Source organism: Centroberyx affinis, unplaced genomic scaffold (assembly GCF_046629955.1).
Source record: "Centroberyx affinis isolate AG114_WGS23_722 - 3 ecotype Tasmania unplaced genomic scaffold, CSIRO-AGI_Caff_v1 ptg001484l_1, whole genome shotgun sequence".
Taxonomy (NCBI): domain Eukaryota; kingdom Metazoa; phylum Chordata; class Actinopteri; order Beryciformes; family Berycidae; genus Centroberyx; species Centroberyx affinis.
The window spans coordinates 81036-225214 of record NW_027279951.1 but is presented as its reverse complement, the minus strand read 5'-3'; the positions used below and the strand labels follow the sequence as shown (position 1 = coordinate 225214).

Sequence of the window (144179 nt, the reverse complement as noted above, 5' to 3'; positions counted from 1 at the left end):
CGTCTAGTAGTGTAAACCTGACACAGCAGGAAGGCATGCTCTTGGTTGACTGTTCTCAAATATAACAGTAAAAATATTGACCTGATGTTTGACAAATATTTTGCTACTTCATTATAGGTACCAAATATATGTGAAAATATAGCCTACTTGTTATTGCTATTGCTAATACGAATCCATGGGAGAGCTATTAAAAATACACAATTGCCAACCACCTTTCATCACTACCAAGTTGATTAATGGGCGTTGTGTATCTTAGTGTATGTGTGGGGATGAGAATAGGCTTTGTTGTGCTAATGACTTTGGTAGTGACACTGATGTATTGGTGTGTCATGGAAAACAAAAACTAAATTCTTTTCGACTTGAAATAATGCAAGTTATCAGTATGTTACTGCCTGTCAGCTTTGTGGTGGTGGGAACCATCATGCTGTCTAAGCAGTTCTGTCTATTTTCTTTCAATGGAGCCTCTTTGAGATTTAAACAACTTCCGAGGATCAGGGACACAGACTTTGTGTCTCTTCTGCCTTCCCTCTTATGTGTTTTACTCTGGTGGAAATACCTGCATGACAAAAAAAACAACAGCCAGACACATGAGACCTTCTGAAGGGCCAAATGCGTTTCACCTTTTTTCACCCATTTCTCTTTTCAGGTTGGCCATGCTTAACTAAAACATTTATGTTATTGTGATCCATCTAAAAAAAAAAAAGAAAGTGCTTTTGAGTGTCACATCTGCAATGTCTACATCTACATTTACATTCCCCTGGCTATGAGTAATGTATGAGTCATACTGGTATGATTTATGGCAAAAGTTGCACGCAATTTCTTCACACAATGCAAATGTGTATAAAATTAAATACGAAATAAATGCACATACATTTACATATTTTACTGAATACACTATGTTTCCAGGAAAAATCCATTCAAATGAATCAAGACAGTGTGAGAGGACAGTGAAACAAGAGGAGTTATAGATTATGATCTTCCCAGTAAATACATAAACTGTAATTTCCCCTTTGCAGACCCATGCATGTTGCTATCTTATCTTACTCCATAAACAAAATAACACTCTGTGACTAACGCTCATTTCCTCCAGCCTTGTGTGATCTACTGATGAAGCTAAAAACAGAAAATAAAAACAAGAGTTGATGAAAAACAACTTTAACTTATTAAATGAAATTACTACGGTAGGTTTTTGGTTTTTGTATTGTTCTCACTGACTGACAGAAGGGATAAATGTTCCACGTGTGAGTATGTTTATCTTTGCTTTCAAGCTGGCAGAGAACAACGATACAAAAACATGCCCTTTATTGTCTTGTCTGAAGTGAATTATCTTTCTGTCTTGAACTATCTTGTTTGTTTATTGTATTACTATCATAATGTCCTTCTCTTAAGTAGATGAGCCGGTATGAGCTCAACTGTAACACTGTATGACTTGTGGTCTGTTAAAGTGCACTATATTAGGGCAGAGATGGATAAAGCAAGGAACAACCTGACGTGAGGCTGTTAGCAGGCTGCATAACGCTCTTTATTTGAATCACAAATGGAATTTTGATTACATGTCTGCAAACCCTGGTTCCTTAACACTTCAAATATTTCTATTTGAGCTTTTGACAACTTTCCATCATAGACATAACATTTCACATTACTTCAATGGAAAGCTTGACATTTTGAACTTTAGGAGGCTATTTTTCTTCACCATACATTTGTCATATTGTAGTTTTCATATGTCCTTCATTTTCCCTACAATGTAATGCTGAAACCTTGGGACACAGTTAGCCTCAAGGGGGGAAGAGGAAAAGGGGAGAACTCCCACTCTGCCCCTTTCTATTGCAAACAGACACAACAAAATATGACCTTCTGTTTCAGGTATCTTCTGGTGAAAACATCTAAGGTTTATGTGGACCAAATTATGCACAAGCCAACGAGTATTGTTTACATCTAGAGGAAAAAATAACATTCTTGTGATGAGTATTTTTAAAAAAAACAAGTCTGTACCAGATGGATGGGGCAAAAGTGTAAGCAAAGATTGTGGCTATGCTCATGCCATCTCTGCAGGAGACTACATATGTGATGTTCGTCGACTTCTGCAAACTGAAGCGCAGCCCAGTTCTTACAACTGAGTGATTCATCTTCTAAAACATATACAATCTCTGCCTTAAGCTGCAGGACAATTATAGAAACTTCCCCCCCCACAATGTGAAATGTCTGGTGAAGAAAAATAGCCAACTAAAAATATAGCTGGATATTGTTGATGATGTCAAGATATATTTCTCCTCAAATGAATTCCACATGTTCAAACGCTCAAAGAATACAATGATGCACTGATAGAATTTCTTAAGGCTAGACTACATTTGAATGGCTCTAAGGTTCAACTAGGGGTGCGAATTTGGTTTTAAAGGAACAGTAATGACCCACTAATATATACTGAACCCTTTGAAACAGTGAAAATAAGTAATGGAATTTGACTCAGATGTATTAACCAAGGCTGGTCATATGCAAATGAACTTTTATGTTTGTGTGTTGTTGTTTATGTTGGTGTGTTTGGACATTGATCTCAGTGACTTATAAGGTTGACATTTCAAGAGTAGGGCAGCATTTGGGAAGCTGGATAATATAGAAGGGTGTATATGTATTTCAAGTTAAGTGTGACAAAGTAATGGATTTGAATTAATGTAGAGCTAACTGCAGGGCATAGGAATTATACCTTTAAGAACAGTACAGATCCACAGGATAGCCGAGGCTGGTGGATGACTGATGACAAACTCATACCAAGCTGTCCGTCCTTGAACGTGAAATCGTTCAGCCGTTTTGAAATATGACTTTAATTGGATAATTATCTTTTAGAGAGCCACTCAGTATGTTTCATAAGTTTTATGACAAACCTCATACTGAAGACACAATTCAGATTATCTTCTTAATTTTGGCTATATAATGTTCTTGAGTTGTAGGTGGGAAAGAAACTTTTTGAACTGTTGTAAGCCATTGTAACCCAAAATACAGTTGTTTTAGTTCAGTGTTCACACGCACTATAAATGTAAACAAGCCGTTTACTGTTTCAAAGTACAATACTCTCTTTAACGGTCAGTTTTTCTGGGCCTGGTCTGCTGAAATTTTATGAAATGAGCACAGTGTCTTAAATGCAAATGTGTGCTCTGTGGTAGAAATGCATTATCCCACAATGAAAGGATTATGTGGAGGACACACAACTAAGAACAGGCAGTAGTTTAACATTTAAATAACGTGGTGGAAAGTACGGCCGCTGTGGTTGGGGTGGTGGATGGGAGTATATTTCTGCTTTTACTGTAACTCGACTGGCCACCCGGGTTCATTTCCCAACTCAAGTGTTTCTTCTCAATCACGACCAAAACTTCACCATAACCTTAACCAAATTGTTTTAGTTGCCTAAATCTAACCCTGACCTTTACAAAAGTTGTTTAACTTGCCTAAATTTAACTGTTAGCTAATCTTTTCACATGATGAACAGTGAAAAGCATGAATGAATGAATGAATGAATGGGTTAGGGTTAGAAACCCTAACCCCCCCCTACCAAAACAATACATTTACTTTCCTTAAACCTTAAGAGAGTTTTGCCATGGAGGGAAGCAGGAGAAATGTTCCTCAGGCAAAGTCATTATGTCTGTTTCTCATCATAGCAGCTTTAAAACATTTCAACAAAAAATGTGAGTGAATATGAATTCTCTTCCAGGTGGATCAGTACAGCTTAATCAAGGCTACTGATTGATTAATAACTTGAGTACATACAGTCTAAGAAAAGCAATGTACACTATATAAAACATCATATTTCATAAAAGATTTTGCCCTACAACTTTGCTCGCTCTGACAGCTGATAGGATGATGAGGATTGAGTGAAACAGCCCCGCTGAAAGAGAGGAAAGCATGTAACTGGGCAGCGTAATGCACACCATATGTAACGGGCCTTGAGATTGCCGAGAAGATTAACCACTCACTCCCCCAATGCAAGCTGTAAATTGAATTTTCCAGTTAAAATTTAATCAATCAGGAATGTTAAAGAGGCTACGATAGATCCCTTTGGTTTTTATTTTTAGATTTTATTTTGATAAACATCTTCTTCCAGATGTGCCCAATGAGGAACTGATGCTGCTGTTAGCTCAGGAAGTGCATTGGTACCCAGCTGCTACTGTAAGGAAATAAAGCTCAAAATAATTTGCTTATTCATAAGAAAAGTTAATGCATTGCATTTATCTACAAGAAATAATGTTTATATATATATATATATATATATATATATACATATAATCTATCTGAAAATACATTATTTCTTATAGATTACCTTTTTTATGTGTTTGTTTCAGAAAAATAATTTCTTTGCTTTTTTTGTTTGCCTCATGCAATGCATATGATTCATCATTATAAAAATCACGTCCCTTAAGTCAGGCCATTTGCTTTTTAAGCAAACACATGTCCAGTTTTCAGAAAGGTACTTTTCTTGCTTGTCTGGCTATCAACCCACTTCACTGTGTGAACATGCACTGCCATAAATTTATACAAATGACAACAAAGAATTGTTTTACTCTTGCAAAGTCAGTCAACCCACCCCCGCTCTTTCCATTTTGGTTGTGGCCTGAGGCCAAGTGAAACATCTGAAAATATCTGAGGATCAGACTGGCTTTGACTGACCATGGTGCAACACCCATTAAGCATTGACAAACACTGATGAAAAGAAGAAGATAACATCCTCACTGAAAAAAGAGACATTTTCTATTGCTCTACAAGAGACTCATCTCACCAATGTGGAACACAAAAAACTTAAGAGAGACTAGGTTAGCCAAGTCTTCTCAGCTTCATGACACATGTACTTGTTTTGTGTGTCCTTTGTACGAATGCACCTTTACGGGATGTCCTAGTGACTCAGTGGTCTAAGGCGCATACCATGTAATGTAACCGCACCGTCCTGGGTTTGAATTCAACCCAGGACTTTGTTGCATGTCATCCCTCTCGCCAATCTTCCCCCTCTCTCTGTAGAGAAGGACAGGAAAGTATATCTAGCTGTAGATGTGTCACTCAAAAGTTTACTTAAGGCAAAAATGCCAAAAAAGAATGCACTTCTATGTTTTAAGTAAATGAAAATAAAAGTTTTTCCCATGCCATTAAGTATTAACAAGTTAAATAAACAACAACAGCAACAAAACGCATTAACAAATTAAGCAGTAACAATACCAACAATACCAGGAAAAACTATATCATGTGACCTTTCACATAAGCTCCCATAGGCATTAAGCATGATGCCAGTCCAACAATTACACAATCTGAAATTCACAGTATAGGCTATACAAATGTGGATATATATGACGTGAAGATATACTACATAAAATACAGTATATGTGAATTATTATGGGAAAACAAGACTGTTCCTCATGTGAAGGAACCATTATAATGTCAAGTGACCCAACTAATAAGAAGCTTAGCCCTAAAGCTATTAGAGGCGCCTCTCTCTAACCAAATGAAAGGTGTTAATCTTAAAAACATGAGCAAAGGTTCCACAGCAGACAAACCAAATCACATACAGACCACCAACCAGAGAATTAGGCATACATATGTGCTGGAGTTCACAAAAAGGGGCAAATGTTAAGTGCAAAATGCCTCCACGAGAGTGTCACTCTCTATGGGAACACTTAGCAAGTTCAATGGCACATTATTCCAGTGATGATGCATTGTGTTGTGTTCAGGTGAAGTGGGCCCCCACGGGGTTTTAGAGTTATGATCTGTTATGGAACTTTTGTGCTTAGAGATGCAAGTTTTGAATGATCTGGTGGTCTACCCAATGTAAGCTTAGCCACATGGGCATTTCAGCATGCAGATGACACTGCTGATGTTGCATGTTGCTACCGGGAAAAACTATCCTGTTCCTCTTTTGGTTGTGCAATGGATGACGCACTTCCTTTGTGCCGTAAATAGAGCCTTCATTCTCCCGGGAGATCGTACCCGGTGGCAGACAGAATTGCATAGTGAAAGCGAGGCTTATAGGGAACCAATATAAATGCCGATGGTGTCATTATTCTATAGCCATTACACTGTGCAATCAACATTTACTTCATAATGATAAGTTAAAGCAACAAAGTTGTCTATAGGATCTTTAAAGTTTTAGTCCTAAAGGTGAAATTGCACAATTTCATAAGAAATAATAAATCACACAAAATCAGTTGATTCCAACAAGTTTGAGAGTCGACACTAACTAGACAGTCGACTCTTGACATTTGTCAATTCCTTGAGGCAAATTCATGTCAGGCAGTCAGTCAGACACCTGTCGCTTCGTGAGATGATGCGTTTCGTCTGATGGCCTCTAGAGGGCGTCTTTGACTGTGAGATGCAGTGTTTCCCATACAACATGATCTCACACAAATATGTGAAATGAATACGATCTCTAATATGGCGATTTACGCGTTGTGGACACGTATTATGGGAAAATAATGTTTCTCCACCAAAAACGGAATTATGTTCCCCCGCAACAAATTGAAATACGTTCCTCCACCACAATTTTAAAAACGTTTCTCCGCCACTAATTTAATTACGTCCCAAAGGTTGGTTAACGGTTAAATTTAGGCAAGTAAAACAACTCTGGTTAAGATTAGGGTTAAGTTTATGGTAAAGTTTAGGCAAGTAAAATAGCTTGGTTAAGGTTTGGGTTAAGGTTATGGTTAGGCAAGTAAAACAACTTGGTTAAGGTTAGAGAAATGGTTTGGTCATGGTTAAATAAGAAAAACATTCGTTAAAATTTAAAATGTGACTTACAGTTGAAATGCACTTTGAAAACGCTGGGAATCGAATCCTGGTCGCCGACGTCAAAGGGAAGCGTATGCGCCCATACACCACCCCGACCACAACGCCCTTACTGGCCACTGTGCTACTTCAATGTCACACTAGTTCCGGTTTATAGTCGTGTCTCCTTCACCTAACCGTTTCATGCTGGGAAAACATAAATTTAACACTTTATGTTCCACCAACACGTAATTTGCTGTTAACATGTCATGTTCATTTCACGTTTTTCTGTGAGATCAGTCTGTTCCCATACAGAGGCACAAAATCAAATATTGGTCAGTGTATACAAATTGATCTAAATTGATGTCTAATGCGCCTGATGTGCGCATCACATCATGTTTGCCATGTGGAAATGCACAGACAGCAGACCAGCAGCATTGAACTCAATCCACAGAGTCTCCCGGTGTGAAAACAATTAATCTTCGCTGCCCTACAAATTTTAAGGGTAGGTAACATTATTATCTTGTGGTATTTAAGTAACTTTGGTGGAATTTGGTAATTTAACCGTGTCGCACTGCTTCAGTGCATAGAACTGAACACGCGCTGTGGGTCTGTACAGGATCTGTGCTTGTTCAACCAATGAGCTATTCATCTGTGTAAATAAAATTGCTAATTGGTCAAAAGGCATACCAACTGACCGATTGTTCAGGTGCTTTAACATGAAAACGGGCTTCTTCTCCCTTGACTTCAAAAGGGATGGGGTATTGCATGTGTAGTCTAGTGTAGTCTAGTGTAGTCTTACGTTTACACTGCATGCAAATTGGCTGATGGATCGCTCTCTTCTGACCGATTGTGTACAGTGTGAGAGGGTCCGATTGCATCTATGTCTATGTTTTTTCAACAGGCAAATCATGCAAATCATGCATTTTTTGCTTGGTATTGCCTTTGATAACATTAGGCTATGTTGTTTTGATGATGTCTAGTGAGTGCTAATTAGGTAGCATAAAATCAAAAATCAAAAATAAATAGAAAAATGTACTTACCATCAGCCCTAACAATGGATACAACAGTTCTCCAAGCATCGATTTGGGTGTTTATTCCTGTGGTCTTTTAAATAAATGTTGTAGAGAACTGGGAAGCTTTGTAATGATCTATTGGAACTATAGATCATGAAACAAAATCACATTGGTAGGGAAAAAAGGGAGCTTGAAAATCTGATTGGCTGTTGATGGCCGATGACTGTGAAAAGTTCAGCGATAGCCAATGATTCTCAGCTGACAAGCTTGTCCACACATCAGCTAAGTTTCCCTTAGCTCTGTCACTTAGGTCTATAGGAAATGAACAAACTTCTGGTGACTTGACAATTGTGTTGCTCACAGTGTGAATGTGGAGTTAGCCCTTTGGGTGCTGCATAGGGTGCTGGAGTCAAGGAGTTGATTCCATTGACTCTCACAGTTAGAACCTGAAATTTTGAGTCAGAATCTGAAAATCATATAGGCTACCACTACTGTTGAGCCTTCTGGAGGTGTTGGCCTAGTGCAACAAAGCATCAGTGACTCAGCTCACTTGACAACAGCACTCAAACACTCAACCCTGTAACATGTAAATTAGGTGGTTAGTGAATGTCTGATGGTTCTGCAGATCCATGATGGTATAGCCTGATGTCCTCTGGATTATATTTAGTGAAATGAAGACTTGCAACATCATGGGGATAATTATCAATATGCAGAATCTCACCTTTAACAATACACATCCGCGCCACCTTTCAACTCATAATTACAAGCTGGAAAATTCAACAGGCATCTGTGAAGGAGAAAGCTTGTTCGTTATGAGCTCACAGCGGGAACACTCCCACGTAGTTGGTCTGAAATGCCAGCCAAGTCCAGCCCAAGTTGTCCTTAGCATTACCCCTGCATGGTGTGAATGGTGCATGAGTGAAGGCAGCCAAAATATGCATCATGTCAACACTCACTGGATAGTAGAATGACAAGGTGGTTGCTTACAGAAGGACAAAGAAAAGTAAACACATTTTCAACAGCAAATTATATTAATGTTGTATTTTCCTTTGCCAAAATACACAATGACGTTGGTCTATAATGAAATGACAGCATCTTATGAACCCCAGACGGTAACAACAAAATGATCTAACAGTCATTAGTAACAAAATACTTCAGTGAATCCAATTGAAGTGACTTGATCATGAGGGTAAATGATTGACAGCTTCTCCTCGCACACAAGATTTGAGGAATGGTTACTAACCACAAGTTAACTAGGGATTTTCTGGTGATGAAATGATTGATGAAACTGTCTTTCACTATGGTGAAATGATGATGAAATGATTCCTTGATCAGTATGAATCAGAAGAAATGTGAAAATGTTTCATACTATAAAGTTGAGAGGGGAGATGAGAGGGATGTCATTTTCCTTCTAAACAAAAAAAAAAAAAGTGGATTGTTTGAAAATCTTGCCTCTAATGAGCTGGATCGTCTGCAAATACAGCTTATAACCGTTTCCCATTAGTCCTTCTAACCATTATCCAAAATCCAAAACATGTTTCCATATAAAGATAATTACATAATAAAGGAAACAAGCCCTAGAAGTCCATTTTAGGTTTTCAGATGAGTGATGTTTTCAAACCTATTTACCTAAGGACTAAGTTGGAGTGTTGTGTACATTCTTCTTTAAAAAACAGAAGAAGTTGTGTACTTTCATGTGACACATCACATTCACACTCCACGGTTTACATTGGATAAACATTTCCAAGTACAGTGGTCTGTCAAAAACAGTTGACGAACATGATTTTGTCTGGAGCTGCAGGACACAAGTGTATTAAAAGCTGGTCTTGTGCATTCTCCTGGCAATGTTTAGGTCCCCTTAATCCCTTCAAGGGCATGGTAAAAGCTGTGCACTTTCACCATCTCAGTCATCACATTTTAAGCCACTTAGGAGGCTGTGAAGCAGTGCCTCAGTTTTTCACCCCTATGAAAACAAAACACCAAATGATGGATTTTCACATAGAACAATGGCACTGTTCGCATAGAATAATGTGGCTCTCGTGGCACTTGGCAAATCCGTACCATGGAGCTTTGAAACATGTTTTGACACTTTGTAGTGGTGTTTCCCTCATTATGTCAGTTACATTTGCATAGTGTCGGCCAGTATGCCGCCACTTAACCTGTGATAATTATAGCCAATTACCTGATATTTCATAATATTTTAAAATTGGTTTGTTTATCTAGATGGAATTAATGTGTATTTACTTTAATTTACACATTTTACAGGCACGTAATATATTCATAATAAAAAAGAGAACAGTAAATATGTAGTGACTGTGTGTGGGCGCATCCATCTTATTTTGAATGCATTGTAAACTCCAATGGCATGCGGGACAGCGGTCAGTAGCGGGTAACATCTACTGCCTTAGGTCCTAGTGCCGTCCTTGGTGGGCACCTAACTCTGCTTAATGGACAGGCTGGCTGTGGGCTTTAGTTCCCTGAATAAGTGACAGCTAGTTGCTCTGAAATCACAGATTGCTCTAGAAAAACAAGACATTTCAGGGTTCAGAAACTTCTCTCAAACGTAGCTCTTCCTTAACAATGATTGAGGAGGAGCAAGCTCCAATACCAAGTCTTTTCCGGTAGAAATGACCTGTGAGAAGGTAAGGGCACAAGGCCTTGACTTTTAACACGTGACAGATGTCCCTCTGGTGGGAACAACCCCCACTGGACCCTTGGTCCTAAAAGGAATGTCTGGACATACGGTTTTCTTTCATCTTGTTCCAACATCTGCCAGTCCCTTCCTAGCTAATGCCTCATCCTATCCTTCCTTCCATCAGCTCATGTGTGAAAAGAAAAATCAAAACTCAAAAACCTCTAATGTCGCTTTTTCCATTAATTGTTTATTAGTAGAATTTGCCCCAGCTCCTTCTCTTATGGGAGCTGCAGTTTTTGTTTATTGAATTACATTTATTTCTGTAATGGGTCATGAAGTTGACAGGACTTAAGATATTTCTTTGTCCCTTGTGCAATAGACATTATTCTGCTTCCATGCTCGACCAATCCTCAGTTCTTTGCTCCAGTCATGGGAACACACAAGCTTTGAGAGGAACACAAGTGGGCTCTTGACACAGGAAATGATAAAAAGCTACCAAATCCTCTTAAGTCCAAAACTTTTGCGGTTTTCCTCTGTTCTATGTTTGTATGTTATTCTAAATTCATTCTGGGCTTTAAAATTAGATTAAATTACACATGAATTTTCTGTCTGCATGTCATTTGTTGAAGCTGTCTCGTTGCATGAAGTCAAGGGTCTTTTTAGTGTGGAACAACTTTGACATGATTGACAGTGAAAAAGAGCGCAGCAAATTCAACAGCAACAACTGACAGATTAATTTTCGCAGTTTGCTGTAAACAGTAAAGCTTTCTGGAGGAACTTTGGATTGGAAACCGCAATGTCATAAAAGTCCCAAATATGTAATTTAAATAAATCACTATGTCTTTAAGCGAGTTAATAACAATGGTATTTGTAGTATTATCACACAAAATGGATATAAAATGCACACACAAATGCTCAACATACACAAGACACTTATTTTATTTTAAATAATGTTAATTTAGGGACACATAAATTGAGCTTCACAAGCAACAGTGATTTCATCTGTAAGAAAGCAAGCCAACAACTATTTTTAATTGGGAAACTGAAAGGGTTTGGTGTCGGTAGCCAGGTTCTAGAGAGAGGTTATGTCGGCCCGGTGGAGAGCATCTTTGTGTTTAATGTCTCTGTCTGGTTCGGAAACCTAAATGTGAAGAGCAGGAATAAATTAGCCAGGATTGTTAACATTGCTGGGAAAATAATAGGCGAGCAGCAAAGGCAGTTGTTTGACCTATACAAGTCCACCGTACATAGAAAGGCTCCGACAGTAGCTAATAACCACACTCACCCCCTCAGTAATGAGTTTGAGATGCTCCCCTCTGGCCGACGTTTTAGAATGCTTGTGGCCAAAAAAAGCCTCTATAAGAGATCCTTTGTTCCTCCTGCGGTCGGCCCGCTCCGCAAGATGAGACCAACCGCTGCGCTAATTGGTTTGTGACTGTCTTGTGCTGGCAACGTACTTTTGTACCATCCATGTATTTTTTGTGTTTGTTTGTGTCCCAGTTGGAGAATAAAGTTATATTCTATTCTATTCTATTCTATTTTTTTTGTGCATTTTAACTGGCAGAATAGTGACTAGTCACTAAAAAATAAGTACAAGTGCCTAATTTTTAGTGACTATTGCCTTTTAACTGGCAGAATAGTGACTAGTAGGCCTAACTAAAAAAATAAGTATTAGTGCCTAAATTTTAGTGACTAGGGTCTTTTAGGGTATAGTAAAAATAAAAGTTGTAACTAGTAACTATAAAATAAGCACTAGTACTCATGGAATTGTTACTAGTAAAAATAGAGAAGTGACTATTAAAAACCAAATCACTAGTACTGGTAGTATTAAATTAGAACTAGTATCTATTATATATAGAAACATAGGTATCCAACTTCAAATCCTGCTAAAATAAATGATCTCTAACTTTATAACGTTAGTTATGTTACCATAACTCCAGATTCTATGAGTATAGGCGTAGCCCTCTAAGAGCTGTTGCTATTGGGTTTATCCCTCTCGCGCATGCGCAGTCTGAAGATTTTCTTTCCCGCCACTTATGCTACAGTGGCTACACTCAGGTCCTCAATTATAGAATATACAGCGTCAGGACCTGAGTTCTGCTCCCAAAAGCCAGTCATTTCTTCGGCCAATGTCGGTTGAGCAGGGGGCCTTAGTCTTAGAGGGCTACGCCTATACTCATAGAATCTGGAGTTATGGTAACATAACTAACGTTATAAAGTTATAAACGTTATAAACTAATGTTCTATTTCGTATAGGCTTCGCCCTCTAAGAGCTGTCGCTATTGGGTTAAGGGCGAAGCTGATGTAATCAATGCCCACTGAGACACCAAGGACCTCAAGCAGATTACACACACCAGTTCACAACCCTATAATGCGAAGCGTAATAAGGCAGGAAAACACTGGCTGTGCCATGGTTGACCTCATGTCAACCTTGCGTGGAAAAAAAGCGAGTGATAGAACACTCGCTCCACACAACACTGCCCATACAGAATGTGAGACGTTGATTACGTATCGTAGTGATCCCTCATGCAGCCCACTAATCCGTGATGATTGGATATGGGGCGCACCGTTTGGCGTAAAAACGCCAGATCTGACAACGCGTCATCTGCGGTCTAGCACGTTTAAGACTGAATGAGTCATGGAGGACTCAGAAACATCGCACAGATAGAAACAGATGAAAGGGCCACCGTCCCTCTGAGGAGGGCCGTAGATGATGACAAGGCTCTCATGGAGTGCGCCCGGACGCCCTGTGGTGGCTCGGCTCCCGCTGCACTGTAGGCTTATGTGATGGTATCACACAGCCAGTGCAACAGACGCTGTTTTGACAGAGCCGAGCCTTGTGAATGCCCTCTGTAATGAACAAACAGCTGCTGTGTCTGTCGGATGTTTGCTGTGCGCAAAACATACTGAGACAAGGCGTGCACTGGGCAGAGTCGGTGAGACGCTTCCTCTGCCTCATTTCTGTGAGGAGGGGGGAAGAACCCCTTGAGGGAAATAATTCTTGACCGAAAGGAGTTTGTTAGGACTTTAGGTGTGAATGAGAGATTTGGCTGTAAAGTCGCTGCGCTCCCGTCCTCTCTGATAGAAATGCAGGACGGCGAGACCGACAGCGTGCATAAGTCACTCACTCTCTTAGCCGACGTCAGGGCTAGGAGGAGCGCTGTTTTCAGGGATAGCATCTTGAGAGAGATTTGGGCTATCGGCTCGAAAGGGTGACCCCCCAGAGTGCGCAACACCAGAGGTAAATCCCACTGCAGAGCTAGAGAGCGCACAACAGGTTTCTGTCGTCTAACTCCCTTTAAAAGGCGTTTCACCAAGGGATGCGCGAAAACTGATCTCTCTCCATAGCCCTCATGGCAGGATGAAATGGCTGCAGCACACGCTTTGATTGTAGATGGAGCCAAATCGTTATCTACCAGCGTCTGAAGGTAGGTTAGCACGAGAGGCAGAGGACACGACATGGGATTTGAGCCTCTCTCCACACACCAGCTCTGAAAAGCAGACCATCTACCCACGTAACACGCTGTAGTAGAAGGGGCTCTCGCACCTTGGATAGTGCGCACCACCGCAGGGGGCAGAGCTAACCTTTCCAAGTGCTCCCATTCAGCAGCCCGGCCCACAGTTGTTGGCCTATTACCGGGAGGTGGAGGATCGCACCGTCCAGCTGTGACAGTGCGTCTCTGCGCCATGGGAGCTGCCATGGTTTCCCCACCAGCAGCTGCACCATGATCGGGAACCAAGACGCGCTTGTGCGTTTTGGTGCCACCAGGTTCTCCTCCTGAACATGCGCTAAGAGGCGAGAAATGAGGGGAACTGGGGGAAATTCATAAAGGAGAGCCCTGGGCCACGGCCGGTGAGAGAAGGCATCCACTCCCAGTGGAAGATTGTCTCACAGTGCGCATTGCGCATTCTCTCATGAGGCGAACAGATACACCTTCGCCTTCCCGAACCTGTCCCACAACATCTGAACTAGTGTGGGACTCCACTCTAGTTTCCACTCGTTGTGGGAGGGGCCGCCGCGAGACATCAAGTCCGCAGCGCGGTTCTGTACCCCCGGAATGTACACCGCTCTGATGAAGAGCAGGTGTCTGTGAGACCACAGCAAGAGGCTCCTGGCTATCTCCAGCAGCCGGGCTGTGCGCACACCGCCCTGACGGTTGATGTATGCTGCTGTCATGTTGTCTGTCCTCACTACGACATGCCTGTTCGTCAGCATCAGAACAAAGTGCTTCAGCACTTTGGGCACCGTGGACAGCTCCAGACAGTTTATGTGGAGGGAAGGAGGATTCTCCCATTTCCCCCCCACAACGTGAGACTTGCACATCCCTCCCCAGCTGGAAAGAGACGCGTCTGTGTACACCAATATGTGTGACGTCGCTCTCCTGAGGGGAACCCCTGTCGACAGGATACGGGGGGGTTTTCCAGTATGCCAGGTCTGACTGCAGTGAGGGAGGGATGGACAGCATGCGTCTTGTGTGCCGTACTGGGTTGAGACGCAGGCGGCTGAACCATCTCTGAATTTTCCTCATGTGGAGGAGTCCCAAGGGGACCACCACATGACTTGCAGACATCATGCCTAGCAGACGCATCACAGACAGCATCGTCACCACTCTGTTAGGTGCGATCTGAGACAGCAGAGAGCTTAGTCCACACCCAGGTAAATTAACGACTGGGTGGGGAGCGGAGAGCTCTTTTGCCAGTTCATGGCGAAACCCAGATCCTGAGATGCTGTACAACTTCCACTGTGTGGAGTGCAGCTTTCTCCTGGGAGTGAGCCATAAGGATTAGGTCGTCTAGGTAGAACAAAACCCTGATCCCTTTCCTGCGTAATGGCTCCAGCGCCGTTTCCATACACTTGGAGAAGGTGCGCAGAGCCAGAGAGTAACCGAATGGTAACCGGTTGTACTGGTATTGGATTCCCTGGAAGGAGAAGCGCAGAAACTTCCTGTGCTTGGGAATGACAGGGAGGTGGAAATATGCATCTCTCAGGTCGATGGATGTGAACCAATCGCCGGGACGCACGCATTCCAACATATGTCTGATTGTCAACATGTGGAAAGGCCGCTTCATAATGTATTTGTTGAACAGGGACAGGTCCAAAATCGGCCTCATCCCACCTGTTTTCTTTGGTGTGAGAAAGTAGCGGGAATAAAACCCCTCGTTCTCTTTTCCTGGAGGGACGGGAGCGATAGCTTCCTTCCCCAGAAGCTCTGCTAGTTCTGCCTTCAGGGCTGTTATCTCTGATTGAGATGACATGGTCATTTCCACCACACCGAGAAATGGGGGGGGGGAACTGGCGAACTGGAGCGTGTAGCCTTTTGAAATCAACCTTGACATCCATGTATTCATGGGTAACAAGTTTTGCCACGCTGAGCAGTGCTCTGTAAGCGGGCGCGCGCACGTCTGTGGAGCATCCGATGCCATGGTATACAGCCAGCTCGTTGCCCTCTCCGCCACTGTGAACATCACAGCCCATGGGAGGACGGAATGAAAAGGACTGGTGTTGGCCGGGGAGCTGGGAACGTATGACAGCATCCGCGTTCTGCTCCGTGTGCTTGAAGACTGAGTCTGAAAAAGGCCGTGCTGAGATACCACCACTAACTCGCCTCAATGGGAGGGAGGTGGTTGGTAATGCTTTACGGTCAGTGAAGCACATTTTAGTAGAGGATTTATTACTCGTTAAAATGTGAGGAAGTGACCGGGCAGCACTGCTGCACTGTGTTGTGTGTGCGGCGGCAAGCCTATGTGCATTGACCAATGAATGGCCCACCGGCATCTGAAGCCCCGCCCCCACACTCGCATAGCTGCCCGATGCCACCGTGTGAGAAAACCTGTCCTCCCACACGTCCGCTTGTCCCTGAGGAGGGGCAACGATGAAATCAGTAGAACGGTCCAATGAGCGAGGGAGCAGAGTATTTTGAAAATCGCCCGCTCTCGCTCGGGTTGAGCTCGCTGCACTCCATTTTGTGTGTGCGGCAGCGAGCCTGTTTTGTGTGGGGAGCGTGTGTCTGTGTGAAAGAAGCTGCAAACTGCTCAGAGGGAGCACCGGCGGACTGGCTGAAAGGAAGAAGTTCTTTAGGTGGCCCTGAAAAGGGCCGTCGTGTTTTGGTTCAGCCATAGTGAGACTCACGATCCCCGCATCCCGTCATAGCCACTGACGCATATGTTTGCGAGGAGGCTCGGCGGCGGGGTTGGACCACGTGCACGCTGGCCGCCGGGTCTTGCCTGGGCGGCGAGGAGCCTGCCGAGTCGAGGTCGTGGAGGATACCGCGACGGGGGAGGAGGTGGTGCCGCAGCAGGTGCTCGCGGGGGTGCAGATGCAGCAGCGGGTGCAGGGCGCCTCCTCTTGGGGCGAGCATCCCTGTGCATCGGATGAGGCGGAGGTGCAGCTCTGCCCCAAAAGGTGTGTTTCGTCACCATCTCCGCTTCCTCGGCCGCTTCCTGTAGGTGGGGGCAATGGGACCATCCAGCAGCTCCCGTCGGATGAAAGGGGGAAGCTGAGACATGTGCAGCCAGATGTTCCGCTGCACCATAGTCTGCCACGCCATGATCCTGGACGACGCCACCGTTGTCGCCGTGACGAGAGTCAGGACAGCCGTCATCGCTTTGCCGATGTCCGTGGCCAACTCTGGGGAAAGAGCCCCGGACTGGGTGGCCATGGCGGAGACAGCCGAGGACAACAGGGCAATGTTGTTCTGCGCCGCCGTGATCTGCGCTGCACACTGGTGCGAGTAGTCAGATAGGCGGGCATAGGTTTGGTCCCGCGGCGTCGGCAGCAAAGGTTTCCATTTACCAAAAAAGGTAGCCTTGGGGGGGAGGATCGACGGCAACCTCTGTTCAAGCGGTGGAACGGAGGGAAAACCTTTTTCCGTGTCCCCGTGGACCCTGGTGAAAGGTTACCATCTGGCCACCGGAGCTCGCAGTTTTCCAGGGACGGAAAATGCCGTCTCCCTGAAGGGCTGAAGCTCTGAAAACCTGGGCCAAAGTGGGGGGCGTTTGGCCAGCGGCTCCTGGACATACACATCCCCGCCTAAGAGGCCGTGAGCAGGTGCAGGTTGCTCTGCCGGCATTGCTATGCCCCTCAAATCCGCTGCCTGCTTAATGATGTCCGGCAAGTCCAGGAGAAGTCCTTTGGTAGCCGGCATGTGGCTGGCAGATTGGAGTGGAGAAGGAGAGGACCGCAGCAGCGGAGGACCGCAGCAGCGGAGCTCCTTGCCGCGGTGGGGATGGGAAAGCCGCAATCGCGGGGCCCCATCCTCAAGATCAGGCTCCAGGTCTCCCGATGGGGAGATGGGAGAACCGGGAGGAGAGCCCGAGATGGAGAGAGCCGAGCCGGCTGACTCGTGCCGCCATCGAGGATTTCCTCCGGAATATCCGGGAAGTCGTTGCCGCCGAGGATCCTGTCCAGCTCGTCGTCCGTAGACACGGTGCCGCGGTCAGCCCAGCTACCGTCGCCGCTACCCTCCACCTGGAGCGCCGTGAAGGCGTCCGCCCGCCGCTGCAGTTCCTCCACAGGCAGTCGAGCACAGTATTGGCAGGAGGCCTGCGGAGTCAACGCTAACCCGCCGTGAGCGGTGCCCAGGCAAGCCTTGCAGCGGGGGTGGAGGTCCGACGGCAGGATGTAGCCGGTCTGGCAGGCGGCACACATGCGGACAGCTCCTCCAGCGCAGTGAGACGACTTCTTCTTTTTCTTCTTGACTGCTTGATCGCTGAAGAAATTTGGGAGCAGAGCTCAGGTCCCGATGCTGTATATTCTATAATTGAGGACGTGAGTGTAGCCACTGTAGCGTAAGTGGCGGGAAAGAAAGCCTATACGAAATAGAACAACGGATTTGTGTAGTAACCTAAATGTGGAGGCAAGTGTATTTATCTGGTAGAAGGTTTTGCTATTGTTCTCTCACTTTTCTTGCAGGTACCATTCTCCCCTCTTCACACACACACACACACACACACACAAATCCACAGACACACACAAAAAGATCCATTTTGTTTTTTTAAACAGCCAATATATACTGGATACATACTGGAATATAATGGTGATCCTGAGGAGCCATCAATTTGTTCCACTCTCTGCAATACCAAATCACAGTTTAAGCCTCAAAAATGTACAGGAATGGCTGGGAAGGGAAGGCTGCACTGTACGAAGTCACCACCACAGGCTTCCACTCTTGGGCATTGGAGCAGTTGTGGGTTGCCTCAAGCAAGTACCTTGCTTGAGGCAACTTTGGCAGATGGTGAAGAGAGAATGAGAATTTTTAGAGTTTTAGAGAAAGTTGTTTCAACCCACTTAATATCTTTAATGAATCAAACAACATTTTGGTGTAGAACACTACATACTGTGGTCAGAGACTCCTGTGATCTTATTTTAGAAGCAGATTCACTTGAAAGTTTGATTTGAATCCTTTTTAGATCTTTTTAGATCAGCCTTTGACACTGTAGACCAAGAAATTCAACTGACTGCCTCAAATTCTGCATTTAATTGGTTCAAATCATACCTCTCACAGAGAATGTTCACAGTAGGAAAAACCTCTTCTTCAACACACATTACCTGTGCATTTACGCAATGTTCAGTGTTAGGTCCCATCCTCTTTGCCAGAACATGCTGCAAAGAGCAGCAAGTTTCAGAATTATTTTATATCTCCATTTCATTGTTTTATTGTCATATTGGGCATGTCAAGCTCAATGGATCAACTCTGTTACAAGATGGTAAACAATTGTTTCATGTTTTCATATTTTATCATAAAATGTGATCATATCAGCAATAAGGAAAAGTTGGGGTGTCTTGGTGGCTCAGTGGTCTATTTTTTTTCCAACTCAGATTACAGATATTGTTTGCATATAACACTAGACAGTAGTGTGTCACATCATTGTCTTTAAGCGCATTTAAGGCATGTATATACCATGTAACCATGACATCCTGGGTCAAATTAGGACGTTTGTCGCATGTCATCCCCCTCTCCCTCCCAGTCTTTCCTGTCTCTTTCTACTGTGTACTGTCCAATAAAGGCAAAATGAAAAAAAAGTAGCGGAGGCTGAGGAGTCAACTGCAACAGCTGTTCTATTGCAAGATAAAAGCTTGTCAAAATTATGTCACTTAACGGCGAGTGCCAGAGATGGAAACAGGACATTGAGACAGGGTAAAAGAAAATAATTAAATTTTTGACTGACGGAGACAGATGGATTCAGGATATGAAGGACACTAAGTTGCTAGTACCAACGTAATTGGGTGGTACTATCGTCCACAGTATGCCATCAGGGCATCAGGTCCAAAATAAAGGAAACACTTGAGTATGTGGGATACAAAGTATGTGCTTCTGCACAGGTATGGTCCCTAAGATCACATCATGCTTAGGGTCATATATAAAGATGGCAATTTTTTTTTTTGGTGCCATGGCTAGGAAAAGAGATCTCAGTGGCTTTGAGAGAGGGCTGACTGTTCCAGGACATTTGGCTGGAGCTTCAGTGATGAAGACTACTCAACTTGTTTATGTTGTATGTTATGTTATGGTGATGTTGGCATGATAGCCTGAGGGAAAGAGGTCATCAGCGAGTGGCAACTGTGGACTGAAGCACAGCCTCTTCCTGTGCATTGGTTTGAGATGGAGGGAAAAAAAGACGAGTAACTCTGAATCAGTTGACTGCAAAAGTCAATTTAAGGCCTGAGCAGATAGTTTCACAAGAACTGTTGTAACAGAGATCTTCGCAGAGAGGGATACCATGGCATAAATCCATGATAACACCTAAAAATTCAGTTTTGAGAGTGTAGTAGTACAAAGAACACAGAAAGTGGTCTACTAAAGCGATGGAAAAGAGTCATATGGTCAGACAGGTCATCCTTCACTCTGTTAGAGTCTGTATTGTATGGTGCACAAGTCCACAGGCCTTGTTAGTTTGTTAAAACTTAAGTTTTAGTAAAACTAAAGTTAGTTTTGCCTAAGGATGATACATTAAGGGGCATAACCAAGTGTTGAAGTACCTGGCAGCTGCAACTGAGATTCAGCGAGTGTCTTTCTAACTGTTCGGAGAGAGAGAAAATTATGCATAAAATTGCTTTTGTACAGGAAGATTAATAAGTCGGGAAAGATTTATCATCAAAGTAGGGCAGTTAGACAAAGCTATTTGGGAAATGTGAGCAAATATAGGCCAGCAACTTACAGTCCTGCCAGAGGAAGTCAACACTTCGACCTGACCAGACCTGCTGCTTTGGTCCAACATTCAACAGTCTGGTTACTTTGAAGAGAGCTCACTGTGGATATTCTTAAGGTCATGAAATTCACACATTAGTGGCGATAAACAGTTTCTTAGATGGTGACGTAAAAAAGTTTGTATTATCTTTCCTACTGTGTCTCATCAATCGGGTGTCATTTTTGTTTATTCTCTTTTTGTGACATAGATACATTCACATTTCATTCAGTTAAAATTGAGATTTTTTTCAAGTGACGTTATTTTGTATTGTCTATATAAACAATATATTAGGCAATGGTTACAATCATAGTGAACACTGAAATATTGATTGTCCCTTCAACCTCCATTAACATTTCAACCCCATCACACTGTTCAACAGTTATATTATATGGTTCATTCTGACTGATTATATGTTTGCTATTCTTCTTTTTCAGTTTTATGTGAAGCACTTTGTAAAGCTATTTTTGAAGTTCTATACAGAGCGCTATGTGCTATGATGAGTTCATATCAGAGTTCATATAAATAAACCCATGTATTGATTGAAGTATGCTGACATAGAAATATTTGCAAATCAAGTGCTTCTTGTTTTGTTGTTGTTGTTGTTTTCTTAAATGGTAAGGCCCAAATGGCACTGAGAAGCAGTCTAAAGTATTCTAATCAAGACTATGTATGTCAGCATATGTAAAGTGGTAGCTTTAATGTTATTGATTTTTTGGGGTCCAGTGTTATTCTTGCTTTGGTATGAATAAATGACCAAGTTAATCTCAGTTAATATCTCATTCTCTAGCACCTGTTTCCATTATTGAGGTATTCACTAATGATTTGTGATGATTCATCACCAGTATACTTCCAGTGCATCAAAAATGTACCTTAAACATTTCCAAAACCCACTGAAATGACCACAATTCATCAAAATTACACCTCATGGGATTCACATGTAAAGTCATATGTAAAGTGATTTAATTTAACATGTATTTGCAGTGCAGTCTCTCTTTGTCACAGGCATGAATTAGTGCAAAAACAAAAAGATAAACAGTTTCAAGCAAAGTTTCTTGAAAAAGCAATACTCAAAGACACTGATTCAGGACAAGACCAATTACATCTTGATTCTGATCTGTTTCAGTATATCCACATTTTCTCTTTCTTGATCCTGTCAGTCTGTGACTTATTCTACAGCACATTATATTCCTAACTACAGCATGCTTTTCCAACTCAACACAGATGCCGTGCATCAACAGACTTCTAGTGGATCACTTTGAGCGTAAAAGAGATCATTGGCTATCTCAAACCTGTCTTCCAAAAAGAGCTTACCCAAATTCTGCTAAGTATTTTGTTGGACAGCCAAGCACACATTATTTTGGTCATGCTAAATACCTTGGAGAGGGAAACAAATAGTGAGAAGCAAATTTGAAACTGCAAATTTGCTGTGATGTTTGACTCTCCATGCCAATCCACTCATGTCAGTGTCTTTGTAACAGAGGACCAGAGTGATTCAGAGGATCATTGATTGTAAACCATGCATGGAAAACTGTTTAAATTAGAACATTTTGTAAACCAACCAAGGTAAACAAAATATTTTAATAGGAAACCCTACTATTTTGATGCTCTCCAAGCTCCTTTTCATTTCAGTATTGTTCCTGGTAAAGGAAGCATTATCCCTCTAATTTGGGTCCCAGGAATTATGAGCCCATAAATAAGGTCCACTTTTACAAAGGCTTTTACATCCTAGCTGGCAACAGTTTGCATGCAAACCTTCTACTTAGATGCATGTTATTGTTTTTCCATTAATCGAGCTCAGCTGCTGATGGTACTGATGCTGCAGATAGTACACTATCTTCTCAGAGGAGAACAGCCAGAGGCTACTGGTATGTATTTTTATGCATTCTCTAATGTGGGGCTAGTCTTTTATCCCCACAGTTATAAATTGTGTGCACATGCTGGAATAATAGCTGAAACTACTGGCTTTGAAAGCCTGGATGTTATTTTCTCACTCAGCCTGACCAAGTAGCTGTGACAGTGCAAAAATCAGATAGGAAATACCTGACTTAACTTTTAATAGATCTTATGTTATACAAGTTTAGAAAGAGTTCCATTTTGTGATACTCAAGAAAAGATAAGCCTCAGTAACTCTGCCAGACAAAAATATTATCAATTTAAAGATATTTGGACAAAAATCAGCTTGGTCCCACTGGGATAAAATATTTGCACACCAGTTCCCAGCAGCGCTCATGTCCTGTTCTTGGTTCTCACAAGCCACACAGTCTCATTTATTGCATAGATCCCATGCTAACAAATGGTGCAAGGAGAACAATCCTTTAAGCTGTAACAGAGAACCGCAACATTCCCTTCTACCAAGACTCTGCACTTCAAAGTGATGCTGTACAGGAGGAGGAGTGGATTTTCTGAGCGAAAGTCTCTCGGTTATCTAATTATGTTTACAAAAAAAACACTGAACAACACTGAAAACAAGTGATAATAGGTTTTATGCAAATGGTCTAGTAGTTAATACTTGATGAGTTAAAGGAATAGTTCACCCAAAAATGAAAATTCTGTCATCATCTACTCACCCTCATGCCAGTTGAAACACAGGTGAAGTTTGTCCAATTTTCATTTTTGGGTGAACTATTCCTTTAAGATAGTGTGATTATTCATTACAATAGTTTTTTTTTGTTTTTTTATGATCCAGAGTAACAATATACTGCCGTTGGACACAGTTTCAAGAATTTGTAATGTAAACTACCAAAGTGAGAAGAATGATTATAAGCACATGTCAGGTAATGTTCTATTTTAACATCCATTTCTGATACTTTGGTAGATTGTGTTTACAACTTTTTAACATTCCAGCCTTTGTGAAACAGACTTGAGTAACATACACACAGTGACCTTATCCTTGCCTATGACGACAAACATTGTCTTTTTTATTGACTGCAGACATCTTATGAAATGTAATAAACATACACCGGAGAGAAAAGGTGTACAAAAGTGAAACAATGCTTAAACATATTACATGCCCAACAGGAACTTTAAGTGAAAAAAGACAGCGTTTGTTTTGGTTGGCGGTGTTCACACAAACCTGGTGTTAGTCACGCTAACGTGATTCAGTGCTGCATGTGATTCTGACCCTTCCACCACACACATGCTTCAGGTTAAGAACAAGAGAGTGACTGCTGGTTTATACCTATGTGAGTGCTTGCAAACCACAGGGCAGCTGTACCAACAGACAGACTTGTTATCCTTGTATTGCAGTGACCCTTGTGTGCATATTCCCATAGCAGGATGCCTCCACACTTACATCACTGAGACAAAAGGCTGTCACAACATGCCAGCTTGATATTATAACATATTATCAGGCTGTGTTAGCTGGGACCGATGACATATATAGTAGATGCCAAGTGTGCTTGAGTGAATGTAAAACAGACTTGAATGATTGAATGTCTGTGTGGTCAAAATTCTGCCACTGGGCCCGCTCTATGTGTATTTTCACGTCAGTTTCTAGTCAGTTTCAAGAGTTACAAAGGCAGTTCTTTGTAACTCTTGGCTGTTTCATGTGATAGCATTTATGTGTAACTAAATATTTTCACTATATATTTTTCAGTTCTGTCACATACTGTATCTACCCGATGCGTTGATGTCTGCTATTGATCGGGGTACAATCAGATAACCGAGGGTGTACGACAAAAAGATAGAAAAATTCTATCCATGCCACATAGTTTTGGTTTGGGTGCTGTCAGTGAAACTGCCACGCTGCGGTGCATTATAATCGCAATGGATTCTAGATTGATATTCCAGGCTGGGGCAAAATATTATTAGATATTAAACAAAATATTTCAAGTCTTAAGTCTTACATTATAAAGTGAATATATCTTTAAATAATATTGAAACAAGGTAATAGCGTGTTTTGTCCATGGACATACATGTAACCCGCAGTTTTCTTACAAACAAAATCAGTATGTTTTAGGTGTCTCGCCATTGATCAGCACTACACAACATCTTGTCATCATGCATTGCAGATATCCTGGGATACAAATTCAATAGACTTTGGGACTACTCTGTCTGAAAGATAAATGTGATCAGTATCTTATGCAGCTTGTGGGCTTTCTGGTCTGTGCATAGCAATCATCTCAACTGTAGTTATAAGCTTGTTCATAATTTAATGACAATATCATCCATCTGTGCCTAGACCTGGTATATGAACACACAGCAAAGAATATTTATTTCTAAAGACTGTAAGTCAAAAGTCATTCAGATATCTCTCTTCACAAGCTTTAAAGCAAGGGCAAAACACACACAACATCTCAAGGATAGTCAAGGAATATCTGGGACTCAGGTATTACTTAAACTTGCTCTCTGCCCATTATGTAATATATCTTATCTGAGGGTGGAAAACTTTGCGAAGAATGTCATTCAATTAAACAGAGTGTGAACTGGCAATGTGCATAGGTGAACTAAAACAGAATCTTGGTATTTATTTAATTTTATTTATGTTTTGTTTTGAAAAGTCTACATGATTAGGGAAATAATTGCTTTATTACCACAACGCCATTCAGTTGCTCTGCCAATCTGAGGCTTTTATATCATCGCCCGAGTGACATTTTAAATATAATTGGCTGGATGGTGTCTATTATTAACAAACACCTCCAGCAAAACTGTCTGATTACTATTCTAAATCAATGCATTACTACAGTTTGAGATTTTCATATTTGCCACTGGCATGCAATGGTTTGACTAAATGTTTTTTTCAGTTGCCTTCCAGGTAGTTATTCAGCCTGATGGAAACCTCAATCCTCCTCAATCCTCAAATATAAGACATAAGAGTAACCTGTGATAGATTTTCTAAATTTATCATTGTAGACTTTGTTCCAACATAACGTTACTACCATAAGAATGTGCCATTAACTCATTTTACAATTAAATATTAAGAAAATCCTACAAATAGACTATTTGAGCAATTGTAGTTTGATAGATAAAATAATTAACAAACCTTACGGTATATTCTGGTGTTTATTCCACCCATAAAAATAATGACTATCAGATAGTCATTATTAGCATTCACATGCCCATGCCAACTTTTTAAGATGCAATACCTTCAAGCTAAGAATGAGTCATTCTTGGAAACAAATAATTATTGACCGCAGCGTTTTGAGACTGGCTTCTTGTCCACACATTCCACGGCATGAATACTGAACATAATGTGCGAGCAGCCAGGATCCAAGCCAGAAATAATGTTATTTGGAGAGGATTTTCAAAATTTCCCCAAACTGACAGTTCCTCTTGAGTAAATATCCCTTTGAATTCAACCTTAAGGTCAGTATCCAGCATTTTAAAGACAAAAGTGTTCCCCAAGTGTTCTCCTGTTCAAGTGTCATAGTAGTAACACCTTCTTTGCAAGAAGTTTACATAACATGTCATAACCTGTTTATGACTGCACTATGCAACGCTCCTACAAATAAAGTGTTGCCCTTTAAATGTCTACACAGCAGCTCTGACTGCCAGTGCTTGGGGGTATGCCCAGCTGCTCCTGCTTAATACAATATGGGGGTTCGATGCATGTTGTGTATAGTATGTCTGAAAATATATTTTTGAAATGCATTCCATAATGTTTGCCACCCTGTTTTTACATCGAAATGCATTTCTGTGTAATTTAAGCAGATAGTCATTATAGCTATCTTGGAGAGGTCCTTAGATTTTAGATCCTTTTGAATTTAGGGTAAAAACTCTTGAACAGTCGGTTGAGCAAGCAAAACAATGGAGGTTTTGGACATGTCTGGCGGTGAAGTCTGGAAGTTTGTTGAATGCAAACAGAGGTGCACTTAGGATATTATCTTATACTATCTTATACCAATTTGTTGTTTATCAACAAAGAATAGGATCCAAGGCGCTCTCCCAAAGTATGTTTAAAATGCCTTTATTTAAATAGCATGTTCAGACTAAGATGCTGAGATGCAACTGCATTTGTTGGTAAATACAGTATATCCCTACCGAAGAGAACCTTGTTTTATTTCTTTCTCTGTGTACCCAAGAGGCGCTCCTTCCTTCATCATTTCTAAGACTTTTAGTCTAGATTATTGCATGATTTTCAACTGGGTGACCTTAACAGCTTGTGAATACAAATGCATGTTTTTGATTTCCAGGGGGATGTGTATGCTTTCATTGGCAGCTTTTTCCCTGTTGTATGTTGAGGCTTCATATGTTGTGTAAAGGTTCATTAAATTAAGCAATGTAAAGGTTAGTACTCATCCTTAAGGCAACAGTAAAAAAAAAATATTTTTTTTGTTTTTCACAATGAAAAATGATTTTCCGCCTTTTTAGCTCATTCTATCATACCGCACACATATCTGACAATTTATGCCAAAACAATGACAAAAAATTATTTTCTTGTATCTTTATATCAAATTCTCATTACTTTTCTAAAACTGAAAATATTTAGTGGTGACATCATCATGTACCAGGAGGCATAAATAAAAATTCCAGCCAATAAAACCATCCCACATTTTTGAACACCCCTGCCCCTCCTCCCTTCCCATCAAATAAAACTGCCTTTCTCTCCCTAACTGATATCCCATCCCACTGGCTTACACTTTTGAATGATCTCTCCCGGTTATGTCCCGCCCCAACATCCTGTTTCAACAGGAAATACATCACATTAAGGTGCAGTTTCATTGTGACTGACTGTGTTAAAGTCAACACTGCCAGTGTTTACCGGCAGTGTTGAGAACAATCAACACTTATTAAGGTTTAAAACTTAGCTGTGTATGGAATCTCATGCAGTTCACACCCCTTATCTGCATTTGGGGCAATGATTCATGAGCATGTGCCATGTGCCCTGTTCCATCTGTCCACCCACCTCAGAAACCCAGCTATTTGCATAAAAGGAGCTGTGTGTAGTTGCAAAGTTAATTAATATCCTTATGAGGTGCCATAAATGCTGTTGCATGCTCCCCTTCCTGTTCTTCTTCACCCATTTCACTCTCCAGTGCCCCTAATCAGTTGGCTACCTATTTGTACTTGTGGCAGCCTTTTTAAAAGGACCTCTAGAGCAGCAAAGGGCAAACCTTCACCACACTTGCAACAGTCCCTTTTGCTTTTTGGACTCTTGCTGAATATTTTATCTTTTCTTTTTCTTTCTCTTTTTGGGCTGGGCACAGAACCATGCATTGCCCTGGGGTTTAAAATATTTACAATTTGAAGAGTACATTTCTGGAGGCGTAGTCAGAATGGTCCAGTAATCAGGACACCCAGTCTTGTTCTGTTGGGTGTAGTAGGTGTTGAGTATTGATGGTGTCTGATATCAAACAATTTAGAATTAGCTTCAATAGAATTTAAAGAATGGGGCACCAGATAGCAGACAAATCAACTGGTCTCATCTGAAGGAATGAATTCCGAGCTTGCTTGAATTTAAACCCAGACAATAAACACAAGAGAGGACTTTATGTGAAAGAATATATTTGTTTCTACTAAAGCACACTCAATAATCAGTGAAATCAATAAAGGCATATGAGGTAGATACGACTGAAATGTGGTGAATGAGTAACATGGATAAATGAGCTTATAATAGTAATGAGGTAATCAACACACAATGGTATAAATTGAACGCTGGAGGATATGAACCAGCTAAGAAGTGGGACTAAAGGCAATAATATCTGAACACTGAACAAGCTGAATAATCAATAAGACTATGCACAGACTTGCAGAGCGCTGAGTTGCTAATCATAGGGAGACATTAAGTGAATGATGTGGAGTGTCATGTAATGGAATAACTATGTGTAGTGCATGAGTGATGCCCAGCGGACAATGATCATACATACGCCACAGACGGGGACTGGAGGAAGAGGAGGCACGCAGAGTCTGGGAGGCTGTGAAGAATCTCAGCTCAACGGGCCTGGTAGGTGATGAAGATCCAATGACGATTCTGAGTTGAACTCGGCAGGGTCGCAGCGGGGCAGAGCATGCTGCACACTCGGCGAGTTGGTGGTGTGTGGGTCTCTCAAGGCTGACCCACTCGAAGTTCTGGATAAATGACGTGCTGGTCTCTCAAGGCTTACACAGGACACACACACTGAATAGACGTTTGTGTGTGTGTTTGTCAGGCAGATGCGGCAGGCCCACTTCACCAGTTGGAGGGTGAAGCAGATTCTCTTCTTGGCTCGTGGAGCTGATGTTGAATCAAATCTCGGAGACAAAGTCTCAGAGACAAAGTTTAAAGGCAAAGTTGTGTAGATTCACTATAACGTGTTCATGACCACGTAGGCGTGAAATCCGTGTTGGGCATGTGTGCATGTGGTTTTGTTATCATGTGTGAGGGGGCGTGTGTGTGGGCTAGTGTGTGTAGTGTTACAGCGGGAAAAATCTCATTTCATATGCATAAAACTTAAGTTTTGTCTCCCAGTTCTATGCAATATACTTTACCGTCATAACATTAATATAATTGCATTCAGCACACGTTACTGAGTATTTTAATATTGAACATGGCTATCTAAGCCCCATGTAAAGATGCAAAACATGAATACTATGAATAACTATCATGTAAAACGTCACAGTCACACACAAAATAACAGACATACATTAAAGTCCATCACAATGTGATATCCAAATTTTCATGAGTCTGTATCACAGAGTTCTTCTGATTTTGGCAACATTCCAATGGATGTCATTTCAGACTCTCTGGAGCCTAGGGGCTTATCAGAGACAGGCTGTGTGTTGGTGTTTTATGGTTGTTTACTGAGTCTGTTTCTTGGTACCATCCATGAAGAAAATGGAGTGATTTACCAAGAGGTCAGTGGCCTCCTTTACGATCCAACCACTTTCCTGATCTGTTATCAGGAAAGAGATTCACACAGGATGCAAGGCCCTTCCAGATGTGTGATGATGATGGTGATGGTGATGATGAAGGTGCATCCACTACATGGGGAAGCGGTGCCAGTTGTCCTGTTTTTACAGCTGCTGTTTGGTTAAGTTTGGTTCCTCCCTTATCTTTTGGCAGTTTAGGGTGAAGCCCCGGTTCTGGTAATGACCCTTCGGGTATTCTTGTCGTGTACTTTGGAATTATCCCACTGAGCAAAAGACGTGATTTCAATGTCGCGTCTATGCTTTAGCTCTCATATAGCCCAGGATCATTACGGCTATGTATAGACCTATTTTAGACCAAGCAGTAAATACATTATTACAATGAATAAACATCTGTAAATACCAAAAATATGCACCAGAGAAGTCCTGTAGACTAGCCTACAAGATATTTATCTGAGCACAAGAAGTAATTTCAACATTGCGTCTATGCGTAGCTCTCATATAGTCCAGGATAATATTGTCTATGTATAGACATCTAATAAGCTTTCACTTTTCAACCCCATTTAAACTTAATTTAGCCTAGACGGCTATGGCCATTTAGACGTGTTTTAAACGTCTAATCAACGTAAAATTGCTCAGTGGGATCCATCCATCCATTTTCTTGCCACTTATCTGAGCCAGGGTTGCAGTGGCAATAGGGCAAACAGAACAGCTCAGATGTCCTTTTCCCCAACAGCTTCCTCCAGCTCCCCCTGGAGGACCCCAAGGTGCAGTCAGGTCAGCTGGGAGATGGTGTCCTTCCAGTGTGTCCTGGGTTTGCCATGGGGTTTCGGTTGTGCCTTGTACACCTCCACAGGGAGGCACCTGGGGCATCCTTACCAGGTACCCAAACTACCTCAACTGGCTCTTCTCAGAGGAGCAGCAGCTCAACTCTCACCCTATACTACTACTACTCACCCTGTCAAGGAGGGTGAGACCAACCACCTTGTGGAGAAATCTTATTTCAGATGCTTGTATCTCATTCACAGGCCTAGTGATAGAGAAGCATGGCCTCAGAGGTGTTGACTTTCCTCCCATCCCGACAGGTATTTAGACCTCCCAACCCGACAGGTATACATGCCCGACAGGTATTTAGACCCCCTACACTTCAGCTCGCAGGTGTTGGGCCCACATGGCAGCGGCCCCATGTTGCTTTTTCAGGCTGTGTCTGGCCGAGCTATGGGGGTTTCCAACAGGCACTCGTGTGTCAGCACCACTCACAGGCCTGGCTCCAGGAGCGGGCCCCAGTATTTCTGTTCCAGGAGTTGTTCTCTCAGATTTTCTTTTTGAGACACGCAAAGGTGTCTTCATGAATCACTGTTTGTCCGGCCGCTCACCTAAGACCAGTTTCCTGTGGGCATCCACGAGAACAAGACTCTCGACAACATTGCTCCCAGGGTCTCTGAGGCACTTAAACCTCCACCACACATTGGCCCTCATTTACCAAACGAACGTACGACAGAAAACTGGGCGTACGGTCATTTCCACGCAAAGCTTGGCAATTATCAATTTGGACGTGAGTGGAGGCTACGATCAAATCTCACGTCAAGTCTCAACTCGTGTACGCAAATTTTGGAGTCAGCGTGGACTTGCGGTGCAGCAGAGTAAATCTGGCTGAGTCAGAGAACTGTTAGGATTAGACCATATAGTATTCTGACTGGCATCTAAGCATATGCAGCCACATATTCATCACTTAAAAATATGTAGCCTATGGCAAAATATTATATTTTGTAAAGGCCTACATCGACTATGTGTCATATAGCCCATCCCTAACAATAATAGGTATTTTCAAATTGTTTGCAATTAACGGGGTTAACAGTTTTCTGGTGTAAGATTAATTTCTCTTTCATTTTGAGATAGCCTACTTGTTTGAGGTCTGACCATTTTTTCTTCACCTAAATGTAAAGAATTGCGATACAAGCTATTATATTAGGCTACTATTATATATATATAGGCTATACATATCACGGATGTATAAATTAAATATTCAAACCTCAGCTGGAATGTTGACGGCAACGCTGTTGACCGCAGCAGTGATTTCTTTCCATGCTGCATTTTTCCGACTTCTTTTGATGCCACTTTTCAGGCTGCCAAATAGAACCAATTGGTTCAATTGGACTTTAGACGTTAGAGTTTCTATTTCGAGGTCGGAGAAGTTTCTCTTCTTGGACGTATTACGCCTCTCCATGTCGTAAACTCTGGGGGCGAGGCCTCTAAACTGAGAATATTTAGGGGCGTGATATTTAAATGACGATTGTTTTCAGCCTCCACATTTATCAACGCCCGATCATTCTTACGCTGTGATTGGCGAGATACGAACGTTTCATGAATCACACGTGAACCCTGTCGTAAGATGATTTCTGCGCTTGGATCTGCGCTGGTTTCTACGTTAGATTGATAAATGAGGGCCATTGAGCTTTCATAGCTCAGCTTGGGCGTGTGATGGGCCTCACTCATCAGTGTTACCCACAAGCGTTCTGCCAGCTACAAGGAAACGTTAATATAACACCCCCAAGCTCCTTCAGCTTCTTATGCTTAATAATGAGTTTAAATCCCTCCACTTACTATAAAATATGGCATCTTCATATCGTATAATCAATTTGTATAATTTTCTTAATTTCTTTCTTAATTTTCTGCGATTTCAGTTATTTTACATTAACATCTGACTATCTTGATGGAGCTTTAAAAAAGGCATATATGTAGTTATAATTAGTGAGACCCATTGCTGGAGCTTTCCAAAATTGAAACCCTGAGAGCATTTTAGGCCCTATATCTACCAGCCTTAAGGTACTGTAGCTATCAAACATTCACCATCTACACCACATACAGCTAGATGCGGCTCTATTGTCAAGGGCAGTTGGTTCCCAGAAAGAGCTGCATTTCTAGCTTGTGAGTGAATGAATCATGTCCAGAAAACAGTGTCTATTTTTAGATGTTTTTTGAGGTAACTGTGCTACTTTGTAAATTGCATGGCAACCTAAGCGCTGTTGCTGGAAATGTTTATTATTTTTACTGGCCAGACTGCAATACCATTCTCCCATACAAAGTATGGGAGAATGGCAAAATCATATGGGCAACATCCCAAGATAGTATTTCCTCAGTTCCATCAGAACTGCTCTGCTTGGATATGTTGGCTACAGCTTTGAATTCATCATGATACTGTGCAGCCTCTTCTCTTCAATATTGAATGTGCATCAGTCAGGTTCTTTTGATTACTTCTTTCCAAATTTCAGATATACTGCAGGCTTCGGTTGCTGTAAGACATGAGCTTTCTTTCTTGTCATCATTAGGAGAATATTCAGTCTGTGATGGTATGTATGGTCAGTTCTCATGTGGCACTGGATAGAAAATGATTGCCCTTAACAACACATGCATACAAAATAACCCTAATAAATAATCTGGAACATTCACATTCACACTTTGGCACAGTCGAGGTTTATTCTTTAAAAGTGAGTTGAACCAAATGCTCTCATAATAACCTGTTCAGCTGTGACCAAGCAATATCATCATGGACATAGGCAAAAAGAGAAGGAAACTGGATTTCAAAGGTTGTAATCTTGGTTTTCTGAATACCACATCTATTTTCCAAGATGAAATCTTTAAGAATTAGCATTGTGTTTTGCTGAATGTAAAACATTTTTTTCAAACAGTATTACTGAATTGTTTGATTTGGAGCAATTGTGTGCATTCCTACCCTGAAACAATTATCAGTGTTTTAGCATAATGAATTCATTTTGTTCAATATTTGTGATAAAGGTTTTTTATCACACAGAGTGCTTCATACAAGGGGTAATTTTGCAGTGCATCTACTTGCTTTGATGAATCAAATTAGAAATGCTTTCATTTGATCTCACAGCTTCTATCTGCAGCCATTGTTGGCAGTCATTTTACATCCCTCCAAAGTGAGTGTCCAAATTCATCCACCTGGGAATGTAACATTGAATAAGTGAAGTTAAACGGATGCCTATTGTTGATCACAGGTAGTTCCATTTGAGGAACAGGAACAAAAATGTGACATACATATTTGTTTCATTTGACCTCTTCTTGGGATTCTCTGGTATGAACTACAAGCTGTAACTCTGAATGTTTATATAAGAGAGATATGGATCCAACTTGCAGATGGCCTTGTGATGTCAACAACCTCTTTAAACCACCAGGAGAGCAGCAGGTCTATCTACATAATACGGTCAATTATTCACTGCGGACATCAAGTCCCTCACACTTTTAGCAGTCTTGTTTGCACACTTTATGGCCTCCTCTACACTAAGTCACCCCACACACACACACACACACACACACACACACACACACACACACACACACACTCATTACTCTAAGTAATTCCTCTCTGTGCACCAGTGAAGGAATAAAAATAATTCTTCAAGGAGAACAAAGCCTACATGACTTAAATGCCCAAAACATTTATAATCACAGACTTTTGTATAGTTGGAATTGTCTCTTTATACTTTGGTATGAGTTTGGAGCAATTAATTTTCTATTAGGGCTGTCTTGGAGTGCTTCACATCACTGCAGTAATGCCATTGGTGTAATCAGAGCCTTATACAATTATGCAGCAACACTCACATATCTGCAGTGGAATCCACTAAAATAATACAATATTTTCAATGTTATACAGAGGGTTGTTGACAAAAACATATATGTGGCTGTCATGTGGACTGAGGCTGCTGAACCAAAACAGACCCACGTAACTGCCAACAAATAATGATTGGTAAGATTGTGTGTAGCACAAATTCAACAAGACATCTCTTAGGAGGGCTGTTCAGATGAACAAATGGCTCACAATAAAGCACCTGCAAGTGTTTAAATAAGTGTGTCAAATCAGTGAAGAACATGATAGTGTTCACACTGTACATGTAGTGTTCACATGTGCATGTTATGGTTGAGAACAATAAAGCATTCAGTCCAAGAAACTATAAATGTTATTCCCTCTTTGGGACTGAACAAAATAACTGACTGGGAATATTCAGGTTCACAACAATGACTGACCTTATTACAGATGATCCAGCTGTAACTACTAATGCTTTGTTCATATAACCTGTTTCAAAAAGGTATGCAGGAAAGATAATCTTGTTTATTTGTTTACTTTCAGAAGATGTGCAGAAAAAGTTAGTTAGTTACTTTACTTACTTATACATTTTGGTATGGTATGAAACACATACACGCTTTGTTTACACACGCTTTGGAGACCAAGAAATATCACAATCACTCACTTTTATAATCAAACCACTTTCTGTTTGTCTGATGTGTGACTCTTGTGGCAACACAGTCAACACAGCTCTTACTATACTGGCATGCTTAAGTTGCGCTTTTTGGCTCTTCATACATCAAACCCTAATTGATCTTGTTCATGTGAATGTAGTACTACCAGATCTCGGGGCAATTTACATCAGAAGTTCAAAGTTTTATATGTAGTTTATTCAACAAAAGAATACTAATCAATGATATCAGCTACACAGATATCATCAGTTTCCATCTAACCTTCTGGTTTCTTTGGCAGTGCCCTCTTGGGCTCTGTTTCAGGTTATGATCAGAGTGGAATTTTCCTTCTTTTGGATCAGAAAAGACATCACTCACATAGACAACATAGCATCGCCCAAATGTCATTAAAGAACACTCAGTTTCATTCTTTTGACAGAGTATTCATGCATCTTTGGCTTTTCTGTGTACAAAATGCCTTGACAAACAGGCCTAGTCAAATTGGTAACCTAAAACTGAAGTAGGTGACATGGGCCCTTTCTGATAGGTTTAATAATATAAAGCACATGTCAGTCTAATGCAGCAAAACGTCTCTGGGAAAATGGTAACTAACTACACACACTGTATATTGTGCATGTTATATACTGTTTCAGATGTTCAATCCATAGCCGTACAAAGACATGTCCGGAAAATAAGGATCTTTTTTCAGTGAGGTGAGGGGAGGGGGCTGCTCAGACTGGTGGGCTACAGTGCTTGAGCAAACCAGACCATCAGACTGCATGGACGCTGCAAGTGATAAGGACTGCGGTACCCTGATGCCCCAAACAGTGTGCCTTAGTTAAATTGTTGGCTTTAAAGGTAATCTTAATTTGAACAAAATCACTTGATATGGTTATAACCGTTAAGTTGCTGATAATTCTAGTGATAGCTAGTTGCCATTAAAAGTGATTACATTTTGTTTGGGTTTTTTTTTCAGATTGCTTCGTCCACAAACGACAGGCTGACTTTTGCATCGTCCAGTCATGTAGCCTTGGGGCAAATCACCTCACCAAATAAGTGAACGACAAAGTGTCTATAGCCTGCCCAGCATATTGCGTAGGGCAGCTACTACTGGTCCGGAATCTGCCTTTGTGATGTGACCATTAGCTGCGCCAAAGTGGCGCTTTTACGCACGATGGAGAGCCTTCTACGGGAGCAAAATATTTGGGCGCTGAATGTCTCATGGAGCAACTCAAGTCGTGTAAACGACACCCATTTAGGGAACAACACAGTGAATCCTTTGAAACGAAATGAAGAAGTGGCCAAAGTGGAAGTTACCGTTTTGGTCCTGGTGCTGCTCCTCGCTCTGGTCGGCAACCTCTGCGTGCTGTTGGCTATCCACACTACCAAGCACAGCCAGTCTCGGATGTATTACTTCATGAAGCACCTGAGCATCGCAGACCTCGTTGTTGCAATCTTTCAGGTCCTACCGCAACTCATTTGGGATATCACATTTCGCTTCTATGGGCCAGATTTGCTGTGCAGGTTGGTCAAATACCTACAGGTCGTCGGTATGTTTGCATCTACGTACATGCTTGTCCTGATGTCCATCGACAGGTGTTTAGCAATATGCCAACCACTTCGCTCTTTGCACAAGAGAAAGGATCGCTTCTATGTAATTGCCTCTTGGGTGCTTAGTCTGGTATTCAGTACTCCTCAAGTGTACATATTTTCACTGAGGGAGGTTGGGAACGGAGTTTATGACTGTTGGGGGGACTTTGTACAACCATGGGGCGCCAAGGCATACGTCACATGGATAAGTCTTACCATTTATATCATTCCAGTGGCAATTTTGAGCATCTGCTATGGCTTGATTAGTTTTAAAATATGGCAGAATTTTAAATTAAAAACTAAAAGGGAACACTGCCTGTCTCTCACTCCAAGGGCATCCAAAGGCGCTACGCTCTGTCGTGTGAGCAGCGTGAGGCTCATTTCAAAAGCCAAGATCCGCACAGTGAAAATGACTTTTGTAATAGTCCTTGCCTACATTGTGTGCTGGACTCCGTTTTTCTTCGTCCAGATGTGGTCTGCATGGGATCCTGCTGCACCAAGAGAAGGTAAATGCACACCCCATGTTTTTACGCATGCACAAGCTGAGATGCAGTCTGAATAAGAACATACAAACCCTAAATCAAAAATGCAGTCTTCATTAATGACATATACATATAATTGGAGTTACATGGTCTTTTTGGGCATTTTGGGACCCTTAAAAGACATTATTCCGTCATTGCAAAGCAAAAACTAACGTAATAATGACATGCTGTTGCAGAATAATAGCAATATTTTATTATAGGTTTTATGGGCAATAAATGTACCAAAATAAGAGCTGTAAGAAGATGAGTCTCTGCTCCTGGTGCGCTCCATCAAAGTTTATACAGCATGTAGTTGGCACAATGTAGAAAAGGATGATGCTAATTATCTTGATAAGCCATGAGGTTAGTAGTTTTACTCAAAAATGCATGGTGGCCAAACTAAAAATACCCGAATAGTTGACACTTTGGACATGCAAGGTTTTCACCCGACAACAGCGGAAAGTAACACTGCACTGGTGGTTATAAGGTCTTTGCTCTTGGAAATAAATATCTGTTAGTTGGTTTGAACATGTGTTTTGTAATTTTACATTTTCTTAGTCTGTGTATTCTGCATGTTGTCGACTACAGCAGGCTATTGCAATATGTATTACAATGTGTCTCAGAGACATTCACATGTATTTCACGAGCCTCAACACATATTGTATCTCTGGGAAGGGATAAGCAATCCATTTCACCTCTAAGATAACATAATTATGTTTAACTGTAGACTTCCCTCGGAGTGAAAACAGATGAGTGGGAGTGTCAGTTATGGTGGTTATCAGGTCGGAGAAAGAATTAAGCTGCTGCGCCCTTTAGAAAGTCCTTAGAGCCACTGGGAGAACATACGTATGTAGCAGGACATCAAAGAGTTTATCTTTTAAGAGCTCCCAGTGGTTGGTTTCTATAATTACTGCTTGACAGCATAGTTTGTTTGGAGATTCGCCCCTCTTATCTGTCCAGATTGCCTTTAAAGGGGGGCGCAGGATAGTGGATATGCTCACTCAAGTTTTGTTGTTATTCAGCAAACTTGTATGGGCATTCACTGCGGGATGCATTCAGAGATTTAGCTGATATGTTTAGAGAAGTCCTATTTCTGTTCAAGGTTTTTATTTTGCACAAAAACAGATCAAATAAACACACACAAAGGAATAACATACAGATTGTGCATGTCAGACTACAGACTTCAATAGGTGTATGTTACAATATAGTCAGACAATACTCAGTCATGTTTTACAAACCACTTATTAACCATTTACTAGGCATTATAAACATTAGTTGCAACTTTTTAATTGGGGCACAGATAATGCTTATTTATGTTTTACAAATCATTTTGTTCATTATTTTTGAATACATACCTGGATGACAACTAATGACTAACAAATTGTTAACTAAAGCAATCAAAATCAAGCATTTTATGTAACAGTTATATACAATATGCATATACATAAAAAAACAAAAAACAAAAAACCTTTAACTTCATTAGTTAACATGACATTAATTAATGATTAAATAACCTAGAGTATATCATTTACTATTAATTAGTAAACAATGTAGGAAATTAAATGAAATAGTTGTTAGTTAACATGAAAGGATAATCAATAGGCTAAATAATGTTTAATTCACATTTATTGGTGATAGTATACTAAACAGTTACTGAATTGAACATCAGTACAATTTTACATCAAACCTCAAAAAAGTAAAAGAAAAGAGCAAAAGGGCTGAACAGAGCAACGAAATAAGGCAGACCAAATACATTTTATATAAAACTACACCAAAATGTGCAAAATATATGTGTGTACGTGTGCATGAGAGAAAGAAGGACACAGAGAGAGAGTGATTGAGAGTGAGAGTGAGAGAAAGAAAGATATGCAATGAATATGCAATATCTCAGAGGGTTTTAAGAGTGTAGAGATTCCTGAAAGGTAGACTGACAGATTGAATATGTAGTTCACTCACACTACGGATGGTATTCATGTCCAGTTCCTGAGGTTTCAAAGAAAAGTCCCCCTCCTGACTCCATATGTAAAGATAGAGATGGTGCTCTTTGAATGACAGGAGACACTCAAGTGAAAATACACCATAATATTTTTTGTAGAGAGGTGGGAAGGTAATGATTTATTCCTTCTAAAGTGGATATTTTCTCACAAGGGAATGCTACTCAAAATAATAATTTGCATATATGAGTTCTGTAGCCCAGGGCAGTTCAGTCATTGTCTATAAACATTGAAAAACTCTCTTCCAGTACTAGAAAATAGATAACCAACTCTAATCTATCATGTCATCAAGATGCACAGCCTGGAGCTGTATGTTTCTTTAACTTTTTACCCTCAAGATTATCTTTATTGTAGAGTGAACTGTTCTTAACCAAAAAAGGTTATCGTATCCATCACAGTCATTCTTTTGATTTCACAAACATTTTTTCCAAAGATAACTCCAGTTATCTTTTCTGCGTCATTCTCAAAAGCGCTGTATATCAGTATGATATCGCAGAATATGGGCCAAGATTGACTTTTTTCTTTAGTAGTGAATCTTCCCTAATACAAGGTGAACTCTACCAAGGCACAGAAAAAAAAACAGATTTGAAATTTTGTGGCATTTCCCTTTAAAATGACTCCATTCTCCTTGGCCAAGACAGAACATTTTCCATACTTTGGACAGAGTGTTTGCTTGACATATGTACCACACACTCCTACTTTTGACAGGGCTTTTGGTTGACATGTACTGCACACCCTCACAGTAAAGGAGAGGGCAGTGGGGAGCCAGAGCACCATCAGCAGGTCATCAGTATCACTTAGGGAGGGAAGAAGTACTCAGTCTCTCTCACCCCATCAGAGATAATGAACTTGGAATTCTTCCACTTTCCACTGTGCAAGCGGCACGTCTATTCAATGCGCTCCACTCTTCAAACTGTAGGTTTAATCATTTGAATTAATAAGAAAATATAGTGTTATTTTTCTTCCCAGGACAGCCTCTTCTCATTGGAGCCGTTTGTGCCATTACTATTTGTGCAAAGTCCATCAACCATTCCTATACATCTAAACTGTAATCCCAAATGTTTCCAGTGTTTGTAAAATGACACAGTTTGCCAGTTCATATGTTCCTCTGTGATAAGTGTATGTTAGTACATCAGTTGCCTTGGAGAGAGACAGATTCAGAAGGAGTACAAATGAAATGGAAAGCGGTGAGTCAAAGATCTGAGCGTTTTTCACGTCAATGCAGAGTAATGTCAGGAATTAATGTAATGTGCTGTGAAACGTTCCACACACTCCTTCCAAAGCTGTCCAGTGATGTTTTCAGTGTGATTAGACACAACCTTCTCTCTCACTCTGTGAGTTTGTGTGTGTGTGTGTGTGTGTGTCTGTGTGTGTGTGTGTGTTGTGTGTGTAAAGTTGATATTTGAATAATGGATGAAAAGACATTTTGGTTTAGATCTTCTTGACATGTTGCCTTGAATCTAAGTCCAAAAAATATGAATTAATCAAAGCAACTGAATTTATGATCTTGCTTATTCAAACAAAACACACATACACACACACATACACACACGCACACACACACACACACACACACACACACACACACACACTGAATAACAGGGTGATTATATCTTACTGGAATGAAGAAAAAAATGAATCAATATTTGACAGTTAAGATTAAAATGCTACTTAAGAGACTTTATTAAGATGTTTTTTTTTCAACCTTGTAAAATGTTCAGTCAAATGTTTCTCATACCAACCTTTGACAACTCAAATGCATGATTTCCTTTTGGACAGTTTAAGAATGTGGATTTTGTACCCAACTGACCAAAATATCAAGCATGCTGTATGTCACCAGTTTGGTATCTGCTCTTCTCCGTCTGTCTTCTAGACATGGCATTCATCATCGCCATGCTGTTGGCCAGTCTCAACAGTTGCTGTAACCCCTGGATCTACATGTTCTTCGCTGGTCACCTGTTTCACGACCTGATGAAGTACTTCATCTGCTGCTCTGGACAGTACATGAGAGCCTCCTCCTGCAGCTGTGAGCGGCAGTGCAGCCACAAGAGCAACTCCTCAACCTGCGTCATCAAGAACACCAGCAGCCAGCGGAGCCTCACGCAGATCTCCAGCACTGGAGCACCAGCACACATCAACTGAAGGCCGGCCAGACGTCCTGTAGTCCAGTGAACCCTAACCCATCGTACAAGTCTCTTATCATGCGTCTAATCTTCCCTAGTACTGCAATGTCAAACCCCTGCCCAGACCATTCCTTGCACCTTCTGATGACTGAAAAGAGCGTGTGATCTAAAAAGTGGAGCTTCTATTCATCTGTGGTTCACTTCTCACAACTGTATGAACACTCTCTGACTTTGGCTTCACTTGGACATGCCTATATTTGCACAGGGGTCCTACAGACCATATATGTCTCCCTATAGGCTTCATCATATTTGTTGCCCTTTGTAAGACATAGCCATTCATTTCTGAGACCAGCTCATTTTCTAGATTTTTCATTTTCATTTTTTCTTATTGCTGATATGCGCTTCAGTGTTTCAGTTTTCAATCTTCAATCCTGAAAGATTGTTCCCAAGATTGTTGTCCTGATTTGAACATTACAAACAGTTAAGTGATTAGCACAATAGGCTACATGTAGATTAGTAATGTAGATATAGGTTCCGTCGGGGAAAGCTGGGACACAATTCAAGTTCAGCTGCTTTTAAGTCAGCATTATTTTGCGTACTAGCATAGGTTAGTATACTGTATGTGGTATTATATGGGTGGATAACTCAAAATATTAATGTACATGAATGTGACTCCACTATTAAGCTTAGGCTTATTACAAATATTTCCACTCTAACAGCAGAGTTCAACTGGTAATCCACTGGACTGCATGTTACCTCAAGGAGACAGGATTCAGTGTTTTGAGTGGACTTCGACTTTGACATTATGTGTACTGTGCAATAGATAAATATAGTGTTCGTCCTTCATGATGTAATACTGCATTATATACTGCATCACTTTTGTAAATAATTCTCACTGCACTTCACTTGTATCTGCACTTCACCAGTGGCCATATTTATCAACTATGATATCATTTTTTGGAAAATAATAAGTACTAATAAAGACATAGAGTATGTTTGCTATTTCTACAATAACATCCCTTTTGGGAGATGGATGTTGGAGCTTTTCAATGCCAATGTTGCATGGATAATCAGTTTTCTGAAAATTTACATGGTAGGCTGTTTTCTACTACTTGACTGGAGTAACTTCACTCTGTTGTAGTCTAGTTTGAATCAAGCCAGAATCATGGTTCCCCCTTGTGGCCAAATTGATTATTCAAACATAATCTGTTTTTTTCTGCTCTGCCTTTTTTGCGGTAGGATATGAGGCAATATGGTAACTGTTCATAGTTAACGTGGAGAATTTCAGTGTAAGGCTCTGATTACATGGCATTCTTTTTTTATTCTTTGTTGGCTCACTTCAATACCTGGATTGTGTCTCTCAATTTCTTAACCCCGATGTAACTGGACAAGTTGTTGTAGTTTACAGCAACACAGAGTAGTTACAGGGGGAGTAGTTCACAAGTAAAACACCTTGTGAATATCATTGATGTAATTAGCTACCTTAAAACTTTTGCTTACAAAATAATGATGTTTATAAGGATGAAATTATATGTATTTACTAAATATGAAGTAGCTTTTTGGTGGAATGAAACCATTTACATGATAAATAAGTAAATTATTTATTTGAGGTTTGACCAACATAGTATCAAAAGAGAGGATTTCTTAGCAAAACCAATTTTCAATACTGATTTATAAATCCCATTAAAATAATATCCAGAGTAAATGTTGCTGGGGAAGTCCTTCTCCTTCATATTGTCTTCAGGTTGAGTATTTTTCTGTCACAAATACAAAGACAACATAACATTTGTTGCTGTAATTCAACTCAGTAGTGTGGATCAGCTCAATATGAGGCCTAACAAACAAAAAAGACGACATAATCTTGTACTTGTTTGTTAGGCCTTGCTGATGTTCCATGGATCGGGTTCCTTAAGGACAGAGAGCGGTCCAAACTGGTCTATGAGCCTTGTTACTATGAAACAGCCACACAGTAGTTACACCTCCTTGCGTAGAACCACTCTCACACTGCTGAATATCTTCCCCACTGCTTCAAAAAGCGGGTCGCAGAAGGTGTGCACAGTCAGTGAGTAGATGCGACTCAGGCACTGGGACTCAATCAGACAGCTCTTGATGCAGGGAATTACGGCCCAGATGTGGCAAAATGACAGACAAGCAAACAAGAAGCCCCAGAGCAGCGACACAGGAATGCCCAAGATGGCAGACAGGATGCGGTAACACCAGTACTTGGACACAGTGAAGGTGGTATAGCTGGCTTTCCACACCCCATCCAGACTGTGCGTGCCGTCAGGCTCTGCAATCACATCTTCAAAGTCGACCTAGAGCAGACCGACAGGATTCATGTATTTGTTTAGGCTTAGGATTCTGTGTTAACAGTCACAACACCAATGGTTTTCACATCACTGTTAGGTTTATCCCAGAAATGTACAATAAAGTCATAAAACACTTGATAGTGATATACAAGGATAGGATATGATAATGATTTCCTCTCCATTATTGTAAAATTCAAAGTGTTGCATGGTGCTGAGAGGTGCTCTATTACAACTGTTTAACACACACCTCAGAAGGTATTGTTCCGCTTAAACCAAAGCCACTTGTCAAGAAATCAAGACTCTTCATTCATCTTTTCTTAATGTAAAAATGTTTTTTGTGCATGTCCTAAATTTGAGCATGAGCCTATTAATTTCCCCTCTGATGTGCATGGCAACTTGTTAATTCAACGTGTCAACCAACTAATGAGCTAATGTTAGGAAGGCAAAATTATTTTGTGCTTTGTGAATTGAATAAATATTGTACCCATTAACAAAAACTGACTGAACTAAAATCTTCACTGTAAAGATATATTATCTAAATTTTTGAGATACACTGTATAGTGAGATACATAACATTTAAACATTTTTTGCATCAGAATGATCCAAACTAACACTGTCTGCCCTTCATATCCTATTCAGCTTTTTTTCTTTCAACTTAATGTTACGCCCTGTCCCATCAGAAATATCTCTCACAGAAATAGTGATACCATGGTAATGGCTATTTTAGGGTACACTTTTGATAGGACAGACACACCACCAAGGCCTGATTAATCTATCTCCAACATATCTGCAATAACATGTTTCAGTTCATGCATTTCTGTGAAAACAAAATAAAAATACATTATTCGCACCTTGACCACATCCTCATTGATTTGTTTGGGGTCCCTGTTGATGAGGTCGATCTCCTTGGTGTGGCGGTCTTTCTTGAGCGTCTGCTCCTGGCTGTGGTTGATGTCAGCCATGGTTCCTGGTTTCTGACTGAAGAAGGAGAAGGTTGAGGTAAGGTTGAGATGATGAAGCAAGAGAAACCCCAGCGGGAGGCCTGGTCTGCGGCTGCAGCGGTCGGAGCCACAACAGGGAATATGAGGACAGGGAGCGGCTGTGCATAGGCTGAACCTCCACTCAGTGTTATGCCACTCCAGGAATACCAGCAGGCAGCTGCCAGTGATGACTACCTCAACCTGTCAAAAATACAGCAGGCACTGCAGACATACCACATTAAGTACATGGATACATACACACACACACACAAACACGCACACACTCCTTCACACACAGTAACATTGTCCATTCTTTTGTACAAATGTGATAACTCACACTGGGACCCTAAGCATTTCTTAAAGGGGGAAGCAGGCTCATGTTGCATGTTACACTTCCCCAAGAAGTCACCATACAATACATACTTGAGCAAACCATTTGACAAGACACAAACATCCTCTTGCTGTACATGTATGGTCTTGTATCTTTCATATACTCATCTATACTTCATTTACTATGTGTAGACTGTGTGACATGATATGTGACATGTTTCAAGAATTGCCATTGATAAGGCATGCATGCATTATGCAAATATATCTGAGAATCTAGAGATCTAGGATCATGTAGGACTTTTCATTCATGTCCATCCACAGAAATAACACTGAAATGTTTCTCAATCTAACCTATAACACTTGAGTTACCAAATATGCAACTTAGCCAGAAACTTTGCCTTCCAGAGCAAGCTCAAAGGATAATTTTGGTGATTTTGGAATATATATACTTTGTCTTGTACATACCTGTAGTACTTGCTCCTGAGTCAGCTGTTAGTTGAAAGGGCGAGCTCCTGTTGTTAGGCCATTTGCTGCTAACAGTCAGTCCAAGCGGGGTTTGTCAAGTACTACAGGCATGTAAGAGACAAATTATATATAGGTCCAAAATCGCCAAACTTATCCTTTCAAAACAAATGTATGAATGAGTATTGTAAAAATTCAGATCCTATTTTCAAACCCAAGTAAGTAACGCAATGGAAAGCTCTGCATGGACAAGAGGGTGAGGTCTCAGACTTTTTATAAAAAATAATATTATATTTTGTAGCATGTACCCTATTCCCTGAAAACATATAAAAACGTATTATATTTTAACGTGCATGTAAGGATTGTGCCGGGGTGATTGTAGAGTGGCCTCTACAGCCATAAGGCTTAAGGCTTAATTAAGAGCATAACTAACAGGAGTGATAGGGCAGTCAATATGCTCTCACCACTTGCTAAAGATTTAAACACCAAATTATTGGTTAACACCTCAGCTGTATGATTGTTATGCAAAACATTAATCTACTTGATTAAGTTTTGACAAATTTGAAATCTCTAAACTTTCAAAAAGATACAGCCATTACACACCAGAATCCAAGGGCAGAAAGATACCTGATAAAACCCTTTTCTCTTTGAGCCCTCTAAAGATATTATTATACCAATATCACTACTAATTACTAGTACTATCATTACAATTACAAGGCAATTTTATTACATCCTCTGCCTTCCACAGACCCTTGACTTAAATAAATAGAATAGTAAAATCTTGTGTCTAAAGCAAATCATATTACAAACAGAAAGAAAAAAAAACTTGAATGCATTGTCTTTTCCTGCCATTTGTTTCCAAACAGAATACCTCTACCATGATTGGTTCATCTATTCAACAAGTAGTTCACCTTAACATTCTTAGCTTTTGAAATCAATCTTTTCTGTTGTTAAAACTCCAATGTTTACATACAGTATTTCTAACTCCATGTGATTAAAAATCTGAATTGCATTGTTTCAAAAAGTAAGAAAATACGAAACAGAAGCCCAAAATTTTGATATAAATAAAGATTACAAGACATTCAACGGTAATTTGCATACCAAAACCAGATAATATGGCAAAGTTACTTACATACCTTACTTACTACTTACTATAAAAATCACCCTCAGTGATGACACTACAATTATATCAGTGTGAGAAATTGTACTGGATGCTTCACAAAAAGGGCCACTTTCATCACCACTAAGCTTATATAATTAATGAAATCAGTCACCCTAAAGGAAGTTATTAACAATGTCTTCAGTTATTAGACTTAATCATACTGATCTCAATTGTAAAGTCCTCTGATCCACTCTGATCCTCTTTTGGGTCTTGCCAAGGCCGTTTCACACAGATTTCAGAGAGTGGCTGATGAGGTTATGAAGTACATCACCTTCTTTTGTCACTGTGTCAAGTCCAAGGCACATCAAATTATTGTTTGAAAATGTCACAAGCCTCGTATGATGATTTAAAAGGGCAATCGGCTACAATGAGCTGTTGGACTTTGACCTTAACTGTGGAAAACATTTGATAATAATGTAAGCATTTCATTCTAAGTGAAAATGAATAAAGAATCAAATATCAATGCCCAGCTGGGCTCAGTCTATACACAGCTCAGTCTATACACCAGTGCACATGATGTAGGGAATAATCCCAATCTTGATGTCTCCCGTGAAACTGTCTCATTCCCTTGCCAGGTGAATGCTGAAGCCTCCACAGCACCTCCCAGCACTCGTGAGGAAGGGACGCACAATGATGTCCAGCACAATGCTCCATAGGCTCTGCAGCCAGCGTGTGCCGACGAGGACGCACTGGATACATGGACCAACCATCCTGTTATAGTAAGAGACAGACAAAAACTCACAGATACAGAATATAGGACTGAAAAGATAGTCCACAGATATAATTCCAATGATATTAAAACATGGGGGACTGCATTAACCCACCAGATGTGGAGGCAGCTGAGAATGGCAAAGACGAGACCAGAGATAATTGACATGGGAATGGCCAGAAGCACTGTGACTATCCTGTAGATCCACACCCTGGACACCTCAAACAGAGCGTTGCTCCAGATCCACACTCTGTCCCCGCTGCGCACCGACACTGGCTCAGCTATCACATCCTCAAAGGTCACCTGGAGGAGACGAAGAGAAAGTGGTGGTGATGCTACTATAATGTCTATAACTATAATGTCATGTTACTAATCTCTAATGTCATGTTACTATTGTCATTCTCCATCTTTCCTACATCTTCATTCAGTTTCAACACATCTAAATTGTCAACCTTGTATCCACTGGAGGGCAGTGCAACCAATCAAGCAGCTTCTTCTTTCTGCATGCCATTGGTTTTGTGTGATTGCATTTTTATTGACAAGTTCAATGCATTTGACTTATTGTTTATGTGAAGATACACTGATGGTCCTTAAAGAAAAAAAATAACCCCTAGGAAGTGTTTACAAACTCTAACAGAGCTACTGCATAAACATGAAATACCTTGAGGCAGTCATTGATGCCTCGGGGGTCTCTGATATTGAGCAGAGGCTTGGTATCACTGATTTCCACTAACGTAGATGTATGAATGTTCTCCTCTTCTTCCAATGCAGGAGGAGCCCTCCACAGTGGCTGCGGTTCCTCCCGGTCATCAAAGTCATCGGAGTCATCAGATTCCCCCAAGTCAATCTCTATTTCCTCAGAATCTTCCCCTTTCATCATGGTGTCAGTCCAAACAAGAGAAGAAAACCCAATCCAGAGAGCCGAGTGGGTGTCTCTCTCGCTCCCCCAGCAGCTCTGTCAGGCTCATTCTCAGACCAAGGCCAGCCAATCAGACCCCTCAGCTGGCACTGCAGTGAGGTTATATTGGGAACGTTACGGTGCCCTGGATGGCATTTCCAGATGGTCTTTCATGTGTAGATCACTTTCCTATGCTTAGGGAGTGCCGCCTACCTCCCAGGATATAAATACTGTACCAGGGAGACGACTTTCTCTGTGTGCACTGATACACCCTTTTACAAACACATACACGCCTCTGCTCTGCAGGTCTACTAGAGACAACATAGCATGGCGGCAAAGATTGAGTAAAAGAACTGAATGGAGTGCACACATCATGTAAATCCATATAACCTACAGTAGATTAGAGGATTGTAAAGTCAAACAGGTGCGAAGGCCATATTGATATTACAGTTTCTAGGGTTTCAATGGGCAAAGTTAAAATACTAAGGGGTGGATAAGGTAAGGCTGCAGGACCATTTTATTACCAGGTCTTATTTAACAGCAGGGGAACGTTTTGAGTCCCGAACAGAAAAGGGGTCAAGAGTTGCAAGACTACAACACAATACTGCCTCCCTCTGGCCTGTAACAACAGTTACGTCTCCTTTTACAGCATTATCACCTCACTTCACCTCTCTTCAGTGCAGATAAAATGTAATCTGATGTGGCTGTATCACCATTTTTGTGCTAAACATTGACCTAGTAACCATTAGTTACAGTATAGCTTTTCTCTCATTATAGCCTTAAATATACAACTGGGAGATGTTAAGAATATTATATGTGTGAGATATCTATGTTGTGGTGTATAGCAGAAAAACTACCTACTATGGTGTGTATCGTTAACTAAAAATATATGTATCGTTAACTAGAAATATGTTCCTGCTTGTCTGGCAAGTGATGTTAATCATTTGACTGCCTCAAGGTTCTTCAAGAATCAGGTGTAATGATTCCCACACACTGTCCTGATCTGTTATTAATGCTCATCTTGGAAAATGTCTCTTAATTTAAACAGGAAACACTGACTATGAATTCTTGGTAAAGAAAGGATGATGGTTTACAGGAAGCAGCTAATCATTCAGCTGTGAGGGTGCAGAGTTTGATTTACTACTTTAGGCATGTTTCACAATATGCTTTTAAGGAAAACCCTTTCTCCTCTGTCAACCTTTGGACCCATTAACAAGTCATCCTCACTGCTATTAATAGGTCAGCTATGAGTCCACAGTGGTAGGCTTTAACAAAAGAGTTTCCCCTGTGACCTGCCAGACCCTTGAGTGCAAGGCCGTCTCACCTTGCTCTCATCATCATCCTCATATAATGATGAGCCAATGCTACAGCCGGGATGGCATAATCTGATAAAAAGGATTTGAAAATAACAAAGCCCCCTTTCAGTGATGTCCTCACCCCATTCAAACTTCCCAGCTTCTCTGAAAAGGCTCCATCTCCACAAGCAATGTATAATTAGCAATAAAATTCCAAACAAAATGAAATTTAGGTGTGTTCTGGTGAATCAGGACAGGGAATATATAGATATGATGGGGTTTTTTTTCAATTGGCAGGAAAGAGATAGAGTTACTCCTACATTTTCTTGTAAACCAATGATTACTGTACTGTACTTTACTTTTTTATTTTTCAAATTGTTTGTGAAGTCAATGGAGGTGTGCTTTTAAAAAAAACACTAAACCACAACCAATTACATGAATACATCTTTGGTAGCTGTGCATCCATAGTGTTTTACCTATGCACTATTGAGAAATTAAGTGAAGCAAGCAAAATATAAATGTTTTCCATTCCAAAAAGGTGAATATTTATCCTGATCGTAATCTACTGCTAAATACATAACAAACTACCATCAAGAATATAACTAACTGTACAACTGTACAGTGTTGAGCACAAGCGAGCTACTCTACGATGACCACTGATTGGTATCCATGGTAATGAATTTCTGCTTGCTGGATGAAGACAGAGTGGGAACACAGTGTATTGATGACTGAGAGTTTCCTGTGTTGGTGCAGGCTAGCAGGAGACAACGGTATGCTAATGGACTGCACACCTCGCCAGATGGGGTTTGTTTGTGTCCATGACTAGACAGGTGAGGAGACAGACCAGTGGAGAGGGTGTGTGTGTGTGTGTGTGAGAGGGAGAGAGAGAGAGAGAGAGAGAGAGAGGGAGGGAGAGGGGGGGGGGGGGAGTAGGTGTGAGAGAGAAAGAGAGTATATCTCATCTCTCCCTGTAGGATGGTGAATAATCATAAACTGGATAGATGTTAATCAAATTCATATCACTGAGGAGGGAGCACATGAGTCTGACTTATTGGCACATTTGTTTTAACCAGTGCTTTAATTAAACTCTGATAACCCCAAAGCTCACACCCGCTAGTCCCAACAGCAGCAGCTTATGTGGGACATGAGTGATGTCATCCTGTTCAGCACCTGCTAGTCCAGCTGTTTTCATGCTTTCAGCACAACAGGTCAGACTAACAATTCATTATCTCTAGTTTCATGGTGTTTTGCAGTGCAATCGTCGGTCTCACTGGTTGTCCCATCGAACATCTCACATGGGAGAATAATATTCATATTCATATATTCATATTCAGGTACAAGAGTTGCTATTGGCCCTCCCTACCCCAGCTCATCCACCGTCCCCCAACCTGCCACCCTCATGAAATCGACTCAGTGCAATTCAATTTTGTGAATAATGAGTACCAATTTTTTATGCTTTTACGCAATCCAGTGCAAATCAGTATAGTATACGCCTCTTTCCGTGCACAAACACAGAGATCCACTTGCTACACATACTTTTCCTGTCATAAAATGGCTACCAACCATCCATTAATTCAGCAGCACTTTTCAGATCCCCTCTGATAAAGAGTCAGGACTGATATGGAGTGAATGATATGTAGCATGATTTGTTGTAAGAAAGCAGCATATATCTTATGTCCAGATACACTTGTATTGCATGGATGGACGAAGGAGGAAAGTAACATCAGCTACCTGTATAGCTAGATAGTGAACTGGCTGGCAGTAGCACTGATTGTGTTACATCACCACACGGCCATCTTGGTAGGAAAATAACAGGTGATTATAAATGACAACCACAGCCATTGAGCTGTGTATGTGGTAAACCACCATATTGGAAGGAAATGCATGTGACATCATTAGATTACTATGAACAGACGGCCAACCGGTAACGTCACAATTGCAATCAATTAACAGGGTCACAGGTAATCACATACCTATAGTACTCAAACCATGTTACAGGCAGTAAAGATTATGATCCAAAGGCTGTAGTAACCTACACAATAAATACACAGAATATGAAGGGTGGTGTGTTTGCCTGACGAAGACCTGAGGGTTGAAACATTGTACTGTAATTAATAAAGCATTTAGAAAGGAGATTTAGTCCAGTGTGTGGATAATCCTCTGTTTTTTAATCACTTCTCATGACTTTTTACCCAGCAAATAAATACAAATATAGGTTGGATATGCACACTTCTGCTACCCTTCTTGTACCTCTGCCCATCATTATCAGTGCTACATCATGGTGAAAAAAATCAAATCATGATTATCTACTGAGATTGTACATTTATTAATAAATTGCATTTATTCAATGTTTTTGCAATTAAGTTAGATGATAATAATTGTATGTTGATTCAATGACAAAAAACATGCCGTTATACATAGTTGGAGTTTGGCCCATAAAGACACTTTCTTTCCACAAAACTTGAACAAACTCATCTGAATTGAGTTGATATCTGAATGCTAGGGGGCACGTTTTGGTTTTGGAGGGCCTGTGATTCGCTCAGTGTGCACTTACTCATCCTGGTATTAATTAGTTTGAGGTTCCTGACTGTACTGGACATCAGGTTGCTTTTTGAGAGCTCTGTGGAGACGGTTGAAAAGCATCCGTGTCATATGTGTGCGTGCAGTTCTGGGCCAACTCATCTTGCCACTGTTTCAAGGACAGTTTAATGAAATAATGTGTTCCTCTCCGTTGGACAGGACCATCAATCACACCTTCTCTCTTTGATTCCTCAGGACTGGTTCACTCATTATCACTGTCTCTGCAACAACAGAGAAATATCATCAAGCTTAAAGTAAACAGACAGCAGAAGGTACAGCACAGAGGAAAATATTGGTCCTTTTCACCAGGTTTACCATTAAGTACAGCTGAATAACAAACCACTCTCAACTGAGCTCAAGCCATGAATTCTCATTTTCTAGAGAGTGGGCTTGTGTTTGATCTACAATGAATCTCCTTTGCAACAGGAATGGACAATTGATGTGATTGTCTTGATTAAAGCTGCCATTGACATGGGAGGTCCTTCACTTTAATTAGCAACTTATGAAGACTGCTCAGGCTCAAATATTCATTAAACTGAATCACACACTATGGAAGCAGGGTGATGAAACGGGCAGTCACCTCTTTGAACTGTAGTTTCATCATCTTTGTTGCCCCTCTTTAATATCATTTTGTTTCATAAATTGTACCTACAGTATATAGATAGATACCTAAAATGTCTTAATTTTCAGGTACAACGTTTCTATTCCCAGAGTGGAGAGGAAAAAATGGGGCAAGAATTTGGCATGTGTACTGTATGTGGTTTCGTCATTTGAGCCCATTTCACATTTTATAAAATATGCTTTGTATTTTTCCATAATAAGATATTATTTGGGGTAATACTAAATCAGGTTAAAATTAAAACCAGATTAAACATGAAATAAACAAGAAATAAATTAACAAACACAAAAAAATAAGCCATAAAGACATACATTTATGATATAAATGACGATATTTTCATCTCATGTAAATTCTGGACAGCATTTGATATGTCCTGTTTCGATAGAGAGACACTGTATATGTATTTCTGTGTGTGGATGTGTGTGAGTGTGTGTGTGTGTGTGTGTGTGTGTGTGTGTGTGTGTGTGTGTGTGTGTGTGTGTGTGTGTGTGTGTGTGGATATGTATGTGTTTGACTGTGTACAAACAGACGACTTGTCATGGCTTACAGGAGTTGTGTCTCATTAGATATTAGCATACTGTAATCCTAAAATGTAGCATTAATATTCTACTCATTGTTTTCAAAGTTGAGCTGGTAGAGTTTGCTCCACCATATGTTCTGCCTCTGTAAATACTCTGCAGCAGATAATAGTTATGTGGATGTGTTTACAGCCACAGACCATAAACTGTCACAGTGTTATCTTGCTTTTAAAATTTTACAATACATCCGGACCTCTATAAATTACTTTACCTTGTGCTTTTGGATTTCAGTGTGTGTATGTGTGTCTGTAAGCGTGTGTGTGTGCAAGTGCATGTGCGAATGTGTGTGTGTCTGCGTTTGTGTGTGTGGACCCTTGTAGGGTGCCTCTTCTCTGCCTGTCAGTAGGCAGCCTTGTTCTGAAATTCTCCCTCCTCCCTTTGTTTTTTCTCTCTTCCTATCTTCCTCGCCAAAGCAGATGGTATGAGTGGGCAAAACAGGAGCTATTTCTAATATATCTCTCCATTTAATTTATTTGTTTGTTTACTGATTCACCTTTGTCTTTGGATCTTTACATAGTGTTTACAGGGCTTTGAAAATTTAGCTCAGCATGTTCTTTTCATTTGTCACCAGTGATCAGCATGCCTGATCCCTTAAGTCTAATCTGTCTGTGTGGGAGGGCTGCACATTCCCTCAAAATGTTCAGCAAGGAAACATCTTATCGACATTTTAGCATCAAACTGTCTTCACACACATTGATCTATGCGGAAAGTGTTCCTACAAAGACAAATATTTATGATTAACATAGTTTAATGAAAAAGAGCTGCATGTCCCATGATTTTATGTCATGATTTAAGTATGTCATGTCCATAAATAAATGTATGAAAATATAAATTCTTTGTTTTTAATCTGCCACTATACAGTTAAGAGGGTATTAGAGATAACCACTTTGAGCTGTTATGAAATGGCATTTTCTCCTTATATAATCACATGTTAACTGTACTCAGTCTCTGCCATAGGCTTTTCATAAATGGGCACATGGACGACACGGAGGTCAGGACTCAGAGAATCACAGCTCATCTGCAGAGAGCAAAAAACCTACAGGAAAAGCATCAGTACATAGGCTACCAGTAGGTAATGTCATGCTCGCACAGATGGCTCCTTTTAGTTTAACACAAAATGTTTCTTCACTAGGTAGTGGTTGGGGAGTGATAGGCGCTTCAAATTCACTTTTTACAGCATTTAGCTGACATTCTTATCCACATCGACTTTCAATGAGAGAGTTCATACGGTTTCAGTGTCTTGCTCAAGGACACTTCAACAGGACATGTGATGGATTTTTGATGGATCCATTGGCTGTTACTTGGACTGAAGCTTACACCTCATGGTTATGGAACAGTCTCTCTAAGCACTAGGCCACCCGGCCGCCTCTCAATTTCAGAGGTTGTCCCTGTAAAATTCCTGATCACAACTGAATAGAGAGTAGTACGTTATTCTCTGCTCCCAAAACAACAAAATTGACTGGTGAGGAAAGAGAACTATTTGTCTGGCCATTCATATACAATTTCTTGAACTTTCTTGCCCAAAGGATACAACAAATCTGTTCAGTAGATCATATCAAGCACAGTGTGCTATTAACCAAATATTTAGTACACACTGCTTGCTAATGATGTAGCCTAGACCTGAATAATTTTCCTCTGATTTACATGATAAAAAAAGAAAAAAAAATATTAAGCCTAGAGTTTATTTGCACATTTAAAGCAAAAAGATACAACCAATTCTTGAACAAAAAGTGATGTCTCAATACAATAAATAAAGTTTACATAATTTGCTTCAACATAAATACAACATTACAACATTGAATTGTGTGATAATTATTTGTACAAAGAATATTGCTGCTAATGATATGATGTTTATATTTCATAAAAACCAAACAGTCTCCAGCACTTAGGGATATTGTATAATATAAATTACTACTCACTCTCATCCTCAGTAAATTGAAAACCCCCTCTCTCTCAGATAACAGTCAAGTGGTTTACTGGATGTACTGTGATATAATGTAATTTTCTATTCAAGTATATTGTGATATTTATGTCCATTACCTTTTTGAAGAAAGAGTAGTACTGATTGCAGCAAAACAGTAACATTGCTTTAGTAGCTAGGTAGTAAAGGTAAAAGTGTTCCTAAGATTAGTAACTGTATCACTGATAGTTTTTCGAATAATAAAAATATAATGAAATGTAACACACTTGCAATATCTTTTTTTGTGGAAAAGTGAACGTACACCTCTCACCCTCATTCTTCACTTATCCTTAGATAAAAGAAAAAAAATGAAAGTATGTCAAGTTGCAAAGAAACAACACATGGATATTTATCTCTTGACACTGTATCTCATATCTTACTGTATGCATATTGCAGTTAGACAGTTGTGTAAGTACTGTTAAGGACTGTTGCTAGTTATCCTGCTGCTGTAGTAGTCCTGCTAATCATCCTGTGGCACAACAGTGAGGTATGTCTAACTGAACTCCTCTGGGATCTGCCCTGGTATCCTAAAGCTGCTCTGCCCGGTTTGATCTAGAGTGTTCCTGGGGCTGGATGTGGCAAAGCTTGCACGGGTCTCCACTGTGCAGCTCGTCCTGTGGAGGAACTGCAGGAAGTTCTCATGTCCAGAGCCCTCGTGGCTGGAGACAGCCAGCTCCACTGGCCGGGCTGAGTAGCAGCGCCTCAACTTACAAAGCTCCTCCCTGATCTGCCGGTTGAGAAGCCCATAGAAGAATGGATTCATAGCAAAGGAGGAATATGCCAGCCAGGTGACCGCTTCCTCCAGGTCAGCGGGAATCTTGGGTGAAGCGTCTAGTGTCAGATGGAGGTGGAAGGCAAAGTAAGGCAGCCAGCAGATCAGAAACTGGCCAACAATAACCACCAGAGTGAGTGCCGCTTTACCGCCTCCAAAAGGCCGATCGCGAGCAATCCTGCGGGGGGCGTTGCGGGTGGTGATGATGGTAGTCTGGCTGTTGATTGAGTCTGAGCGATGCTTCATTTGGCTGGCTGTCCACGAGGGCAGGGGCCCATGCTGGCGGGCAGCCACACGCGCCACCTTGTACACGTTACAGTACACAGCAAAAATAACAACCGCAGGTAGGCAGAAGCAGGCGACACAGAAGAACACAGAGAAGGCCCGTCTGTGGCCGCTGTGGCTCCAGTGCAGCGAGCAGTGTGCAGCACTAATGGAGCTCAGGCTGCCATACGACGGCCACCCAAACACAGTGGACAATCCCAGCACGGCAGAGGCCACCCACACCATCACCATGACAGCCGCGGTCAGCTTCAGTGTCATCTTGACTTCATAACGCATGGGGTGGACAATGTAGTAGTAGCGCTCCACGCTGATAGCCGTGATGGTGAAGATAGAGGCAGCTATGAGGAATACATTGAGGAAGACATAGACTTGGCATTCCAGCACAGTGAACACCACACCAGCAAAGTAAGGGGAGCAGGACACAATTCCCAGAGGCATAAGCAATATGGCACACAACAGGTCCACTGCACACAGGTGGCACACAAAGGCAAATTTCCTGAGGTGAGGGGCTTTTATGACAACCACCAGAACAGCAGTGTTGGCCAGAAGTGCCAGAACATTCAGGGTCACCATGAAAAAAATCCCTGACAGGTCCTTAAAGCGTGTCTGGGCATTGGGGAGGGTGCCCAGCTGTCTGCTGGGGGCCGAGGGCATAGGTGGCCAAAAGGTGGTGCTGTCATTGAACTCAGGGGTCGGAAATGAGCGAGTCTCCTCCATGATTCAAAGTAAAGGTTTCAAAGTACACGACTGTATTCTAGACTCCCCCATCTTTCAGTAATGAGACAGAAGAATCCTCCAAAGGTCAAATGAAATTCTCTTCATTCCTATTGGGGAGAAAATAAAGGTCATTATAACAGGTCATTTATGGCATTTATGGCAAATCATGTAAATTAAAGCTTGGATTGTATCTTGCTGAAAACAACATAGTTTAGGTACATCATGTTCCAATTCTAAAATAGTCAGCAGGACAGATGCTGAAAGTTAGATTTCATCTGCATAAGAGCTGTTAAGCCCTGTCCTGTTTAATGATGGGAATATCCATCTGGGACAGGCAAACATAATACTGTCCGGAGCAACTACCAATATATCAAAACATGAAGCGGTTTGTATCCATTAAATTTAGTACTTATTATCATTTTATCTGACGGGCCTTCTGATTCTGATTCTGATTCTGATTTATTGACTACATACTGTAGCATTCAACATAGTGACTGGTAATCAAATGTGTAAAATATAAACATTCAGAGTTACAATCCTTACTGCAGCATCATGGCCTTCAAGAGCACATATCTGGTACCTGCCGTTTCCCCTTAAAGGTATGGCAAAGTGAATCAATAACTGTTCCCATAACTCATTTGTGGGAATATTTAAGAAGGGGTGCTCTCTCGCTTGGTGAGGGAGGGACATGATCAATAGGAATAATTCATGGAGGACACCCTGTCTCTCCTCCATCCGTCCCCATCCTTTTGAAATGAAAGATAATGAGTGTGCTTGTTTTAGCCCAGCTGCAGGGAGCAGGCTGCATTGATTAGTATGTGCTCAGTGTCACCCTGCATAACGCCATCAAAGACACAACCTCTTACCAGGAGAGGTCTGATCCAGAATCCAGAAATTCTTACCAGAAATTAAAAATAACCAACAACTACTGGGTGAATATTCCTCTTTTGCTGTGTGCTTGAATTCACTGCAAATGAGGATGTAGTTACTGGACATTAAAACAAGTACGCTGCATCAAATGGCAGTGCTGCAATGCTATGAACCATTAAACTTCAACTGCATGGCAACTGCATCCCTATAACAATGTGTGCCTCCCATGCATGAATCTGTTGAACTTTTGCTGATACCATAATCAGGTTTCTAGCATATGACTGTGGAAGCTGCTGTGTCCTAAATACATGTGCCTGCTCACTGCCAGTGATCTACTGATGCTTTCCCCCGCTGTAATCTTCTCTGGTGGACAGCTATTGGCATGCCACGTTTGTAATGAGATTTATCCCCAGGAAGGACTAGTACATGTACATTCTCATGCACATTATGTAAGGGTGTCCTCGTTTTCATCATGTTCCAGTTGCAGCACATGCAGCATATGCTACAATCCTTAAGGTCCACGCTTCACTTCTAAATAGGGTGATCATTTTCAGCCACTAGTCTTTTCCACTTAATTTAATTCACTAATACTTTTTAATTGTTGATTCGGCACAAAGACCAGCAATATGTTTTTAAAGGGAGAAAACACCTTTGTTGTAGTTCTGCCTAGCCTGAGCAGTTTTAAGTAGACACAAATCATCACATCATTTTTCTAAATTATCACAAGGATGAGGGAATTACGCAGGTCTTTTAATCCCCTTTAAAGCTGTTCATCATAGCATGCAGTGAAACAACTTGTAATCCTACCGTGTGATCAGCTTCTTAATAACCAATTTTAATTCTAGAATGAACTGAAGTTAATATTCCAAGCATTCCACTGATACCACTCATTTCATACCACATGGAAAGAATATTAGTATTATTTGGAGATATAGATGTCACAATATAATTATATAATTATATATAGTGTATAATTTATATATATAATTTGTTTCAATAGGCAATCTCTATCTTAAATGTGAGGATTGGCAAAATTACATTAATTTAGAATACATTTAGTTATATTACCTTTGAAAGAAAAAGGCCAGAAAAAAAATTGGTTGAATTGGTGAAAATAGGCTCTTATAAAATGTGCATCATGGCATACATTTCTGCAGATACACTTGTGAAACTTGAGAAGACCAAATGCTGTGGGCCCTGTACTGTCCTGGTACATCATCAGCATGACATGTCTTGAACCATATGACTTTCTGCTGCAAGACAGTCTATGTGCGATGATATAGCAACATTTTTGCTGTTTAGCCTCACTGTTGAAAAAACAAACTATGAGTTTAAGGACTGTCTAAACTTTATGAAATATCATCCCCAGAAACTAGAGATCTGGACCATTCAGAAGATGTAATGTTTGTCTGTGGATGCTCAAGTGTTTGCTGCCCAACACCAATCTTGATGACCTTTCAGATACCAAAGGTTACTGATACCAACTCATTGTTTGAGCTTTTCCAGGTCAAGTGTTCTTAAATATCTTGAGAGTCTTGTGTTAGCCTTATAGAGCAACTTTTCACCATTATTAAAAAGTATTGCACGGTCAAAAGTTGACCAGATTGCCTTTGTACAGAAGGGACAATTACACATTGTTAAACTGCATGTTGAATGAATAATAAGTTCCTATTAAAACATCATCCATCACTCTCCCACACACACCCAAAACCAAATATGGTGCTCAATTTCCTTAGTAATGTTAGGCATCCTTTTTAATTTTCCTGGTCTACATTTATCTCTTCTCAGTGTCAGACATCCTCTTTGTAACACAGAAATGAAAGTGCTAGTGAAGTAAAGCTCTTATGAATCTGCAGTGGATAACTCTATATACAGAATTACACAAAAAAATATACCATCGTTTTTTTCTTTTCAATATCAAACATACTGAATATATTAGATAGCATATAGACTTGCATTATTGGTGCATTATCTTTATCTTCCTTTTTGATATTATCTTCTCCAATGACAAAGACAAATAATTAACCAAAGAAAGTTAGGTTTGTCTTGTGTCTCCATAAGCACTTGCTTAAACCTGCTGAGCAATACAAAAACTTACCAAACAACTTTTGTCATGTTTTTAAATTTTTCCTCCAAAAAGTCTTTTTCCAAATTGTATCCAAATTTCCAAAGCCCGCTGACAACTTGTCTCTCCACAAGAATCCTTCAAAGTGCCAAAGTCAAGTCAGGTGTTATTGTTTCCTGGTGTGGAGACTGCAAGTGGACCGCACAGCGCCCTTATCAGGATCAGTACTATGGAGCTTGCAACCTCTAATGAAGACTATAGTTCTTCTGATGAACAGACGGATGAACCTTGGAAGGACCTCGGGGCAGTATGGTATCAGCAGAGAGAGAGGTGATGTGTTGTGAGTCCACTGAGACAGCACAGCTGGCTCAGAGGGGGGGGGGGGAGGAGCCAGCAACTGGTCATTGTTCAAATCACATCTTTCAAGAGAGGATGACTCTATGAAACCGCACCCACCAACCATGCCCCCCCCCCCCACACACACACACACACACACATACACACACACACTGCCTTTCATCTGTCAGTATGTGGCAGTGACTGTCACACATTGTACACTACTCTGCCTTCACACATGCTCCTCTATTCTCCTCTGCAGGCTTCTCCTGGGCCCCAGGAAAATAAACAGACACTGAAATATAGGTTGGATTCACTCAGTTCATTCGCCATCTTACACACAGCTGGAAATCTGGAATACACTTTTTATACTGTATGTGATCACAGAAATTAGTGATGCAAGTCTTCTTAATCAGAAAAACCTTTGCATGTTTTACATGGGGTTGCACTTGTGTCTTGACTCTATCAAATAATACAAGCCCATGTATCATAACAGTTGCACCCTTTGTGAACTGGGTCAATGCTTGCAGAAGAGCATGAAATGGAGCTCAGCACTGACATCTGTTGGTTGTTGGGAAAACAAGAAAAGTACATTCCCATGAGAACATACAGTACAGTTCTGTGCTGATGTACAGAAGTGAAGGTAACAGAATGATATCAACCGTGAATGTTTATTGGCCCTCAGTAAAGCACAACAAACAATGATGTGATGTGACAGATATTGTGGAAGCAGGAAGGTCGATAACCACGTACAGCATACTTTGCAACTGCATAAAAACTATTCTAGAAATACAGTACCACTTGGTGTAGATGCAGCGCAGAAATTGTCGTGAAGTACAGGGAAGACGCCGCATCTCTATTAATTAAAATGACATTTCATATGTCCTACCTCCACTTACATAAACCGGCTTTATCCAGTAGGTATACAGTATAACGACTTCACAAAGACCAACTTAACAAACCTGTTATTTGTCAATCACCAAAGATCATCAGCCACAAATACTACCTCAAATAAGTAAAATTTTAAGAAATAAAATAAGAAAACCTGGTTGATTTTACCATTGACATTCATGCATTTTTGACATTTTACATTGCTGTTCAACGGCTTGGTTCAGTCCCCAGGTCAGACCTTACACTGTTTTACACGTATAGGGACAATGGCAGTTGTCAATTACAGTAAAACAAAACCTAGGATTGTAAACAGCATTAAAAGATATAAAGAACAGTAATTTTAATACCAGCTAAAGGACTAGATTTCAATACCAAATGTACTAGACATATTGATTGAAAAAGGCAACATGTCAAGCATAGCTACCTGCCATGAAATACTGGTGAACAAAAGGAGACAAAAAAATAAAAATATCCTCCTGACCCCCATCAACTATAAGTGACACCCATCATTTTTCATCAGAGAATTTTCAGACAGGATTGAAGCGTCTCGGGAAGAGATTTGATCAACAAGAAGTTTGTGTTCAGCTTTACCCAATCCCAGTCTTTTCTTCAATAATTTGTCCTCATTATTCAGTTTCGTCCGGATTGCAGTTTTTATTTGGCTGCTATCAACACCGAACTTGTTTCCCACGTGATCTGGAAAAAGGTAAGAAACACATTATCACCATTTTGCATTATCAAATATGGGAAAAAATGTCCAGTGACTGAGGCTTCCCACTGAGCAATTTTACGTTGATTAGATGTTTAAAACACGTCTAAATGGCCATAGCCGTCTAGGCTAAATTAAGTTTAAATGGGGTTGAAAAGTGAAAGTTTATTAGATGTCTATACATAGACAATATTATCCTGGACTATATGAGAGCTACGCATAGACGCAATGTTGAAATTACTTCTTGTGCTCAGATAATTATCTTGTAGGCTAGTCTACAGGACTTCTCTGGTGCATATTTTTGGTATTTACAGATGTTTATTCATTGTAATAATGTATTTACTGCTTGGTCTAAAATAGGTCTATACATAGCCGTAATGATCCTGGGCTATATGAGAGCTACGCATAGACGCAATGTTGAAATTACTTCTTGTGCTCAGATAATTATCTTGTAGGCTAGTCTACAGGACTTCTCTGGTGCATATTTTTGGTATTTACAGATGTTTATTCATTGTAATAATGTATTTACTGCTTGGTCTAAAATAGGTCTATACATAGCCGTAATGATCCTGGGCTATATGAGAGCTAAAGCATAGACGCGACGTTGAAATCACGTCTTTTGCTCAGTGGGTTGTGTGCTTAAAATTCAAAGATATTAAGATCTTCTATACAATACCAATAATATTCCTCAAGATTTCAGGTGGGAGTTGAGGCTTTTGGCAATCTTCTCCAGTAACGTTGGTCCTTCGGCCTTGCAGAGAGTGCGTGGCCAAGGTTTCTCTGTCGAAAAGCATCATCAGCAGGGCCGAGGTATACTTTTTGAAGTCTGTGATCTCTGAGATGCGTTCATAAAGATTCTTAGGGACTCTCAGACCCTCGGAGAGATACAGATAGTTTTCATCGTCCTGAGGGCAAAAACAAACATGTTACTTCCAAATCTGTGAAGATGCATTAACAAAAAACAGCCATGGAAAATATTCTTCATGTAAACAATCTGCCCTTATTAAAGTGGTTTTCTATGGGGTGAGACCTGGGCTCAAATGCAGTGAGGATCTTAGAATAGGAGTGCTGATGTGAGACCAGTTCGCCTCCAACCACATTCAAGTGAACTGACCAATGTTCCTAAAAACAGTACTGCTGTGAGAAACATCGAGCATATGGGCGCTGACCTCTGGGATGTGATGCAGCATCCTCATGTCCGCCTCAGGCTCAGTGAGAAAAGAGATGGCTTCGTCTTCTGTGTTCTGCGGCGCAACTGCGGCCTCGCTTCCTTGCTGGACATGGTCCAGAGTCGCTCGCAGTTCCTGTGCCGTGTGTCTCATCTGCATCATGAGGCTGTTCATCTCTGCCAAAGGGTATCAAATAGATGAAAATCACTTAAGAAATGACATGGCCGAGCAACTTTCTTCAGCATCCATCATAGCTTCCTATAATTATTTTGGATTGGGATGTGTTCAAAACTCACAGGACCACAATCAGAATAAGTCATGCAACTGTATTGTTTCATCTTGACAGATATAGTATATTGTGATTTCATTTATCAAATTAATCAAATCCATCAGTCCTTCAACCCACCTTTCAGCTCCCTCAATTCTCTCTCGGCCAAAATCCTACATCTGCGTTCATATTTGAGTTGTGCTTGCAGTTGCTCTATTTTCATAAGAAGACTTATTGTGTCTGTTCTGATCCCTGGATCACTGGCATCATTTTCTTCTTCAAAGTCAATAGGTTCACCCTGCAAAGTACAAAGTCATAAGGTAAACACGTTGGCATGTTTAGTAAGCTAAAACAATTAGCCAAACATAAAAAAAAAAAAAGAAGGAAAAAAAAAAAAAGCAATAAGTAGGCTAGTTAAATCTTTCACCTCTTGATTGGGAAAAGGAGAGTAGCTGGGAGCTTCAGAGAATCTGTACTTATCCTCCACGGGATCACAGCCAAAGTCCTGTGTGTCTGTGCCAATCTTTATCATTTTGACTGGTGGTTGTGTTGGTGCCGCCACAGCCCGTCTCTTGGGTGGCATGGGTATAAAATATCTGGAAACAGTAGGGGTTGGTAAATGTATAAAACACACCGAGCCTTACTTTTTTGGCATAGCATGGAGTAAAACTTTGAGTCAAACTTTTTCAGTCGTTCCGAATGATGAATTTGTCCATTTTAAACGCGTTCATGTGCAAAAAAGTTAGTTAATATTGCATCCTCCACCCCCTGCCCATCACCCCTCCTCCTAGCACCCCAGCTTGCGTACAGCTGGAACCACTGAACGATAGAAACTGTCTTTAACAACAATCACATAAAAAAAAACAGATTTTCACATTTTGCTAGTTCATAAGAGCCTCACCTGGCTGTTCAGTTCGCTTTCGGAAATGCTATGTAACGATACGCATTGAAGACAAAAGACAGCGCAGTAAATGGAAATACTGCGTAGTAGAGGAAGTAGTAGTACTACTGCAGTAGTGCAGTACATAGATCCTGATACAATTACAGGTGAATATTGGAAGCTGCGCAAAATGTTCCCGGCAAAATGTTTGTGAAATACGGTTCCTCTGTTTATCTTTCACTATATATGTGAGAAATGTATATAAGGTTATTGTGTAGTGTAATTTTAATTTTTCCAATTATGTGCGGAACAAATCTGAGAGAACTTCTTCCTCGAGGGAAGTATTTCGCCTAAGTACAAGTTTCCTGCTCATCTAAACGTCTTTATCTAGCCAATGAAAATTCATATTTTTATTGCCATCAGCCTGCTTGACCATTCAGATGTCTGCGTTTTAACAGAAGGCGGGACATGTTAGACATTTTAGTGGGCGGGGCGAAAGCAGCTGTGCAGATCGGCCAATCAGCGTCTCCATTTCAACAGCCTCTCAATCTCATAGTTTGGTTGAAGTGTGTACCCATGTGGGATCAATGTTGACTTGACTAGACTAGTTGGATAGCAGCGCTATCCATAATTATCATTTACTTTGAAACACCGTCTGCCGTGTTTCACCATGTCTTCTAACTTCTTCATAAAGAAAAAAGAAAACTCAAAGTTTTCCAAAAAAGGAAATAATTCAACAGTGTCAAAACGAAAGGTAACGGAGCAAAACTTGTTAGCAGGATAGCTAATGCACAGTAACTTACCTTAGCTGTAAACTTCACGCTAGCTACATCTTAGCTTTCCTAGTATGTTGACTAAACTGAATTACGGTATTTAAGACACTAAGTTAACCTTAATGTGTGTTAGCAGCTGTCTATAAGTTGTAGTCAAACTTTCCCTTTGCTAACCTCTTCTTGTTTTCTACTGCCGCAGAGCGATGGAGACTCTGGAGGAAACAGTAAAGGACGAGCAAAGAAACCCAACTCCAAATACAACGAAGAGATCTCCAGTGACTCAGAGGCAGAAAGGTGAACTTCTGATGTGCTGAGTGATGGTTGCGCGTTGATAACTACCTACTTTCTGCGTCCTGGATAAAGAGCACAGAACTAATTTATCTAGCTGCTACTGTTTCTGTTACACAGCCCTGCAGTGCACAAGAAAAGGCAGGCCAATGAAGAGCATGAATATGAAGAAACGCCACAGGAGAAGAAGCTCAGATTAGCTAAACATTACCTTGAGCAGTTAAGGGATGAAGGTAAGTCTTTTGGCCTATGATCTGTTGAGCCTCCATGATTAGCCACAGCAAGACTACAACATCAAGATTTAAGATTGTAGTCTGAGCATACATGTATGACTTGTTGGGTCTGTTTTCATCAGAGGAAAAGAAAGCAGAAGAGGAAGCCTTTGAGACGGACCTGGTTGCTGGAAGGCTTCAAGACGAAGTGGTAAGACATTTATTTTTTTTCTGTACGTTGATATTAAAGATAGATGATATTGGTTCATGTTGTTCATCTTGCTGTGTACTTGATTTCCACAGCTTGAACAGAAAGGAAAGCTTCAACGACTTATTGCCAAAGATGTAAGTGTGAATTTTCTGTCAACTCCTATGCTCATCTCATTGCATGCTCGGTATCTTGGACAAAGCCATATATTAACAAAGTAATATGATATGCCTTTAATGTGTATGTTTTTTCTTCTGGCTTCTAGCTCATGCCACCAGATGCCTCTGAGATCCGGTTGTTAAGAGGGCACAAACTGCCAGTTACCTGTCTGGTCATCACCCCTGATGACAAGTGCATCTTTTCTGCCGCTAAGGACTGCTCCATCATTAAATGTGAGTATACGTTGAAATGTTGTAAATCCATTATCTTGGGAAAGTCAGAAAAGCTGAGGAGGATAGAAGGTTATTGCTTCAATGGCCTGAGTTGGTAATCCCAGTCCAATTAGTTTTTTCCTTATATTTTCAGGGGATGTTGAGAGTGGTAAGAAACTGCACACAATAGCCGGTGGAAGGAAAGGTACAGAGGATCGCCATGTTGGACATACCGCCCATGTCCTGTGTATGGCCATATCATCAGATGGAAAGTACTTGGTGAGTAGCCTGCTCCTAGCAAATCTGCTTGTACCAGTCTTGGTAAACCACCAGAGATTTGAAATATAGGCCTATCTACTGAATTATGTTAATTATGTATGTGCTATCTTATCTTAAGTATTAAAATCTATCATTTCTCAATGTTCAGTTCAGTTAGACTTGCCACAGTGTGACATATCAAAATTGTAACAGAATCAACTTTCTCAATACCTTTTCAGGCCACTGGAGACATGAACAAACTGATCATGATTTGGGAGGCAGAAACATGTACGCACCTATATAAATTCACAGGACATAGAGGCCCTGTGTCGGTAAGCTCTCACTCTCTCTCACAATATATCCCTAACCCTGTGTGTAAAATAACCTCCACTGCGTTCCGAGGTTTTCGAGGTTTTCTCGTGAATCATATCAAACATCTTTCCTTCTCAGGGTCTTTCCTTCAGGAAGGGAACTCATGATCTGTACAGCGCCTCTCACGATCGCTCAGTCAAGGTGTGGAATGTGGATGAGAACGCCTACGTGGAAACTCTGTGAGTAACAGATTAGACTGAAAGCTCATTTATCTTTATTGCCCAACATTTGCATCTCTGAATGTTGCTGTCATTGTGAATCTCTTTAGCTTCGGGCATCAGGATGTCATCACAGGACTGGACAGTCTGAGCCGCGAGCGCTGTGTGTCTGCAGGTGGGAGGGACCGCACCGTGAGGGTGTGGAAGATAGCCGAGGAATCTCAGCTGGTGTTCCATGGCCACGAGTGAGTCTCTCTTTGTGTCCGTTTCCCATGTCATCACTTCCCACTGTTGTGTCTCACATATTGTCACAAGTGAGTTATACTTTTTTGGTCCGGTCTCACTCGTGGGCTTCCTTCCAGTTCATAAGGGGCTCATCCTGGCATTGAGCCACTCCATAAGGCCAGTATAAAAACTCAGTGGTGCCGACTGATAACAGGCACAGTATTCTGAATTTTAAAATTGTGGGAAAATATTTCTTTCAACGTAAAATTTTTACGTAACGTAATTTTACTTATTTTTGCATTTGAGTGAGTAGGTAAAATGGAAAATGCTATCCAAGAGGTAGTGGGGTAAAAAATAATGGCAATTTTTTTTTCTGTTTCGGATATGTATTAGTTGATACAGCTGAATTTAGCATGCTAATTTGGGGTTCAGTTTTAGGACAAGGCTGTGGTTTACCAGAAATTATTCTTAATAGCAACCCAGCAGATTGTTATTTTCCATTTGGAATGGTATTTTTGTGTTCTTTTTGTGACAGAGTAATTTAGTTATAATAAACCATAGCAAATTAAAATCCGTTAACTGTTTCACAAGATCATCCTTACTTTGTAGATATAATCACCCATCCTTTAGTGCCCAGTTTGCAGGTTCCTTTTGCAGGGATCAATATTGTCCTCTGATAATCAGAACCTTGGTGAATTCAGTGGAATTTTTTTTCCCATTATCTGCTAAAGGGTTAGTACAGGTCCACTGATGGACAGAATGTCGCACTGCTCTGAAGAAAGTACAGTTTGACTAACACATCTGTGTCTTGGCCTGTCTCTATTGTAACTGCTTCTCCTTGGCTCACCTCCAGGGGTTCAATCGACTGCATCCAGCTTATAAATGAGGAGCACATGATAACAGGAGCTGACGATGGGTGAGACATCAGCTGGTAGATTTTCAGTCACATTGTGTGAATTAGTTTTTTACAGGATGTAACTTGCTTATCCTTTTCATTCACATTTCTCTTTTTGTGCCCTCTCTCGATTTTTGGAACGCCTCAGCTCCGTGTCTCTTTGGAGTGTCAACAAGAAGAAGCCCCTGAGCACGGTGAAGCAGGCTCATGGTTGCCATGGCGATGCGGGGTTGGAGCAACCTCATTGGGTAGCATCAGTAGCAGCGCTTCAGAACTCTGATACCGTCGCCTCAGGTGCCTCTGGCTGTGAGAATCCTCTTCACAAGCTTTTCAAAAACACACTTACACGTACACACACTGTGTGAAAAAGACATTCATTAAAACTTTGCACAGTGGAATGTGTCCTATTGTGTAAAATGCTAATTTCATCAATGAAATTAATAAGATTTGGACCTGATAAAGCATCATACACATTAAAAATACCCATAAGAACAACAGCTGTCACATTTATGTTTGGCTTAACTGCACTGAAGATGTTTGGCAATCTGTAACAGTATGAAACAACAATGGTTTCTTCTTTACAGGTTCCCACAACTCGAAGGTGCAGCTGTGGAAGTGTGGCCAGGGATTTCGTGGGCTGCAGCCTCTTTTCAGCGTGCCAGTGGTAAGCTCAGACCTGCTTGTCTCTTTTTGTTTGAAATCGTATTTCTTCAACTAATTAGACAGACTTCCTGAATAAATGACACAATGCTTCCCCAGCTACCTTTTCTCAATATCTGGGTATTATGGAAGGAGGGTTTTGACCCTGAAGACCTTTATATTGTCTCTGTCCCTACTTTCTCTCTCAGACGGGGTTTGTCAACAGTCTGAAGTTTTCAAGCTCTGGCCAGTTCTTGGTGGCAGGAGTTGGACAAGAGCACAGGTAACTGGACTAATGGTCATGTTCCCATAGAAACTGTCTGTGTGGTTCATATTGACTAGTGACTGGTAGCGCAGATTCAAATTCCAATGATTGGGTGGGAACAAAGGCCACTAGATGGCACTGTTAATCCATTCTCATTCAGTTAATATTCCCAAAGCAGTGAAAACACATTTCACTGTTTCACATCGTTTCCAGTTCAGCCTCACCTGTTTTCAACCTTCTTGAAACAAGTGACAGTATCTTGAAATAAAGTGGATCACACTGCTAGTGTCAAGATAATGTCACTTGATTGAAGAAAACTCATGAAACACAGCGATTTACATTGGAAAGAAGTTAAATGACCTCACCCCATTGACAGATTTATTTAATTGTTTTAAGAAAAATAAGGTTTTAAGACTCAATACTAGCAAAAAATGACAGATGAAAAAGATGGATATTTTTTGCAGTGGATAATGATTGAATCTGGCCTATACTATTTGAAATGCAGAGCCTGCTGTCGGCATGACAGAGCACCTCAAAGGAATTTGCCATGAGACTCATGATCTAGATGGGTCATATTTGAGGCAGTCATACTGAATAAAAGGAAAATTACCAAACTATAAACCTAGGAGGAATTTAATTAGTGTAGCAACCAAGTGTACCAGTAATTGTAACATCAGTTTTTGCTGGGGTACAGATCATTGCTCACTGGAGATGAGAAAAATTCTCAACAATTGACTATGCTTAACGAACATCATTTTCTAAATTATCTTTGCAGTGAATATAGCCAATTACTTTAGTGGTGTGGCATGATGCTCTGATTTCACATTGAGCTTTGAAGGAAAAGTGGGAGTAACGGTGCATGTTTGATAGCGTAAAATATGGGCTTGTAGGGAACCATCACAAATAGATGTTCCTCAACACACCTTCACACTAGTCTGTAGCAGGCAAAAGCCTATTGTGATACATTTTGGGAACTTGGTGTGAGCAATGCATGATAATACCAGGTTGAAATAAATCTGCAATGATGAATTTCACCCAGAAGTTTGAGGGACTTAAAATATCTAAATGTTTTTGTCGCTATTTAGAGATTTCGGGGGGTTCTGAAATCTTGGTGTCGTTGTCGCCCTGGTATTCTTTCAGTTTCCTTAGTTTAAATTGTATTTAGTTAAGTGAATTGGCATATTTTGTACTTAAATCTTGAGAATCAAAAATGGCTAAGCTCTATCCTTAGAACGTCAATATTTAAAATTGTACCAATTATACAGAGCCTGTGTCCGCCTATTCATTTTTCATGATTCTTGATTTCTCTTTGTATTTCTGCAAGATTGGGCCGATGGTGGAGACTAAAAGAGGCAAAGAATGGGCTCTATGTTATTCCTCTCAAAAGAAAAAGTCCTCAGCAAGAAGAAGACAAGACTGCTGAATAGTGGATTGTTAAATGTTTCCATATTGGTTTTTTTTTTTTGTAAATTAAAGTTCTTTAACAATTGCCTGTTTATCACGTTTGTTTATCCTACTTAACAGCTTCATTGGGAGGAAAAATGCAGCTTGTGTCCCATTTTAAAACCATCTTTGTGCGGTGATTTGATCCTACAGGCGTTTGCTATGGGGTTCCCATGTGATTTAGTGATCGAAAAGTGCTTTTAACAGCTTGTGCGTCAATGAAGGCACCAGACCAGTGTGGTAGGGTGGGCTGTGACTGGATTGGCCCATAATATTTGGTGAGAAGAGCCCAGTCTCTTAGGAGTTGATGCAGTCAACTCCTATCCACGCTCTCCATATCCAAGCTTTCCTACGCTCTTTATCAGATTATTTTTAACCAAACTGGAGGTTTTGTGTTTTGTTCAGTTATTTTTAGGGAATTTTGCTGAACCTGTGCAACCTGCACTGATTGTGCTGGGAAAAGTGAACATTTTCCTAAAATTATCAGGGGTCTGTCTCCTGAGGCAAGATTAGTGGCCTGCTAATCTTAAATTTGGATTTAACCCTGTTTTTTTTAAATATTTTAAACTGTGATTTCATGACGGGGCAGTGATGAGCCTATTTACTTTTACTCTCTAGCCTTGGCAGAAGCAATTGTGTTACTTTTCTGATATATTTTTTGTAGCCTATTGCTCATATTCATTCACTATAATAGTTTATTCTTCTTGATAGAACATAAGTGATAGTAATCCATTTCTTTCCAATACTTTGCACTTTTACAGTTTACATAACATGTTGACATTGTCGGCAGCATTTTGTTTCCTAGGGTGGAAATCTCATTTTGAAATAAAGTTAATTTATGGATGGACTGCTATGGTGTCAGGGCACACACATCACACATTGGGAAAAGGGAAATGGTGACTTAATTTTACTTGACCCAAGAAGAAGATAAGCTGTTTGTATTTAAAGGGGAAGTCCACTCATTTCAATTAAGGACAAGGCCAAAGACGATGCCAAGTCAAGAAACAAAAGTCTGTGATGGAATACTGATGTAGATTGGACTTGCTCTAATAGACCGTGGATTGGAGGGTGATTCACAATACTGAGTGTAATGTTCTAGTAGAGATTAGATAATATGGCCTCGTCCCCAGAAAATAATGGTTACTCACATAACTCACCTTGTCCATTTATTCCAGTTTTCTATGGAGCTGTACATCTGTGTGCCAGTACACTTGGATATAGTAGTGACAAGGCTATGGAGCTGAAATCCTTTTAAAAAGCTGTACATGAAAGATCAAAGAAGTAGAAAATGTGTATAATGAGTCGTAAATGCCTGCTGTGATTTGAAAAAAAGTTTTTTGGTGTTCACATGCATAATTGCAAATACTTAACTACTACTTTTAAACGCCAATATGCAAGGATGCATGACAGCTGGAAATACTGTCTACTGTGTACTTGCATATCAACATTTAAAAGCACATACAACTCTGCAAATGGTACAGATATTTAAGCCCTACAGTAAGCATCCATGGGCTAATTTGTGACTATTATATTTACTTATTTTATTTCTAAAAAATCAAATGTGGGAGCTTGAATTGTTTCTCATGGTGAATTTACATGTGTGTCATTTCATGATGGGAGTTCAAACCAGCTAGATCATTTGTGCATTTGTGTTTACTTCTCTTTTCAGCCTTTCTGCATTTTAGTGGATATTATCAGGATTCAGCTTCAATATTTTACTTGCATTATATGATTGGCTATTGCTGTTGTCCCTATTTTTTCTATTGAATTCTATGGTGAAGTTAGGAAAAGCAACCAGTTAAGTTGGGCATTAAATGAAAATAAACAGGCATATAAAAGCCAATAAAATGGGATTTGAAATGGGGGGAAGTATGGAGCCAAAACATCAAACCCTGTGTTGCCGTCCAAATACTTACAAGCCTCTCTGTAGTTGTCTCTTGTGAACAGCTGCTGTTTGACTGTTTGAATAATGCCAAGACATTGCAAGTGTGAACCAAAACACAATGGTATTTAATATTTTAATATTAAAAAAACATATTTACATAAATTACAGGAAAGCACAAACTGGTTCACCATAGTCTACATTAAAACACTGTCCTTTATATTGTGTAGTTGCCTAGTTTTCATCACTTTTACTATGGTTAATCGCATATTTTGTTTAAAGGAAGGGGTAAATTTATTCAGTAGGATTTTTTTTTTTTAGTTAGTCTAAAGAAACATTTGGATATTATTCACAGCACTGTAAGGACAAGATAAGAACAACCTTTTATTTTGTATAACACAATGATTGTTTCACAACCACCCAGTTGACACGACTTCTTATGACAAGGCGCAGTGCATTCAACCACGTCTATCTGTAAACCAAGCAGATCACAGCATGTTAAATCTATACAAAAAAGGCTTTACAATTCATACTGTTTGCCTTAGGAGCATCATTTAACTTTCACAGTTAGAAGTACCCTTGCCACTGTCAGTCTACCCAGAGAGTTATCTCTCTGCAGCATGTTTGATGGCATGGGGGTTCTGTCATGGGCCGCCTTTTTTTGACGAAGGGATGATTGATGATGGGATGGTATCTTGTGCTTGGAGAGGGGTGTTTTTCACAATGAAGATGTTGTAGAGTCCACCACCTCACGACCATTACAAACCGTTGGCACATAGTTGGAGGCTGATCCTGAGAAAATAACAATAGTTACATTGACCAGTTAAAAGTTTTCCACCGATATTACACACAATTCTAAACCAGGGATACCGACTATGTACAGAATTATGGTAATATTATTTAACATATTGTCACCCTCGGTGATGGGGTCTGGCAGTCTGTGCTGGTGAGGGTGCATTTCTTGGTATTGTTTTTTTCCCAAAAACCTCAATATATGTGTTTATAAGTAGCTCTCAGTCCTTATACCAGAAGCTTATACAATAAACTTCAGCGTGACAAAAATCTCAGTCCCTAAATATAGGTAAACAAAGCCAGTGTTAAGACAACAGTCTTTAAACACACAATTACTGACTGGACTTTTAATTCTGAAAGATTTATAGAGACCCTAGCTTTCATAAAATAATGCAAAACTTTTCTGAAACTACACTGGAGCTTAGATTAATAAACCAACAGTTTATAATTTTTCATTAAAACCAAAGCTGGTCTTTTCTTGATTATAACTTGTAGTATTTTCTTTGATGATTCCTATTATATTGGTAAAACTGTCTTACGACTGGTGAACTGAGGATTGCAGGATGAGTTTACAGCTGCAGTATGAATCAAATCTCACCCTATAGGCAAGTGATCACCAGCGGACTGATTAGCATAATAAAGATGTTGGTGATATGCGACCATATGCGACATGTGAAGGTGTTCTCAATAACAACATGTAAACAACTGTTCAGATATAGGAGATTCTTCAATAGTACACGTGATAGTGGCTTTTCACTACCATCCAGAGATAGCAGTAGATGATCCATCAAAATTATTGTCAGAATGATAACAATTGAATTAACCCGATTGAAAAGAAAAAGCAACCCACACCAATACAGATCCATTACTAGAGATGTAACGATACCTTTAGCTCAAGGTTCGGTTCAATACACGAAACTGAGTTTGCTGTTTCTAAATGAAGATTTTGACTGTGAGCGAAAAAATCCCTTTTTATCTCTAAGGGAAAACAAACCTCAAACAAAAGTACAAACCATAAACAGGGTGTTTACAAGTTAATGTATGTTAAATTTAAAACGTTTTAAGACATTTTTAATGCCAATTTAAGACCAATTTTATCCCCAAATAAGCCTGAAGAGTAAAAACAGTAAACAACAAAATGAAGCCCTTGAAGCCCTTATGCTGGTGCTTTAATAGTAATTTAGAGATATGCTACATATTTGATAGGACATCTTACAACGAGCAAAAGGGAATGGGTGGTTGTACCTTTTGAGTAGCTGGAGCTCGGAGCAGAGGTGGAAGCGGACACTGTGGCACTGAAGCGGTTGGCTGTGACCCGGAGTGTGGTCACGTTCTTCTGGGGCTGGAACAGGATAATGTGGATCTTGGGGGCGAAGAGGCAGCCCAGCACCACAGACCCACTCAGACTGACAGAGATACACATGGTGGTGGTCTGCACCTGAGAGGGGAGAATGAGAGATGGTTTGATGATTGACATATCGCTGCTGTTGTGGAGACGCTTTGTGACAGCAATTTTGATTTGTTTTTCCTTGAATGAGCACTTGGGTCCGTGAAACCCATTCAAAACACATAACATTTTAAAATTGCATGGTCCTCAATCTGAAAATAAGGATGTTTTTCTAAACTCTGCATGTTTTAAAATTAGCACTGATGATATGTTAATAGTATTTGCATGTATAAATATTAGAATAATCTACAGAGATTATGCTCAGAAAGACCATGCTTCAGTTAGTCTATTGCAGCAAAGACCACCACCAAAAACAAGAACCAAAATTGCTTGTGTCCTTTTCACCACTTTGCGTTTCATATTAAGTTATTTTAGTAGCATTAGTAGTCACATATCCTCGTCCAATTATTTATTTGTGCAGTTATAGTTATGTATTTGCATATCCATGAATATGAGGGCATGAAGAATGTTGGATTTAGGCTAAGCACTGCTGGCTGTTCTGGCAAGTCAGGGCCTTGTTAGTCATATTTCAGCTGCTAATGTGAGCTGACTGCTGGGGTCATCTTCCTGAGCACCATCTCTTCCCACCCCACTGGTTACCCCTGCAGTCCAGGAACTTCTATTTGCAGAACCACAGCACGATGTGAAATCCCTCCTAAGCATATTGCACAACAACAATGCAGAAATATGAGAGAAGCCTTCACACATAAACTTTAGCTTACAAAACAACTGCTGAAAACAACACCAAAACTGGATAATATTATTTCATTTGTCCTCTGTCTTACAGCCCCTTCTCTCTTTCATTCACGTCTTTCTAGCAACTATATCCATTTAATAGCTTTTCACGCTAATGATAACAAAGCACCAATAGACATGCTGTGGAACGGTGAACTCTACTGTCCTACTCCAACACTCGACTAAGAGACAAATGATCCACTAATCTTTGTTTTTATTAATCCTTATTGCTCTTTGTAATCTTTTATTGTCTTTATTATCTAATTAATTGTATTGTTTGTATACACATCTTATTGTTTTTATACAGATTTTATAATATCTATTTATTAAGATATAGTATCCATTCTAATATTTAGAATATCTATTTCTATTCTATCCATGAGACCCAAGGTTCATCATGATTCAGTGGACAACAAGGCTGGTCTCTCATCAGAATATTCCTCCCATGTGTTACCCAAACCTTATTTGCAATGTGGAAACTGAGCCCACAACAATTACTATTGGTGTCACATAGAGCCAAAGCAGCAATGTTTTTGTTGCAGAGCCAAACCTTGTATTCTTTCAATTACTGTGTCTGCTGTCACTCCAGTATGAAACCTAATAATCAACTCTGTTCAACCAGTCTCATATCTCCTTAAATCCCACTTGGGATCAGTAAAGGTAAAGGTGTTCTGTTTGTGGGTCTGGTGCCAGGGAGACTGATCACTACAGACATGAAAAGCCTGAGGTACCTCATGATGATACAAAGCTTGTGTGATACTAGACCTCCCCCCATGTGTTTGCACAACAAAGGCCTTGTTGCACACCCTGACCAAATGGTGTGGCAGTAGCCTTGAGTTTGCTTAAGGCACCAGTACTCACAAATTACATGGTCTGTCAGTTTTATACCCATTGTTTTGCCTTATTTGTATTACTTTACAGTGCATTGGCAAATATACAGGAATTTGGCCTCTAAGCTATATATTTTCCACCTGGGCAAAACAAAATGTATATTCTAATTTCTGCCCTACTGTGGCATCACAAACATGTGAGATAAAAGTTATGCATATTCAGCCCATTTATTCATAGTCTTTATGTGCAGTATATGCCTGTGTGATATGCTCTGCGGCAACAATGGTACATTTCTTCAGACTTTTATGGAGGCAATGCCACTAAGATTGCGACAAGCCAACTCAGTGTCCCTGTTTTTATTTCAGCAATTTATTTATTTTTAATATAGGTCATAATATAGCTTGGTGAGATAACAATAGCTAGGATAGTCGTGATCCTTTCTTGGTAGGAACTAATATCAGATACTCTGTATGTGATATCTCCAGAATTTGTCTTTTGCACATAAAATGTCTCATTGAGCACTTACTTACAGTAATGCCATGGTTCCATGAATCCATTTGACTGTCAGTAATTATTTCTATCTGTATATTCGGGTCTGTCTTAGTCTTTGTTCTTTCCTTGAAAGATTCTTCAACCCACATGAAAAGAAAGCTAGCTCTTTCATGAGACTGGGTGAAGGTGATCAAATGGAATGACAAAGTGACACCTACTTCTTCGGGAATGGTAAACACACAAGGAATAGTCATTTATAGACTATGTTTACATTATTTGACAACAGTGATCATGTGAATTTTTTGAGTTTTCTAGAAATACAAATTCCAACTACTCCAAACAGAACCATTTTCATACTTACCCTATAGTCACTGGCGGTGACGTAGAAGATGGGCTGGAAGGCCAGCCAGATGATGCAGGTGGTGTACATGGTGAACCCAATGAACTTGGCCTCATTGAAGTTCTCGGGGCACTTTCGGGTCTTGAAGGCATAGACAGTGCAGAGGATGATGAGGATGCAGTTGTAAGTGAGTGACATGAGCATGCTGGAGTCCTTGCTGTTACACTTGAGGGTGACCACGTCTCTCCTCTCGGGGCTCACCTCCTTCCTAACCCCTGGCAACTCCACCAGTAGCCAGATCACAGCCACTAGCAGCTGGCAGGAGATCAGAGCACCGCAGATGGCAACCTGGGAGGCTGGGCTGATGAAGCGAGGCCGCTGCGCTCCATCCTTCACCCCGCTGAAGATACGAGCAATGCGGTTGGTCTTGGTTAGCAGGGCTGAGTAGCACACAGCGAAAGAGGTGCCCAGGCCAAGTCGGCGTAGTGTACATACAGCAGTGGAAGGCTTGGCGATGTAGATGAAGGTCATGCTGTAGCACATCAGCACCCCCAGCAGGAGGATGTAGGAGAGTTCACGTCCACTGGCCTTAACTACGGGCGTCTCATTGTTCTTGAAAAACAGGCCCACTACTGACAGAGTACACAATATACCAAGGCAGGAGATGGTAACAGGCCCGATGGCCCAGGCATCCTCCCACCGGATGTACTCTTCAGGCAGATCATAGCAGCCTGTCAAGTTATCCAGGGGCCACTGGCCAAAGCTGCAGTCAGCACAGGTGAACTCATCCTGCAGGTACTGGTAGGACTGACAGGGAATACAGATCCAGCAACACACGTCTCCAGGCTGCATACTCTTTACCTCATTCTTCCTGCAGGGGTCACTACACTGGGAGGTGGGTGGTACAAGACCACGCCAGGGGAACATGGTGGTGTTCAGGGTCAGGTTTTGGGCCCAGTAGCCAACCTTCTTGTAGACAAACTTCCCCTCCTCTTTGTGGTAATGAAAGATGTTGTAGCGGCCAATGCCGTCGCCAAGCGAGTCGAAGCGCACCATGTTCTCAGCTTCTGCAGGTCTGAATGGAGCTGGTAGGAAGCAGAAATACAGCAATGTTGACTTAAAGTTACTGTCAATAATATAAATCCATAAACACATCCATCAGGATAAGTTTGTTCGAAAATGAACAATACTGTAAGGGCACATTTTGTTGGTAACATAACTTTACTGCTGTGGAACAAATAGCCAATAACAATAATCTCTAGAAACAGCACATTATCTAAATGAGTTATGAGAAGTACCAAATGCATTTAACAACAAAACATTTTTGTAAGTTTGTTAAAATTAGTAAATAACAGACAGACAGACAGTACCAACACGTAATGTTCTAAAAAGCTGTAAATACTCAATAAAGACTGGTTTCATGCCATTTCATTTTCTCTAAATGAGAATATTCATTCATCCAACAGGCTCCCAGAATAAATATTCTAGATAGGTTTCAGTGGTGTAATTCTTCCCACTGATTTTGCTATGCCAATTTATGTATTATTGCTGCTAATTGAATAATTACAAAGCCTTTTTCAACTCTACAGGGAAAATAATTTGAAGCCTAAATCCAATCCCATGCTTATTAGAAACCCATGTTTGCTTTATATTAGCCCAGTTTACCAATGTTCACGATGAAATTGGTAATCCCATTCTCAGCTTTTTAAGACTAGCTCTCAGGAGTAGCTACATATAGCATAAGCATATAAATTTATCTCATCTGATTGAAAAAGGGTCCGAGACCATAACACTTAAATGAAAAACTGCATTTCGTTCTGTGACACGCCACAGTGACAAACACTCTGTGTCTGTGTTTGTTGTCATTGCTTTGCTGACCTTCAAACCTGGTCTTCAGGATGAACTCCTTGTAGAACCTCTTGCCGTTACCTGGCTTCATGGCATCACAGACTTTGGATGCATTGGAGCATACAGCTTGCCGCATGTTGTGCAGGGCATAAGCCATGGCATAGACTGCATTCACCACAAACATGATCTTGGACTCCTGCTCAAATGTTCCATCCCGTAGGCTGCGGTCACTACAACCAGGCTCCTGGAGGCTGCAGCTAAATTTGTGCTCCCAAAACTCCTTGAACCACGGGTTCCTTGTGTTAGTGTACGGGTTCAGCTTGGTGAAGTAGTCTTCAAACTCTCTGATAGTATAGGAGGCCAGCTCGATGGTGAAAGCCCCGTCTGCTGCCAGCTCGCTGCCCCTCACCACACTCTCCTGCGCCCCCCAGCCGTCGCTGGCCACCCAGATGAAAGTGACGTTCATTCGAGCAGCAGCCACCAGCAGCTCCCGGGCGTCCTCGCTGCGGGTGAACAGGATGACCACCTTGGCATTTGACTTCTGCTGCAGGGAGCGGATCACGTTCTCATAGCCCTGGCGGTTCATGGAGCGGCTCACCTTGGCGGATGTTGCGATACATATTTGACGAGTGCGGGCCTCCTGCTGGAAGGCATCAATACCAGTCTCACCATAGTCACCCTCTGATGCTACTGTCGATACGTAGGTCCAGTTGAAGTAACGCAGGATCTCAGCCATGGCCTTGGCCTGGTAGAAGTCAGGGGGCACGGTGCGGGCGAAGTAGTCATAGCGGGTCTTATCGCTGAGCTTGGCACTGGTGGAGGCGTAGCTGATCTGAGGGATCTGGAATAGGCGGAGTAGGTTGGCCACCTATAGAAAGAGATAGAAGACATCAGGTCACAACCATTCCTAAAATCCTAAAGCTTCATCTCAGCTTCTGTATCAAAAGGGGAAACTATCCTGCGTTCCAGCTGTGATCATCCTGAAATGTAATGTAATATTTGTAAGCATTTTTCTATGACAGTCATACATACAGACAAGCCCCACTTATTGAGACGACAAAGGGTTTGTAGTAGAAAGGTGTTACAGGTCATTTGTTTGCAGTCTTGGGTAACATCATGACTACAAAGTGACATGATTCATAGACTGGGCATAGAGAAAAACAAAATGTACTGATAATAATAATCATTTATTATATTGCAATTGGAATGTAATGATTATTGCAAATAAGTTTAATAAAAAAGTGAGTGAATGTGTAATAATAAAGTATGCTTGAATAGTTGCATGAGCCATATTCATTATAAATAAGTATAGTATTTTTTTTTTTTGAGATTGTGCTTGAATAACAAAGTGCATTTAAAGTTGTTAATCACTTTTCAACTTCTACTTGTAGATATCCATCTGGCCTGTACTTGAGGTGGAGCTGCTCAAGCACAGAGCTGCTGTCCATCATGTGCTTCAGGTCTGTGGCATTGGAGAAAGGGGCCACTTCCATGTCCCCATATCTCAAACTGTTTACCCTGTCAGGCATCCACATCACCAGCAGCTAGTTCCACAAATCCCCTCACAGATAGTGCCAGATAACAACAGCAGCAACAATAGCATACAGATAAGAATTTTATCAATGTGTTTGGCTGTTATCTCAGGTTAAAGCTATTCTGTCCAGCTATTCAAGCCCCAGGACAGATTGGAGTGTGCCTGAGAAGCCCTAATTGATATTTTCTACCAGAAAGCTATTATGACCACCTAACCCAGACAAATATATTGATTTCCTTGTGGGAATGATAGCTGGTGCTGCGGAGTGCAGCGGGGGTGGATGATAATCAGTGACTTAAACTCAGTAAGATGTTCATGTTGGGCATTTGACACAAGCTTGTTGATCTGATTGGCTTGAAGTATAAACTCATGGCAATTATTTTCACACTCAGCATTACAAAATTAACGACAACAGAAAGCTGGTGAAAACTAGTCATTTTCTCAGTATTTCTCAGGAGACGTTCTGGGGATCAGTGAATACCCATGAGTGCACATTGCTTCAATATGACTACCTCCTCCCTCAGGCATCGTTGTATGCCTGGAGGCTTCCCAAACAATGGCATCCCTATGGATCTAATTGGAACCTTCCAGTTTCACACTAAATCCTATTAAAAGTCCCATTTGTTTTTCCATCCCACTCATTCCAACCCATGAGAATTTAAAGAGAGCCATCAATCCATTTGGTGATATCATTTTCAAGTATTTTACATGTGCACCAGGATGTGTGGTCGACTAAACATGTTAAAAGATTCCATGTTCTGCATGTGTTAGATGTACTGCAAAATGTCAAGCCCTACATATAGTGATATTAAGTTTATAGCAGAGGATGGCTAAGAGTCTATCAACAACGTGAGTAACATTTACGTTTTTGAAGAGTTTATCATTTATCATTCAAACTGATCACACAGTTCTCTCTTCCAGACATCTTGACCTTTTCATGTATTAGCCAGCACTTCACATTCATTTCACAAGTGAAGCATTTGTAGATAGAGAGTAAGGCGAAGAAGGACTAGTTAGCATGCTGACTGCAATGCAAACGGACTCAGTTTTGCCTTAGAGATTACTGACATTAACCCTGATCTCAGAACGGTCATGTGCTTAACCCCCTCTGACAGGTCCATTTAAAACGGCCCAAAGACAAGAGCCAGCAGAAAACTCAGGCACACTACAAGGTCTGGAGGGGAAAAATGGAGTAAATATGATGTATTTAGACAAGCGCAATGCACCCGGCAGTATTCATTTCCGATATTTCTGGCTGAATATAGGGCAGAAGTCTCATCAAATGTATATCCACTGAGAGACATGTTTTCTTACTTCTTGGCAGTGAATGGGGTGGCCTGCTTAAATATCTGCATTGATTCATTTGTGTTGCCTGGGATATACAGTATTTTGTATGCAGCAGGGTAATGTTATGACCAACTACACTGAGTCAGTCACACATGCATGGTAATAGTTCCTTTTTTCAGACAGGCAGTGGACTGACTGTCAGTTGGCCGTCATCTTGGAGAAGCATGACATTTTACCTTTCAGGATAGCACTGGAGTGTGTGACAGTAGCGGTCTGTTGTTCCTCACGCAATATTTGTGTGTGTGTGTGTGTGTGTGTGTGTGTGTGTGTGTGTGCATGTGTGTCTGTGTGTGTGTGTCAATGAGTCAAATAAAAACACAGCAGTACTGGCTCAGCAGTATCATACTGTAAATCTGCTCTCGGTGCATGAGACTCAATAACTTTAGCCACACATTTTGTTGATCAACTTGTGTTCATTTGCTTGATTATGCCCTGCCACCATGTTACATATCGTCATGGTGGTGTCTCTGTGTGTGTGTGTGTGTGTGTGTGTGTGTGTGTGTGTGACACATTCTTGTGAACACAATAACTCAAGAACAATACATGATAGAAACGTCATACTTACACCACAAATTCCCCCTATAGAGTAGATGTAGCACTGCATAGTAGAAGCAACTCCTAAACTCCTTAATGCCTTAACATGCTGAGTTCATATTAATACCACCCATGTGTTATGTGAAGACAAGTATGTTGACATAGAAATTGCTAATCACTGCAATAATGAGCTTAATGAATGACCTAATTAGCATAACCTGTTATATTTCATATATCATGGTGATTTTGGCAGGACATTAGGCAGCTTAAGTGTCTCTTGGTTAAATTATTCAGGAGGTTCATTGTCATGTTATGGTGAAAGAGTAATGTGTGCTTTTCAGTACTCTTTCTAAATTAAGTAGCAGTTACATATGCCTCTTTCCGTCAATGACCCCAAACCAGTCCAATGGGACTGTCTTTACAGTGCAGACAGCAGCACTAGGGAATATGCTGTATGCTATACATTGCAGGGTATTGTAGAGAATAATACAGCAGCACCACAGACATTCACCATCCCTTCAGCAAAACCATTTTGCTGATTTCCCCTTTATTTTTTTCCCCTAAGACACAAAATAACCAATCTAGTAGATTTTTGCCCAAATTGTAAATGGGTGGAATATTAATTTAGATTGTACTAATCTATTATAGATTGCATCTGTCTTCTGTCAAAACACATAGAGCTATCCTTCACGAGTATTTGTGAGGCATTTTGCAGAGACATTTCGTTCAGACTTAACGAGGCCAATGGTAGGAAATTAAAATGTTGTTTTCCCTCACGTTTTTCCATAAAATCTATAGTTAAGAAAGGAGATGCATTTCATAGTTTGTGCTAACAAGGAGTGAGGTATCCTCCAACAAAGGAGGATGTCATTTATAGCAAATTCTGGGTTCCCTAAGAATTCTCCTGCAGGATATTTTTCTCGAATTTTAGTTCCGGTTTTCACTCATCCCTGTGTTCCCGTAGCTCTGTGACCCTTCAACAGCTATATGACATGACAAATGGCCCATGAACAATATATCAGCTTTATGTTCAATGTTTACAATGTGCAGTGTTTACAACCAAGTCCATGTCCAGCTCATACTATGCTGTCACACGTTTCTCTTTCTCTTTCCTGTAAATATTCTTTGTAGACGAGCTATTTAGAAGTTTAACAGTTCAAATAGTAAAAGGTGGATTGCAGTGGCTGTTGCTGATCCAAGGTTAGAGGGAACACACATAAGGCTCAGGGAACATAGGTGTGATCCTGTTATGAGGTTGTCTAACTTGAATTCTCTGTACAGTACAAGTTCACAATTAACTATTTCACACATAGCTGGTTGAAATTTTCTGTCCATTTTCTGTAGCTGATTTGGGTTTGGGTTAAACCAAAACAATTTATTTGTTTAGTTATATCTCATGATTTAATGTAAGCCAAAATGGAAAATAAGATGCTATGCAGATACCTTTAAGCTGATCTGATTAAAGTCTCTGGAGTAATGAATCCATAAGCTGTAGAGGAGTCTGCCGTTGATGATGTGAGTAAGATGCATCATCAGGAGCAGTATTGTGGGAGATCAGGCTAGTTTTCCCTCAAAAGAGCAGGAGCTGTGAGAGCAGATGAGACAGCTGCAACACGGGCAGTCTCTCATTGATGAGTCTGTGATGATTCTTTCAACATGGAAAGTCCATCTGTATGTCCCTGAGGTCCCTGTCAAGCTGAACCATACTGTAGATACAGTAAATGACATGCAGGGAGAAACTTCAGATTGTGTACTTGCCTCTCTCAGTCCACCCACTCACTTACCAAAGGACCAGGAATGCATTTTATGCATAATAGATGAAATGTTCGTTGCATTTGAATGTGGATTTAACATATTGGAATTCTAAGGCTAAAATATGGCTGTTGCAATTGATGGCAAGAACTTGTTGTATGCACGGCATACCAAAAATAAATGTTCAGTGGGAACCACAGAGGTGTCTTCATTCAAAAATATATATCATTATATTCCATTCTTTTTTATGTGTCCCAAATCATTACATCAAATACACAAAAATGTTTAATGATATGCACACTGGTTACATTGACCAACGCATGGTGGTATCTGTCTGTTGAGCTTTATTAATGTCGTTGTCAATGATAAAGGAATATACTGACAGCATTGGTTAAATTATACATCAAGACTTTTCCCACAAAGCATAAAGGTTAACAAATTGAATCCTCTGTTAGCTAGAGTTAACTTAACAGTGTATTTTTGCTTTTAAAACACCATTCTTCCTAAAAAAAAAGAAAAAAAAAGAAAAGAAAGAAACACAGATGTTGTTATAAAACAGTTGTCCAAATGTTTTCATCCAATTTGGGAAGTCTGCAGATATGAGAAATCAGTCAGGCAGACTGATAAATTACATCAAAAGCAAGGAGGGGAAATAATGAAATATGCTGATAAACCGAACCCTGGACTCTTCTCTATTTTAGGCTATGACAAAACACACCCAAATTTACAAAAGTAACTGGAAACCTAGCTTTCTAGTCGAAGTGGCATCAAGACTGTCGTCTGGCCAAGCCATATGGAGAACCTCTATCTGCTCTAGGTTATTTGAATACATTCAGTGGCTTGTGCAGCATGTGAGAGAGATGGATGCTAAATACAGTGGCAGACTGTATTACTGTGATGCATTTGGCTCTGTGATCTCTGATCCAAAGATTCATTGCGAGAACAAAGCATCACATCTAAACAGCGCTGTAGTCAATTGTACAGAGATGGTTGAAACAGCTGGGTGCAACATCAAACTCAGCCTGTCTCAAACTGTAAAGATGAGTTCTCTGTGCTCCTGGCCTTGAGAAGTTTGTTCTCTCCAAGACAATTTGGGGCAAAAGTATCGACTTATGTTTTCAAATTCGATAATCCCCTTATGAGTATCACCTCTGTGGCCCTGATGGAATTCTCATACTGCATACAGATCAGCAGGCTTTTTTTCTCAGTCAGAAAGTAGTTGTGTTTGCAAAGTTTCTCCAAAAAATTTGTGTAATTTCATTGAATAAATGAGGGCTCCAATGTATGCAAAATAGTGATATTATGTGATTTAACAAACCAAATAACCAGAAATATGTGCCAGTTGTCATAGGTAGATGTTATCCTGCTGACTGCCCACTGGTCAACTGCAATCAGCCAGGAACTACTAATCCTGGATGTTTTGCTCCTTTACACCACACATCTCCTGGTGGCGGAGCAGTGTCAGGGACGTCCCCCTACCAACCCCAGTAGCTGAAATTGGGATACAGGTGTGAAGTGTTGCTGCTTCAACTCTTGTCCTTCTTCCCCAACCACAACCAAAACCTCCTCTTCTCTGCTTCCTCAACCAGCTCTCCAGTTGCCTTCCTTAGCTTCGCTCCCACCACTTCCATGTCTCTGAGAAGGTTGACTGTCGACAAAACTTCGGCCTCCCACTTCCACTGGGTAGGCTGTAGATTAGTATTAGATTCTAAATTAGTGGTAGATCCTGCCTTGTGGTATCTTCCACGTCTGATCAACTGATGGATCTGTTGCCAATGCTTTCCCACATTTTCCAGCCTGCCTGTCATCCTCGATCAACTACCTTTACCCTATATCATTCCTGTTCCATCTTCTACTACCAGCTCCTTTTTTTATTTATTTATTATTATTATTATTTTTGCTGGCCTTTGACCACAGTCATGCTGCTTCTCTCCGAGTCTTATTCTTCCATTTCTTCCTCTCCTGCTTTCCACTTGTGGCCTTTGTGTACCTGGGCATTTGCTGTTCTCACCGGGTGATCCGAGGATTCTCTCAACTCCAAGATCAGCATGGCTTTGTCCTGCTTATACCCACAGCCAGTGAACTTCAGTGGTAGCTGAAGCAGAGTATTCCTCCTTACGGGGCCTGCTTCTGAGAGACATCTCAGAAGCCTGAGCCATTTCAGCATGTATCTGTTGGATCAGGCATCTCTCTTTCCTACAGCTGATGAAGTGACTTCACATATTTTCAGAGGCCACATAATCTACTAGTACAGGGTAAAGTGGTAGTGCCACACCTTGTGCTTCCCAGATAACTGACTTTGATCTGCTCTTGTCAGACTGTGTGCTGGTGAAAGATTTCTGTTGAATAATGCCTCCCTAGGCTTTGGATGGGTTGCTCTGCTTACATTGGTGTTCTCTCACCACCAACGATGAAGTGTGTGTGGTCACTTCTGATTCCTTTATGGAGGGACAAGATGTGTGACTTAGTTTGTTTTTCATTTTTGTCGAAGCCACCAGCTCATCCAACCACCTCAGGTGTCACGCCATGCAAGCTGCTATCTCAAAAATGCTTATCAGGTTGTCCATGTAACTGTCCTCAGCAGGGGTAGCATTTGGCCTGATTCTAGGCGCACTATCATTTAGGTTTTATTTTTCCTGTAAGGAAAAAAGATGTGGGGCATTGCTTCCTGTTCAATCCAGTGGTCCACTACATTTTCACTTGTATCATTGACATGATTCTTTTGATTATAATAGGTTTCATTTGGTGTAATTCAAAGTATTGTTTAGTGAAGACCAAAACAAATTATAACATGCTCTGCAAAAGCACATACAACACAGGTATGTTGCATACAAGAGGCCAAATACGATTTGGGCCAGAGATGTGTATGAGGTAGAGTTAATGTTAGTGTTCGTAGAGATGGATATGCAGCAGCACAAAGCCATGTTTGTTGATCTGCTTGCATGCTCTATTTCAGGAAGAGACAATTCTCCACATTAAACATACATCTATCAACATTTCCTCCTACCACCAAAACAACGCTCACCACACAAGCGACCTTTAGAGCCTCTTTGAAGTGCGAGGATACATCTGTGAAAAATGTTGCTCTTCATTGCCTGCTTCTTAAAGCTTTGAAATACAACTCCCGAGTCTCCAGCATTTGTGAAATAACCCTGATAAGTCGAGTAATTTTCACTGTTATTGAGACTGAAGGACGTACCCCTGTCACACATTCTTAAGCATACAGATTCACCCATCTAAATAACAGCCACAGGTTCTGAACAAAAAATGCTAATTTATTCTTGTGCTACGCTGTGAAAAAAGGGAGAAAACAACAGCTCTAAGACGAAAGAGCTGCTCAAAGATGAAAAGGGGTACGGCTGGAAATCGATTGGCTAGCATTATTATTGACTGTACGTGGGTTCTGACTCTCCTCGACCTTCCAGTCGTCACAACGCTTCCCCTCACTACGACATTCTGCTGTGCTAATTAGGGAGCTGAGTGTGTTCAGTGTTCTCTGAATGTGCTAAAATTTCCAGTTCAAAATAACAGGTTCAAGGAGGGGAGGGTGGGAGGGGGTGGGGGTTTAGCTATTATATCACATGATAAACAAGACCCTTTTGAAGTTCAAACTAAAGGAGGATTATTTTCTTTTACCCAGCACACTGTGAGAAGGACACACAATAAGACAGAGCCTTCTCCAGTTCCTCTGTGCAACACATCAACAGACTTAATAAACCACTGCAAACCAATGAAGCATCAATGTATGGCTGGACAGAAATTTACTCTAGCAGTCCACACACCTAAAATTATTGGGGACCTTCCCCAAAGCCAACAGCTTCAGTGCTGTTGAGATTGTCTAATGGTCATACAGGATGCAATGGGTAGCTGAGTGTTTCTGGAGTATCAAGTTTAGGATAGGAAGATGTATATATATACAGTATATATGTACTGTATCTATATATATATATATATAAATATATGTATGTATAGAGAGAGAGAGAGAGAGAGAGAGAGAGAGAGATTTCTTTGAGTACAAATTACTGATCACGGTTGTCACCAGTCTCTCTTAACAGTCAACATAACTATTGTGTGATCGGAGTGCAGTTCATATTAGTATATTAAATGCTTTTCATTTATTGAAGATAGGCTACTGAACTGGCCTGCCAGGATTTCACGGTTTTTCCAGTGATTATTGCCACAGAAATGCTTGATTTTGCAATGGCAATTTCATGGCTGTGTGCAACATTTTCAGTGTTGATTTGCAGTAAAAGTTATTTGCAAGAATTCCATGTTGATGAAAAAAGTTGTGATGATTTCACTGTTGGAAGCAGCTTTCAGATTGTTATTGTGAGGCTGTGAAATTGCAATGAATTATGCAAATTGCAGTCACAGTCTTTTTAAAAGCATGTTTCTGCAGTAAAAGTGTGGGAATAGTTAAAGAAAACTTTTCATTATACAATTTCTTCATTTCTGCTTGTGCTTAATCCAAAGTTAAATCAAAACTGTGAAATGTGTAGGCTGCATTGCCATTTGGAACCATTATGATTTAGTCATCATTAATAGTTGATCCCATATAACTAACATCCCAGATGGCAATAAAGACTATTTTCAAAAATTAAACAGTGGGAAGACATAACAAGGATGACAAAACATAACAGGACAAGAAGCATAACATGATGAGCCCCCTGAATAGTTCTGGACTAGTTGTGAAAGAATCCATTTGAGGCTTAGGAGAAGCTATTGCATCTCCCACCACCTTTCCCACATCCCATTCTTGGCCCCTGCTTCCTCTCCCCAGCCAGGTGGACAGCGACAGGCCGCTGCCAACCAATGGAGTTGCACCCCATAGATGGGAAAAGAAGCTCCTCTGAAGTTCCCCAGGACCTTCCCTGGCACTTGTGCTCTTCAGTTTGATAGCACCCTTCATCTCCATAAAGTGGTTCTCTGGGATAAACAGACACTGCCTAAGCCAGCGACCCCTCTAAAAAAATCCCACCATGGGCTTCTCACTGCTCTCAAGGCTTGAGTCATTGTAGTGTCCAGAAACTGAGGGCCACTAACAAAGAGACCACTGAGCCTGGTGACAGTAAAAGTATGTATTCAAATCCATACAAAAACACTCAAAAGCATTGAGTCCCTTTTTAAATCTTTGTGACTGTGTGGTCTCTGAAGACTCGCTCACAGGGAGGCACACAATCCTTTTCATACATCTTGAAAACATGCAGCTCTTTTGTCAAAGCTATCATTGACATTAAAGGGGAAGTGGATCTATATTATCCTGCTCATTCTCAGTGAAAATGGCATTCGTTTACTGGACACCCATGGTCCTGTCTGTCTGTCTGTCTGTCTGTCTGTCTGTTGTTCTGTCTCTCAATGTGGGCAGACACCCTCCATTCAGCTTTACAATCATAACACACTGAAACAAAGCATTCAGCTCTGTAGCACTGGCAAGAACTTGTCTGAGGTTGGATCATATTCTGATAATGTTTTAGAAGACGTGAACAAAGGAATCCCAGTCAAGTGGCTGCAACACTCAACACATTCAAAGAATCAATTCAACAGCATCATTACATCTTCAAAATCAACTCTGCTGACATAATCCTCACCTCACAGTAACCAGTTAAATACTTTGACATTGACACTAACACTAACTCAATTGAACATCTTCAACAGCTACGTACATGGCACATTCATGAATACAGTGATCAGTTTTTCACTTGTTATATCAGTTTTAGGTGTTCATGTAATGCTTACTGTATGTAATTTGTGAAAGCAGTGAAAATTGTAAATTTAGTGAAATTTATTTTCAAAATAAAATCCTCCTGGCATTATAAAATCTTCATCTCATAAAATCTATAGTGTAATGACACTTTTGTTTTAATACGCACAACCTGTTTTTATTAGTGCTACCCTTTTCAATGGATTCTGGACTATGGGCTATTTAGGCTGTAGGGTTGTCCCATCCCAATTCTTTGATATTGTATGGGGAATTCTTAGCCAAACTGAACAACTTTGTATCCTTTCATTTCTAATGCTCTGCTTTAGCTATCTAGTAATATCTTTTCACTAACTATAGTTAAGATGTTTTGCGAGCTAGTGAACTAACATTAGCTAGTATAGTTAACAACTAGCCAACCAGCAGCAAGCAGGTGCAAGGAGGAACTATTTGGTGTACACTGGACTGGAAACTGAAAGCAAATTATGTCTTTGTGATTAGGCACCGTTGTGCTCTGTTTGTATAATTTATGAGTTCTCTGAACAATATTTAGCTTGGCTAAAGAAGAGTATAATAGATAACCAGCACAAGCCTGGAGGAGAGTTAAAAATATGGGAAGATGGGAAATACAAGCAATGGTTAATATAACAAGCAGCATGCCATTCCTGAAAAACTACTTCTCCAGAGGCATGGTTTTAGGAGGACTTTAATTTGACAATTTTGCTCAACAAATTAACACACTGTTCTACTGCTATATCACAAATGAAATAAGTATGAGATGAATAAAAACTAAATCAGTATTCAAGAACATGCCATATAGCTTATGTGGAGCTCTTTTTGTGTGTGCGTGTGTTATAAATGTGTTATAAGCCAGAGTTAATGGAAAATGTTACCAAATTATTCACACACGCCTTGTCTCCCTAACACCCAGTGCATCATGGTAATTATGGCGTGTGAGGGGAATCAGCATTAATTAAGTATGCTCAGATGCATTGCCTTTGGCAACTCTTCATACGTGTGTGAAAGGTCAGTTTTCTTTGCGTGGCGGAAATGAAGTCGCTGACAAAGTGACGGATGTCCCTGTGAATGCCGATGCTTCAAACAGCACCATCCCAGGTGGATAATTATTCCAGCCAAAGCAGAAACTCATGCTAGAACTGAAGGCACAGTCCTTGATAAAGGTGGGGTATGCAAGGTATATCTGTATTGTGTGTCTGTGTGGTCTGTGTGCAAATATACATAAACCCATCCCCAAAGCTCACAATGTTTATTCAAAGAATGAATGAATGAATGAATGTTCTTGTAAAATGTGTGGGGTTTTCTATGCAGTATAAAAGTGCTAGAAAAGGTTAAAAATATTTGCAAGAATTGTTTGATATACAAACTAGAACAGAACAGAAAGTTGTGAATGGGCAGAACAAGAAAAGCGACACCAAGAAATTAAAGTTAAAGCAATATTCCACTTAAGGCGACCTTACACCAAACGACTTTTCAAGAGATTTCTGTCACTGTCACTATATGGTGAAAAAACCTCAATAATCTTAAATTTAAATACAGCTAGAAATAACCACCTTGCGGTTGTATGCGTCCACCAATAGACTTTGTTTTATCATTGCAAGGACAGTCTTTATTTATTGAACATATATAATTAATGTGATTATTAGGTCAACTTAAAGGATTTTGGTGTCTGCAAAAGTAAGTGACAGCACTTCCACCGTTTTTGTAGAATGACCCAAGATCGTTTTCTCAGCTACAGTGATAAGCAAAACATTATGATGTCACAGTGAAGTTGACCTTTGAACTTTTGGATATAAAATGTCATCACTTCTTCATTTTATCCTATTAGACATTTGTGTGAAATTTTGTCATAATTAGTGTATGAATTCTTGAGTTATGGCCAAAAACGTATTTTGTGAGGTCACAGTCACCTTGACCTTTGACCTTTGACCACCAAATTCTACTCAGTTCATCCTTGAGTCCAAGTGGACGTTTGTGCCAAATTTGAAGAAATTCCCTCAAGGCGTTCCTGAGATATCGTGTTCACGAGAATGGGACAGACGTACGTACGTACGTATGTACAGACGGACGGACAACCTGAAAACATAAAGCCTCCGGCCACGGCTGTCGCCGGCGCAGAGGCATAAAAAATGTAGCAATCACAAAATTGCAGTTTACTGTAGGGACTGAATATAACATGACACTGAGTTTGAACCCTATCGAAACAGGAATCTCTGAGTCATCAGCAACATTATCACTTGATCAGTCTGTGCTGCTTGCAAAACTTGAATGCTGATGTCAGTATTTTCTATATTCTTATCTTAGTACCATATACATGTACATTGAGATAACTGGATAAAAACGATTTCATATTTCCTGATTAATTAATAAATTAAATTGTTTTCTTAGTATTAGTAGTGTATTATCTGTGAACATGTGAGAGGTATAAAGATGCAGACATACCTGAATGGAAACATCACTGTAGGATCCTCCGATGACCCCGGAGATAGCCAGTGGGACATCGTTTTGGATGGGGTTTGAGCCATCGGGGCAGATGAAGCCCGGCTCATGCACCTTGGTGATGGAGGCCCTGACGAACTCGAGGGACTGCTCCAGAGCATAGGTGTCTTTAGAGCAGGTGTCCAGGATGTGGGCCCCCAGCTGGAGTCCAGGAAGGATGCGGTCACTGGAGTTAATTTCATCAAGTGCCAGCAGCATGGCTTCCAGTCTTTGGATCCCTCTTTCCTCATTGATCTTTCCACAGTCCTCCGTCCCATCACCTTTTTCATGCACCGGGAACAGGCCTCCGATCACCAAGTCTCCATCAATGGTGATCTCGCGTTTGGCCGCAGGGGGGATTCGGGAGATGCTGGGCAGGACGCCTGGGACCAGGAGCTCCAGCAGGAGCATGTGGAGAGGCCACCAATGGGCAGTAGTGGCCGACAACCTGGGGCAGAGGCCTATGATCAGCATGGCCAGATCAGGTGACAGGGTTCAGTTGATTGAAGTAGTGAGGGTCAAATATTTACAGGCTCTGGGAGCAGATGGCTTTTAAGTCTTCTCTCAACAGGTGGAGCATCTTTGATATTTCCTGATTGGTTGAGAGAAGGAGAAATGAATTACCCAATCAGTAATGTTGAAGCATATTCTATTCTCGTCTATGTATCTTTCTCATTTTTTAGAGTCCAATGATTGCCACACTTTCACATATACATCCTGTTCTGTATAAGCGTGCTTCACTTACCAAAAAGCAATATAATGTACGTAAATAATGATAATCATTATTAACTCGCACTCAAGTCACACAACCATTTTACTTCATGTAGAATGCATTTTTTGTCTCCATTTTCAGCTGACAGTTGACTAAGCAATAATTGCATGAAGATTGGCAAACAATGATAGTTGGAAATTATATATTTTGCCCCCGCTCATGAAGTCTAATTAGCATCTTTACTTGGTTTCAATTACTTGCCATGGGGTTTATTTAAAGTTCTGAAATAGTCAAGGCCAAGGCATAAATCTGGTTTAAATATGAAGGCAATCACCTTGTATCTAATTTACAATTACATCCATTCTTCCAGATAATGACAAATGTCCCTGAAGCTCTTGCAAGTGGTTCTCCACAGTTTCCTTACCTATTTTTGCAGTGTTCTTGTCTAAACTGCATGTTTTTCTGAGGTTAATGTGACCTCTAGAAACAAATAATGCCATGGTTGGATATTCTCATGAACCCAAGGTTTTGGTTCATGTCAGGAAGCTGATTTGGGGCCATGAAACCTACAAAGGTGAGCTACAGTTATTTATTGAACTGAAAGAGCAATAAAAAATGATTTCAGCATGGCTCTTATGTCTTATGGTTCCTATGTAAAATATATGCATGGGAGTTGTATCTGGAATATGTACTCTCAATTACTGCTGCTGAGTGACCATATCAAATATTTATAGATATTTAGGGTGTGAACCCCTCAAATGAAATATAATTTTCAAGCTTACAATGAGACATCACATAGATGGTGGTTCTCCTCAATGACTGGGGTTGCCATGGAAACATGGTGGGTAAAAAGAACTAGGGTTGGGCTGCGGGGTAGTGGGCAGTGAGAGAAGTATGCTGATATAGATTCATATCATGTTGAGGTCACAGGTTTAGATCTCATTACATCTTATTATGATGTCTGATTAGACAGGTGGGCTGGTCAAACAGTCTTCTATGGGAAAGGGAAGGAACCAATCTTGATGTGATAATGATTGATGTGATGGAAATTCAACAAACATGGTGATGATGGACTGTTGGTGACTCATAGCAGCCAGTCTCATTATGGCTAGTATCAACTTACCTTCATAATCATCAGTATTAATCAGTTTTGTAATGATGTATCAGTCGCTTCATCTAACAGAGGGACGCAAATATGCCATACCATAACTTGAGAACATCACCAATAGAAATTGTCTGTGAGGTTATAAGTTCAGGTCTAGAGGGTTTTAATACTGATAAACCCACATAGCTTGGCCTACATGGTTATTGCAGTTCAATGTATTACCTCTCCCTTCTCCATTAAGGAGTGCGGAGAAGCTTAACACTGACTTTTGCTGTGCCAGCTATAAAACTCTTGTTTTCCTACTTTGGCATGCAATGATCTTACTGCCATTGTAATATTACATGAAAATCTTGTGTTTGTAGACTGAATGCATTATCAATATATTTTATTGTTATCACGTCTTATCTGTCATCTTATTCTCACTTAGTATATCACATTTCCTCTCCTCACAGGCAGAAAATCCCCACATGCAGGGGTAGACCGCAAACACCACTATCATGTGTGTGTGTCTGTTTATGTGTGTGTGTGTGTGTGTGTGTGTGTGTGTGTGTGTGTGTGTGTGTGTGTGGTGTGCACGCATACTTTTGCAGGGAGACTGAAGAATATTCTGTGACGTCCCAGGAGCAGACCCAGCAAGAAACAACAGAGAAAACGAGGAGGAACAAGTGTAATGATTGCTGAATCTCCCTCTGGTAAGTGTTGTGGGTGGAAAACCATATGGTGAATCCACTGCTGTCTATCCAGTGGAGACGATAACACATTATATAGAGGTAAATTAAGGTTAGAGAAAAGAAGATAAATGAATCTCCTGAGATCAATGTAAAATCTGTCTTGAATACGCTATGTGCCGAGTCGTTTGCCCTATTATTAGACGGGTCATATCCTCAAACATCCTTCAGCCTAAAATACTGTGATGACAGGAAACCAAGGTGAGAATCTGAAGAGTTCAACATTAAGAATCTAACTGTCTGTGCTGTCTCTTGGAGCAGATGGGGGCTATCTGGATGCAAAGACTGGGTCACGGTGTGAATTAATGGTGCAATAAGGGACAGCCAATTAAGCAGGCCCATGCAAACTAGGCCAAAGTAAGGTTGAAGGTCCAGAAGAGCCCCTAAAAATGCTAAGAAGTGAAAACAAATGCTGGAGAGTTTGAACTGGACATCATATAGCCTACAACTGGCAAAAGTAGGACCACATTTCCTACCAATTCTTTGAAACAATAGTTAAAAGGGAGAAGTATTATTAATGTGCATGAGCATTATCGCTTATAATACTCAGCCACACACTTAGCTGTAAAATAGCTTCTATCAGACCTTGATCACATCATTCAACCTGTCTTGTGGTAGAAACGGCTGTCACTCTGACACTCTGCAGCCAAGAGAGTCACTCGCTCCCCAGCTGTTTCTGTACAATATTCCCTCTGAAAGGCAAGTTCAAAAAGAGAAGGCAGTGTGCATTACTCAGCTTTGAACCATCAGCTATTGCATTGCCACTCCAGCCCAGTAGAGAGAGAATTTCTCCAACATCGGCAACATAAAGATGCTTTGAAAACACCGTTCCTTATTGTCTTATCCAAATATAGCTAATGTGTAATGTATGACTCACCGCAGAGTCGCTTTCAGCAGTGATAATAATTGGTAAGTAGAATCCTACTGTGCACTAGTGTCTATGGAGAAACGCAATCTTATTCAAGTCGAAAACTATGAGCTGAAGAGATGGTTTGGTACTGAGTGTATGTCCAAGTCCTATAAACCAACTTAGCCCTGTTGACGAGGTCCACTATGATCAGGTAGTAATGTTTTCATTCAACTCCGTACATCATGAATTATGTTGAAAAAACAATCATTGGATAATTTATTTTTAAAGAAAAAAATGTAACAACCATTTCCAGTATTATTCCAGTATTATATTATTTCCAGTAACCACATTATCATGTAGACGATCCTATCAGTTTTGCCTATATGAACTGTTGTTAAATACTAATTACAGCCTAAACACAACATTGGTCCCACATATTTCCCTATAGAGATTTATTTAAAATAATGCTTTCAAATATTTATGTGACTAACACTTGGCATAAAATTATAGCAGAATATTAGTTTTCATTATTATGACGAAATCTGCAGGATCAACGTTGGATTTTAGACATAGTTATTGTGACTACCATACCTTGTTATTCCCAAGTAATATACAAGTCCCAATTTTTCATGCAATATGACACTACACAACAACAGGTTTTCTCATTATTCTGGGAGATTTTGAGCAATGGTCAGACCACACAAGTCAAATCACTAAATACCACTTGTCATTGCCAAGCATTAGCCTCTGTTGGTATGCAAATAAGTCCATATCCATTACAACGCATTTCTAGATGATTCTCTGGATGAGTAACCAAATTTCTATTTTTCAAGTTGTTCTAGGCAAGACCCATTATTTTACAACAAATGAAATACAAAATGAAGCAAAAACCACTGCAACCAAAACTCAAACCAAAACTGCTTATGATTTCCATCATCATATCATCTCCAGTGGGGACACAGTTAATCCCCCCACCTGGACTTGTCAGATGAAGGAATTAGGACTGCTCTAGTGACTAGCAGCCAGCTGATGGTGAATTGGATGAGTAATGTGCTGCAAGATGGTGAATTTGAACACACACATGAATCAGCGCATCATTGCAATGTGCATCAAAAAAAAGCAGAGGGAAAGTCTGAGTGTCAGCCTGTTAATGACTCAAACACATTTTCTAATGATTTGAATGTGTTAGTGTCCCGGCACAATGTTTACTCACATAAGCAAAAGTATAGGTTGCACAGTATAGGTTACATCACATGTGCATTCAACTTTATTTGGCGTATTGCAAACTTGCAGACAGAGATGGTTTGGCTGCATCAGGTATGACTGTTTTGTCATTCTTGACCATTTGATAAGGTGTCATGATGACAACATCCAACAAGAAAAAAATACCTCAAGACATGGAGGTGGCAATTCAGCACTAACCACCATTATCATTCCCCTCACATCTGAAAGAACATCTTGTTGCTGCAACATCCTGTCTGGTTAGTCACCAAATATGTAATCAGAAAGGTCTAGAGTCAAACTAGAGTGGAACAAAGATAGAATTCTAAATCATGCAATTATCATAGTTGCAAGTGCAAAAAAACAAATGCAAAAAAGAATGTGATCCGAAGCACAGAGTCAGCATTGTATCATTTTATTTATTTTTTTTCATTTATATTTTCTTTAGCACAAATGGTTCTGAGTAGAACAATACAAACAGGAAGTTCTGAACAAAGGTATTGTACATCAAAAAGGGTTCTGTATTGTTCATTGGGGTTCTCCTACAAAGACAAGAGAAAGAACCCCTAAAGGTGTTTGGCTACACTTTTTCTATTCAGAGTGAAGGTGCAGAGTGGGAGAGTCAAGAGCAGACTGGAGGATCTACTGTAGACTGATGATGTAGTGCTGCTCTCCAACGGGCTGTTGTGCATCAGTGTGTGCACAATAGGAACTATCACTCTATATCGGATCTGTCAGTAGATATAACTATACGTGATAATGTGTTTATTGCAGAAAAATCAAATAGTTTGTGTTTCTACAAGTCCAGTCTCTTCGTTTACAGACAGCCTACAATTGCGCACCTAAATGTTTTATGATGAATCATTTAATTGCCAAACACTTCCCAGCTTAAGCAGCTAAATATCTAATTGTTTTTAATCGTTTATTCTTCATAATAACAAGAGGCAATTTAAACTCAATGCTATTATATGGCGCATTTAGGGTATTCTTTTACACGCGGATGATAATTTTCATATCATGCCTAACCAAATCAGTTGTTTATAGGCTTCACTAGCAAATGATTTCATGACGCTTGTAGACTGAAAGCAAACCCGAAGGAGTTTCACAATTTCGTTTATGACACAACAAACAAACATTGCACTTATTGGTTCCACTTGCTGTTATGATGCACGAGCCAATGCGCTTTTGTATTAGCTATGTAATTTTCATAAAAAAATAAATGATAGACTAACAGTCCGATGGCAAATGGTTTGATGATAAAGTAAACTACAGGTCAAGTTCAACTGCTGTTGCAATTTAGGCTACATGCTTTGTAACATATCAGTCCGTCAAACATTGGTGACTATTGTGAGTTTGTGAGTTGCCTTGTGAGATTTAAGTGGAATAAAGTGAAGTGGTTTTTTTTCCAGAGGTTGTAACCACAACACTTATCTGCCGCACGACTGATCGTAATAAATAGGCGAATGATTTAAGGGGTGATGATGAGGTTGTGGGAAACATGATCAAATTTCAATGTAGCACGATTACAACAATTACAAATATGTCAAGTTATACATTTATATTGTAGCCTCGTCTACTGCCAGGAGAATGCAGATAGACTGTTATTTCTATGAAATTACTCCAATATAGGCTACATATGAAGATATAACAAGAACATAATGCTGGGTTAAAATCCAACTCAAAAGGGATTCATTTCTTACCTGGTTGTAACTGTATAGATGTATCTTGCTTGATATGTGTGCAGGTCTCCGCGTAAAAATGTGAGGTCTTCTATTCCACACGCTGTGGGAAAATATATTGGCATATACAAACAATTTGAAATTTGCTTAGGCAGTGTAGAAAGAGCGCTTCACGTGATGAGCCGAGTCCAGATGAGGTTAACTTTGAACATGTTTGCCACGCAGAGGTCGGGATCTGTCCGTGGTTCTGAACTGTTGTTCACATTGGCATGAAGTCTGACAAACTCCTCTTTCTTAGCGCTTTCCAAGTTATAGTTCTGCCTGCCAACTACCTTGTCCATAGGCTCACGCACCGGAGCAATATAACGCCCAAGTGCTCAAATGTCCATATGCATCGACATTACTGGTGCTCGAAAAACTCCTATATTATTGCCAATTAGATTGAGAGACAGGTGAATCTAAATTAAATTGCAGTTATAAAATTCGTGCAGCACATTTCCTATTTTAGACGCGTCTCTCCGGAAAGTTCATCAAATCAACTTCAAAACGAGAGGTCTTGAGAAATCCTATTGTCAGATCAGACACATGCAGCCACTCTCTCCAGCACCGCTGCTATTTGTGCAATGAGCCGACGCTCTGCTCTCGTCTTGCAGTAACCTGACTGCGCTTCACACAGCTTTGCCTTGCAAGGCAACGTGGTGAGTTACAGTAATGAAATTAGAGTAGCTCAAAAATGATACTATTTTACTTAACTTACAAAAAAGTATGTGCTATTTGACATTGCATAGTGATGCGCCCTGAAGGTGGTTGCATTAATCAAAACCTCAAATTCTGTTTTCCAACCTCTCACAGGTCTTTTCAGGAACTTGTTCATGCAGAGTAGACCTATATTCCCTGTGGATCTGGGCTGGGATGGTGTCAGTCTGTTTAACTTCTGTCAGTAGGCTAAAGCATGATACGCTTAAAAAACAAATGTGAAATAGCTTTCCAATTGTATGAAGCGCTCTCTCGTTTTCAAGCTAAATTTAGAAAGATTCTATAATAAGGAGCATCATCAACTTTCTGCTACCCGCTATGATACGTCAAGACAGCTCTCAGGCGACATCATAGCGTACCCAATGGCACAAATGTGTGATGAAGATTCATTCACCTCATTAAAACAGAATCATCCATTTTGGTGACATTAGACTTCACAAATTGTGGCAAGTGGCACCGGTTTGTTTTTCACTTAATAGGTGACACTGAGGGAACGTCCCACAGAGATTTCCCATAACAAGCACAGAGTTCCTTGGATCTGCATTTCAACCATATTTGGATATAGGCTATTCTAGGTTGGATGAAATGCAGATAGACCAGTCTGTCTCCGTGTTAATGATATCAGGCTGTCGGGTTGATCACTTTCTCCATGCTACAAAAAGGTAATCGTTTTTGGCATTCTCTGGCCAAAAGAAGAAATCGTGTTGATTCAGCCCATTAACTGTTAAAGGGTTGTGTAGCCAGCGGTGTACAACTTCAAAGTAATGTCTCAGCGGTAAGTAAGGTTAACTCTATAGCACCCGTTATTCCGTGGTAATGCATTACATAGACAGACCACTTTAGCACTTAGGTTTTTTTTATTTATTTATTTTTTATCCTCAGTGATTTACACTCCAACTCCAGAAAACAGTATTACATCAGCAACATTCCTGTTGCATAATTAGTCAGGAGGGGTGTGTGCAGAAATGAAATGCCCCTCTATTGCATTTGTTTTTTTTGTTTCCAACCGAACAGGCCTTCCCTGCACAACCAATTAAGATTAAATCTGGAAAGGAGGACAGGAAGCAACATGTGACACAAAGATCATTCCATCTAAATTAAACTTAATTTCTCACCCATCTCTGTCACACCTGACACACACACACACACACACACACCTCTCTTTCACCCACACAAACAAACACAAATACACACACTTTTTCCCCCTCACTGTTTTCCAATGTTTAATTTTCGGACTAACAATAGCTAGTTAGGGGGAGGGGAAAGAAGAACTTTTCCGTGTACAGTGGCAATTAAAATGACGAGCGGGTCCTCCTTGTTGCATAATTCCCTCAGCTAACACAAAGGGACCAATTTTCTCCTGAAATAGAATTGTAGTTTACATTACAATAGTAGGGGGCATGTGGGCGGAATACAGAGTTTAGATAGGAACATGTCAATTAATGCCGACTGAAATTACAGAGAACAGAAACAGTGTTCCTAGCCAGTGTCCAGCAGTCTAAAAGAAACACCATAGAAATAAATTAACCACAAAAATTGTAGCGCCCTTTTTTTAATGATCAAATCATTATTTTGTCATTTGTCCATTAATCTGGGATCATCATAATGATACGATCAAAAAAGGGGGAACTTTCTTTCTGTGGTGTTTCTCTTTTAGTTGATATGGATAAGTATGGGACCATACAGTATACTCCTATTGAAAACATTCTATTCACCCACTCATTCATCAGGCAATATTAGGTAATTTCTTGTTAGGCCATTGTCTGGTAAGCAGTTTGAGTTGCCAATATCAGTACCTAACCTCAGCCACAGAGAGGCAGTAGACAAGTCTCCTCTGGTCAGGGTGTGTCGCCTCACCTCAGTGTCGTCAGGTAACCACAACTACATCTTCATATTCCCTCCACTATATCTATATCAGCAGAAAAAATACTTCATTTTAAGCCTGAGCAGAAAGAACTGTTAAGCGCTGCAGCAGGATGGCTAAATGGTAAGAGAGACCATCCTGTAACTGGGAGGTCCCAGGTTCAACCTCCCATAATCCCTTGTTTAAAGGATAAGGCCGGTGTTTTTTAATGCATTGCTTACTGTCAACAAATCCTATGAAAATAACAAAATCAACAATGCGTTTGCTCTACTCCCGTTACTTTCTGACTTCCCACGTACCGTTTTTAGCCTTCAACCCGGAAGTAATTGGCTCCAATGGTAAGCTAAAAACCTTGAAATACAGCTCACAAAGACATAGTTTCAATTTTAAAAATCACTAACTGTTACCACGAAAAGTCAGACTGTTGTAGTTATTACCAAATCAAATTCAAATGGGAACAAATTCTTCATTACGCCGGGGACTATTTTCGGTGCTACGGAACTACTTTCCTGAGATCGCAAACGTGTTTACAGCCGGCTTATTAAGTTGTTTGAGGAAAAAGTGGGCTGGCCCGGTGCATCGTGATGATGAAATATGCTGCCAAGAGCAACGGCATGGCTCTGTGACGTGTTTTTAATCATTTTTTTAATACAATGGAGTTCTATGGCTGCTGGGACACGGCTTCATTGGGCACCGGCTACATGGACGAGATTTGCTGGCAAAACAAAATCATTGCTGATTTTGTTATTTTCATAGGATTTGTTGACGGTAAGCAATGCATTAAAAAACACCGGCCTTATCCTTTAAGCCTCCTGGAACAAGACACTTGAAGCTCTACCAGCTCCACAGGTGCTGTTATGTGGTTGGCCCTGTGCTTTTTACAAACGGGCCCTCTGGGATCAATATGATGCCCCAATGATGATGCATAGTCATATAAAACAAATTCCTGTTAAAGCATCAATTAAGTTTCCTTCCCCCACCCCTGCTTATAAGCTGTGTGCGTGCAATAAAAAATGTGACAGTTAATAAATCATTCACAGATCAGCACAAATTTGGCAACTTACTACATCGTGGGTGAACGCAAGAAACAAGGAAGGATATAGCATATGAGTGGTTTCATGGTGTAATTACACACAGAGACAGCATCTCTGGGCTGTTCCTGTGCTCTTCATGCTCATCTATCTCATTTACCTTCATCCTCTTGGGAATCACCCTGATCTTGAGAGTAATTATTAGCATTTAGATTAAAAATGTAAACACGCTATAGATCATTTTATTTGTAGAATGTCTGTTGGATTAAAGCTCAGCACTCTGCTCCTTGTAGGTCTTTAAGGCAACTATAAGCTAAATTAATGAATGGGTGAAGCTGCAAGACAGCTCAGCTTTTTTTTCTTATTCCCATGTTCCAGCAGAGTAAAAACATACTGTATAGTCGATAGTACAGTTGTCAATGAAATCACTTCAATGAGCATTTTACCCAGCAAAAGATCACCTTGAATGGCATTATTACCACTCCAGAATGAAGCAAAGAATGTCTGAAAATACACACAGCTCAGACACTGAGAGACAAAAACCAACTGCAGCATATACGTAGACGTTAACAATGTATATCCTGCTTGTCTGGGTGAGTAAACAAGAGCTTCAATCAGAGCGGGTAGTTGTGGCATTGTGAAGCTGAACAAATACACCTACACAAATGTCTCGACTTTTCTGAGCAGAAATACAACTGTTTTCATCCTGGAGGAAATTTAGAATGGGTGAAACAACGGTGTAAGCAGTGGGATTTGTGATTGATAATCTTTTAACGATGCTGCGGGAGGGATATTCATGCATTTCAGTTTCTCCCTCTAAGAATAGGAAACAATAACAAAAAAAAAAAAAGATAGTTCACCCATGGGTATGTCTTCAGCCTCTTGCAGTGCTGTCATTGCTTTGTATTGTCAAAAGTCGGCTTAAAAACAAGGCGGGGAAGACGTCAGGCTGCGGCTATGATGTTAGAGCAAATCATAATTCAAAGAAATGCAAATATATAAATGTTACAGTAACAGTTGTTCAGTATTGCATGTTGATGATTGGGTATGGCATTGATTTGTTTGATGACAGTGTAATGACAGAGTCTTATTTAAGCATAAAGTGTTTCTTACAGTCATAGCAAACACACACCGGGCACTTCTCTGTCTACGCTGATCTTGAGAATTATAAATATACATGCTTGAGCTCAGAATATATAAAGGCTATTGCTACTTGTATATATGGTCTGCCTCTCACATAATTACAAACATGTTCATCCCTTTGTGATGTCTGCACCCTCCAAGTGAGTGTGGCTTGCTGTGAGAAGCCTGGTGTAATCCTGTGTGTGTCAGAAGATAAAGGATATGGATATGACTGTACATACATTACAAGCTGTGGGTCACCAGGTGGTCTTTCAGGCTGCAGCTGCCATATTTATTTCACAGAGAGTGAGAGAAGAGAGAACAAAAAAAGAGAAAAGGTGAGAGAGAAATTAGCCTGTGTAAAGAGAAGGCAGATGGGAGAAAGGTTGAGGAAAGTAGCATAACAGAATTCAGTGGCAAAACAGAAAAAGAGAGGTGGGAGGGGGGGGGAATTAATGTGTGAGGAAAATTGGAAAATTGTAGGGTGCAGATAGAGATTGTGAATACAAGGTAGTCTCAGACCTTTGCTTTCTATCATAGCTAAATGAATATTAATGGTCAGCCCACCTGTCTTGTCATCTTGCTCCCTGACTGGTCATGGCAGCAGGCAGCACACTCACTATAATCATGTTTTCTGGGCAGGAAGACTGCCGGGCAAAAAGGAATTCCTCATTCATTCAGACAATCAAGACTTTGCTCTTTGGTACTGGAATAAAAGCTTTACATCAAAACGTGTGCATCAGTAGCAAAGCTATACCAACAAAATGCCTGGTCAAAAATACACATTATGTTAACAGTCATAACTAGGCGCACGAATATTCAATGAAACACAACATGAATTTTTGAAAAACAGCACCGATCACTGTGTGATGTCTATGTGTTTATGCAAATTTAGATACCCAATGTCAATTTTCAATTAATGGAATTAAGGCCCCCTGTAAACAATTTAGTAAGTATCACTGAAACTACCATCTGTAATTCCCTGTTTGCTTGTGCGATAATCCTTTAACACTGTTAAAAACACGGGCTGTGGTTTACACACACACACACACACACACACACACACGAATACAGCAAGGATCATTCTCAAACATCTCGATCATTCTCAAACAACTATACAATAATTTTAACTAGAGAGATAAAACATGAACAGTGTACAACAATCAAGTACAAATCTTTGAGTCATTCTGTATCATTTTCACAATAACATAACTTATGTAAAAAAAATCTTTTCAAGAAATTCAGGTTACCGAAAACATTTCCGCAGATTTCAAGTGGGCTATTTTCTGTCAGCACAAACCTGGCCAACGTTGACACTGTCCCTTTAAAAAATACACACAGTGTGATTAAAAGATCAACACCAAACATGGGTGAATATTTCCCCTAAGATATGAACAGATATTGGATTTCTTTCTTTTCATTTGCACCGTTCAACCCTCAGAGCTTCAGTCCTTTATTTTCTTTATTTCTTCAACTGTGTCTCACTTTTTTCACTCCTCCCCCCCGACTGCAACCCCCCACTCTTGACTGGCCGTGTCCAGGCTCTTCTGGTCGGAGGCTCCATGGTTCTGCTCCTCTCCCGTTCCCTGCTGTCCACCATTGAGCTCCCAGTCCAGCTGCTTCGATGCGGACGCTGTGGAGCTTCTCTCTCCGTAATCCCCACCCCCTTCATCGGGGGAAAGCACCGAGTGGACGGAGGACGGGGCCCGGGACGTCTCTCTGCTGTCTGACAGGAGAATCCCACTCCCTGAGCTGTATTCACTGTTAGAGTCTGTGCTTGAAGCAGTGACAAAGCAAAAGGGACAGACAGAGAGATGGTGAGAACACTTTTATAAACAGAGACCACGTGAGAATTGAATCAAAATCCACATTGTTGTATTTGAACTGAACTGTAGCTTCGGATGAGATATTTCCACATTCACAATTCTTACTCTAGTTAACTGCAAACTCACATGAATCCTCCGTGAATCATAAGCATGGAGGCAAATATCTGAATCCTGACAATTTAGCTTCAAATAAAAATTTGACATTTCACACCACAATGTAACCCAAAGTGCTTTACAGACATGGTTAAATACAGTTCAAAGCCATGAACAATTAAGCCAATAACATAAACCAAACAGCCAACATCATAAAAGGACACAAGAAGAGGAAAAGTAATGTTTAAAGAGAGTGAAAAGTATAAAATATCTTCACCAGTCTCTTGGCACAAAGTCATGCATTTAACCAGCAGTACAGGCAGAGTAAAAAAAAACTGAGCAATGTAAATTAAGGGTAACCGATGCTGGACTGTCTCTAAAAATAACATTGTCCAGTTAGCTTCGATAACAAACACTTTTCTATTGGCTCATTTCATTATTTCCCTTCTCTGCTACTTCTGATGCATATCTTTTACTGTTTACTGGACTGGATTTTTCATGGTGAAACAAGCCCAAGAGCTACCAAATTGGAGCACAAAGCAGATCATATGAGCTACTGTTTTCTGCTGGTGACAGCATCTAATTATATTTTCTTTACAGTTATTGATCGTTTTTTATCCTTTCTTGTCTTGCCGTTTCTTATTCACCCAACTAATTTCTTCTAATGCTGCATTTCATTTTTATATTTTATATATGTATAGCAAGGTGAAAATTCCATCAGCTGTGCAGAGTTAGTAGAGATTGGGTTCATTATTCTTATTCTTATTCTTATTATTCTTATTATTATTATTAATTAAGTAATAAAGGGATGAATAAGGGACCAAAAAAGAAAAAACTATATAGACACTCAACTCAGAAAGTGTGGAAGCAAGAAAATAATATCTTAACTTTTTTTTTTTTTGCTTGTTAGGCTTTTTTCTTTTGATTTTTCTAGTTGCTAATTAACCATGGGACACCAGCAGTGACACCTTGTGCTGTCACTCGTGACTTGGTTTTGAAGTTGGAACTCAAAATAAGTAGTGAAATGTTGTTAATTAAAAACTCCTGTAGGCTCAAGGGCTACTTCTTTTTAATTGGATGGGTTAATATTAGCAGTCCAACACTTGACTCCTCAGTATTTTTTAGTTTGTTGGCACTTTAATAGGCTCAGTTTCATACCTGTGTTTGTGTGTGTGTGTGTGTGTGAGTGTGTGTGTGTGTGGCTGTGTGTGTTTCCATGTAACTGCAATGAAAAGTCCCTCTCAAATCTATACCTACCTACAGCTAAGCCAGCCTGCCATTAATAGCAGACCTGATTATGATGTACGGAGCTATAATTGAGCTTTAATATGAAAAAATGGACTATAGCCAGTAGGTGGCTAATCATCATATTACCATCACCAGTAATATGATGAATGTGGCAGGGGTAAAAACCTCAAAGGCAGCAGAGTTTAGCACGTTAACAGAATGACAGGCTGACAAATCATAGGTCTACTCATTGCAGTGCCTTTGGATTGAGGAAGAGCGAGTGAAAACTATGAGGAATCATGTAAAGACAAAATGTTACAACTGTGTAAGTCACAAGTTTTCAAGAAATACATCTTCTCTGAATGTAGGTTTTACGTTTCAATCGAACCACTCTTCGATGAGATGAGTGAGAGCCATCTACAACACAAACATACATACATACACTTCAGGAAGACAGAGAGAGGTGAAGTAAAAGACTGCAATCACAGCGAGAGAGCAGCTGCTGACTTACTGAATAATTCTAGCTGTGACAGGCTCTCTAGACACTTAACAGCAAAGGAAAACCATATTTATCTTGCTTGTAAAACTTCAATGGTGGCAACTACACCAAGAGGCAGTTCTGAGCACAACTGAACTGACTTTCAACACTGGGAGCAATTCATCACAATTAACAACTAGAATAAGAGGAAATTGTGGTGTATGACTAATAAAGGGGTTCTCTATCAATAAGAGAAGGAGGTTTTAATCATGCAGACTATTCAAAACATTAATTACGTTAAAAGTTCTACACAATATTTTGACCCAAGTGCAACTTCAAACTCAGCACTAGTTTAACAAGGAAAATATGTTTATGTAAGCCTACTGTAATTTTTTGTACAATTTTCAGAGTGGTGGTTTGTCAGTAGCCCTGCATCTCATTTAGCCTCATATAAGCCTAATGTTTATATGATTTTGTCACACATCTCTAATACATCATATGAGAACCGGTGGGAGTGAAAGAGAGAGAGAGATTGAAGGGGAGGGATACAATGAGTTAATGTTGATAGAGAATATCAGACTGGGGCCAGAATCAAACACACAAACAAGTTTGAACAAGGACTAGACCATATGATTTGAAACTAACTGCATGTAAACAGCACAGCCAATTGCATCATCAAATATTTATTTCTGATAATAGCAATGCCATAGTCATTGGGCTATGACTGTGGCTTGTGGCAGGTTGAACTGGCCTTCCAGTTGGCTACATGAGAAAATATGTAGGAAATACACCCCAATGTACAGTATGTAGAATGAACTCATATTTATCTTCATAAAAATGCAGTCAAATTTAAATCTAGCCAACAGCTCTCACTGATTAATTTACGCCCAACTCATTTGCATATGATTGATAGGGGCAAGAGAAAACTGAAATAATACAAATAAAAATATGCATACAGAGCTCTAAAAAAGCAATGGCTTTGGTCTCATGGTGGTTTGGCTGAAGTACTTTTCCTCCATTGGTCGAATGCCTGAAGCAACTCTCAAAATTTAATCAGTCAATGGGGGAAAAATCCCATTTGGTTTGGAAAATACACATTAGGCATGATATCCTCATATTTTGGCTGCAAAATTGTCTCCGGATTTGATAGGAGAGGTTTAGTGGTGCCTTCAGGCATCCGTCTCTCCAGCCGTCAGAGCAACAATTGATCCATTATTGCAGTGAGCCAGTGAAAGATGCTGCGGGATTTCAGCATGTTATGATTTAATGGGCTTTCTTCGGCTTACTTGGGATGCGTCAGTTGGATAATCTTCAGCAAATAATTTTGATGGGTCATAGTCACTGAGGAGCGACATAGTGTAAATGGCGGCAATCGGCATAAGCTAATAGTAAACTTGTTTATGCGATACAAAATGCTTCACCAGACCCATTCAAAGACAAGTGCATGAGACAAAGCCAATTATGCAGCATAGTGTAGCGTGTTAGTGAGTGACAGGGTGACTTGGAGATGGGTGGCTGACAGAGTGAGGAGGCATGTGCGGTGAGGTTCGGGGTCGGATGCTGTCACTGAGACGGGGCGGTGGATGGGGGGGGTGGCGATGGTCCGAGAAGTCTCCAGTGCTCCATTGACCTGGCTGAGATGAGTCCAGAGTGACAGGAGCATGGGTACCTGTCACATTATCATTCCCAGTCATGGACCCAAATGTCACTTCAACTCTGCAGCATGCCTATGACACTGGCTTTGGAAAAGCACTGAATTTGTCAGTGTCACTCAATTTCACTCAGCCAAGTGTGGAATTCCAGAGGGGACAGAAGGCCTCTGTGGAGACGGGCCAGGTGTGATATTCTGTATTGTAATGTTTTTGTGTTACAAAGTGTGGGTGCCACAGTGGAAGAGAGATGTGACACTTTCTAATAGTTTCCATCAGCACAAATTAGTCTGCCCTCATCCCAGTGGTCAATGAATGGTATAAATAAACTCAGTTCTCTCTTTTACACAGATGCAGACACATGTGAGAGTGGGAGAGATGGTCAGACAGACAAACCAACACACAAATAACAAAATGGCATTTTTTTGTTTAACACATAGACAGTATTTCTGAAATGATAAAAACAAGAAGTAGCTGTTCATGTTTCTGGTCAACAAAATTTAAAACAAAGTCAACTCCCAAGTGTCTGGCAGCAGGTATCGCATTATCAGTGACGCAGTCAAGACGCATCAAACTTGTGGCAGATTGATGATAAAATAAAAGTGCCATAAATTGGCCTTCATATGACAACAATGAAAAGAAAGCGGTAGGTAGACTTTCCAAAATCATCGAGCAGAATGTGGACTCAAATTGATAGGTGTAGATGCGATAGATGCCCCTTGAATAAATCAACCACTGTGCGCTGTGCTCCTCTATGCATAGTTGCATACACCAATGCACCAAAACAGGTGGAGGCTCACTGGCCCAGATGAGTGAATTAAATACTTCGGACTGTTTTTCTGCATTTTATTTACAATACTTGAGATATTTTCCATCCAATTTGATTGGACACTGACATGGACATCTATTGTATCTAAAATGGACTGTAAAAACCCCCATAGCAGCCACACAAAAATCAATTCGTTTTCTGAAATGTACTCTGTTGAGCCATAATAAAGCTATCAACAGCTGTCCCATTGTTGCTGAGACCAATAGTGAGATTATGAATTACTGGGTGTAATGTTGTGAACTAGGTGCCTATGTGAACATGCAAAATAGAGTAGATGAGTCTACTTCTGATTATTGTTGAGAGAGTGCGGAGGGCCGTGGTTCGTGGACGCCAGAACTTATTGTTGAGCCTACTGGTTGTTTCTTGGACCTAATTCAATAAAACATATGTGTTGGGAAATGCCTACTTTATAACCCCAATGATATACCATAGTTGCGTCATATCCTGTGTATTGGTAAACGAGCCTTGTTATCCTTGACATAGACAAAATTAGGTCTATGCTGTAATAGACATTGCGTTGTGTGTATTCGGTCTTCTTTTTAATGACTGTACTTTTAATTGCATCCTGTAAATTTCCCCATGTGGGATAAATAAACTCGTATTGAACTAAATGAACAATTAGGTGTTATAATGCTATTATCTTCAAACTGGCTTATTTTCTCACTCCATGTCTACTCAATGATTAGTCCTGCTTCATTGGCTTCATTACTGCTGCAAACACCTCTTCACAAGCTTTTATGTCTCGTAATTCTGAATTAGGGTCAAGACTCAACAGTTGAATTGTGACACTGTTAAAATGCCTGTACACCTTGAGACCTCTAGAATCTGATCCTGTCCAGTATGTACAATCAGAAAAACAGACCCTCCATATGGTGTCCATAGCTGTGGACAGGCCCCTTGGTGAGTGGCAGCACACTCCCACCAGAGGCTTTAGTGTCTGGACTTTTCATTAACACCTGAGAAGGTGTCAATCACAGCCTGCTTCTGCAGGGGCTGCTCATAAACAAAACAGCAGTAGAAACAAGGTCCAAATCTCATGGGTCCCACCAGATGGATACTCAAAACATTATGTAATTATTCTAAAATCTGACATTAGATCAGAGACTTTGTGCAAATATTAATAAGGAATGAGCATTTTTCATTATCGCTCCAAAATATGAGGCCTTCCAGCACACTGCAGGTAAAGTAATTAGTCAGAATTCACGGATTACCTCATAAATTTGAGGCAAAATCCATAACCATAAAAGTCACATTCTGCTGCATAAATATCCTTTTCCATGACTGTTGTCTACACTTGTTATTATGGACAGGGAAATCATTGAGCAAATTTGCTTAATGATTAGGAAAGCATTAAGCAAAAATGAAACTGGTATTTGTTGGCCAGCTCATGACTACTTCAGTGAGGGGTTCAACTTAAGTGGGGGGAGTGGTGAACCAAAGTACATGAGGTCTATGTTAAGGCTTTGGAATCATCATTAAATTCTAATATGTATTATTTAGGGTTGCTACACAACAGCAATATCCAAGTGGTAAGATTGGCAAAGCCTGTGATCCTGTATAGCTCAACTGAGATTTGACTCCCACTAGGTGCACCCGTAATTAAAAGAAAAATGTATGCACTTACGGTACTCTAAGGTGCTTTGGATAAACGCTTCCACCGGACAGAATGAAGTATGCCTACCTGAGAGCTCTGTGTCGCTGTGGGACTCCTCTCCTGCCGGCAGCCTCCTCTCTACCTGGCGGACCTCAGGTACATAGAAATCTCCCTGGCGAGCCAACGGGGCCATGTAGTGGATCTGACCCCCTCTGTAGATCTCCAGGAATGGGTGTGCACACAGCCTCCTTTCCTGGGAGAGATTTAAAGGTGGAGAGAATAAAGACCATGAACAGGACTTACAAGAGCTGGCACGATGAGTAATAGTTGAACATTTGTGTTTAGTTGAAGTCCAATAGAGGGATGACTTCCATAGTGTTTAAGTAAGATCAATTAAACAAAATTTAAAGATCTTTAGAATACACTTGTTGTCTAAGGCTGCTGATCAAAACTATGCAAGTATAGTGTGTGTACAGAGTAAAACTGTCAGTGTCGATTCAACTCTGAAAGTGTTAAAATCAAAACTGCCAATGTTTTATGAGTCCAATGAACTCTTATTAATACTGGAAAATCTGCTGTGTATGTGTGTTTGCGCGCACACATGCACGAACGTGAACAGAATAAGCACGAAACCAGGATACAAGAGCAGGCATGACGATAACCCCACTAGTCTGCTTACAGTCTGGCCATGAGGGAGAATTATTTGATTTCAGATGTGGGAACCTCTCTCCTCCACGCTGGCACTACAATGAACTCCCTCCTCACACCCCCACATACAGCACGCCTTTGATCCCTGCAATCTGTCTTTTATGTATGAGTTACCTCGCTGGTTGTAGCCGGCTGAATTAAAACTGCCTTGTTCTTCCTCCGTTACTCGCCTCACTCCTCCAGAAGAGAGGAGTCTCCCATGACAAGAGACCATTACACTTCTCTGTGCTCATTAACCTTTCATACACAATGTTTTGCTATTCTACTCACAGACAGCCAATGTCTGTCACTTTGACCCTACTGACATACAGTATGCCTAATGCCTACTGACACTACATACACTTTAGCTACACTGGGGTTCTCAATCTGATCCATTATTTAATTCAAAAATACATTTGTTTTAATTCACTGGAAATCATGTGACTGTTCATTCTCAAAGCTGTTAGCTTTCACTACTCATTTCTTTGATTACTGGTGATTTTTTTCATTTCAACCTTGAAGTAGCAGTGGTTCGTTTTTTATGCTGGCAACCTTGATCATCATTTTCTGTTGGTGGATACAAGTAAACTGTTAAATTTATACATTAGACTTAACCACAGCTGATTTAATTTTCTCATGGTGAATAGGTGAACGTGTACTTGAGGTTGACTTCTGACACACAGACTGTACCATCTGGTCAGGTTTAGAGTCAAACTATCATTTTAGTTAAAAGTGGGTGCGTCACAGGCAGATTAAATAGAGAGCCTAGCCTAATAAATTATGGAAATGAGCACCTTTGGAGGCTATTCACACATATTGCACTCATTTCCCCTATGTCCCATGACTGTGCATCAAAGCCAACTTCAATTGTATTAGCCTGATCATTTGAGCCCACGATTTATTTCTCACACTATGGCAAACTCATGAAATCTCTCCAAGAAATGACATTTTTGTTCATGAAACAGTTTAGAATATTATTATTCCCTGACAGATCCTAGCTACAGAGAACACTTGTGCCCCTTGCTGACTTTCCAATTACATTCTGAGTATATAACAGAGAAAGTGAAAGTGAAAAGACAGAGAAAGTGAAAAAGGTAGACAAAGCAAACAAAGTGGATGTGATGACAGGTAGGCTACTGTTTAGTGGAACAATAGGAATGTTACACACACTTTTACCAAAACATCTGATAAGCAGACAGACATGCAAACTGCAAACACTCACACACACACACACACACACACAGAAAGGAAGGATGGGTTCTTTATAGGAAGCAGCTGACTTATTTTCAAACTCGATCTTATTATCTCTCCCACCATCTGTCTCTCAACCCAGTTATGACAAGAGCAAGGTTTCTTTCGTGGCTGTCTGTACTGTCAGTTTCAGTGATTACAACAACATCAATTATTGATGCGTTTTGCCTTCAAAAACATCTGCTTATGCTCACTAGCTTGGCTCATTGGCTGGAGTCAGAAATTGACTGCTGCAACGCATGCAATGCATATTGATGTGCATGCATGCATGCATGCACAAATACATGCCCACAATTTTAATTTTGATATTCAGAGCCAAGCAATACATGTACCAAGTATTCATTGAAAGTATTCAAATCAAACGTGTAAAAAGAAATGCAGAAGTATACACACTGCAGGAATGCACACCAGGTAATGCCTCTTTTGTGCATTGGCCTTGGGTACAAATAGTTTTTGAATGGCAGCTCTGCCATAAATACCGGCTTTGTGAATCTCACGACATACGGTTTTTGATGAGACTGTGTCACAGAGGTATTTATTCAATTCAATTTGGTGGTGTTTCCTAGTGATTATCCTGTTAATTATCTCTCCATCATTGTTGGTGAATTTCAGCTTACAACTCCTGTTTCTCTTTGCCAATGCAATTTGTTCATGTTTGTCATGATTTTTGAGACTGTTTCCCTTGCCACTTGAAGTCATTTTGATGGTTTTGTGGCCAATGCACCTGCAATTTTGGCACTGACTTGGCCTCTCCATGTTGCCTCATGTTGCTGTGAAAACTCACATATAGAAATGGTAATTGTCAAGTCTCTTTTAAAGCTGACAGACTGCAAATTGGCATTCAAATGAATATGACTCGCCTGTGTAGCTGCCTTTGTAATTGTGATTTAGTTACTTCAAAGTTAAGGTCCTTTTTCATGTGGTGTTTCCGCTGTTTTGTCTGCCCCCTGCATCTCCTTGTGTACAACAGTTAAAATGAATCCCCAGCTAACAGACTGTAGAAGTGACATTAGCACATTAAAGTTCCTACTATCCTTTTCATTAACAGAAATGCAAAACTGCTCTTCAGCAGTCGGGGGAAGGAGTGGCGACTCATCCAGACCCACGAGGATGGCCAGACAACTGAGTGAAGAAGAGAGGAATGCTAAATGCTAACACTCTGAATCAATTAGTATTCAGAGAGAGGCTCCACTCTCCCTGTGTGTGCTCTCAATATAATTGGCTGTTTTGCTGCCCGAGTAGGAAGTTCTCCAGAAAGCTAATAATAAGGGCCATATAAAACTTATGGTTAAAAAATTTCATAGCAATACTGTAATACTTCAATATCAATCAACATTTTGGGGGTTAACTGGAAACGATGAGCGCTGTTAATGGGTCTGTTTGTTATATGTAAAGTCGAAGTTGAAATTGGAAATGTTGAATGTTAATAGTCTTGTGAGGTGGAGCGACATAAGCGAGACTATCGTAAGCGAGAACCTTCACACCAAGCAAGTGTTTTTCACCCATATCGTGACACAAATTGGTGTCGACTCCGAAATAGCTTTGCTATTCTTGTTCATTAGATCAACAGATGTTTTTTTCAGTTTGTTTACCTTCAGTGAATATCTTCTCAGTAAACTGTAACACAGCTAAACTAGACATTTAATATTTGCTTTTTAATGATGTGCAAATAAATAAATTAAGTCCTGCCCATACAGATGGTAAAAACAACAATTATGAATAGAAACAAATGTAATTCACTGCAGTAGTGATTGGTGATTAATAGGTAGGAAATTACTGGCATTTTCTTGACAAAATTGGATTAAAGTAGGCCTATAAGAATAGCCCAATCACCAATTCAGAGAGAAGTTCCGTTGCTATGTTGCTACGTTGCTACGTTGCTATGTTGCTATGTTTAATATCTAAAAACATGACGCCACATTGTTAAGAGCCAGAATGTAGCTCTGTCTATTCCAATTCCTCTACTTCTTCTTCTTTAAACTATGGGAATGGAATTTAAGCTTGCACAACACATTTGGTGCAACACAAGAGTATTGAAGGTTTATCAAATTCAAATATTGGATTCAATCTTTCAATACAGTATTGAAATTTTGGTTATCGTGACAACGCTACACCAATAAAACAATCTCAGATTTCCTAATGTCTGCCAATACCTGTAGGTGGGCTTAAAGACATACCAAGAATGATATGCTGAGAAAATAGTGCACGGAGACATGGAGTATCTAGGTCTCCAGTCACAACAGAGAGACTGCCGCGTCGGAGATTAAACACCTACTGCAGGATGCCTACTGCATGGCTAAAGGCTTCGCTCTGTCTTGGAATCCGCCAGCTCACACATGCGCATGCTCTGTCACTCCCTCACTCACTCTCACACACGATCATATTATTTTGATTTTGATATCCAGAGGCATACATGTCCAACGTATGCATTTTATGTCAAATGTGAAAAGAAATGCACACAAAGTACACAAAAAAGTGGCAACATGAATGGGTTTCCAATTCATATTTCGCTCATAAATTCATTTGAATTCTTCAGAATCAGAATATTTTCTGTTCGTCAAGTACAGCAGGCAAAAAAGGAATTTGACTTGGTTAATTGGTGCTGGCACATTGCAGGATTGACACAGTAGGCAGGCACAAGATATAACAGGACCTCACCTCACATGTAGTGCAAACAAGACATACTGATTGAGACTAGACTAAATATAAACACATTGCAAATATACGTTCAAAGCCAAAGGATGATTCCAGTGCAACAGCTTTGGTATAGCTGGTAACAGCAGTGAGTGTCAGCTAGTGAAGAAGTCCAGTGCTTCATCAGGTCGAAATACTGAGTGGGTTGGACAGAATATGTGAGTTGTCAAGGTCAACTGAACTCTCTGCAAAAATCCCTTCCAGTAGACTGGTTTTGTATTAGAAACAACAGACAAGGAAAATATGTGAATATGATAATAGAGAGTACTTTACATGGGGCCATTAAATGTAGCGCCGATGTTAATATAATTCATTTGATGATGTCAGTTTTGGAGACAAGTTAGTTTCAGGCTAGTTTCAGTTTTCATACAGTTTTAATTCTTAATTTCAGTTCACTAAATTGTTTTTCATGCTTAGTTTTAGTTCAAGTTATCTTATATAGTCCAGCATACATCAGGGTATCTGCAGGTTTGAGCAAGTTAAATTCAATACATTTTAAGACCTTTGTAAAGGCAGTTAGAATAATCTTAAGACAATTTCACAACAAAAATACAGCTGGAACGTAAAAAACATAAGACCTGTCAATATATTTCTGCAGAACTCGGCTGATTTCTTGCTATAAAAACACAAAATTCTAAGACCTCTCAAACTGTAATTAAGACTTAAAGACCGTAATTATCTGCATTGAAGCCCTTTTAAGGCCTGGATTTTTAATTATTCAATTAAGATTTTTTGTAGGACCTGCAGACACCCTGCTACATGTGTGCATACACTCACACAAGCTCACCTATATTGCAAAACCTCACTGCCAGGTGAGTGAAACAAAAACCTGAGCCTGGCTACAAGGAGAGGTTAGTTTCTCTGTGTCGCTCTAAACAGAAGACCTGGGACAGAGGGCAGGCAAGTAATTAGACCAGTAGTGGAATCGCTGACACAACCTGTGCACAGTGGGTTTTGGTAATTGGGTAGGGGATTGTGGATAGGGTACTTATCGATTTTTGTTTGCCTTTTTTCATAGTCTCCTCCTGCAGTATCAGAGTGTCGGGGCCCAACAGAGCACTTAAAGGCGGTCCAAAGTAACGGGGTCACAGTAAGGTCGTTTCCTCTCCACATCCTCCACAGCATAAAAATGGTAATATTTCGGACAGCAGGATATCTCTGTTATTTTGTCTCTCTGGCATTCAAACATTACAAGGGAATCAAGGGCAATTGCACAAGCATCAACAGTACACAACCTTTCCTTACTTTGATCAAAACAGTTTCATAATTAAAAAACAACAGAGTCAGCAAAAAGCAGAACTGAATATATCAACCTTGCACTTCATGATGCTATGCTGTCTTCCAGTCTTTAGAGACATCATGTGTCATTGAAGTCCATCCTTGCCGACCATGACTGGAGATGCAGTGTAAATTAACCAAACGGCTAACTGAGATGACATTGACCATCACCATCAATACTTCCCTTAAATGAGACCAAATATGGCAGAGAACTGCAGTAATCCATCTCTTGGTTTTCTCACGGAGGAATCTCCACGGAGAGTCGATGCTTGTCTTTACAAGCCTCACACATCAATATCAGCCCATGCTGAAGCTGATATGGACGGGGACATGCAAAGGTACCGTGGGAGTACAGTTAACGGGTTTAGGACGTTTAATTCAGGCAGATAGACACACTGTCATAGTTAAATAAACCTTCTTATTATGGCCCTTTGTTATACTGAAATGTTGTGAGGGAAAATCTGCATCAACAATGGATTCAAATGGATGATATTAGTTGTTAATGTAGGGGGTTACCAAACAAATGCAAACACGCACACACACGCACACGCACACACACGCATGAGCGCACATACAGCCCTTCAATCACCTCTCACACACTTTCTGAGGCTGGCAGTATTTCTAGCCACTCTGCAGCAGGTCCTGAGGGAAATGGTGGGGGATAGATAGACTACATGAAGATGAGGACGTGCCGGTGTCCTCTCTTTCCAGGTTCCTAGCCTGGGGAGGAACATCTGCACGGAGCCCCTGTGCAAATACATCACATGTGCCCTTAGATAAATAAATGAAACTGTACAGGGTATTTTTAGAGCTCTAAAACAAGACTTCTGGTCACAGCTACACACTTAGCCTACATTCTGGCTTGATAAGTTACTCTTCCTGGAAAGGCATGAAAGCTCTACACTTACTAGTAACAGTTCAACGTCACTGATATAAATCGGCACATAAATATACAAATATATACAGTATACCTATTTTAGACATTTTAATGAGTGTACTGCTTTTGTTTGGTACAGCACTGGTCACATTATGTGTTTTTAATTATAAAAACATTGTTGTATTCCTAATGGGCAATCAATTGCTAGGTTTTGCACAGGGCTAATGAGGACATGTTGAACCAAGCAACTGCTTCCAATTAATAAACTGCTCTCAGCCTGAACACCTTGAATTCCACCATACATCAACCATGGCTCTTTCTCAATATGTGTTGTTATGCATTCTTTCTAACCGCCAAACACTATTCCAAAACAGAAGAACGAGAGGACGGAGGATGGATAAAGATCTCTGAAGTTTACTTGCCAGCCGAGAAAGCATCGGATGGTGACTTGACCGTTGTGAACAAATGGAAAGCCCCAAGATTCATTTCAAGAATGACACACAGCGCTGTAGTCTACAGATCAGAGGCAGTCGAAACAGGTGGGAAGATGAACAGCTGTGTGTCTTAATTAATCGCGCGTGCAACGTGAAGCACACAGTCCATCTCAAACTGTAAGGAAGTGTCTCTGTGCTTACTTTCATGAGAAGAACTTTCTTCACAAGGTCGCAGCCCTTATAATCTGATAATCAGCCTTTATCTACAGATTCCTAAAAGCTGAGCTGGAACAAAGTCGTTTCCAGTCGCTCGAAGCCATCGAGCCATCACCAGAGCTCACAGTAAATCACTACCTGATGGAAATTTGCATTCCAGGTCAACTGTGGGACATGATGAGCTTGGTGGGATAACGCAGATGATCATATAAAGTTTTGTTTATAATTTTCAAAACATTATTTGTTAGGTGATAAACCTAAAGTACATACAGTTACACACAACCTCTCATTTTACTAATATTTGAGATTCATTCTCATGGCCTTGAATGGTCTTGTGCATTGCTACTGTGGGCTTTATCCACTGTATTGTATTAATATTTTACCACTAATTGTCTGAGAAATCAGCAAAGTTCAGAATGACTCCAAACCCCAGCAGGCATTGTGGCTGTTGAAGATAGGAAAGAGGCAACGCAGGTGAGATGAGGAAAGTGAAAAGAGAAATGTGAGGACCACTGCCTATACTGGGAGAGAGGAGAAGTTGGGGGGGGGGGGGGGGGTGTCAGAGCAAAACATCTGACAAATGATCATTTTGAGTACTGACATGGATGCAAAAGACAGCCATCAGCCTCAACAATGGCCCTTGTCCCCTGAGGTGACAGGCAGGCAGAAGGAACTGAGCACAACTGACAGCGATGAAGAGGCCAGCTGATGGAAGTGGCAGATAACTGTTCATACTTAGAGCCATTTTAATGGATTCAGATACTCTGCAAACAGGGCTGTGTTAGTTCTTTTTTCCAACATGTATTTACAAAGATTTTCCATTTCCTGGTGGGCAAGAAAAATATTTAAATTATACCCACCACTCAAACCCTTTCTTTTCAACCATCTGCATAACAAAACATAAAAGCAGACAAAATACACCAGTGACACACATGCCCCCAACTTCCCACCAACAAATAACATAGAGAAACACTTTATAACATCAAATACCATAACCGCCTTACCACAGATCAAAAAAAAAAAAAAAAAAAAAAATAGGCATACAGGAATAAAAATGTCTTGTATATACAGATGTGAATGACTGAAAATGCTGATAAAAATGAAAGCAATGAGACAAGAACAAGCACAGATCCTGTACAGACCCACGGTGCATGTATTCAATTCAATTAAATTCAATGCATTGTGAAGCATTGCAACACGGTTATCGGTTAAATAATTCCACTAACGTTACTTAAATACCACAAGGTAATATCATCACCAACCGTTAAAGTCTTTAGGGCAGCAGAAGACGAGTTACCGTTTACAAATCCTGTTACTAACACAGGCAAGTTTGGAGCAAATTGTGGAATGTTAAGTTTCCTTTCCGTTTTCACAGTGGGAGACTGGGGAGAGTAAAATGCTGCTGGTCAGTGCATCTCCAAATGACAAACATGGCGTGATGTGACATCAGGCGGATTAGAGTTCGATTTAGATTCATTTCTCTACATTGACCAACTTTTATTTTGTGCCAATGTATGGGAAACATTGCAACTCTTAGTCAAAGACGCCCTCTAGAGGCCATCTCAAAGCATCAGCTGACTGCCTGACTGACTGCCTGACCGACCTGAATTTGCCTTGTGATGCCCTCGGCTGTGCCGTGGGAAAAAGCAGAAGAAATATAATAGAGAAAATACAATAGAGGAAAAACCACAGACGTTCAAATTATTACACTGGACTTGTCATTACTTGTTCTAAGGCCTATCTGTCTGTCCCTACAGTGCCCTTGTTACCAAGCGGGGAAAAGGTAGGAACACTAAGCCAGGATCACCAACCGGCTTGATTCAACCATCTACAGATAAAGAACATAGAGGAATAATGATTCCCCAGTTGGCACCCACCTACCACTACAAACTCTGTACACCACCACTGATCAACGTGCAACAGCAAACATTACAGTCATTATCGTTACTACTGTCATTTGCATATAAATGAAAAAGGATAGGTCTATTATAAGGTACACAAAGGTTATAGAACTAATGGGCACTGTATGAATATAGTTATATATAACTATTGCCCCCCTCCGTAGGGAGGTCAGAACACAGGTACAGCTACAGAACAGCACCCTTGAAGCTGGTAGAGATTCAGCGTCTTTCTGAAGGAATATTTAGCAGGGACCTTCAGTTGAAGGGCGGCCTCCCTATTCACTATGCCACCCTGGTGCCACTTCACAGTAAGGTACTATAAAATCACAGTTTGTGCATTTGTCTGTAACCACAACCATACAGTTTACTAGGTTAACACTGCCTTTTACAGTTGGACAGTACTTAGACAGTTGTAGAGCTCTTCTTTAGTTGTTTTCTTTTACAAATGTCCACTAATCTATATTGCCATATGAGGTTGAGCCAACCCTTTACTCGGGGGCTATTTTTTAGTGAGAGACCAGGGTTCACAGCTGCAGGTTACGTTGTTACGTCATCATCACCAGGTGCATTTTGTTACTGATGATGCTCAGCACAACAGTCTTAGAGAGCGAACAATCTACTGGACACATGCATGATTTTAGTGTCTTTGTTCTCATCACAAACAGGTAATTTGACCAACCAGCCAATCTCCCAAAAACCCTAATGCGGATTGTACAATGTGTGGTCAAAACCAAATGCAAAGCTTATTCTCATACCAATGCAGGTGAAGACTCAAAAGACAAGGCCATATTTAAGCCATCTATTGTCTAGTTTCATAGATGAAAGATATCCATCTCTATGACCCGCCAACAAAACACAACCACACAAGCATTATTAAATTGGAGGTTTGAGGCTTCTATAATAGACACACTGCATGGGACTTGAAAAGTTGAGATGTTTATGTCACTGTGTGTGATGAACCTTAACCAGACAAGTGGCTTTATTGTCTCTGCATGTCTGTACTAGGGAGATTCATAGGACAGACATGGCCGACCCTGTGGATCAAGTGCTGATAGAAATATGAGGGTACAGTAGTTTCTGTCTTCTCATTTCAGTTCTCTTTTCAGGGTCAGTCTGGTCATATTTGCTGAGGCATGTTTGAGTTCAGAATGCCACCCGGATGGCTCACTGAATATGAAGCAGACATGAAGGTTTCTCTTGCATAATACTTGCAGGAGAGGAGGAAAGTGGTAGGGAATCTAATGGGGAAGTTACACAGCGAGCATCCATCATTTGCCATCCGCTTAAGTGTTCGAGAATTTAACCAAGCCAAATTTTGATGCTAAATGCTCCAGGGGCACTGCCACTGAACGCAACCCAACTTCTTCGACTCTAGTAAGTTAAAATGACTTCAAAGGGAATGTTCACTCGATGGCTGATGCCCAATTACCACGGCTGGCCTTCAACAGAGCAAGGAGGCCGTCACTGTTACAGATAAAGTGGCCATAAGACTATGCACTATATCTCACTACCAAAGAATATTGCAGCGATATTTTGAACACAGAGGGAAATAGAAATTAAAAAAAAAATGGGACTGAACTGTCTCTGGAAAGAAATGTGGTTCCTGCCTACAGCAGCGTGCACTAGCCTGCTACTTACTGGCCTTGCGCCATCTTTACCTGCTCTAAAACTGCCTAAATGTGTGAATGAAGGGGCACTGCCAAGCCCGCACTGAAGCCTTCAGCAGCAACACACATGTAATTCACAGGCTAGTGACATTCGACTGCTTCCTGTAGCCATGTCCTAATGACAGTAATCTGTAAGATTATAGAGGAGACCACTCTATCTAAGGAATATAACCTCCTCTCCCCACCGACTCCATTTCCCTTCTGTTCCTTTTCTTATTGCTCTAGCCGAATCCAGCGAACCCCTCGTGTTAATGTTGCATTTCTACTTCTCCGTTATAGCTTTTGTCACACGTTCCCTTTAAAAGTCACAATAGTAAAACTATAATCATGTTTCATCAACAGCACAATGGGCTTTTCAGTTCATGGGTCACACATTCCTTCACTTGGAGGTGTTGGAGGTACTCCAATATCTCTCCAGCTCTTCTAGTCTGCTGTTCTTTTCAAAGTCCTGTGGAGCAGAGAGAGGTCCCAGGGGGCTAAGGGCATAATGACTGACAATCCCATACAAAACAGTGACCAGCACTTGCTGCCAGTATGCACAATCAAGGTGTCATTTAAGCAACAACACTCTTTACACAGATTTATTCAGCCCTGACAAATGAACAAGGAGGCCTGCCAAAGTTTTTGAAAGTCACTGAGCTGAATAAAGCAGTTAAGTCTTAAGCCTCTTTTTTATCTTTCCCATTTTCTTTAGCTAAATCACAGAGGTCCCAAACCCCTGCACCTTGGTTAGGTGCCCCCACCCGGTAGTTGGACTCATACTTGAATGGTTCAAAATTGCCTCTTGGATTGCTTTTCACAAAATCCCTCAAGAGGACACTGGGGCAAATCCCTTTAATTTGCATTTCTATCTCAACAAAGACGATACTAAATTGTTGGACTATTTTGGCCAACAACTGAGATGAAACACTGTGTGTGTGTGTGTGTGTGGGGGGGGGGGGGGGGGTTTCTACCTCTACAGCAGAACCAAAATTACACATATCGTATATCCAAAATGACTAGTTGACGGAGCAGGTATTATGAAAAAAAAATGCAACAGTGCTCATTTTTCTATTATTTGTGGAAGATTGCTGGACTTTCCTTGTTAATCCATGCAATCACAAATATGTCAGCAGCACATTCGACACTACGGGGTGATTTCAAACTGTAGTTCCAGAGTGTTTTGGAATGCATCTATTTTGATCTAGCTTTGAGCCAGTATTTCCACGCATTTCCGTCATCCAAACATTTCACTATTCCTAAGGGATTTTGATCAGTGTGGTCCAACTGCAGCCAACAGCTAATGAGACAATGCCATATGTGCCATAAAAACTAATCTTACAACAATTTCAGCAGTCACTTGAAATATGACACCTGAAGAAATTCCTGTTTTCAGTGTGGAGAAAAAGGTTTGCTATTAAATAAGTTCACTTTCAAACAGAGTTTTATTCTTCTGATTTTATTACATCTGCAAACTTGGATATTTTATTTCTGATATTTTATTTCAACCTGGTTGAGGCTAGGTAGTATAGCCCCCTGGGTATGATTTTTTTCAGGCTAGTGGCTGTGGCGGGGTCTTGTGGCTGCTTTAAAAAACCTTTTTAAATGTTGTCCCATCGCTGATAATGATTTTTCTATCTCTGAAGTGCTCATGTTTAAGATTATGTACTCCGAACCTGTCATCTGTGCGAATGTGTATTGCCCTCCAAACTGAATGCCTGTTTCCTGTCAGAGTTCTCTGAGTTTTTATCTTCAGTGTTGCTGAACTACGATAAAGTCATTATAGCAAGTGATTTTAATATTGGTATTGATAACTTCTCAAAGTGTTTTGCTGCTGAGTTTTTAAATATCACAGAGTGACACACAACATGCGACATGTCCAACTCATGACCATGATCATACATTGAGTTTTTACCTTTGGTTTGAGTTTAATTTCCCTAGCTTTAGAAGACATTTTATTCTGTCATCATTTAATGGCATATTACAGACTGCTGCTAAAGCACAGAAGCACATTGTATATTCTCCCATCTTAACTGAACACAGTGCTAGGGAAATTGTCCTCCCTGTTTGACAATCTAAGCAATAACATGCCTAAGTGTTCCAATACAGATGATTTGTTAAACTGATTTAACCACCTATGTTCTTCTATCTTAGACGCTGTCATCCCTTTCAAAGCCAGGCTGAAACCTGTTACAACATCCCTGTGGTTAAATGACAGCACCCGCAGCCTAAAAAGGGATGCAGAAGCGCTGAGCTTTGGTGGAAGAAATGGAAGTGTCTGCAGTTAGCTATTTCCAAATAAACAAACAACAACAGCTCAAGAGTAAATGTAGATTATTTATATCAATGGCCTACACAAGGGGACTTGCGCACTTGCACGTTTCAACAATGGGGAGTCATTTAGGGAAATAGAGTTGCGCATGCGTGTTTCAACAATGTTTCAGTCAGTCAGCCTGCTCAGCAATTTGGCAAAAATGTGATGTGATGTGCTTTTTCATGTGATGGACAATTACTGAGGCAGCACATAAAACCTTTGAGTCAAACACTTATGTCCATTATTCAACACAAAAAATATGAGGTATAGCATTGCCCACTAATAAAGGTCGTAAGACCTGGGAAAACAGAAGTGATTAAAACACAGATCTTTAAAAACATACAAAACTTTAATCTAGTGCTAGCTGTCTGACTGCTGTAAGCAGAGATGAAACTCACTTTGTACTCTAAAATATGTCTGCATTGTTACAAAAAATGGCATCTGCATTGGTTAGCCTGTTAAAATACTGTTTGTCGTAGGTCACCATCTAAATTTTGCTAGAAAAAGTAGGAAGCATGTCAGACAGGGACAAGTCACAGGGGCACTGCTAGTTGTTGGATAATGGTTGCATTTCCATTCTATATCTCATTTTGAGGAAGCTTTATGAAGTCACTAGACTAGCATCACAATGGTTATTAGGGACATTAGGGAGTATTCCAGTCATTTGCCACTACCTAGCTGATTCCATCATGCACAATGAACTGTGATAGGCACCACAGACTGATTACATCAAGCTAGACAGCATACATCTCAAACTAGACAGCATACATCTCAATTAGACAGCATACAACTTTTATGCACCTGCTCAATACAAGGGGAATTACTTTACATCCTAAATGATTGATAAGATGGCCACTGGCACAAAACAATCTCTCTCAAATCCAAAAATAACAAGCCTTCTTTAATTGTTATCACACCCCCACTGCCTGATCTTGATTCACAGTAACAGTGTAATAGAGAATACATTTTAGATCAGATCAATTATATGTAGATGTGACATTTATCACAAACAAATGTAGATTCCCAGCTGCTGGAGGATTAAAGTCATGTTTGAGCATTTGACATGCAAACTCCACAGAGCCTCCTGTGGGTAGTGTTAGCTTGCAGGGTCAGATATGACCCATAGGATAGGCAACTTTAAACATTGAAAGACAGTGATATATGGGGCAAATCCATGATCAAATCATGAAATTTGCAAGTAAAATGCTTGCAAAAACTAAGTACTGTTTTTGATTGCATATCAATGCTTTTCCCTGGAAGGAAGATTTCATAAATTTGATGCAACATACTTGCATGTGTAAATTATTATAATTTATGGTTAAATATAAAATCATATACCAGTGATATTGATTGGATGCCACTGCATTAAACTAAACTTTTCTCAACATCAGAAAAACAGTGGCTGCCAACAAAATCTACGATGTCACGCCTAAGGCTAAACAAATATAATAAAAAAAAATGAGCATAACGCACCATTTTTATTGAATTGCTCAAATAAAGAGGAATTAAGCCTTTATTTTAATTTATAAAGCTCTTTCTAAATTGGTTCATCAAATGCTGCCACTAAACAACAGTGCCTGTTGTTGATGATTACAAAACAACAGGAGGGAGACAGAAAATGGGATTAGGAAGGATAATGGGGATATTTCACAGGCTTGCTACGCATGAGTGGTTCATACAACATCACAGAAATGATAGATAAATTGAGGGGATAAAGAAAGCAAACAGCACAAATGTGTTTTATCTTGACGGAAATAGAGCCCTTAACAATAATTCACAAATAGACAAGATAGCTGGTTCCTACTTCAGATGGAAGATTGCAATATTCCTCCATACTACTTACACTTGAGAGATGAGTCACACTGACTGTTAAGAAAATATAATCATTTAGATAAGTTGAACTTTATTGATCCCTGGGGAGAAATTGGGTACGTTGGGTAAATTCTGCAGTTAAGCTTGATAGAGCAAACACTTAATAACTGAAATGTAATTTACTATTCCACAACGTTAGAAAATCTCCTGACTTTTTATCCAAAGGGAAGATATCGGGCAATCCTCACATTATCAACAATCATAAAAAGAGACTAAAAATTTTAGCTTTACCCTTATGATGGTAGAAAACTATTTGAGTGACTATATAGGCCCAACTCTTTCTTGACAGGAATCAATTAGATTCATATCTAAACCCCCTGTATGAAAATTGACCCAAAGCTTTCCTTCTGAATTTTCCACCATAAGATTATGCCTCGATTACCTTTTTCAGCACATAAACCCCATGACCTTTTCTGACCTTTCCGAATGTGCGTCACAGTTCACTAAAAGTCTGCATGTTTAACAGGCCCCGCGGACTAGCAGCTGTGCATGCTTTGCTTCACTCTTATGCATGTAGCCAAGGCTAATGAGCATTGCAAGAGGCAACACCTTATGCCCCTAAAAATGAACCCTTTCTAATCCGTATCATGCTGAGAAATACTTCATGATCACCTTAACGTAAGCGGCAGTTGCTCCAAAAAGCCATTTCTAAGGAACAAAGGAAAACTTGCTTTATATTCAGTCCAGAACCTCTGTGCTGGCAAGAAACTTCAGTGCCCCCAAGCAAACAAATGTTCCATCGTCTGCCTTTCACAAACCTTTAGATCTCTGTGAATGTCAGCAATACTATCCTCCCGCCCCAGTTCCCAATTCGGTCCACAGTGCTGGCCACCTCGCTAGAATCAAATCTCAAGATGCCAAGGCATCTGTGATGTAGCCCACCACTAAAAAGCCGAAGCACAGAAGAAAAACACCGGGGCCGGTCGATGGTCTGAGCAGGCAAATATCAGGCCCGACCATGGGGCAGCCACTCAAAGTGCCTGACAGACAGAAATCATTCTGCCATGACAAGCCAGGCATGCTAAATGCTGATGAGCTTGTCTGAAAAGGTCTCACCACATGGGACAGTCTAAGTGTCAGCCATCACCGACATGCTTTGTATTCACTATGAGGAAACCATTTGGAACTGTTTGTATCATTAGGTTGATATCCATTCAGACAGCTGCGGTTATTAATTAGTTCAAATATTTTTTACATTTTGACATCCAGAAAGATTAATCATAAAAAAATAAATATAGAATATATATTTTTTAAAGATTTGACATTTAGAAAGATCATAGAAGAATCATAAAAAATTAAAAGGTAAGTTGTATTGTAGTTTTTCTTTTTATATCATTTTCAATTTTTTTATTCAATTTCAGTGTAGTTTTACTTAGTTTTCAGTGTGGGTTCAGTAGCTTTAGTTCAGCATTTATTTTTAGTTTAGTTTAGTTTTTATTCAGTTTCAGTTCTTTTAGTGTTTTTGGTAGGAATGATATATGACAGAAGTTCAGAACAGGGATTTTGTACATGTTTGCAACAGGCATTCTATAATAATCATCGAAAATGTTCATAAATATTTTAAAACATTTGTCAAATTTATTTACAATATTTTTTCAATTAGTGTTCAGCAAAAATAGCCAAACAAATCTCTGTCCAAAATTCATTCTTTTTTTAACCCTGAACATAAACAAAGAGACAAAAACTAAAAGCATTTTAAATGTATTTTTTATTTTATTTTATTTTAGAAGATACTTTTAGTTCAGCTAATGTTAGCCCTGCACTACTTTTCCTCCCCTAGAATTGTCAAGTATCAGTTTGCACAATAGTAAATAACTGAGTACCTGCTGCTAACAAATTCTGATATAAAATTTCACACAGAAATGGTGTTTTACGAAGGAAAGTTATAAAATTTAAAGTTGCATTGCAATACAAAACTCAGTTTTGTTTGCATCGTAGCGGCCATCTTTGTTCCTTTGACTGACTGATCATAAGTCCCGCCAATGACAACAGTTTCAGTGTGAAAGGTTGCATATGATTAGCTTGGATTTTCCACAGAGGGCAGATGATTGGCCAAGAGAAGCCTTAGGACCCTAATTTAGGAGACATCAAGTAAACGCTGACAAAACCTGGGCCCTGTTCCTCGTATGTGGATAACCGAGTTAGCTGGATAGTTTATAGACAATTTGAAATAAACCCAAGATTTTCTGTTCATTGAAGCAAGCTTAAAATTTAGTCTAACTTGTTACCAGAGCAACAGCTCCTTAAGTTCAATGCCTTTTTAAATTCACTCCATCCATGAAATAATTTCCTGACATGGCTGCTCCTTTCCTTAGAGAGGCTCCACTAGATCAAAGCGCTGTTATAATTAGACAAAGCATTTAGAAGAGAACGTCAAGATCATTTGATGATTAGGATACATAGGTTTTGTCAAATAATTTCCACAATGAAAAGATTTAAATACCTATAAACAGTTTCAAAATCCAAATTAGTTTGGTTTAATATCAGCAAGACCGAAACAACAATGAACTAAAATAGTTTGAAGTGTCTGACTGGAACCAGATAATGTAGAGTTTGATCATTTCACTTTGATGAAGATTTGTCATTTGACAGTAATAAAACATTTGAAATGTATTGGATTCTTGAGCACAGCATACATTTAAATGTATTCAATTCATTTATTTTAGTTCTATTTGAGTCAATTTCATAAAAGATAATTAACTTAAGTTAGAATTACTTAATTCAAGAAAACAAACCAAAATATTTTTTTGAGTGTAGGCAACTTCTTCAAGTGTGAAGAAAGCAAGTAGAAAACTTTAGTCTAGAGGTTCCAAGGCAGCTAAACAAGTATAACTGTAAAACATGAATGTGACAACAGGGTAATATTTGAAACAAAGCACTGACAGAGCCAGAAATAATAGGCATCTAGCAAACTCATTTGCATAACTTCAACCAGCCTGGCAATTAGACATTTTGGTACATTTAACATTCACTATTATAAAACAGCAAAAACATGCCAGCTAGCCAGCTCAGTGGTAAGCTATGTACAGCAAGAGAGTCATCTGACACAAAATGCTCTCTGAAAAGACGTGTTTCTGCCAGTGTCCAGCCACAGTCAGACTGTGACATCAGCTGCAAGTCAGACATGCGTAGTTCAAAAAGGCCCCCTGAAAATGTTGCAGTCTCTTGGTGACAAACCAAGATCCATGCCATGTGGATATTGAATTGAACCCAATGTGCACAGTATAAAGAGATATGGGAGAGCATGAAATGAGGACAATTTCTCTGGGTCAGGTAATAAATGTGACTGTTTAAAATGCTCTAAGCATTTCATACAAATGGGCAGTGAGATGATCAAACACGACAAGGCCTTGTACAGTATATTACACATTCATTGAGCACCAGTAAAACAGCTTTAGAGTTGATGCATGCTCACCCTCAAAGAGTGGAGAGTTTTGATTTAAATTGTTTCCATGGGGATCCCCTTGTGTCGTTAACACAATGATAATCTTACCAGTGTGCATATGAATGGATGCAGAACACAAGGGTTGGTGTCACTGTGCATTCTGCCACTAATAACAAACACCTAATCTAATAACTCACTATGGATGTATGCAAAGTTTTATACATGTATGATGACTCCAGCAAATTGTGTGAAATGCATCAAAGGTTCCAGGTTATTTTTATAGACTACACAATTTATTTTTAGGTCACTCTATTAAGCCTGGCTCGAATTTCTTAAGAGAATATTGTGCTTGTCACTATCTTATTTGAAAATTTGATGTAAATCCATTGACTGATATTAGGATTCCTTCTATTCCTTCAGAGGGCAATGCTTGAATGCTGTGATGCATTAATCTGCAGGAATTTACAGAATTATTTGATATTGCAAGCAACAGTGAGGACTCTATGTGAGTGAGATTTTTCAGGACAAAGGTGGCTCAACAATGTCCCTATTGCACAGATCTTCAAGAACACACAGCTGTATTAAACAATTTAATGGCTCTCTTCCAATAATGAAATACCACATTACAGTACCACTGGATTTTGCAAATATACTGAAGAGTCAGAGGAAAAACAGCTGCAGAACCTCAGCCAACACAGAACAACTTTCAAACTTGTTGTTACACCCACAGACATCATTCCTATCACTTAGATTTTAAGTGGAATTGATTTCTCAACCCTGTAAGCACACCCATAGAATGTGGAATCAACTCTCTCTCTGTTAGTTTCATAGTCATGGCTAAAAAACAAGTATCGTCTGATGGCAGAAATCCCAGATCCGAATCACCACCAAAACCTAATCAATTGTTCCTTGGCTGAAGGCCTATCTCTCCACCAAATTTCATGGACATGCATTCGCACATTTTTGAGATATCCTGCTGACAGACAGGAAAACATAACCTCCTTGGCGGAGGAAACAAATACATTCTGCCTTCTAGGCCTGTCTTCTGCCAGAGGAGTCAGTGTGGACATGAGACAGATATTTGGAATTTGTAGTACAAAGGAGAGATTTTAATCTAAGGTCAACAGTCTTCAAAACACTTGTTTGAATGTGGATGGAAATAATCATCAAAATCACTGTGGCAACTTAGCCTGTTTATCTGCACAACAAATCACTCCAGCAATGTATTTTATAGATAAAATCACAGAATCAAAATGACTTGGAACACGCTACATGCTACCAACAAAGAAAGAATTTTGTCTCCACAAAAGAGGTTATATGTAGGATCCTCTCATCAATATCATGTTAAAATGTGTTGATTGACACACAAAAAATGACCACCACCACAAACAGAAGCCCCAAAGATATGCTTTTGGTAGACTTCAGTAGTTACATATCAAATATGGCTGGGAGGGGCAATAATGGATGCCAAAAGAAAGCAACCCACATGAACTATAAAATATAGCAGCAATGGCAATTATTACAATTAACATAATGACTATATATTTTAAGAAAATCCTATATGGGTTACCTTTAACAGTTAAATCCCATATATCAAGTGTGGACTAACGCACCAATGCATCAAATATTAAACTGTAGTTGTTGTTCATTGCCTGATTCTACAAATATTCCCATCTTCTAATCATCTGTTACGTATTTTGATTGAAAGTTTGGTAATTATACAATGAAAAAGTACATCCATAATATGGACCTTTACAATCATGAAAACTAGAAACCCCCTTGATAAATACTTGTGTGTCATTTTTTACTACAGCTGATGAGCACCAAGAGTGAGAAAAACAGTAAAATATCTGTAGCGAGTACAAAAAGATATTATAAGTGAAGGAGACTGATGTCTGGTTTGAGGGCTATTTAAGCCGACCTCTCAGATAGGTTAAGTGCCACTGGAGCGGAGCCAGGTTTAAGCAGTGTCTAAGCAGATGGTTGTCCCATCCACAGATCAAGCACACACATTTTCCTCCAGCAGAAGCAGAGCGTCTGAGACTACCCACGGTGTTGCCACCTGTGCTATCACGCTGCATAATTAAACTATATCAACAAAACTCTCTGCTCACCACAATGACTCACTTTCCCAGCATCCCTCGAGCAGCACTCAGTGAGAACATTTATCACAGAGTGCTAAAAGGAGCTTGGGTCGTTCTCTTTTTCTCTCTCAGTCCAAGTCCTTTTTGTTCACTTTGCCTTTCCTCTTGCAGTTCCCTCAATGTCTCCATCTCCTTCCCATCCTTATCTCTTTTCCTGCTGTACTACTCCACCCCCCCCCCCCTCCCCACACACACCACCCTCCACACCACCTCCCCACCTTCCGAGGGTTGGATAAAGAAGGCGTAGAGAGGTGTAAAGAAGGGATTTGACTTCAGCTTTTCACAAAAGAAATTTTAACATTCATACCGTCTGCGTATAACTATGCATGTGAAGATCACAAGGTTAGATATTGATCACGTCTTTGTTTCTCCTTGACGTAAGCCCACTTCAAATTTAGCAATGATTCACTCACACTCACACATTCCCTTTCCTGCCTTCCTCCCTTTCATCTTCCACTAAAAAAAAAACATATAGGCTGTGGCTCATGATGGTTATTCATTCCCCCTATTCCTATTTCCAACATCAAGATCAATCTGTTGAGTTTTTGAAAAGACATTCAGAAGCACTCGTATTTTAAAATGGAAAACGTTTTGGAGATGGCCAGGAACAGAATGAATCAAAAACAAATCGGAAATGTTGCAAACTCACCATATCCCCTCTTTCCTGTATGCTGTGTCCTATGAAGTGTTTTAGTGGTACTTTGTATGCTGAATGAAAGTGCAGCCAAGATGCTTTTTGATATGACTCTAAGGTCATGGGACAAGTGATTAATTCCTTGTTCATTTCCCCTTGTATTTGTTTGATTGGGATTAAGACACTTTGGGAATTCTAGAGTTTGGGAATTATGTGTAGTGAGATACAACTGAAGTCAGGGGATTGAGAATGGTGTCAAGGAGTCCAAAGAGTATAATACCTTGATGTAGTGATTTAGCCGTGGGTAGACTCTTCTTACTCCCAGGAGAATAGAGAGAAGCGTCCTGTGGGGGAAGGAGGCGGTGACCACATGTGTGACTTCTGGAAAGGAGAAGACATTAAAGCCAGACTTCTCATAGCGCTTTAGCAGCTCCTCGCTGGGCTTGCTTTCTCCCTCGCCCAGAATACTGCCCACAGCACAGCGACACCGTTGCCCCAGCACCTAGACAGATAGACAGAGAGACAGATAGACAGAGAGACAGAGAGAGAGATAGGGAGAGACACAGAGACAGAGAGAGAGAGAGAGAGAGAGAGAGAGAGAGAGAGAGAGAGAGAGAGAGAGAGAGAGAGAGAGAGAGAGAGAGAGAGAGAGATAGATCACAGAAAACCTGTATGTTGAGTCTGTTTTGGAACTGCAGTTGCACTGAGACTGCTGGCTATGTTTAAGTGTGCAAATTAACTTCTGAAGAGATGTGAGAACGTGACAGATTTTTTTTTGCATATTTTCTCCTTTTGCTCAGCTTCCTCAGCGCCATTAGTGTTATGTTGCCTGCCACTTACCACTGAAAATCCTCTAACTAAATGCACTACCTTATCATGTGCTCACACTCAATTGTCTTTCCAGCATTTCTGACCCTCCCCTTTTCCTTCTCATTATAGTGATTCCAACTGCCATAATGATACAGAGTTCCCTCCATGACAACTGCAGTGCTGACAGATAAACTCTCTATTACAATGCTCTGCAGCCATTCCAGACCAACTCCTAATGTTCACTGCAGCAATTAGCTGCTCAAAAACACAAGTCTTATCTATCCTCTTTCCTTATGCCACTCAATCTCCCTGAAGAACAAAACAAAAATACCAACCTCTGAAAAAAAAAAACTACCATCAACTGCATTTCCAAAGTACCTGTCTCTAAAGACTGATGAGTCATAAAGACTGGGGTGTGTAATGCAAGGCAATTTAATGAGTAGTGCGTACAAAAACAATGGAATGATAAGCAAAAGAAGATATCTTTTGCGATCAGATAGGTGCCAGTGTTAAAGAAAAATATTCTCATTAATCTGAGCACTAATTGGAGCATTTGGCAGCACAGCCATTACTGCTCCTTCCTCCATTCTGGGCATCCTGGTGCCCATTAAAAAGAAGAAAACGGAGACACTTCATACAAATGAATGCTCATGGGACTTTCAATACTTTCTCTGCACTGTGCTGAGCTGAGCAACAAATCTTTATTTCCTGATGTAGTCCGCTCTCATATCCTCCCCTTAGCGCGTCTTCAGGGAAGACAGGGGTCATATTCAGGGTTAGTTTTCCACAGCATGCTCCCTTATTGTTTTTCAGCTGTTTGGCAAATGAAGGCTCATATTGTAAATAAGCTGGAATGGCCCAGTGTGTTCATAAGCCTATCGATGCCGTGCTTCAGACACAGCCAAGGCCTCTGGGAATGCCTGCTTTCTCTCTCTTCCTCATCGCTCAAGTCCAGCACAAAGGGTAGCGGTGTGGAGGTCACAGTGCAATGCAGAGCAATTTTTCATCACCGGGAGTCATACAACCACACACACACACACACACATACCCTGTGAGAGGTGGGCAATCTGCATAATTTTCAGACCTAAGCTTTGTCTGGTGATGGCAGATGAATTAATTAATTATTAACACACAACTAATCTCTCAAGAAAAGCCTCTTGAGGTTCCCTATTGAGAGTCTATGACAGTTAAGCAACAAAAAAAGTTGGTTGGGAAAGAATAATGAGGTGAGCGTTGGCTAGTAAACTACATACATAACAATTTTTTGATGAGCCTAGGATGGGCACATTTATTGAGAGAATGCATGCTTCAGTTGTCCATAAAGTGCATTTTCAAGCAGGCTTGTGACAGGGAGGTTGTTGGTATCTCAGCAGGTCAAGTGAATTAGGAAAACTCTCCCTGAGCAACTATTGTGCCATTGTGCAAGGCATTTAACTCCCAACTGCATGCAGCCAACATTAAAAGACTGTGGTTGCACAGGGCAGCTCATACATACATACAGTACAGGCATTGCATGTGTTTTCATCAATTCTTACCTTGATGAATGAAAATTTAAAAAAATCATTTTGTTTACTGTCAAATATTCAATTAAATTAAATTATTCTATTAAAATGTTTTGAGAAGTAATGTTAATTTTCTATCTTTTGCTTTAGCCTATTTTCTAATAATTAAGTTGACTCGTGTTCAACGCACTACTTGAAAGAGAAAGATATTTTGCTTCATTTAAATAATTTACCATTGGTTATAGCCTTAAGCCTTATCTCTAAGCTTTGTGTTACTTTATGTTGGTTGATATTCCATGCCATAAAAGGTGGTTTCAAGGCTATTTTAGTAAATTTGTCAACAAAAATGCAACTCAAATAGTGAGTGATGTTTTTACTGCCCCATAGCACCAAATGACTATAATGCATATAGTGGGAACGACAGAGTGGTTGATCAATACCAATGGCTCAAAAATGACGCTGCCACGTATTTAGATTTCCAGCTTTCAAAACTCACTATCTGGCCTGTAACCTACTCTGTTTTGGGGGGGAAAAAAGTTCCCCACCCATTAGAATTTCGAGACATTCACCAGTGACTTTATTGCTCAAAAGCAACTAGCAACAAATCTGACTACTTTTTCAGACCATTGGGGAAAATGGTGATATGTTGACTCCTAAAACATTTGGCAGGGAATCGACACAGCTGAGGCTGATGTACGGACATTTGCGCTACTTGCTTGTCCAATTCAAAGCACTTCCAGACACATTGTCGCCCCCTCCTCAACTAAGAGCAGGGGGAGCACAGGATCGGTGTAGCAAATAATCATATGCAATTTAGCATATGACGTCATCTGGCAACTTCTAGCTGCTTTTTGAGCAACCATCACCTAATTTGCTTTGAAGAGTGTTGGCAACACTTCCATGCATTTTCAACTGCTCAATAATGGAGGACAGTGCATCGAGCAAGCAGCCGGCATCGCAAAACATTTCAGCCACAAAGTCTAAAAAGCCTGATTCTCAACCCAAAAAAACAATTCAGTATTATTATTAAAGTATTTTGCACCCAGATATATTACCTCTTCAGTATACATTTCTGTTGCATATCTGCTCTAATTACTAGCTTATGTGTCTTTGTTTTGTCTGTCCCAGAAGACTAAAAGAAAACATCCCAAAGAGACAAGGCACCGTCCAATCTGCAACATTCAGCAAGTTATCCAAAGCTAAGTGGGACGGAAACAATCCCCAACTCTGAGCGATGCTCTATCCACAGCCGATATGTACTGTTAGACACAGGCTCGTTTTCAGGGTCGGGGATCAGGACCGTTGCATTAGTTATCTCTGCCACACGGGAAAACAATACTCTATAGACTAAACTTTCTTTTTTTTTTTAGATTTTGTTTTTTCTCCCTACTTTCAGATTCCTGTTCTATCCCCAGGTAGACCATTCTCAGATTGAATCAGGTTTTGGGGAAGTAAACAACTCATTGGGCTGACTTGGGACCAGCATTCTAGGCCACAGCACTTCCCCAGTTTACAAGTTTAATTCATATACATTTCTTTCTTTTTCTATTCTGTCTCCTTGATGCTTGAATGGAGGCAGCTCTGAAAAAATAATTCTGGTCCCAATAATACTGACTTTCCGGCCATGTGGTGACATTGTTGACAAGCCTCTTCTAATGGATTCTAGTTCTCTGCTGTTCCAAGACTCTTCATCAACAGGGGGTGTATGTAGTTGTTTACACAGCATGAGGTGACAAACAGTCCTGCTTCCCTCCTGGCTGAACACTTCTTAGATGCAGATGGTGTCATCACTCGGATCTTTCGCAGTAATGAGACAGGAACCACACCCAGTCTTCAGTAAGCCTGATTGCCAAAATGTTCTGGATCCTGATAGGGGAATGCGAATATGAAGCCCGCAGAGAGACACTCTCACTCAGTTGTGCACGATTCCCTAAACGAGCCTTACATCTATTTACCACTCAAAATGAATAGTGATTGTCACCAGAGCCAAGAGAAGAGTCACGTCTTCAGAACTACGAAATCAATTTTGGAATGACTTGACATGAGGATATTTTTGTCACATTTTTGGGGGGGATTCACAGTGGCAAGTCTCTGCCAAGTGGATTTATTAATTATCACAGGGTTCTGAGTAGGGAGTCCAGAACAAAGAGCCACAGCTAGCAGCACGGCCCTCTGCCCACTATCCACACTCTTTGTTTTGCCTCTCCTCACTCTTCAGGATACCTGTCACAGTATGCTGTCTTTTAATGTCTCTTCAATACTCCGGCAGCTAAAAAGTTCAGAAATTCAACGGGAGGGAGCCTCTTCTTCTTCGTCTTTTGAGGGGTCTGTTGAATTGGCCTGGGTGAGGGCATAGTGAGAGACATATCTTCACCAGCATACAAAGTACTTTCCATCTGTGCTCAGATTCAGTGAGGGCTATATTACAAATGTTTTGCTAAGACTTTCGGGAAGGGAAGTATTAGACATATTTTTTCTCCATTTCATCCGTCACCACAAAGACTGCTAGTTGGACTGATATACCCTGACCTGCCCTTCCTCCAGCTGCTATTTCCACAGCTTTCGGTGTATGACTATGACCCAAACATGCAGACAGATGTGTCATTCCATCTCCTCCACCATTCCACTTGTTGTCAATGAGATTTTCATTTTGACAATCCATGTCTCAAGGACCACAAACACTGACCCTGATCACTCACTTCGAGATAGTGAGACAGTTTTCTGACAAACTTGATGTTCACATCCTATCTGATTCATCCGTGATGATCATCCTGATTCTCCCTCCTTCTGATGATTGTCAAAGCGGGAGGCAGAGGGAAGAGGGAGAGAGGAGGAGGGCCGGGGAGCAGAGGTGGAACTGGGCACATTAGGTGAGAGAAACCCCCAGCCTTTGAAACTGTAAAGAGGCTGTGGAGGAGGAGGGTTTAGTGAGTGGGGCCCAGAATATATGTTAGCTGTTTGAAGGAAAAGGCAGAGCTGCTCCAGCCCTGTATCCATGGCAACCATCTCAGGACCAACTAAAGTCCTTGTTGAGGTCTTTTGTTTCTCCAGAGGAAGTGATTAAAGTGAGAAATCTGAGGACAGAGGATGAGGCTAGCCACACTGACGCTTATCCTCTGACAGTTGTGCTTTTGAAAATCCTTCTCACTACAAATATCAATGGACATTGCCTCACTATTTAGACACCAAATACCAGTTCCTCTATCTCAGAGCGCTCTCTGGGGCTTCTGACTTGGGGACTGGATGGCATCCTGAGGCTTGGACACTAATGAGCTGAGATCATTACGCCAATTATTTTAACTTAGATCAGGACTTGGCTGTGACTGTGCGCTGAAGAACTAGGACCCACGGCTAGCCTAATTGCAGGCTTGGGAAAAAGAGGATGGGCGTAACAAAAGGGTTTTGAAGAAGAGCTGGAAGAGTTCATCATTGAACTCTGGTTACATTCCATCAGGTTGTTATGCACCAGGCTATGGCAGGCTTAAGCAGTGCCACCGAGGACAATGCAATTGAACGCCAGCTCTGGATGAGGTAGACATCAGCGCAATTCAGACATAGTGAATTATTGCAAACGGTTGTATTTTATAGTGTGTCTGATATGTAAGCTATGCCTTGAAGCTAGACGGACACAATTTGTTGCGGGCATGGCAGTCAGCTAAATAGTCTGGATTCAATATTAGCTCATCTACTGTAGTGGATGCATGTTTCTAAAGATCAAATCTTTCTGGCCCCCACTTTCCACCCTTGTCACCTGAACCTCTAGACCTCTACAGTGCTACAACTATACTGCTTAACTGTTTCAAGGTGCCTTTCTCTGTTCCATTCCTTCTTGTTTTGTTTAGGTAGAGCCATGATACCTATGGAAAAACAACTCATGTTGGATTCCCTTTAAAATATGGGAACTTGCACCACATGGTTTTGGAGACCCGAGAGAGTGTGCAGGATTAGGTATCAGGAAGACAGATCAAACAGAGGAGATTTGTTCCTGCTGCTAGCAGATAACAAGATTTTGGGACTGAGGGGTTCACACAGAGAGCATCTGGGAATTCAAGAAAACACCTCACAGAGAGATCCAGCAATAGTGATCATGTTTTAGCGTGGTTTAGCATGTGATTGTGATTTAGCATGGGTGGGGCAACACGGGGGGACCACAACAGCTTCAGTCATATTCCCAGAGAAAGGTCAGTGTTGGAAGCTTGCCCAATGACCCTTGACCTCAAGTTCTTGTGCTTTGGTGTGGGAATACATCTCAAGACCTTAACTAGTAACCTCATCATTCAGTTGGATAGTGTTCCCTGACATCTGGATCCAGAAAACACACCACACCCTCTCCAGATGTGCTATTGCTCGAGGGAAAACAAACACAATCTATGACAAAAGTGACCCCAAAATAGCCTAGAGTGTAGCCTAAATGTAGAGGGAGCAGAAATGGGAATGCCATACCTTACCATTCACACTGAGAAAAAAATAATATTTCATCTGAATGAACACAAAATTCTAAAACCGAATAATGTAATAACAAATGTCAACTAAGAACCTGATGAGATGTGAGAAATCAATCTTAAACCACTTGACTCGTTTTGAGCGCATGGCGTTGTCTCCATCTAGCGGTCGATTACATAACTTACATCAGTAGACCCGGGCCAAATAGTGGATCAAACTGAAAAATTACACGAGTAAAATAAGACTAACAGTGAGAGGGTGTGCCATGGATGTTTTACCTTTTTAGGATCATCATAAAACACCCCAATGCATGAAAGCTTGGGTCCAACACTGCGACACTCCTTAAAAAGTTGCCCGCAGTTTCTGTATGGTTCCTCTTTCAATTTGTAGGCGAACGTGACGTTCTTGATGGGAGGAGAGCCAGTCTGTATGTTAATCTCTGACAGGAGTCCCGAGTACACAATAAAGCCAGCTATTGTAAGAAGACTCAACAGCAGGAGAATGATTACACACAAACATACCCAGTCTGGCATGACTGACTGACTGGCTGTCTGTGACTGACTGGCGGGTTAGGCAGGCTACGGGCTAGCTTGTTTTTAGCAAGCTAGCAGTCTAAAGTGGATTAAAAGTGTTGTTGTTGCTTCCTCAGTTGGCATTTATCCGTGATTGTTTGGACTTGGCTTTTGGAGGGTTTACATTGTGAACTTTTACAAGCACTTCCTGGAAGATACCATCTGTGCCGGCCAAGGGGGTTCATTCTTCTTCTTCTTCTTCTTGAAGTTGCGGTGTGCGGCAGCATAGATGCAGCGAGGCATATCGGTGCATTTTATTTCAAGTAAACAAATAAAACATTAGCTCTTCGGCAGCAATCTATATTAAACATATTTTGCTTTTTAATAATATAGTTTTACTGTAGGGTAGAGGTCGTGGTGGGGTTAAACATGTTCACCATCGAGCTCTCATGCCGGCATTTTCTGCTTCTTTGCGCTCAGCATTGCCTATGGTTGACACAAATCAAACGCACCTTCAGCGCTTCCTGCTATAAAGTCATCTTGGTGGTGTTGGGTTAAACCACGACATAACTGAGTTAGACGTACAGAAAGGTCAAGGCTGTCCTTTTAGCCCAAGACTGTACATTTTAGCTAATGACATGTTTGTCAGTGATGTGAGACAATAAAGTTAATGTTTTAAAGCAAGTACAATAGATGGCACTGGGCCTCGATTGTATTGTAATAAATAGAAGTGGCAATAAAGTTCCTTAAAAAAAAAAAAACAGACAGCGCTTCCTTATAGACCTAGAGACAGCTCCGTGAGACTTGTGTGTGTCAAGCTATCGAAATTGCTACAATTGGTATAAAAAAAATATAGTAATTACAGTATTATGTCATCGTTTGTAACTGATTTTATTTCAACATCTTGTGGCAAATGGCTTATGAATGGTAGACGGTTATGGTGACTACTTCCTTGATTATGAAATAGTGGAATATGATTTCATGCTCGCCTCTTATATTCCTGGGGTGACAGTTAATTGTCACAGAGAATATAGTGAAGTCTGATAAATCCTCTTTGTGATTGGAATCTTATTGATATGCTAAACATTTGCGTGTACATTTTTTTTTTAATTCACAATTTATAACATTTTTTTTTTTTTAAATAAATAAATAAATAAGAAACACTTGGGTTGTGGCTTTACCTCTGGTCCGCCCCATAGATAAAGTGAGGGTTGGACTTGTTGGTTTGTCGACACGGGACTGGTTGAGTACAGATAAGACAAACTATTACAGTCTGACTAAAAGTTGGTCGAATTCAACTCGCACTCGTCGCAATGGCTGGGAATGTGAAAAGGTTTTACGAGCTGTCCGCCAAGCTGCTGTCCGGAGAGCCGCTCCTGTTCTCTGCCCTGCAGGGAAAGGTTGTTCTCATTGAGAATGTGGCGTCACTCTGAGGAACAACGACAAGGGATTACACACAGATGAACGAGCTGCACTCCCGCTACTCCGGGCAAGGACTTGTTATTCTGGGTGTGCCCTGCAATCAGTTTGGACATCAGGTAGGCCTAACCTCTTAGTTACATGCCCATGTTCAAAACTAGCTGGCATACTGTGGCCTATTTCCCTCTGTGAAAAGTTGCATCGTACATATTCAGAATATTCAGTAACTATTATTCAAAATATAAAAAACAAAAAATAGCCAAAAATTTATTTGTGCATGTTGGTGACATTCATTTGTGATAGAGGCTATGCAGATATAAGCTACTGTAACAGCACAGGAATAGGAATAGGAAAATACAGGAATAGGAATAGGAAAATACCGATATGGAAAATACCCATTTCTAATTTAATTCATTCTATGTTTGGGATGAATGTAATCAACATTATGCAAATACATTATTACATACATTATTTGAAGGAGGCCTATATGCTAAACTGGTTTTGTGAAGAACAGACCAGGCTATTATGGCAGGCTATAAACCTAATTTTGTGAGTTTATATAAAAACACCTCATAACCTGTGATGTCAAATTGCCAGCCCCTTAATGCATTTAAATGTTTCTGTTCATTGACTGATTTCTTTGAGAACAGGAGAATTGCAAGAATGATGAAATCCTGAAGTCTCTGAAGTACATCCGTCCAGGGAACAGCTTTGAACCAAAGTTCCAGCTCCTTGAAAAGGTGGATGTGAACGGAAAGGATGCCCACCCCTTGTTTGTCTATCTGAAGGAGAAGCTGCCATTCCCCTCTGACGATGCCATGGCTCTAATGAGCGATCCCAAGTTCATCATATGGAGTCCTGTCAATAGGAACGACATCTCCTGGAACTTTGAGAAGTTCCTGATCAGTCCTGATGGGGAGCCGTACAAGCGCTACAGCAGGAAGTTCCTCACCAGTGACATTGAGGCAGATATTAAAGAGCTGCTCAACAGGGTCAAGTAAAGTGTCCTACAACGCCACCCTGAGTGGTTCTAGAAGATAAGAATTATGAAGAGCCTGTAGCCAATCAGGACCTTTCTTAAGTTAATCACTAGTCACACATTTGCTTTGGGTATTTTACCATGTTTCCCCCCTTCTCAGTGAATATCAAAGTCCATTCAAGGTCTCCTAAATAGTTAGACCAGGATTTCCATTGCAATACACTGTGGTTGTTCAGCCTATTTACTCAATGAAGACACTCCTTGAAACCTTTTTGTGAGGGGAGTTTCTGATGAAAATGTAAAAGACTGACCCTAACACTGTGTATTACTGGTATCACAAATATATTGGTGGGGTACACTGCAAGAGAAGAAATAAAGTTTTTCTGACATTTAATGTCACTGTCTTTTGTCTACATTAATGATAGCAATTTAATAGATGCCAAAGCTATTGTTTCATAACACACTCTCTTAACCATGCAAAACCATAATTGGAACATTCAATCGTACTTGAGAGCTGAACAAAAACAATTTACACAGTATAACTCTTAAAGATTTGTATTATGTGAACAAACCTGAGAGGGACAGGCTGCAGCATAGGCCATCTGCAAACAGTAAAACTACTGCAGATAAGGCTAATAAATTATTCTTTTAAAATATTCAAGATTATAATGCTATTTTTGCATTCAGTTAGATGATGAGCCTTACCAAGGCTACTGCTCACTCTGTTAGCGTGACTTTGTTTGCTCCACTTGGAATGTGGAGTGGCATATTAGTCAAAATAGATGGAAAGATCATATTCCTGCTCCATCTGTAAAACAATCTCTATTACCACATGTTCCCCACCAGAATAAACTCCTGTGTCAAAACTCTCCTCAGTTAAGCTCTCCATTCTGCCTGCCTTGGCAAGTGTTGATGGGGACTCAAACTCCATTTCTGAGTCTTGATGGCAGCACACACGGTTCAGCTCATTCTCAAACTCCAGTTTGGCCAACAGGTCCTCCAGAGGCTGCATGCCAGCACTTTCTTCACATAGGAAACAATGAATGGATGACCATAGTTAGGCCTATGTGCAATCTGTTTTGTGATTTAGAGCAATTGCCTATTGTAACTTAGAGTTTCATCATTCGCCATAAACTCCCACATCATAGAGGGAAAAAAGTAAAGTGTTTTCAAACTAACCTAGAGCTTCTAGAGAATCTTTTGGGAAAAGGACTTCAGATATTGTGAGGAAAGAACAGTCATCTTCTGCATGCCTTGATTGTTGCCTTTAGAAGAAAGGAAAAAAGTTCAAATACAGAGCATTTTAAAGGAAAAGTCCACCCTAGGATACTCTCACACTGTTAGATATAATCAATTTGTGATGTTCAATGAATTTCAGCAGTTACTTTGTGATGAAGTGCTATAAGTTACATTTTGGTGTACCCCATTTCCCTCAACCTGCCTTGTTTTCTACATCAGAAAGTGATTTCCTAGATTTACCAGGATGATTTTCAACAACCCTCAGAGAATAAGTGGATGCTTTCAAAGTTGGGCCAAAGATACTGGAGGAGGAAAGATACCACACATGCTATTCCAACTTATATCGAAACTTTTGTCGGCCAAAGTGGAAATGCGGAGGGGCGGGATTTGTACAACTGTCTAAAATTACACAATGATTAAAACGGATTATATATTGTCATATTTATAATAATTATTATAGTATAATTAATGAAGAATATCACCACTGATATCACATTTCACCATACTATGCATGCATGAAACAGGAGCACCTGCCAAACAAAGTTGTTTTTTACAAATTTTAAGACACATGTGGATCCCATGTCTCCATCCATAGCTTACCAAGACCTCAAATATGATCCTGTTTTTCCTAAATTAAATAGGCCTCTCGCAGAAAAGAAGATATTGGTCTGAATGTGAGAAACTGTCATTGACTCCAAGCCAGAAAGAAGCAGTCTAGTCTGCTAAACAGTGTTTTCAGTGAAAACAGAAGTAGTCGGAAATGCCACCCATCACGTCACTGTGAACATTGGGACGTGTATGATTGTGGCCGTGCCCCTTACTCAAAACCATAGACTGAAAAAACACAACATGTCTTGTGGCTGCATTACATTATGGTTTATCGAGGCTGCTGTCAATGTCAGACATTGGTATCTCTGCCTCTTCTACGATAGATTTCTCCCTTTTTGATAGTTGAACATCGTGCAAAATGGTGACCCAAGACAAAAGCCCTTGCTCTTTGATTCTGAGGGTCTGACACAAAAACCTGACTTTACCTTCGATGTTTTAGACAACTGAAATAATTTTTGCTGTCAGACTCCATTAGCTGAAATATCTCGATGTGACATCATGTTGTCTATGTTTGGCCAGTTATCCAAGGAAATAACAAAAAATACACCAAACAAACAACAAATTGGGCCCAGATATGCAAGGTATAGCCTACATCACCAATAGCTATTTGTAAATAGTGTTAAAGTGTTTTGGGGTGGATTTTTCCTTTAATAACAGTATTAAAAAGTTGTTTCCTCCTTTTAACACCTACCTGAGCTCTTCACATTGGTATTTTGTTTGCGTGTCATTATGTGACACAACCTGACTGCCATTGGATGAATCCTTAAAAAATAGTTTAAAAAAAAAGAAAAATGGGAGAACAGAGTATGTGACTGACTCTCATTAATTGCCTGGAGATAATGTTACCGTTGAAATTAACAAGTGTCCTGTATCAATTACCTACCAATTCTTATCGAATAGCAAGTGTCTTGTATCAAGCAGATTATATTAAATTTAGCTACAGCCCTATTAGCTAACACTACTTCTTTGCTAACTCTGCTTGCATATTTAACTACAGATTGATTTTCTGCTTGGCTGTCCAGAATTTATCCAGAACTGTTCAAGAGACACA

General features: G+C 40.4%; 9 protein-coding genes across 12 annotated transcripts; 3 read left to right on the top strand and 6 right to left on the bottom strand.

Moving 5' to 3' along the window:
• The first annotated feature begins 35403 nt into the window (after positions 1-35403).
• oxtrb (oxytocin receptor b) lies at positions 35404-40858 on the top strand. The gene is made up of 3 exons (XM_071526993.1): positions 35404-35469; positions 35588-36707; positions 40590-40858. Exons 2-3 carry the CDS (start codon positions 35786-35788, stop codon positions 40856-40858), a joined length of 1191 nt encoding a protein of 396 aa, XP_071383094.1. The 5' UTR covers positions 35404-35469; positions 35588-35785.
• Positions 40859-42802: 1944 nt separating this feature from the next.
• Positions 42803-44439, bottom strand: LOC139650351 (caveolin-3-like). 2 transcript variants are annotated; one of them, XM_071526996.1, is made up of 3 exons: positions 44423-44439; positions 44000-44090; positions 42803-43154 (listed from the first exon to the last, which is right to left on the bottom strand). In XM_071526996.1, the coding sequence occupies exons 1-3, from the start codon at positions 44437-44439 to the stop codon at positions 42813-42815; spliced, it is 450 nt and encodes a 149-aa protein (XP_071383097.1). In that variant the 3' UTR covers positions 42803-42812. The 2 variants fall into 2 exon arrangements, with proteins under 2 accessions (XP_071383097.1, XP_071383096.1); XM_071526995.1 differs by lacking the exon at positions 44423-44439 and having other exon boundaries at positions 44000-44110.
• A 2203-nt stretch (positions 44440-46642) lies between these two features.
• On the bottom strand, positions 46643-47671 carry cav4a (caveolin 4a). The gene is made up of 3 exons (XM_071527035.1): positions 47453-47671; positions 46907-47094; positions 46643-46793 (listed from the first exon to the last, which is right to left on the bottom strand). The coding sequence occupies exons 1-3, from the start codon at positions 47669-47671 to the stop codon at positions 46643-46645; spliced, it is 558 nt and encodes a 185-aa protein (XP_071383136.1).
• A 7543-nt stretch (positions 47672-55214) lies between these two features.
• On the bottom strand, positions 55215-56495 carry LOC139650382 (probable G-protein coupled receptor). Its single transcript, XM_071527032.1, has one exon. The coding sequence runs from the start codon at positions 56493-56495 to the stop codon at positions 55215-55217; it is 1281 nt and encodes a 426-aa protein (XP_071383133.1).
• Positions 56496-60179: 3684 nt separating this feature from the next.
• Positions 60180-63928, bottom strand: LOC139650380 (uncharacterized). The gene is made up of 6 exons (XM_071527030.1): positions 63705-63928; positions 63231-63399; positions 62942-63101; positions 62536-62711; positions 62043-62271; positions 60180-61353 (listed from the first exon to the last, which is right to left on the bottom strand). Exons 2-6 carry the CDS (start codon positions 63384-63386, stop codon positions 61148-61150), a joined length of 927 nt encoding a protein of 308 aa, XP_071383131.1. The 5' UTR covers positions 63387-63399; positions 63705-63928; the 3' UTR covers positions 60180-61147.
• Positions 63929-64253: 325 nt separating this feature from the next.
• Positions 64254-69836, top strand: rrp9 (ribosomal RNA processing 9, U3 small nucleolar RNA binding protein). 2 transcript variants are annotated; one of them, XM_071527010.1, is made up of 15 exons: positions 64254-64437; positions 64656-64750; positions 64865-64977; positions 65100-65167; positions 65260-65301; positions 65430-65556; positions 65690-65814; positions 66033-66125; positions 66244-66344; positions 66434-66568; positions 67402-67464; positions 67592-67737; positions 68028-68107; positions 68292-68365; positions 69672-69836. In XM_071527010.1, the coding sequence occupies exons 1-15, from the start codon at positions 64354-64356 to the stop codon at positions 69772-69774; spliced, it is 1449 nt and encodes a 482-aa protein (XP_071383111.1). In that variant the 5' UTR covers positions 64254-64353; the 3' UTR covers positions 69775-69836. The 2 variants fall into 2 exon arrangements, with proteins under 2 accessions (XP_071383111.1, XP_071383110.1); XM_071527009.1 differs by having other exon boundaries at positions 67592-67749.
• Positions 69837-72390: 2554 nt separating this feature from the next.
• On the bottom strand, positions 72391-91992 carry grm2b (glutamate receptor, metabotropic 2b). The gene is made up of 5 exons (XM_071526975.1): positions 91483-91992; positions 78188-79025; positions 76331-77394; positions 73710-73902; positions 72391-72464 (listed from the first exon to the last, which is right to left on the bottom strand). The coding sequence occupies exons 1-5, from the start codon at positions 91990-91992 to the stop codon at positions 72391-72393; spliced, it is 2679 nt and encodes an 892-aa protein (XP_071383076.1).
• Positions 91993-102896: 10904 nt separating this feature from the next.
• Positions 102897-139027, bottom strand: LOC139650329 (testis-expressed protein 264 homolog). Of its 2 annotated transcripts, none has more exons than XM_071526964.1 (4): positions 138649-139027; positions 131896-132117; positions 110366-110535; positions 102897-104362 (listed from the first exon to the last, which is right to left on the bottom strand). In XM_071526964.1, the coding sequence occupies exons 1-4, from the start codon at positions 138901-138903 to the stop codon at positions 104077-104079; spliced, it is 933 nt and encodes a 310-aa protein (XP_071383065.1). In that variant the 5' UTR covers positions 138904-139027; the 3' UTR covers positions 102897-104076. The 2 variants fall into 2 exon arrangements, with proteins under 2 accessions (XP_071383065.1, XP_071383064.1); XM_071526963.1 differs by having other exon boundaries at positions 102897-104357; positions 110370-110535.
• Positions 139028-140021: 994 nt separating this feature from the next.
• Positions 140022-141674, top strand: gpx1a (glutathione peroxidase 1a). Its single transcript, XM_071526965.1, has 2 exons — positions 140022-140420; positions 140952-141674. Exons 1-2 carry the CDS (start codon positions 140196-140198, stop codon positions 141300-141302), a joined length of 576 nt encoding a protein of 191 aa, XP_071383066.1. The 5' UTR covers positions 140022-140195; the 3' UTR covers positions 141303-141674.
• Positions 141675-144179: the final 2505 nt, after the last annotated feature.

Bases quoted from the DNA above. Each gene is read 5' to 3' on its own strand.
- oxtrb (XM_071526993.1), top strand. From the start codon at position 35,786: ATGGAGAGCCTTCTACGGGAGCAAAATATTTGGGCGCTGAATGTCTCA. The intron at 36,708-40,589 runs GTAAATGCACAC...TCTGTCTTCTAG, and splicing joins TCCTGCTGCACCAAGAGAAG to ACATGGCATTCATCATCGCC.
- grm2b (XM_071526975.1), bottom strand. From the start codon at position 91,992: ATGCTGATCATAGGCCTCTGCCCCAGGTTGTCGGCCACTACTGCCCAT. The intron at 77,395-78,187 runs GTCAGCAAAGCA...GCTTCCTACCAG, and splicing joins CCTGAAGACCAGGTTTGAAG to CTCCATTCAGACCTGCAGAA. The intron at 72,465-73,709 runs GTACAACCACCC...TTATTTTCTCAG, and splicing joins GAGCTCCAGCTACTCAAAAG to GATCAGCCTCCAACTATGTG.
- LOC139650380 (XM_071527030.1), bottom strand. From the start codon at position 63,386: ATGCCACCCAAGAGACGGGCTGTGGCGGCACCAACACAACCACCAGTC. The intron at 63,102-63,230 runs GTGAAAGATTTA...TGTACTTTGCAG, and splicing joins CTCCTTTTCCCAATCAAGAG to GGTGAACCTATTGACTTTGA. The intron at 62,272-62,535 runs GTCAGCGCCCAT...TTTTGCCCTCAG, and splicing joins TGCTGCATCACATCCCAGAG to GACGATGAAAACTATCTGTA.
- LOC139650329 (XM_071526964.1), bottom strand. From the start codon at position 138,903: ATGCCAGACTGGGTATGTTTGTGTGTAATCATTCTCCTGCTGTTGAGT. The intron at 110,536-131,895 runs GTATTATACTCT...AATCTCTCCCAG, and splicing joins GGCTAAATCACTACATCAAG to GAAAGGAGGCTGTGTGCACA. The intron at 104,363-110,365 runs GCATACTTCATT...CACTGCTTCAAG, and splicing joins GACACAGAGCTCTCAGGTAG to CACAGACTCTAACAGTGAAT.
- cav4a (XM_071527035.1), bottom strand. From the start codon at position 47,671: ATGATGAAAGGGGAAGATTCTGAGGAAATAGAGATTGACTTGGGGGAA. The intron at 47,095-47,452 runs GTATTTCATGTT...CGTCTCCTCCAG, and splicing joins GCATCAATGACTGCCTCAAG to GTGACCTTTGAGGATGTGAT. The intron at 46,794-46,906 runs GTGGGTTAATGC...TTACTATAACAG, and splicing joins CTCAGCTGCCTCCACATCTG to GATGGTTGGTCCATGTATCC.
- LOC139650382 (XM_071527032.1), bottom strand. From the start codon at position 56,495: ATGGAGGAGACTCGCTCATTTCCGACCCCTGAGTTCAATGACAGCACC.
- LOC139650351 (XM_071526995.1), bottom strand. From the start codon at position 44,110: ATGGCTGACATCAACCACAGCCAGGAGCAGACGCTCAAGAAAGACCGC. The intron at 43,155-43,999 runs GTGCGAATAATG...GGTCTGCTCTAG, and splicing joins TCAATGAGGATGTGGTCAAG to GTCGACTTTGAAGATGTGAT.
- rrp9 (XM_071527009.1), top strand. From the start codon at position 64,354: ATGTCTTCTAACTTCTTCATAAAGAAAAAAGAAAACTCAAAGTTTTCC. The intron at 64,978-65,099 runs GTAAGTCTTTTG...TGTTTTCATCAG, and splicing joins TGAGCAGTTAAGGGATGAAG to AGGAAAAGAAAGCAGAAGAG. The intron at 66,569-67,401 runs GTGAGTCTCTCT...GCTCACCTCCAG, and splicing joins CTGGTGTTCCATGGCCACGA to GGGTTCAATCGACTGCATCC.